The 115,073-nt window shown below is 30.0% G+C and overlaps 5 protein-coding genes, 1 long non-coding RNA gene and 1 pseudogene across 11 annotated transcripts; 2 read left to right on the top strand and 5 right to left on the bottom strand.

The window, feature by feature from the left end:
• The first annotated feature begins 29,427 nt into the window (after positions 1–29,427).
• On the top strand, positions 29,428–39,931 carry LOC129290663 (putative leucine-rich repeat receptor-like protein kinase At2g19210). Of its 2 annotated transcripts, none has more exons than XM_054927522.1 (13): positions 29,428–29,621; positions 29,767–30,343; positions 32,621–33,120; positions 33,240–33,384; positions 33,470–33,541; positions 33,627–33,698; positions 33,812–33,883; positions 34,188–34,336; positions 35,642–35,862; positions 36,006–36,132; positions 37,433–37,495; positions 37,842–38,031; positions 39,297–39,931. In XM_054927522.1, the coding sequence occupies exons 1-13, from the start codon at positions 29,549–29,551 to the stop codon at positions 39,721–39,723; spliced, it is 2,688 nt and encodes an 895-aa protein (XP_054783497.1). In that variant the 5' UTR covers positions 29,428–29,548; the 3' UTR covers positions 39,724–39,931. The 2 variants fall into 2 exon arrangements, with proteins under 2 accessions (XP_054783497.1, XP_054783496.1); XM_054927521.1 differs by having other exon boundaries at positions 29,758–30,343.
• A 7,517-nt stretch (positions 39,932–47,448) lies between these two features.
• LOC129290665 (probable LRR receptor-like serine/threonine-protein kinase At2g28960) lies at positions 47,449–56,361 on the bottom strand. Its single transcript, XM_054927524.1, is given in 12 exon segments — positions 47,449–47,908; positions 47,910–47,972; positions 48,823–48,942; positions 48,944–49,010; positions 49,352–49,414; positions 50,132–50,258; positions 50,394–50,614; positions 54,861–55,009; positions 55,266–55,337; positions 55,450–55,521; positions 55,951–56,095; positions 56,225–56,361. Coding segments are annotated over 9 exon segments (1,173 nt in total). The 5' UTR covers positions 55,271–55,337; positions 55,450–55,521; positions 55,951–56,095; positions 56,225–56,361; the 3' UTR covers positions 47,449–47,550.
• Positions 51,513–53,951, top strand: LOC129290666 (uncharacterized). The gene is made up of 2 exons (XR_008588492.1): positions 51,513–51,930; positions 52,027–53,951. It is a non-coding gene; the product is annotated as an uncharacterized LOC129290666 (long non-coding RNA).
• LOC129289900 (probable LRR receptor-like serine/threonine-protein kinase At1g05700) lies at positions 56,338–59,112 on the bottom strand (annotated as a pseudogene).
• Positions 59,113–62,235: 3,123 nt separating this feature from the next.
• On the bottom strand, positions 62,236–69,112 carry LOC129289899 (probable leucine-rich repeat receptor-like protein kinase At2g28990; the record flags this gene model as incomplete). The annotated part of the gene is made up of 5 exons (XM_054926653.1): positions 62,236–62,478; positions 62,888–63,133; positions 66,489–66,788; positions 68,352–68,560; positions 68,932–69,112. Coding segments are annotated over 5 exons (1,179 nt in total), but the record flags the coding sequence as incomplete, so codon positions are not given.
• Positions 69,005–72,916, bottom strand: LOC129290664 (probable LRR receptor-like serine/threonine-protein kinase At1g05700). Of its 2 annotated transcripts, none has more exons than XM_054927523.1 (8): positions 72,825–72,916; positions 72,640–72,741; positions 71,936–72,524; positions 70,149–70,642; positions 69,895–70,030; positions 69,506–69,577; positions 69,357–69,428; positions 69,005–69,252 (listed from the first exon to the last, which is right to left on the bottom strand). In XM_054927523.1, exons 2-8 carry the CDS (start codon positions 72,707–72,709, stop codon positions 69,123–69,125), a joined length of 1,563 nt encoding a protein of 520 aa, XP_054783498.1. In that variant the 5' UTR covers positions 72,710–72,741; positions 72,825–72,916; the 3' UTR covers positions 69,005–69,122. The 2 variants fall into 2 exon arrangements, 1 of the variants encoding a protein (XP_054783498.1); XR_008588491.1 differs by having other exon boundaries at positions 69,194–69,252; positions 69,912–70,030.
• Positions 72,917–84,992: 12,076 nt separating this feature from the next.
• LOC129290183 (probable LRR receptor-like serine/threonine-protein kinase At4g29180) lies at positions 84,993–92,109 on the bottom strand. Of its 4 annotated transcripts, none has more exons than XM_054926892.1 (14): positions 91,891–92,102; positions 91,630–91,763; positions 90,962–91,517; positions 89,790–90,274; positions 89,492–89,633; positions 89,131–89,202; positions 88,972–89,043; positions 88,788–88,865; positions 87,151–87,296; positions 86,538–86,752; positions 86,274–86,400; positions 86,112–86,174; positions 85,801–85,990; positions 84,993–85,568 (listed from the first exon to the last, which is right to left on the bottom strand). In XM_054926892.1, the coding sequence occupies exons 2-14, from the start codon at positions 91,751–91,753 to the stop codon at positions 85,154–85,156; spliced, it is 2,685 nt and encodes an 894-aa protein (XP_054782867.1). In that variant the 5' UTR covers positions 91,754–91,763; positions 91,891–92,102; the 3' UTR covers positions 84,993–85,153. The 4 variants fall into 4 exon arrangements, with proteins under 4 accessions (XP_054782867.1, XP_054782868.1, XP_054782869.1 ...); XM_054926893.1 differs by having other exon boundaries at positions 91,630–91,671; XM_054926895.1 differs by lacking the exon at positions 84,993–85,568 and having other exon boundaries at positions 85,901–86,025; positions 91,891–92,109.
• Between the last annotated feature and the right edge of the window lie 22,964 nt (positions 92,110–115,073).

Here is a 115,073-nt window from a genome sequence, read left to right as displayed (position 1 = left end):
TTGTTGTTAAATGTATATTGCTAGTCTTTGTAATGAAGTCTAACCTCGATTTATTGGAAAGTGTCGTACATTGATATAGCCTCGTTGACAAGTGTGCTTACTTTAGACAAAATGTTAAATGGTCTTTTATGTTTTTATTGTTAATCTCTCTATCACTTTTGCATTTATTCTCATCTTTAGTTTTTGTCTCTTGTTAATTGAGAAATAGAGGTAAGCTGCTGTGCTCATCATCTCAAAATTTTCACTTTTGCTTTGAATTTTGACTCATTTCTTTCTTCCTTTTTAAACTTTTTAAACTACTCAAACAAAAAAAAATGAAATGCATAAATTTTAAATATGAGATTTGAAATATGTGATTTTAAATCTAAAATTTAAATTTAAATCTACCAATTCACATACTACCTGAGAATATTATTTAATTATTAGAAATAGTACATATTATATATTCTCTCTCATTAGTAAAAGGTAAAGTGTACGCCTCCCTCAACTAGATTAGTCTAGTTATTAAAATCTCACCTACTTGTGTAATGAATAATAAGTGCCCCTGCTACTCACATTATCTTAGTTGATTTTATAAGTACTTTTTAAACCGTTCCAATTACTCAATTAGCAAGTCAATTCCAAATGCTTTGGGCCAAACATTCCCACCACCTCTCGTGTGTGTGTGTATGTAACAGTAACAATTATAATAATAATTATCACTTGAAATTCTAGACTATAGCTAGAATAATCTTAATACCCATGCATGCAAGTGTGCTAGAGATAGCTTCTCCATAGATTTTTTTTCCTTTTTGGTTTTTTTTTCACATGCTGGGAAAGGGACTATAAATTATTTCCCCCCTTTTTTTTCCAATTCTTACATAACCGACGAGTAATCGATACTAAAATAATTATTAAAAAAAGGTAGCAAGACAATTCCTAAAGCCCCAGGCACTTCCTACTTAAATAGAAACGCACATACCCTCGTAATTACAACACTCCATGACACTCAAATACTCAATCTTGGTTTGAAGTTAAGATCTCAAGGTTCAGGTGAGTTTAATTCTTTCGGTTTTCGTTAAAAAAACAAGATATATACTAAACTGATATTCTTCTATACATCTGTTACACAAGTGTGAGAAAGCTTCTTGAAACAATTCAATGGATCAGATGGAGGAAGCACCACAACGGATTTTGTCCCTACCCTTATGGCTCACCTTGATCCAACTTTTCCTTAATCTTGGCGACGCAATGCTAGATGGAAGGAAACTCATCAACAATGCCCACCCTGGTAAGCAACCCAAGTTTCTGCAAGATAATGTTTTATTTATGTTTCAACAATGGTTTACCACTCAAGATTTCCTTTAATTTCAAGTCAACCATTTGTGTTGTTCAATAAAGTTGGATAAATTTGTATACAGAATTCGTTAGCATTCACTGTGGAGCAAGCAATGATTACACTGACCCACGAACTGGGATCTCATATCAGACAGACATCGGTTTTGTAGAAACAGGTACAAATGCAATGGTGGCACCTGAATCAAGATACGGAAATAGATTATCCTTTATTTGGGAGACAACTAAAGACACTGAGAAGTTTTCCAAAAGGAAAAAGGAATTGCTACACTCTAAAACCAAAGCAAGGAAAAAAAATGACAGTTACCTCATAAGAGCTGTCTTTGCATATGGAGACTATGATGGCAAAAATCAAACTCCAACTTTTGAGTTGTATCTCGTCTCCAATTATTGGACAAATGTCGTACCAGGATGCATATATTATTTTACTGAGATTATCCATAACTCCACAACTGACACCATCATGTTTGCCTTGTTAAGACTGGCAAAGTGATACCTTTCATTTCTATATTGGAACTACGACCCCTTAGCAATTCTATTTATCTGACTTCCTCTCCTTCTCAATCACTTTTAGTCTACATGTCAAGAATTCATGTTGGTCCCACTAATTCGGCTTTGGATCAGTATAACAGGTGACTCTAATTTTTATACTTTTGGAAAAATATAATTGTTAGTCCCTATGCTTCTAGCGTGTTTCGGTATTAATGTTTATACTTTTTTTCATTGCTTCAAGTCCTTTAAGTTTCATATGTTTGCAATATTAGTTCTTATCATCATTGATGGAGTTAAATTTGCTGATATGTATATAACTTATTTAATTTTGTTGCCAAGTTGGTAAAATTATGATGACATGGATATCATATGAGCAAAATGCCTACTACTCTTTTTGTCCATCTACCCCAGCTATATGTGTGTAATTTTTTTTTCCTTTTTGAAGCGTCATCCAGTGCACGCTTAAGGATTCTAATGTAATGTTCTGCTTAATTTTTTTTTTTTGTCTTCGACTCCTTTTTTAGACAATGCATTATAATTCTAACAAGTTAGCACAAGAAATAACATAACTTATGCACATGTTAGCCACCATTAAGTCTTTATAGTTATATTTACAAATATAGAGACAAAAGTTGTAGACAGATGAAACTTAAGGGGCTTGAAACAATGAGGAAAAAAATATAGGGACTAATACTAAAACATGTTAAAAGTATAGGGACCGATAATAGCATTTTCCCTTAATATGTTCTAGCTTGTTGTGTTTGCAAGTGTTCATTAATTGGCTCTTAAAAAAATTATTTCCTCTCTAATAATGCAAGTATACATAGGTACACGGATGACATATATGATCGTGTGTGGTGCAAGGTCGGCTATGATCTTCAACGACGACTAGCTTGGTACCCAGTCAATGGATCTGAAGATGTCAATCTGAGAAGTAGAAATGATTCTTATAAATTACCTGCACAAGTGCTACTATCTGCAGCCAAATCATTGAATCGCTCCTTTGCTTTGAACTTCAACTTTAATTCTCTCTGGTCCTCAATTGAAAAATCTTTCAACTATTTTGTCTACTTTCACTTTGTTGAAATTGAGAAGCTTCTCCCTGGACAGAGAAGAGTTATTAATATCACTCTGAATGATAAAATATCCTCCCAGCGCCTCTAACTCTTGAATATTTGAAGCCAGTGACTGTTACTAATGTTGCAATTCCAAATGAGGATAATGTTCGTTTCAGCATGAGTGCAACATCAGAATCCGATGCTCCTCCAATTCTCAGTGCCTTTGAGATTTATAAATTTATGACACCGCTTGCTTACCCCACAAACAAAAGAGATGGTGTGCTTCTTCATTCCTCATTATTCAACTAGTTTTTTTTCAGTTTTATCCTTTGGCTTTAATTTTTAAGACCCTATTTATTGTTGGCATAATAATAGTGGATGCCATTCTGGACATCAAAAACACATACAAAATCTCAAAAGTAGATTGGCAAGGTGACCCATGTGTTCCAAATGAATATACATGGGAGGGACTTTTTTGCAGTTTGGCCAACAATGACTCCAACGCAAGGACCACCTCCCTGCAAGTATTTCTCTTCTTGAATTAAGGAAAAAATGTCACTGTCATGCCTCGAAAATAGAAGGTGACCGGCACGGGTGCGAACTACATCACGCATTCCTGTAAGCCTTAAAATGAAAATTCCTTCCATTTTAAAAAAATAATCAGATTATATAGAAATTTTAACACTTTTAATATTAATTGTCATAACAAGACTTCAACATTTTTTTTTAGAAATTTCGGCAAAACCTCCCCTATAAATACGATTTCTTGAAAATTCTACAACAAAATTTTCTAGAAAACAGTATCAATCAGGAGCTTAGTTCCTTCTAGCCAGCAACAGTATATAGATCAAAATAAAATCCTAATAAGAATCTATGTGGAGCAATTAATCTTTCTTTTAAATTAAAAATACATACAACTTAAAGATTTATATCAAAAAGTGACAGTACCAAACAGAATTTCCACCCAATGTAGCTATATTGCCCTTCAGAGGTCGATGGTGGGATCGGTGTCAGCTGACAAATCTGAGATCAAAAATAAGTTTTTCAGTGAATAACGTCCCAACAATAAATAATTGGTCATGAATAAACAAGAAAGTTTAGAATAATTATGTAATTAAAGAGACAACTTCTTCCATGAAAATTCAATAAACTTTAGAATAAAATAGCTCTATAAGCTTTTAAATAAAATCTTAAACCATTGATCTATCATAACAAATGTTAATATCACTTGATTTCAAGAAAGCACATAAATGAAATAAATATTTGTAAATAATTTATTAAATAAAAATCAATAGAATATAAAATCACTAAATAATCAAATTCACAATTTTAGGGACTTATCAGAACAATAAACAAATATGGACATACAGTCCATGAGGGTAAATAACCGAACGTGGCTTATGTCATGAATACAAACATGGACACATAATCTACGAGAGTAAGTAACTAAATGCAGCCAAAGCCATGAAACAAACGTGGACACACAGTCCACGAGGGTAATACTAACCAAACGCGGCTTGAAGTCACGAAAACAAATGTAGGTATGAGACTCACGAATAACAAACGTGAGAACAAAGCTCATGAAAATCAAACTAGCTAGTGATTGACCATAGCGTGCCAAGGGCTAACAGGACTGTCATTAGCAACCAGTGTTTTGTATAAAGTCCCTTTCAATTTCAATTTCAAACATGCGAGAAAATAATCAATATTAAAAGAACTTTTTCATTTCAATGTCAAACTCGCATGAATTGTTCTTTGTATCAATCCAATATTTGCTGAAATGAAATTTCATAAATAAAATCCAGACTGGCATTTATTGATTAACTAAAATTACCAAAGCTAATGAAATGAATTCATCCATTTAGAAATACATTTTATGGAAAACAAAATGTCTAAATGCTGCAATTAAATGAACTTCATCATCACTTTAAAATTTTAAGCTAAAATAATTTAATTAGCAAAATATTTGAAACTCATCATAACTGTTATTCAAAATATTTACATAACAACATAATATTTCAATAAACATAATCTTATTGATAAATTAGTTGGGATGCTATCCACTTTCCTAAAATTTTAAGAATTTAAAAATTCACCTCTCATCGTCGTTCCAATTTCTCCACCTCCAAATACCTTGTAAATTAAAATAGGATTTTTTTTAACTTTCTATAAATCCAATTATTTCCTCCTAACATTACTACTATCAAAATTTAGCTATAGAAAATTTAAAATTTAAACTTTTACACTTAACAATCCCTTTGTCTCATTATTTGAATAAAATACCATCTCCCCTTAATCTTTTGTCAAAGTACCAACCATGCATCATTTCCAACCCACTCATAAGAGTTTCTAGTATTCTCATCTTTTATCACAAAACTTATCCACAACCATATATTTCCCAAAAATTCAAATAGTTGATACTAATTTCATACTCAAATTTCCTTTAAAATCTTCAAATCAAATTCATGGAGCAATAATACTTAATTTTTTTTTCAAACTCAAACTAACTCCTTCCTCTTTGATTCTATCTCCCACAATTCTTTAATAGATGTAAATAAACATTCAACTTCCTAATTTTCTTCTCTTTATTGGACCAATCAGTCTTAACTTAAGAAAATTAAATCACCAATTCCCACATTCACATAGCAAGACTAAACTAGAAATTCATTTTCAATTTACACTCTTTCCTTCTCTCCCAGTTACGTTAGTAGTAGCAGCCAGCAGGACACAAATACAATTACAGCATTACTCTAACTTTTCATCCATTCACACGCACTGAGATTTTCTAAAGAAAAAAGAGAGGAGATTATCTTATTACCTTAGATAGGCCAACAGCACACGAACAAAGAAAGGAGGAGGCACTTTGAACAGTGAAGATGGAAGGACTGTCACTGTGAATGAAGAATGGATGGGCATACTGATGATAATAAAATGAACAAGAGGCAGAAAAATCTTAGCTCACCCAAGCCTTTGCACACAACGAAGCAACAAGGAAAAAGAAAGAGATCCAGCATACTTGAAACAATGACAGAGATAGAGGAACAAGTGTGAAACAAGGGAAAAACTCGCAGTTGTGGTAGAAGAACAGCGACAAGCACACCGACGATGGCGACTCACACGAACAATGATGTAGCCAGTGGTTGAGAAGGAGGGTGGCGAAGATCGATGAGAGGCAGTATAAGGGTTTGGTGTGAAACTCTCAGCTCTGTCTCTGCTCCAGAAGACTTGAAGAAGACAAGAATAAGAGAGAGAGAGAGAAAAAAAATCTAATTGGGATAAGGACAATTTGGTAATTTCTTAAAGTGGCAGAAAAAATAAAACTCCCTATAGCCTTGTTTAGATTCAAACCTAGGACCTGATGGTTGATTTATATGCACTCTTCCACTACACCAATACTCCATATTGTCATATTTGTTCTAAGAATTAATATAATCACTATTAAAATACAAACTTATATATTTAATTTTACTTAAAATTTGTGGGTTATCACAGTCACGCCCTAAAATTGAGGGTAACCGACACGGGATGTAAATCGTAAACCACATCTTCGTAAGCCTGTAATCTTTAATTCATTCCATTTCTAAAATGTAATCAAATTTATAATGAAATTTTAACATTTTTGATATTGGTTATTATAACAAAGTTTCAAAATTTTTGTAAAAAAAATTCGATAGAACCTCTCCCATAAAATAGGATCTTCTGAAACTCTACAATACAAAAATATTCATAGAATCTCAAGTCAATTAGGAGCTTAGCTCCTTTCAACTAACAGACATCATATATATCAAAATAGAAGCCCTGGATGTAGCATATGTGGAGCACCTAACTAGATCTCTCCAAAATAAAATATATAAGCATTGATAGTTACATAAAAAGGGAAATTTCGATCAATTCTTTACCCAGCATATCTATGAGTTCTCATAGATCAACATAAGGATTGGTGTCAACATGGATATCTGAGACCAAAAATAATTTTCCAGTGAATAACGTCCCAGCAATAAATAATTGAACATAAAAAAAGTTAAACAATTATGTAAGTTAAAGAGGCAACGATCTTTATAAAAATATAATAAACTTCAAAATAAAATGATTTTATAAAATTTTAAATAAAATCTCGAACCATTAAAATCTCATATTAAATAATATTATCACTTGATTGCAAGGAAGCAAATAAACAAAATCAATAATTATAAATAATTTACTATTTAAAACCAATGGGATGTAAAATTACCAAATAATCAAATTCATATAATAGGGACTTATCAAAACAATTAACAAATGTGGACACACAGTCCACGAGAGTAAATAACCAAACGCGGCTCTTGCCATAAAGACAAATGTGGACACACAGTCCACGATGATAAGTAACCAAACGCAGCTGAAGTCACAAAACAAATGTGAGTATGATACTCACGAATAACCATCCCTCCGTTCCATGTGCGTTGGCCATTGCATGAGACTAGCATCTCCTATATATACCCTGCTAGCTAGGTGTATCATGGTGCGCCAAGGGCTAATGGAACTGCCGTTAGCAACTAGTGTTCTGTATAAAGTCTTCTTGAAATTCATTTTCAAACATGTAAGAAAATCATCACTTTCAAATAAACTTTTCTCTTCTCAATATCAAACTCGCATGAACTGTTTAAAATATCAATTCTTTAAAATATGAAAATTCACAACTAACATTCCATAAACTTCTTCACCTATTTCTATGATTGTCTTTATTGAATAAAAGAGTACTAGAATTTATAAAAGTGTTTTTGCCAATCTTATAAGTATAAATTATAATAACTTCAAGGGCTAAAGAAACTTAATCAATAACATTAATTAATGCTAGAGTGGCATATATTAATGACTGTAAATTATTAAAAATAATAGTTGATAAAAGAAAATTTTCAAATATATAAATTGATTGGGACATTATCCATTTACCTGTAGTATCCTCAAGGCTCCAAACTCATTTCTTATGACTCTATTTGAGCTTCCTTTCTTCCAAACATCCTATAATATATAATAATATTTTAATGGACTTTATTTTTTTAAACCAACAAGATCCCATTTCGAGAGAACCCACTCAACTAAAGTTAACAAAAATAATTTTGAAGTTTTAAGAACACAATTTATTCATAAAGACTTCCTCTTAGGCTTTTTACTAAACATTTAATGTGCGACATTCCAAACCATTTAATAAAACACGAAACCTTTAATTCTATTGCCCAACCATTTCCAAGCATCCAAGTATAACTTTTAAAATGATAATGTACTTTATAACCTTTCAATTTTGTAACTCTCAATTATTCAAAACTTAAATAAGACCTCAATAACTTCTTAAATAAACTCCTTTGCAATGCTCAGATTAAAACTCTACTAAATAACATTTGAATCAATCATTCATTTTGCCTCAATCATTAGAACTTTAAAAAATACACAGTCAAGCAAAAACTCTCCAAATGGGCATTTAATCAAACACTTTATGGGCATCAATCTTTAAACTCATATTAACCTCTTCCTCCTCAATATCACTTCCTTAAAATTTTTAATAGCAATGTTATAATCAATAATCCAATCAACTTAAAATTTTGGCTTGATCAAGTTACGTTCTTGGCTCATGTTGTGTCGAAAGATGGTATTCAGGTAGACCCAAGCAAAGTTGAAGCAATTTAGAATTGGCCACGACCTACTATAGTTACGGAGATATGAAGTTTCTTAGGTCTGGCTGGTTATTATCATTGTTTTGTCAAAGACTTTTCAAAGCTAGATACACCATTGACTAGATTGACTCAAAAAAATGTGAAGTTTGTATGGAGTGATGAATGTGAGGAAAGCTTCTAAAAGCTAAAAGACTCTCTAATATCTGTACTAGTATTAAGCTTGCCATCAGGAACAGGTGGATATGCAGTTTATTGTGATGTTTCTCGAGTAGGTCTTGGTTGTGTTCTAATGCAAAATGGGAGAGTAATTGCATATGCATCTAGGAAACTTAAGAAACATGAGAAAAATTATCCGACTTATGATTTAGAAATGGCAGCAGTTGTTTTTGCTCTGAAAATCTGGTGACATTATTTGTATAGAGAAACATGTGAATTTTTTTACTGATCATAAGATTCTTAAATATATCTTCGAGCAGAAAGATCTAAATCTTTAGCAAAGGAGATGGATGGAATTACTTAAAGACTATGATTGTACAATTCAGTATCATCTTGGTAAAGTACATGTTGTAGTTGATGCTTTAAGTAGAAAATCTATGGGTAGTTTGGCGCATGTAACTACTATAAGGAGGCCCTTGATGCAGGAAATTCGTAAACTTGAGCAAGATGGAGTGGAATTTGAAATTGTTGAAAGGGGTTATTTTTAGCTCATATGCAAGCCTGTTCTTCTTTAATTAATCAAATTAAAGCTGCTCAAAATTTGGATCCAAAGCTTGGTAAATTAACGAAACTAATTAAGAAAGGGGAGAACACTGAGTTTACTATTGACCAAGAGGGAGTTTTAAGGCATGATAGCAAGATTTGTGTCCCACAAGTTAAAGAGTTGAAAAGATGTATTTTGGAAGAAGCTCACCATTCCGCATATACAATCCACCCAGGGTCAACAAAGATGTATCAAGATTTAAGGCAACTATTACTGGTGGGATAGAATGAAAGGTGATGTAGCAGACTTTATTTCACGATGTCTTGTATGTCAACAAGTTAAAGCAGAACACTAGAAGCTAGCAGGGTCGCTTCAACAATTGGAAATTCCAGAATGGAAATGGGAAAATATTACAATGGACTTTGTTACAGGTTTACCTCGAACCTCTAAAAAGCATGATTTTATTTGGGTGATTGTTGATAGATTAACCAAGTCAGTGCATTTCATTCCAATCAAGATAACATATTCTGCCAGCGATTATGCTTGAATTTATGTTAATCAAATTGTATGTTTGCATGGAGATCTAATATCTATAATATTTAATAGAGGACCACAATTCACATCACAATTTTGGAGGTCGTTTCAAGAAGCTTTGGGAACTCGATTGGATCTTAGTACGGCATTCCATTTGTAAACAGACGGTCAATTTGAAAGGACAATTCAAATTCTTGAAGACATATTGAGAGATTGGTTTTAAGCTTTGGTGGAAGTGGGGATGAGCATTTAGCATTAATGGAGTTTGCATATAACAATAATTATGAAGCAAGTATCCAAATGGCACCGTTTGAGGCCTTATATAGTAGGCAGTGTAGGTCTCCACTTGGTTGGTTTGAAGTGGGGGATGCTAAAATTTTGGGACCGGACTTTGTGCAGGATGCTAAGAAGAAGGTACAAGTCATCAAACAAAGATTGTTAACAGCTCAAAGTAGACAAAAGTCTTATACAGATCGTCGCCATAGAGAGTTAGAATTTATGGTAGGAGATAAAGTTTTCTTAAAAGTGTCGCCTATGAAAGGTATTATGAGGTTCAGAAAGAAAGGAAAACTTAGTCCGAGGTACATTGGTCCGTTTGAGATATTAGAAAGAGTAGGCGCTGTTGCTTATCGTCTTGCTTTACCTCCAAAGTTAGACAGCATTCATCCAGTGTTTCATGTGTCAATGTTGTGGAGGTATTTGTTTGATCCATCTCATGTTGTTGGAACTCAAGAGATTTAAGTAAATACAGACTTATCTTATGAAGAAGTTCCAATAGCTATTTTTGATAGGAAAATAAAAAAATTAAGATCGAAGGAGATAATCTCGATAAAGTATTATGGCGTAATCACTCTATTGAAGAAGCTACTTGGGAAGTAGAGAGTGAAATGCGAGAGAAGTATCTGCATTTATTCGACACTTGAGGTAAGCATTCATTCAAATTCAGAGGACTGAATTTCGTAAGGGGTGAAGAATGTAATGACCTTAAATTTTAAATCGAACAAAAAATTATCCTAGTGGATATTTTATTTAAATAAATTTTTATAATAAGTAGGGACTGGTAGTTTGGAGGAATTTATGTTAGAAATGTTTCTAAGGATCTAAAGTTCAAAAAACTTTCTTCTAAAAAAAGTTTAGTTTTAAAATTTTTAGAAAATTTTGTGTCCTTTCTTGTAATTTTTTGTGCCTTTTCTTGTGATTTTCACATGCTTTTTTTTGTAATTTTCCTAATTCTTTCATTGAATCAGATTTGTTTCTTTTGTGCGAAGAAACAGAGCATCTCACTTCCTTCTTTTCATCGCCAATATATACTCTTCTAGATACTTATAGTCGGTTCATCTCTAGCTCTCCTTAACGCCTGAAGCTCGCTGTCATGGGGTTCGACTTTTGCTATTGTTGCATCATCCACTGTCATTGAGCTCATCCGCGTTCGCCAGCCACAGGAAGTTGATTCACTGATTCTCCTTCACTGATATCATGCTGTTTTATCTCAATGTGGGGCTGTCTTCGGGTTGCTACTCTCGCTGCCACCTTCTTCCTCTCCTCAATTTTCATTCAGCTGTTATAGTGGAGAGGTTATGTGTCTTCCTCATTTTTTTCTACTCTGTTTTGTGATGACGAAGAGGTGTATTATCGGTAGTCATCTTCTTTTCTCTTTTCTTCCATTCCTACTGTCAAGTTCAGCATGTGTATATGCTTTTAGTGTTAGCTGAAATTATAGCTTTGCCTTCTCATGTGTGTTTAAATAGATTGGAACCCTTATATTTTGTCCTTCTTTGATGCTGTTCAGTGGTCGATCCTTGAGTCTTGTGAGGTGAGATACTGTTTTCTTTCCTTCCTCTTCAGATTTTTATAGCATCACCAAATCATTTCCTCCTTTCTTTGGTTAATCGATGTGGTCCCTGCTCGTTGTTCTTGATATGCTATCTATAGTTAGGGCTGAGGTTGCTTGATTGAAATTGTTTGGTTATGTTGAATTGGGAAATAAGTGATGGAAATAGAAGTCTGGAAGTAGCTGGAATTTCTTGGTCATTCATTTCATAATTTTGTAAATGAAAAATGCATACTTACAAGGTGTTTGTAAAATTTTGGAAGAGAAGAATTTGACAAATTATGACTTGTTAAGCTTCCATGTAGTAGCTTAAAGGAGTATATACAAGTTTTGGTTCAAGTTCTTAATTAAAACTTAAATACCAAAGTGGGGAAGAGAATTATTAGGATATTAGTCTCCTTTTTGTCAGTTTAGAGAAATCTTAATAATGATTTATATGATTTATAATAATTCATGGAAGTATGAGTCATAAGAGGGTACGAGGACACATATATATGGAGAATTATCAAATGATTGGATTAACTCGAGTGTACTTGCAGTGTAATTCGATATGGTATTGTTAGTATTGATTAGATTAAATAGTGATACCCATTAAGTACTTGAAAAATTTTTGAAATGATTTAAATTTTGAATTATTTGTCAGGATATTGAGGGCATCATTAGAATAGAGGTCAAAGGTTAAGAGAAGCAAGTTTTAGAACATTTGAGAAACACTCAGTTGAATGGGTAGTGTTCCAAATGAATTCCAAGAAATTGTTAATAAAAAAAATTCTTTACTTAGATTTTTATATTATTCCTTTATTTCTTATATAAACATTCTTATCAATTCCATTTTTATATATAATTATTTTAGTAATGATGGTACCTTAATTTTACTAATGATTTATGCTATTGATTGAAGTGGATATACAACAAACGGTATTACTTTTTAAAAATAATTCAATCGCTTAACTTTATGTTTGATACGCAAACTTTTAGTACAAAAATTTGTGCATGGAGGAAATGACAAGGAATATGGGAATGGAAAATGACAACCAAAATCCTACATTTTGAAAGTGAAAACTTTGAAATTGTTTTCAAATCTCCATGCATGCTTGATTTTAATTAGGGAGACTGAGTTCAGAACGTTGGATGCTTATGGCGGTTTCGTTAGCCCTTGGCATGCCTTGGTTCACCTAGCTAGCAGGGTGTTGATAGGAGGTACTAGTCCCGTGCGAAGGCCAATGCAAGTGGATTGGAGGGATGGTATTCGTGAGCACAGTACTCACACTTGTTTTCGTGAGCTTCATGCCTGCGCTTAATTCGTGTCTTTTGCCGTACTTGTTTCGTGACTTCTAGCCACACTTGATTGGTTATTTACCCTCGTGGACTATGTGTCCACGCTTGTTATTCGTTCTGATAAAGCTCTCCTGTAACTAAATTAAAATTTATTAATAAATTAAAGGACCCTATCTAATTGTTCTAGTATTTGAGCTAATTACATTCTATGAGTTGTACAATTTTTGACAAATCTATGTCATTTTATTTGAATTGTTTAATTTCAAAATTTTATTATTGAACAAGAATTGCTCTTGATTTTTTTGTTCAAGTATATGCTTCAATGTTGGACGGCATTGTTTTAGACTAAATCTATTTATCCTATCTTCATAGGTTTTATGTGTAATTTTTTAATGGAACACTACTCACCAGAAATTTCTTTGTTCTCAGATATAATAGCTGACCCTACATCCCCAATTGATCATTGAGAGTCCTTCTTGCTTTTTGGAAAGAGGAAGCATAGGGTGGTTATCCTTTTTGATGAAACCTGGTACTGTATTTTGTAAATTATAAGTTGTTGCTCCACGTATATCATAGTTAGGTCTTAGTCTTATTTGGTTATTATGTGAATTGTTGGGATGCTGGTCTGGTTGGCAGGTTCTGTTGTGTTGTAGAAATTTTATAAGGCCCAATTTACAGGGGAGACTCTGCCAAAATTTCTACAAAACACTTGAGATTTTACAGACTTTGTTATTATATATATAACTTACATATATCAATATTTTAATGAAATTTTTGGTTACTAAGGCTTATGGAATATGAATTCTTCTCATATTTCATGCCGGTCATACCCTTGGCATCGGGGTGTGACAAAAATTCTGTTTGGAAGAGAGAAAATTAAACTTGATTATATGGTTCCCATATCTTAAAATTTTAAACTAGTTATGATATTACAAAAAATGTCTTTTTTCTTCTCACTTATAATAAAATAAGTTTTATTGCCAATTATAAATTACTGATATAAGGTGAAAATATTGACATTATTTTTAAAATATAAAATTAATAAATTATAATATATTAATAATAAATAGAAAATAAGAAAACTTCAATATGGGGTAAATGGTCAACTTATATTATTAGCCCCTCCTCTCCTTTTTAACAAAATACATCCAGTTTGTAGTGGTGATTTGGAGTCTCATGCCCTTAAAAGTGTGGCAAGTATGCCAAAGTAGTTATGTCCTTGAATGAGGTTAGTAATCAGTAATTATGAGTTCTCAAAGTCTTTTACTACAATTTTTTTAAAATGACACAGCGAATCATAGTTTAGAGAATGCAAAGGTGCACAAATAATTGGCAATTCATTCCTTGGTAGCCAGTAAATGAGAGTGCCCCAATGATGGGAGGGAAAATAAAAGTAATAATGAGCCTAGACTAGAAATTAAAAGATCGTGTTGGGCGAGTTTTAGATTGACGCAAGGTTAGTTTGGTTTGCTTGATGTACTCTGATTTGTGTAAAGTGTTAAAAAGTTGAACCTAGTATAGTATGAGTCTAGTTATGCACTGTTTGCTTTCTATACATGTGGGCAACAACACTCTATTTTAAATTTAAAATTTACCCGCATAAAATGGGAGGAGGATCTCTCCTTTTCTTACTCTCCTTTTTTCTCAACTTTTCCAATCTTCACCATTCATTGTCATTTTATTAAATAATTTTTTTAAATTATAAAATGATTGAAGGGTAAAGATTGGGGAAGTATAGGAAAGAAGAGAGAAAGAAAAGGAGAGACTCCTCTCCCACATGAGATGGTGTTAATTGTTCGCGGCTTGTCCCGGGGTCGTTGATGTGCCCTCATTGAGGGAATGTGCGGAGTGAATGCTCCGTATTTCTTGATAATGGGTTACGGTCCAAAGACCTAGCTGTTGCTCCACTTGAGCACAGTCCTCCCAAAGGTCCGGCCTCAACGTACCAACACTGTGGGCTAGCTGCGGATGTTCCTTGAGTAGGCCTTAAAACTTGGTTCTCTGACAATTTTTCAATTCTAGGCCAAGCACATCTTAAGACATTCTTTTAATTATCATGCTTTTAAATATCTCATTTCATTCCTATTCTCTCCTCTATGCTTATCTGGGCCTCAATAATGTCGGCTTCAACGCCCAGTTCTTGCTCTCTTACTTCTACTATTATGGACGGATGGCATTCCCATGATTTCCTTATACACGCACAGAAGCAATTCTCAAATTCATTTATCTAATCATGCAAAGCATACATAGGTACGTGGATGACATCTATGACCTTGCGTGGGCCCTGGACTATGCTTCTAAAGTGGAAGATTGGTACCCATTCAGTTGATATGTAAACATTCATCGTGCAAGCACAAACGATTCTTATAAATTACCAGCACGAGTTTTGATATCTGTAACGCAATCATTGAATCGTTCATTTGCTTTAAAGTTTGATACTGATACTGTCAGGGGTGGTACGTTGTAAAAAATTCCGTCAATTATTATGTCTGCTTTCACTTTGCTGAAATTGAGTAGCTTCACCCAGGGAAAAACAGAGTAATCAATATGATTGTTAATGATGAAGCCGTCCTCAACGATCCTTTTAACTCTTGAATACTTGAAACCATAGACAGTTTCTGCTGTTATAAATGGAAGTGATGGTATTCGTTTCAGCATAAGCGCAACATCAGAATCCGACGCTCCTCCAATCCTCAAACATCATAAACTGTATCAGCTATGAATTTAAAAATTTAAAAACTATATTGTACATTTTATTATTTTAAGAGTTCAAAGTTCAGCACACTTTTTATGTAATATTTTAAAATTTAAAATGCTCGTTAGCCTTAAAAATAAATTTTATAAATTTATAATTCAAGTTTACACTCGTCACTAGCTTGCTTAAACCAGCAAATTTGACAGCCATGGTTCAAATTTCATGATCTAGGCATGTAAAAAAAATGTTTAAAAAAAAAACCAATTTCTACATTGAATACTGTTTGAAAAACGATGTACAGAAAATTCAATACTTGAGAGACGGCTCGTTGAGTCGAAATAACGAGGCCATGAGAGAACAGTCCAAATATCTGTAGTCTGCACATTGAATACTGTCTACATTCACTAACTACTCCATTGTGCAATTATCAATCCCCTTTCAATTTCGATGACTAAAGACTTCATACAAATCCATTAACAAGGTTACATCATAAAAGAAAATTTTGGACAAATATAGAGAAAATTAATTTGTAGATACTTGTAATTTTTCTTAATTTTAGAATAAGTCCATGTAATTCAAGTAATCATGGGATGAAACATTTTTAGATAGGCTTGGTGCATTATATTATATTTGGACTATCCAATAAAATTATATCAATCCAATTAAATAAAATCTTATTTTTAATGAATTTATTTTTATAATAGAATGTTTATTTAATTTTTTTACATTGTTTCTTTCTACTATTATTGATGTTAAAATTAATTTATATTTAATATCATTTGAATGTTATTTTTTTTAAATAATAGGGTAAGCCTAAGCTTGAACAAACAAAAACCAAAGTCTAATTTACCACAGTAGTGGCAGGTAACTCGAAGTAGAAAACATTAAGACACTCCATAGGAATTGTTTGTATAATTTGCAAGTCAATTTCAAATGTCATGTTTTTTTTTTTTTGGTTGCTCAAGGAATCTCCACAACCAGCAATCGTAAGATTAACTCTTCAAAAAATCTGAGCGCTATTTAAAAAGTCGTTCTCTTTCAAGTAATATTTTTTCATATACACTTTCAAAAATCAAACTTCAAAATGATGCTTAAGAGGCTTAGACCTCTACCATCTGTGCCATATTCAGCCGGTCAAATATCATGTTTTTATTAGAAAGACTATGGATAATGCGGTGTATCAAATCCATCTAAGAATGTTTTTCATTGAATACTTCCAGTGCCAAAGAGCATTTGAAACATTCCAAATTTGGGCCCGTACTAAAATGGAAATACGGGTACTCTCAAGCTATTTTCAAAAGGACAAATGTGAGTATTAAAGAGACAATATAAATACTCCCTCCATTTTTATTTATAGGAGAAAAAATTTGTATCACATAATTTAAAAAAATTAGTTAACTATATTAATTGTGTCTAAAAATTTTAAAAAAATTTGATAACAATATCATTTATTAAATGTGTTAATCAAGCTTTCATTTATTATTTTTTATGACTGTGGATGCTGAAATTACAAGGGATAATTTAGAAAATTTATAATAAATACTTATTAAAAAATATTATTTTACTTATATAAAAAATAAATAAAAAGTGATAGTTTCTCCGATAAATAAAAATAAAAAAATATTGTAATGATCTTAAATTTTAAATTAGTTTTATAGAAAGTGAGGAGGTAAATTATTGAAACTTATGCTAATAATTTTTTTAAAGATTCAAAGTTTGAATTCTATTAAAAAATTAATTTTATTTTGTTTTAAATTATAGAGAAATGGTGAGCCTCGATTTGTAATTTTTCCTGTGCCTTTTTTTTTTTTGTAATTTTTCCAATTATTCTTATCTTCATATTTTCTTCTCTCCTTCGTGCGAAAAACAGAGAGCAATAGCATTTCTTTTTTTTTTTTTCACCGACATATCTCTTCTCCATTGTCGAAAATTCCAGATTCAGCTAGAGAGAGAGTGCTCGTCCATTATTCGGCTTCTCCGTCCTTTCTTCGTCGTTGTTCAGGTCATCGGCCGTGCGAGCAAGAGCTGAGGTTTGGGTAGCAGGTCTGGGGATCCTATTTTGTCTCTGGTCTTCAGATCATTTCAGTCGTGGGTGTTGTCGGACCCTTTTTCTCCTCCTCCATTCTTTCTGTTCAAGAATCGTGAGCACGCAAGGAGCTGGTCTAAGAGTTTTGGAGGTCTGATTCATGAAAGGGAGGATGGTTTGTGGCTGTCGTCTTCTCCCCTGTTCCGTCGACCCTTTCTTTCTTCTCCTCTGTTCATGTTTTTCTTTTACTGGTAGACTTCCTTTCATTGTTGGTTCTGCTGTGCGTGTGAGTGTGTGATGCGATTTTGTTGAAGTTTCAAATTTTTCCTGTGATCTGCTATTGCCCGTGACTGTGTGAGGAGGAGAAGAACTAAATTAAGCTAAAAGAAAACATGAATGAGTTGCTGATAATAACGTTCTGATATATACCATAGTTGTTTTGATTGCTTTTATTAGGAAATCCATCCTTTTTGTCATAAGCATGACGCTAGCTTTAATATCAATACTTCCTTGATTCTCTTTTCCTCTTATTGCATAGAGAAATTGATTTCTATCACCTGATCATGTTTAAAGTTTCTATAAGTTTATACCTTTGTTCTCATATTTCTTATCTATAAAATACCAAATATTACATAGAATGAAGAAGACGGTATCCCGAATATCATTTCAATAAATTGATATACCTTAACTAATTTCATAAAATAATTACTACGTACTAGGAAATTTCTTAATCCTAGTTTTCACTCTAGTGATATTTCCCTTATCATTAGATGGTACAATATGATATGCTGATCTCTTGGTTTTATTTCAAACTGATATGATGATTTTTATTAATTGCGTTAGAAAGTGGCTTTTACTATTCTAAATCATGAGTTTTATTATGAGCCTAAACGAATGTCTACTTGAGTTTGTTCGAGCATGAAACAAATTATGGTCTTAATAGTCGAGGAAGTATAAATATCTTAAAAGTATCTTTTATATAAACTTTTCTTTTACAAGCAAGAACTATCTTAAGCACTGTCTATGTCATGATTATATCTCAAAGTCATGAAAGTAGCACGTGCACATGATTTTGCTCATCTAAGGCTTAAAATGGGTGGATTTATTAATTGACACAGCTACATGATATTGAAATTTCAAATTTTCATTTTACACCTATAGTTTGGAACTAGTTACTACGTGTGTGAGTTGAATTTCAAGTCTTTAAAAGGACCACATCGCTATGAACTTTCATAAACACAATGGTTTGGATCTAGTTTAAAAGGTGATTTTTTTTATTATGTTCTTCATGAGGAAGACTTGTAGTGCTATGATGTACATATAAATATGATTTTAGCTTGACATATTTATTGGACCATAATGTTGTGTGGGGAATTTATAATTCCTGTTTTAAGTATGTGGGTCCTAATTGGTTTTAGAATTTGATCCTTTTAACTTAGTGTTTTTCTTGAGATATCACTTTAATACTTAACTTTCGTTATGAGCCTAATGAAGTTGTTATTTTGCTTGATCTGTTGAGTTAAAAGAGGGCAATAATCTTGTAGTAATATGTCCATAGACTCTATTTCATATTATTAAGTAAAATACACGGTTTCAAGTGAAGATTCATGTATGCATTTGTACCGTGAGATTTGAAAGTAATGTACATTTAGTGTTTAGACAAAAATTTTAGTAGGAGACTGTATTTTAATGGAGTATTGAGTTATGATTGTTGAAGGATTTTCATGTGTAAAGCCTTAATCTTAAAATTTCAAGTTATTATAGCTAAATTTTGGTAGTGAACTGTTGGAAGTAAATTATTTAATTTACTGAAAGTTTATTAAATTTTTTATATAATTTATAGGGTGTTTGGAAGAGAAGAAATGTAATTGAAGATGAGAGGTGAATTTTGAATTTTGGAGAGTATTTTAGGTACGTAGATAATGTGTCAATCAATTTATATATATTAAAAAAATTTCTTTATCAAAATATTGCTTTAACAATTTACAGATGTTTATATATTTCTTTTGCATTAGCTACTTTTGTTAACTAAATTGTTTTATTTCTTAGGGTCATGACTTATACTTTTCAGATTGACGAAAATGTTTTTACAAATTTTAATAGTCCTTTATTTAATAAAGCAAACATGAAAATTGGTAAACAATTTATGAGATATTAGTTATGAATTTTCATATTTAGAAAGACTGATGTTTTTATATGTTTCATGCGAGTTTGATATTGAGAAGAAAAATTATATTTTGAAAGTGATGAATTTCTTGCATGTCTAAAAGTGAATTTAAAAAGAGATTATATACAAAACACTGGTTGCTAACGGCAATTCTGTTAGCCCTTGGCGTGCCATGGTCAATGACTAGTTAGTTTGTTTTTCGTGAGCTCTGTTCTCACATTTGATATTTGTGGGTCTTGTACCTACCTCTATTGTCTGGTTACTTATCCTCGTGGACTGTGTGTCCACGTTTATTAATTGTTCTGACAAGTCCTTGTAAATATAAATTTTATTATTTAATAATTTTATATCCCATTGATTTTAATTAATAATATATTTTTAATTACTTATTTCATTTATTTGTTTCCTTGAAATTAAATGATAACAATATTTGACATGATAATTTAATGGTTCAAGATTTCATTTAAAGTTATATAGAATTTTTTATTCTGAATTTATTTAAATTTTTATGGAGATTGTTATCTTTTTAACTTACATAATTATTTTTAACTTCTTTTTATGTTTAATTATTTGTTATTGGGTTGTTATTCACTAAAAATGATTTTGGTCCAGATGGTGTAGCCAATGCTGAACCTCTTGTTGATGATTATTGAGGAGATTTATTATTGACAAAAATTGAAGGACCTAAGGTTGAAATTGTTTTAATGTAAAATTTGAATTATCAAATTTTATTTGTAAATTTATATCTAGGTGCTCCACATAACCTATAGTTAAGTTCTTTATTTTATTGCATATTCTATATGCTAACTAAAAGGAGCTAAGCTCCTGATTAAAATATTTTTTGTGTAAAACATTGTGTTGTAGAGTTTTCAAGAGATCCTATTTATAGGGAAGGTTTTGTCAAAATTTCTATAAAAATATTGAAACTTTTATTAAGATGAAAATGGTTGTATATGTTATAAATTAATATAAATATAATTATGTTTTAGTAATTCAAAAATTTCTTGATTTAAGGCTTAAGAGATGTGTGACATGGTTCACATCCTGTGCCGGTCACCCTCAATTTTAGGGGCGTGACAAATATTATCTAAGAAATTTTTTTTGAATAAAAACTCTTTAAGTGGTAAAATGCATATTTACTTCTTATGACGTGATTTATATATGCAAAAGCCTTTTTATTATATGTGAAAATCAGTTATGAACATAAAATCATGATTTTCTTATTAAAAATATCCAAACACCTCTATTTAATAGTGTTTCAATATATTTTTTACAAAATCATAAGTTACTTGATTTTTAATTTTTCTGTTCAATTATACTTAAAATCATTCTTATTAAATCCCTATGTGTCACTTTTTTATTTATAGATTACTTTCAAACTGCTAGAAGCTTTTTTTACCCTAGCATGGTTGCAAGTCATGTAAAATTTGTGAAGTGGTTGATTTGTTTTTCGATAGTGTGATTGGTGTTAATATTGTTAAAAAATCATGATGGAGGGATGGAGAGATGCTGGTAAGAAAAGAAAAAGAGAGGCGGTAGCGAAAGATGGGTGAAGTATTTGAGTTGCAAAAAGATAAAAGGGAAATTAACGGAATACTTATGCAATGAAAGCGCGATGATGTGACAGAGGTGGTGCCTTGATGGTGTGAATTAATTAGAAAAGAGAAAAGAAATCCAAAAATTTGGATTTGATGAGTAGTCTAACTCTACTTACTTAATAAATGTCTCACGTGATACAATAATAACTATATAATTTAACCGAATGACTATTAAAAATTTTGTCATATAATATTTAAAAAGTATTAAATCTCAAATTTTTGTAGCAAAAAACTTATGTAAGAGCATTTTTATTGTGACGATTGTTTTTAATTTTTGGAGAGAAATATATTTTAATAATTTTTAAGTTTTAATGAAATTCAATAGTAATAATTGAGACATTTATTGTCTACTTATCAAATTCAAATCGAAGGAAGGAGAGGGGCAGCAGCATGTAGAAATGTAGTCTTAAAAAGCGGGGAGGAGGTGGAGTAAACAATTGCCTCAAAAATTAAATGCCAAGCTGAATGTTATGGCTTGTGGAGTTTTTGTGACTTGTTCATTTAATCGTGAATTGTTGTTAATTATATTTAGTTAGTTTTTCAAAATTGAATGAATGCTTGTTTATACATTCATAAAATCTTAAAAATAATTAAGTCTTTTATCGTAAAATCTTATTTTCATATATGTGCAAAATTTCAGATTTTTAAAGTCACTCTTTGATATGAAAATTCTCATGTGGACCTTAAATGATATTTTCCCAAAATTTAACTGCCAAGGCAGATGCCAAGGCACGTTGTGGATTTTCCACTCTCTCGCTCCTCTGTCCATCCAAGTACTCGGAATTTCGAAGATCAGCTTTATACTTTTCCATGCCGTCTCATTTGAAGAGGAAACAAAACAAATGACCAAGAATCAAATATTATTCATTTTACAAAAAGAATTTGAGGGTGAATACCATTTATTCCAAAAGCACCACTTACCGTTGCCCTTCGACGAAATCGCTTCCGGATAAGGAATATGGGGATGAGAGTTGAAGAACACACTCATGCACAGGCAACCACATACTTCACACTATATATTCCAAAAGGATGGAATCTCCCTAAGTCAAGTCAATTTGTTTCTATATGCATGGAAGATGGAAACAAGGGAAAAGTAAAACGCAAACAAACAAAAAAGATAATAGTTTATTATTTAATATTTATAATTATTATTTCTAGACTTGTTCTGGATCAGGACCAATAATTCCCAACCAACACACACTCAAAGTCGATGTTATTATTCGAATTTCACTACAAATTAAAAGCACAAAACTACACATAAGAAATAATTATCAAGGAACTTACTACACAAAACTACACATAAATATTAATTACTTTTTCATTGTAATTTGAAAAAGTAGAATAAGTCAACAAATTAATACAATTACTTTTTTATTGTGCTCCAGAAAGGTTTCGAACTCAGGACCTTATATATAAGTGGTTACATAGCAGCCACTAAACCAAATCTCCTTCGCACTAAACATGTTTCCAAAATTAATATGATTACTAGTAAAAAACCAACTTATATATTTACTTCTTCTTGTTGTTGCTATTTTTCTGGGTTGTTGTTGTTATTTTTCTGGGTTATTACACCAGAAATTTTGGAAGGTCCTAATTATAGGGGAAACTGTCAAAATTTCTACATAATGGTTAAGACTTTATGAATTTTAAATTTAGACATAAATTATATCATTATCTTGAAGTACTTTTCTAGTTACTTAAGACTTATGGAATGTAAATTTATCTCATATTCCATGCCGATCACACCCTCAGTATTGAAATGTGACAGAATATATATCTATATCTATATTAATGCCTACTTTAGGATACATATAATTTTGGTGCACTTGCATGATGATATAATGTTATTTTAGTGTATTTCAGCCTAGGTTGTTGTATGTGTGGTGGAAATTATTATAAGAGGTTGGAATACTAATGCAAGTGTCATTATTGTGTTAATTGTATCAATATGATTTTGATAGCCAAATTGTGTCTAGATTGTGTGCATGTGAGTCTGACTACCTTATTAGATGCTTTGTGGTCCTTGTTAGTTGATCTAAGTGGTCCCTAATCTATTGGCATTTGGTTTGAAGTCTTGGACACCTTTAGGCAAGTTTTGAAAGGAAAAAGTGTATTTTTACACTTGAGGGTCAAACTTTTAAATAATAAATTATTTTGTTATGAAACTAGTGCCAATAGATAATTGGTTCAATTAGCTATATGTGGACATTTAAATCGCTCAAATTAGATGTCAGATGGTGAAACGACTCAATCTAAAAGTTGGTTTCAAAGTATTGTCATGATAGTAGAGGTATTTAAACTATAGCATCAAACGTCTTATAGGCATCAATGCTCAAAGTGTTGCATCAAGCTTTTTACTAATCAATTTCATTTTTTCAATACAAATAAATTTTTAACTTAGAGAAAACCAAATCAATCATGCTTCTCATATTCAACTCCTGGCCAAGAATTAATTAGTTAAGCTAAATGAAGATTCAAACCCACTTCCATCCTTCCCAAGTTTGAACCAAACAATTATAGTGAAATAACATATTAGAAATCATGCTATTAAAATTTGATTTAAGGACAATTTAAAATTTTAATATTATTATAAATATAATAATATTTAAAAATATTTTTATAAAAACCCTCCAAAAATTCCCATTTTTAATATGAAGGATAAGAGTAGGAGGGGAGGGAAGTTGCTTCTTTCTCTTTTATTGAAATTAAAATTGACTGATCAAATAACGGGAACGAAGCAACTCACTTCCCTTCCATTAAAAAACTTCACAGCCAAAAAACTCTCCTCATCCCTCCCACCAAAGTCTCCATATCAAACACAGCTTTAAAGTTATACAATTGTTAATTTCATACATGTTAATTAAATGAATTTTAGGCAATCAAACAATAAAAAATAACTATATTTTCGGAAATTAATATCCTTAAACTATAGCCAAAACATTTATCCCCTGTGCACAAATAATGAACTTATATTCAATTCAATGAATAAAAGTCCATCTCAAAGGCTAACGTACGTACAACAATTTGTTGAATCTTGTATTCATTTTAAACATTGTAGCATTACATGTAATAATCAAGAAATTTTTATTCGACAAGTTTGTGATTCATACAATTGATACTTAAAATACATGGACTCTTATTACATCTTATGGTGTGTTTGGATTATTGAGGATTTGGATTTGATCCAAATCCCTTATTTGGATATACAAAAATTTATGAATTGAAATTTGATTCAAATCCAAATTCATTTTAAATTATAATTCTTTTGTAATTTCAGATTCTATCTAAACTCTAGTCATTTAAAATTATAATTACTTCACACATGATGTTCTCTTCATATTTTTACTATTGATATATTTATTACTCTCATATCTTTTATCATCAATCATCAATTAAAAAATAGAAATAAACTCATTGTTTTTTATTTTTTATTTTTGTTTAGAATCTTGATTCATTCCCCTTCTTCATTTGAAATTTTTTAAACTACCCAAATAAATAATTTTAAATAAGTGGATTTCAAATGTGAGATTGGAAATGTAAAATTTTAAATAAAAAATTTAAATCTAAATTCATCACTTCAAATGCTATCTTGAGAATTTGCTTCTTATTAAATATAAATCCCCATTTTCAGATCAATCAAAACTGAGGTGTGGGTCTGTGTGTGAACGAGAGGCAATGATTTAGTGCTGATATTATAAAAGTGGTAAATTTGGAGATTTAAAAATCTCTTATATATCATTTTGTAAACTCCATCCAATGATTAAGTGCCACGAAGATTTACTAGTGCAATGCGTTGGTATACAAGGATAAAAGAATATGACTCCCAAAATGAGCTCAGTATATAGACTTACGTTGCATGTAATATGAGAGATGAGGCAGGAAGAAGACGGAAACTTGGGTCGTCAACTTCCATTTTTTTTTTTCGCCCTAAAAAGTCAAGTAGAGATGAATTAACTTAAACATGACCACAGAAAAGTTTGAAATGATCAAACTTTGAGCTCTCATGTCATGACCAGCTCTTTTCACTTTCATTGAATATATGGATGAAAAACTACAAATATCAATTATAGTCACAATTAGGTTGTATTCAATGCGCTTCAACCACAGTAAGAAGGGTTCTTCATTTTCGTTGACCTGTCAAACCATATACATGCGTAGCATACTTGAAAACCTTGTCATGATGATGATGATGATGATGAACTTAGCTAGTATAGTCACTCAGACAATAATTTTCTTTTGTTATAAATGTTTTATAATAATTTAAAAAATTCCTATTTATACAAGTTTGTCATGCAATTGATACTTAAAATACACTGAATATCTTATTACATGTCAGCGAAATTAAATTTCCTACAAATCCCCATTTACAGATCTTATTTTTTTTAAGTGAATAGCCATAAATAACTTAAATATGACCCTAGAAAAGTTTAAACATATGGATGGAAAACTACAAGAAAAAATTGACAATAAAATACCTTTAAAATATATAAATGACAAATAAATATTGTGAAATAAAATAATTACTTTGTCGCTTCTAGGAATTTATTTGACATTTTAGTTTTTTATGAAATGACATATTTGTCCCTAGTCCCTCCCTCCCTCTGCTTCCTTCTCTGTCCGCCATGCTTTGCCTTTCAATCTTCCTCTTAATAGCCTTTTCATGCGCATGCAGTTGTCAGCATGGAGCCATCTCTTTTCATTATCTTGTTTAATCGCCAAATCTTTACAAGGTTGTATAAATTTTCCTGTATAAACTATTTGTATAAAAGGTATTTTATTGTCAATTATAATCACAAGGTTGTATCCAAGGCGCTTCCAGCACAGTAAGAAGGGGTCTTCATTTTCGTTGATCTTGTCAAACCATATACAAGCGTAGCACACATGAGAACCTTGTTATGATGATGGTGATGATAAACCTAGCTAGTATCCTATATATGCAGCCACTCAGACAATAGTTTTCTGTTGTTATAAATGTTTTATAATGATTTTAAAAAAATACGCATTTGTTATTTTATTTGTTGCATGACAAAAATAGAGGAATTTAATTTAAATAAATAAGCGTGAACTTATGAGCGTTATTAAACTCTTCTATAGCATATAAGATCAAGAACAAAGATATTTTCCGTATTTTGTATCAAAAAATATGTTTTCCATACTTATAATCAACGACTAAATAATTAAATAGACTGGGGAAAATAAGCCGAGCACATATGAAATGTGGAATAATTTTCTATTGTCACAAAGTCACACAAATTGGCCAATAAGGTTGATATATTTTTCAATAGAGATTGATTGTACGTTGAAAGATCACTACAAATGTATCAAGAGAGGAAGGAAAACTACAGATGTAAATTGTGAAGGAACCCAATCCCAATGTGGCCTCTGATGGCACTGTTTGTACTGGTGGCCAAAATTTTCTACCACGTGCATGTTTGGATAATTGAAATAATTAATTTTAAAATTGAAACTCATGATTTTGTGAAAAACATTATGAACACTTTTATTATCGGATAAATTGGCTCACTGCCAAAAAAAAATCTTTTGCCTAGAAAATATAGACTAAATTTTTAAAAATTTAACAATATGACTGATTTACATTGATATATAAGGAGTTTATCATTAAAAATTCAAAAATTTACAAATGTTTTATCATTGATATATAATGGTATATCATTGACAAATATAATAAATTAATCATAATATAAATATAATAAATGTTGGAATGTTTGTTTGGTTTAATAATATAACATGGTTTATATATGCAAAAGCCACTTTATTATATATCAAAATCAATTATGAACATAAAATCATGATTTTCTTATTAAAAATATCCAAACACCCCTATTTAATAGTGTTTCAATATTTTTTTTTCAAAATCATGAGTTGCTTGATTTCTAATTTTTCTGTTCAATTATACTTTAAATCATTCTTATTAAATCCCTGTGTGTCACTTTTCTGTTTATAGATTACTTTCAAACTGCTAGAAATTTTTTTTACTCTAGCATGGTTGCAAGTCATGTTGTAAAATTTGTGAAGTAGTTGATTTTTTTTTTTCAATAGTGTGATTGGTATGAATATTGTTAAAAAATCATGATGGAGCGGTGGAGAGATGCTGGTAAAAAAAGAAAAAGAAAGGCGATGAAGAAAGATGAGTAAAGTATTTGAGTTGCAAAAAGATAAAAGGGAAATTAACGGAATACTTATGCTATGAAAGCGCGATGATATAACAGAGGTGGTGCCTTGATGATGTGAATTAATTAGATAAGAGAAAAGAAATCCAAAAATTTGGATTTGATGAGTGGCCTAACTTCACTTACTCAATAAATATCTCTTCTGGTACAATAACAACTATATAATTTAACTGAATGGCTATTAAAATTTTTGTCATATAATATTCAGAAAGTACTAAATCTCAAATTTTTGTAGTGAAAAACATATATATAAGAGTATTTTTATTGTGATGATTGTTTTCAATTTTTGGAGAGAAATATATTTTAGTAATTTTCAAGTTTTAATGAAATTCAATAATTATAATTGAGACATTTATTGTCTACTTATCAAATTCAAATGGAAGGAAGGAGAGGGACAGCAGCACGTAGGAAAGTAGTCTTAGAACGGGGGAGGGGGTGGAGGAAACAATCGCCTCAAAAATTAAATGCCAAGGTGAATGTTATGGCTTGTGGAGTTTTTGTGACTTGTTCATTCTCCAATGAGTTGTTGTTAATTATGTATAGTTAGTTTTTCAAAATTGAATGAATGCTTGTTTATGAATCCATGAAATCTTAAAAATAATTCAGTCTTTTATCGTAAAATCTTATTTTCATATATGTACCTAGGGATGTAATGAAATTTCAGATTTTTAAAGTCATTCTTTGATATAAAAATTCTCATGTGGACCTTAAATGATATTTTAGATGTCAAGGCACGTTGTGGATTTTTCCACTCCCTCGCTCTTCTGTCCATCCAAGTACTTGGAATTTCGAAGATCAGCTTTATACTTTTCCATGCCGTCTCATTTGAAGAGGAAACAAAACAAACGACCAAGAATCAAATATTATTCATGTTACAAAATGAATTTGAGGGTGAAGACCATTTATTCCAAAAGCACCACTTACCGTTGCCCTTCGACGAAATTGCTTCCGGATAAGGAATATGGGGATGAGAGTTGAAGAGCACACTCATGCACACACAACCACATACTTCACACAATATATTCCAAAAGGATGGAATCTCCCCAAGTCAAGTCAATTTGTTTCTATATGCATGGAAGATGGAAACTAGGGAAAAGTAAACGCCGAAAAAAAAAGATGATAATTTATTATTTAATATTTATAATTATTTTTGTTATTATTTTTACACTTGTTCTGGAGCAGGACCAATAATTCTCAATACACATTCAAAGTTGATTTATTATTCGAATTTTACTACAAATTAAAAGCACGAAACTACACACAAATATTAATTATCAAGGAACTTACAACCAACAGGGTGGGTTTAGTAGAAAAAGACTACTCTCTTACAACGTAGTGAACTAGTGTTTAAATAATGTAAATAAGATAAAAGACCAAGGGTAAAAATTACATATTTAATTTTATATACTTAATGTAATTGTTTCCAATTAATTTAGTATAAGCAGAGTTTAAAATTTTTGAAAATTTAAAATATTATTAATATCAAGAGTTAGTTAGAGGTAAATCAGGGATAAAAAAATTACACATATCTTAATTTGATTAGAAATAAGCATATTAAATTTATAAAATTTAGCATATAAATTTTCTTTAAAGAACAAATAGAAAACAATTAGAAATTACTTTCAACTCCCCGAATGCATGAGGTCACGGTAACATGGAGGTGAAAATTATTAGCCCATAAGTAAAACATGTAATTTCAAGTCCCTATTAAGAGAAGTGCTCATGTATATAGTAATTGACTGTGTTTTCAATAAAATTGTATTCAAGTAAAAGATACATATGCACAGTAGAAAAATGTAATTATTATAAAAAAAAACCTTAATAAAAAATAATTACTATTAATACACAAGTGTGCATCATTAACTATTAGTACTATTTTTCTTACTTCTTTTAAAAGTCTAAAAAGCTACTTTCCACTTATATAAAGGGTACACAAACCGCTGCACATCTTGGCTTGAATCTGAGATCTCAAGTTTCAGGTGAGTTCATCTCATGGAGAGGACGCCACAACGAATTCTATGGTTCGTCTTGATTCAACTTTTCCTCAAGTTTGGCAACCCTGCAGGTAAAGTTTGCTTGACATTTTGGCTAAACTAATTAGGACTCGCCTTCGTCCGACCTTATATGTTTCATTGGTTCACAGGTTGTCCTTTAATTTAAAACCAACCATATTATGTTGTAGTTTGATACATTTGTATCAGTTTTTGCAGAAACAGATCATTTCATAAGCATTGACTGTGGAGCCAGCAATGCATACACTGACCCACAAACTAAAATCTCGTATCAGACAGACACAGGCTTTGTAGAAACAGGAACAAATGCTATGGTAGCACCTGATAAAAGATATAATGTAGATGACCTTTACTTTGGGAGGCAATTCCAAACGCTGAGAAGTTTCCCAGAAGGAAAAAGGAACTGCTACATCTTGAAACCAAAACAGGGCAAAAACAACAATTACCTTATAAGAGCTTCCTTCGCATATGGGAATTATGATGGCAAGAATCAGACTCCATCTTTTGACTTGTACCTCGGCGTCAATCACTGGAAAGATATTTATCCGAACAAACGTTATCGATTTGCGGAGATTATCCATACTCCCACAACTGACACCATACATGTTTGCCTTGTCAAGTCTGGCAAAGGAAAACCTTTCATTTCTACATTAGAACTACGACCTCTCAGTAATTCTATATATCGGATCCCTTTCCCTTATCAAACACTGTTAATTCTTGAGGCAAGAATCGATGTGGGCTACATTAATTCCACGACTTCAGATAACTTCAGCAGGTGACTCCAAATTTATTATATTCTGTTTGTTTTTTAAATTGAAATTTATATTCTCTAGCATTATTCATTTTCAAGCTTTTATGGATTTTATATTGGCTATGTAGCTTGCTTCCATTCTTGCTTACCAAATTAAAAGGCATTAGCGTGTCCACATGTTCTGGGCCTGAGACCAATAACTCAGAACCCACAAAGACCAAGTCTTTGTCTCACCGCTAGCCATATCTCTGATACGAAAACATTAGATAGATTATCATATCATATCATAACGTAGATCATACTGTATCTTGTGTATTATCATTATATTCAAAGATTGTGTTACTCAACTAGATAGTATGTACATAGCCATCATTGAATACAACGAAACCTTCATCATCATAATACTCTTTATAGGGTGTGTTTGATTAGAGTTATTTTGAGGAGAGAAAATTGCTCCTTTTCCTTTATTTGGTTGATAAAAAATGAAGTCGAAGGGAGGTGAGCTTAAAAATTGGAGAGAAGAGAGAAAATTAAACATGACTAAATTGCGTCCATGTTATTTTGAAAATTTAAAATTATTTATAATATTAAAGAATTGCCTTTTTTTCCCTTTCTCTCTCTTATAATAAAATAAGTTTTATTACCAGATAAAATTTAATAAAGCATTCGTCTGTGTATAAAATTTTAATATTTTTTATATTGGAAGCAAAGGAAAAACGACTTCCCATAAAAATAAAAAATAAAGAAAATACATGAAATTGTCTTTCTCTAAAATTGCTAAAGAATAAAATTGGGAACATAGAAGAGGAAACAATAACCAACGTGCAAGACCTTCATCAGACGAATTATAACATTAACATATTGGTTCAATATTTTTTTCAACTAAAATTCAATATATTTTCTTCAAATATATATTGATAAATTATAATACTAATAAATTTATTTTTAAAAAACAATTATTGATATAACGTAAAAGTATTGACATTTTGAAAATATAAAATTAATATATTATAATAAATAAAAAATAGAAAAACTTTAATAATAGTGAAATTGTCAACTTATTATTAGCTGGTTCCTTTCCCTCCCCTCTCATTCAATCAAACCAAACAAAGGATCATTAACTCTCTATCCCTCCCCACGGAGTTAGATTCCCTCCACCATTGTCCCTCAACTAGATTGTCCAAATTTAAATTTTTGATTTTTTATTATATATATTAAAAAATATAAAAAAATATAAAAAACTTTTATTAAAGATACTTGATCACAAATTTGGACAATATATATTTTATTTGGATGGTTCAATTTAATATTTAAATTTTTTTATAATTTTTACTTTGGTAAATACAATATTAAAATGCATTTTTCAAAAACTATTTTTAAAAAAGTATAAATTAAAAATTTTAAATATAAACACTCAGAATAAATCTGAATAGTCAATTTATAAAAAAATTATTGTAAATTTTTATAATTTATATTTTAATAAATATAAAATAATAAAAATTACAAACTTTAAATTTAGACTATCTATAATAAATTAATCTAGACAGTCCAGATCCTCTATTCCGCTTAGGGAAGGAATAGTAGAGGATTCTGACTCCCTTCCAACCCCTCTCCTCCCCTCCTTTAATAAGAGATCATTAAATCTTTTCATTATTTTTGTTTCCTATTCTCTCATCGATGCTTAGCTGGATCTAAACTTAAGAGTCAAGGGTCATTTTTATCCCTGACCTTCACCTTTAGGGTCTACCAATGGCCTGAACTCAATTGATCGTCATTTTATATCCTTGAGGAGTCAAAATGGTGTGCCTCGTTAGCCCACCATTATCACAACACGCAACATAACGTTAGTTCCTGGTGCAATGGGTCCCACCATTTTTTATATTTTTTATAATAAAATATTGGGTAAGGGTCACTTTCTCTCATGATTTAGGGGCAAAAGTGACCCTTAACTCACTGTTTTATTATAAAAAATATAAAAAATGATGAGACCCACTGCACCAGAAAAGCATGTGTTAAGGCACATTAACAATGGGATGATGAGGTAGCACATTTTGATCATTCAAAGATAGAAATGACCCAATGTGTAGTTCAGGATGCTTGCAGATCCAAAAAAAAAAAAGTTGAGGAGGAAAAAGGACATTTAACTCTAAATTTAATTTTGACTTCAAGGCTCATATACTTGCTTTCTTATTTCTCCTGTTATGGATTGATGGAACAAGACAATTTCCCATGATAGATTTCCTTATACACGCATGGAAGCAATTCTCAAATTCAATTATCTAACCATGCAACCATCTATAGGTACATGGATGACATCTATGATCGTGTGTGGCGCTATGACGATGTTTTTAAAGGGCAAAATTGGCACCCATTCAATAGATCCGTATCTATTGATCGTGCAAGCACAAATGATTCTTATAAATTACCAGCACAAGTGTTGATATCTGCGTCCCAATCATTGAATCGCTCAGTTGCTTTAAATTTTGATACTGTTTCTGCCCTGGGTGGTACATTTGAAAAGTCATTCACCTTTTATGTCTACTTCCACTTTACTGAAATTGAGCAGCTTCGCCCTGGCCAAAAAAGAGTAATCGATATTACTGTTAATGATGAAACCATCCTCAAGGAGCCTTTAGCTCTTGAATACTTGAAACCACAGACAGTTTTTGCTGTTACAAATCGAAGCGGTATTCCTTTCAGCATAAGTGCAACATCAGAATCCGATGCTCCTCCAATCCTCAATGCCTTCGAGATTTATAGATTCGTATCACCACTAACTTCACCAACAGACCAAATCGATGGTATGCATGCGCTACTCTTTAATTCCTAGTTCGACAATTTCCTTATATTACCATTTTTGTGTATGAGAATGTGTTTGACTTTGACTCCCTGAAGCCCTATTTCCTCTTGGTAATAATAGTGGATGCCATTCTGGACATAAAAAAAACATACAAAATCTCCAAAGTAGATTGGCAAGGTGACCCATGTGTTCCCGAGGAATATGCATGGAAGGGACTTAGCTGCAGATATGACATCAACGATTCCAACGCAAGGATCACCTCATTGTAAGCATTCGCTCCTCTAACTAATTAAACTATATTTGTAAAAACTTTATAACCACTTGCCACTGTTGATCATTATTGCAATCAGAAACTTGAGCATGAGCAAGTTAAGAGGACACATATCTGCTTCATTTTCACAACTTAGCGAGTTAGAGTCACTGTAAGTATGTATTAATTTAAGTACATGAAAAAAAATCTATAATACAAGACTATATGGTTTAAAATATTTCTTTTCTTTCTTTTAGGGATTTGTCAGGTAACGATTTATCAGGATCAATACCAGAATTTCTAGCTAAATTGACAAAGTTGAGAGCCCTGTAAGTATAATTGATTGAGTTAAATTGAGTATGATTCACTTTCTTAGAGTATTAATATAATGTAAATAACTTCAAAGATCACCAAGTGAATATTTCACAACCTTTTCTAACAGTAATTTAAGTGGCAACAAGCTTAGCGGCTCAATTCCCAAAGCTCTTGAGGACAATCCAGATTTGGTAATGAGGTTTGTCATCCTAATCTAATCCTATTACTCAGTTTTGTAATTAAGTTTTTTTTTTCTTTTTGGGAATTGAACTAAAATTAATTTATCAAAATTAATTTCATGTGATTAAACCACTGGATGTATTTCAATGGTGATGTAGGCAATTTTATTTCTCTTGACTTATGCTTTCAGGCAGCAGCCCAAAATAATAATAATAATAATAATAATAATAATAACAATAAAGATTTATGATTGGTAAATAAAACTCAACACAATTACTATGTCATTTGGAATGCTAACTTACTTACTTTGACTTATCTTTCAGTTTAGATGGTAACCCCGGCCTCTGTTCGAGGGATTCATGCAAAAAGCATAAGTTCGTTATTCCACTTATTGTAGCTGTTTTAGGTTTGACTGTCATTATCTTGGTTGTTTCCCTAGGAATATGGATCGTCAAATTGAAAAAAAAGAAAGGTACGCATAAATACTCCTTATTTTTATTACTACTGGCTCATGTAATTTCCTCCTTAGCAAGTATAGAATGAAAATATGAAATGAAAATATATTAAAATATAATAAAATAAAATAACAACTTTACTGATGAAAATTATTTTTTTCTTTGAATTAAAAATAACAAAATATAACACTCATCAATATTGTAAGCATAATGGATATGCACACAAACACACGATTCAAATGAAAGAAAATATCTTCACTTCCATGACAGGTCTGGGCAAGTATTGCAAACTTCGAGCAAGCCCAAAAAAAATGTTTACAAAGTTCGGTCAAACGTTGATAACCTTGGCCAACACAATGCAAGTGTTTACACTGTCCAGTCAAATGTTGGTAACCTCGAATAAGTCTATGACTAGTTCAAGCAAGGTCTGGGCAAGGCTATGGCAAGTTTGGTCAAGTCCATGGCAGGTCCAAACTTGTCCACGGGCAAGTTCTGGTGCATCAAAACTTTCCCAAATAGGTCCTGACACATCCAAACTTGCCATGGGCCAATCCTAATACATCCAGACTTTTTTTTTTTTTTTGCCATGTTATATATCTTAATAATTTGAAAATTAATTAGGAAGTCCTTTGGTTCAATTACTTATACTTCTTAGGAAGTTACATCCGAGGAAGTTTATTACATCTTGTTTGCTTCATATTTTAATCCTCAAGAAGTAAACATTTATTTTTAAAATAAATATATTAATGTATAATGTTAATGACGTAAATATCCTTATATTTGATTTAGAAGGTTTAATTATAAAAGATATTTTCAGAAATCAGTTAAAAAAACTGGGGGAAAACTAGCTTCCTACAGCCTCCTTGATCAACAACAGTTGGATCTATCAAAAAGAGTTAGTCCCTCACAACTTTGTTAACTAAGGCTTAAATCTCAGCTAGAAGAGATATTCACATTTAGTTCCCAACCATGCATTGCATGCAATTGCGTCTAATAATAGGGCATATATGAGCAATCTAAAAAACTTCCTACCTCCTTTTTGGAAAGTTCTAATTCCCCTGCCTATATGCCTCATACCAAGCAATCCTTGGGATGTCACTCTTATCATGGAAATACATTTTATATTCTCGTTTGCGCTAAAATAATAATTGTCTGTAAAATAACTGTCTCAATTTATTAGTCACAACCCTTTGAAATAGTAGAGAAAATATCAAAGTGCTAATGTTCACATTTTTATGTAATTTAGTGCAATCTTCATTTGCCCAATTCATGACACGCACCTGACGTGAAGTTCTGATAATCATCGTCATTAACATTTGCAGTGGATTCTACTGTTTCAACGAAGCAAGCAGCATCAGAATATTCAAAAAATCGTGCCTTTTCTTACTCCGAAATTCATGAGATCACTGATAACTTTCAAAACTTGATTGGACAAGGAGGATTTGGAAAAGTTTATTTTGGAACTCTGAAGAATAATACTCAAGTTGCAGTCAAGTTACTTTCTCAATCATCAATGCAAGGTCAGAGAGAATTTCGATCGGAGGTGAAGTCGAAATCTAAAAGTGAAAATATTTTTGCTTTCTCATGGATGCCTCGTTTCGTGAGACATTTAACTAGAAACATAATTTGTTCTATATAATTAAATCGAGTCTCAAATAGATGATAAAGTTAACTATGGTCTTGCAGGTAGAACTTTTGATGGTTGTTCATCATAGACACTTGGTTTCTCTGATAGGGTACTGTGAAGGAAGTGGTGTTAGGGCATTAATTTATGAGTATATGGCTAATGGTGACCTCCACCAACACTTGTCAGGTATGAAATCTTCCTTGTAAGAGCTTTCTTTCCTTCTTTCTTTGTGTTTTTTTTTTGGGGGCCCCTTTTGCCTTTTTGGGTTGGAGTTTCTACATGTTTGATTAGACATATTCTACATAAGTAACGTCTAATAATCAATAATTAACATGGGGTTAATGAAAATTTTTGCCTGCCAACTATTTGTGTAGAAATATTTGATATCCTAAACTTTCATATGATATAATTTTATCCTTCACCATTTGAAAAACGTGTATCATACACCTTGCTGTTAAAAAAGTGAACTTTGATTGTTATTAGTTGACTGGAAAAAAACAAGACCTAAAAAATAACAAAAAGTGACCCATAAAATTGCAAATAAGTATCTTATAAGAAAATTAATATTGATTAAGTCTTTAAAATAATGATTGGTCAAAATCATATTTTGACATTTTATGTGGATAAGAAATAACATTTGTGTCCTATTATTTATATGTAATTTAGGAGACTTAATTACATTGATATTAATTTTCTTTTAAGGTATTTATGTGTAATTTTATGGATTCTTTTCTATAATTTTTTTATGTTCTTTTTGGCATTTGTAAATCAACTAATAGTCAAATTTAATATTTTTAATAATAAGAAACTAGATGCTACTGAGTGAATAGTCAAGAGGTGAAAATGCCTTTTAACCCATTAACATATCATCAATATACTCCCTTTAGTCCCTCTTATAGAACACCAGAAGGATTTTTTTATCCTTAATATAAGACAATTGGTGGGGTATTAATTACATTCTTTCAATTTAACCCCTATTTAAATTTATTAACTATGAGAGAGAAAACAATAAGTTGATTTATTTTTTCATTTGAATAGGTTTAAAATTGAAAGTTTATTATATTTTCAAGCACAATTAATGACTTATAACAACCTCTTATAGGTTCTGGTGAGGTAGTTAAAAATGCCTTATAATAAAGATGAGAGAGCATATTAAAATCCACAACAAGCTGCATTGTTACTTATAAGTCGTCTGTGAAATATAAAAATTAAAAGTTAAGCTCATGTGTTAATATTTTACTGTGGAGAAGCTTTGCATTCATAAATCAACGCTCCAGTGTTTTGCATATGTATGTAGACTCATTCGCTTCAGTGCATGTGCATTTGTGTAATCCAAGAATACCACTGTTTAACCCCTATATTGTATGGAAAATTAATGTGTGTGTGTGTGTGAGCGATTTCTAGCCCCAATAATCCATTATTTTCTTCATTGATCACCTTTTGAAGGTATATATAAAAAATAAATCTAATTATATTAGTTACACAGGTAAGAACGCGGGTGCTTTGAAATGGAAAGACAGGCTTCAAATTGCATTGGACTCAGCACATGGTAAGCAAAACTATACTTGTTAACCTTTTATATTTACAAGATGGGCCCAAAACTTTTATGCTATGTATGATAGGATTCTTTCAAATTGTAAAGGAAAATTACATATTTTAAATAAATTATGATTTTCTAAAGTATATATGTGAAAAATACATAAATAACATTTTGATAAAAAATAATTTTAAATGACTTAAACAAATAAAACTTTGATTTCATTCATTTCTTACAAATTAATATCTGTTCATAAGGTAAACTGGAGTTAGTCATACTTATATTTATATAATAATGGATAACAACAATAAATAATTGATTTTGTTATTACATACATATTTAATAAATGGAGTTGCAGGACTAGATTATTTACATAATGGTTGTAAGCCAGCGATAGTGCATAGAGACCTGAAGGCTTCCAACATTTTGCTGGATAAAAATATGGAAGCTAAGATTGCTGACTTTGGATTATCTAGAGCTTTTGCAAATGATATTGATAGTCATGTCTCAACTTGTCCTGCTGGAACATTTGGATACCTTGATCCTGAGTAAGTATTTTTTTTTAATCTATAGTATATATATACGTCTACCATAAAAATAAACTTTTACAATGGTTCTATAACCGGTGTAGAAACAACCAACATTCTACACAGGTTATTGAATCAACATAGAAAGTGACTTTTTATATTGGTTATAAGACTGGTGTAAAAAGTGCTTAGAAAAAGAGAAAAAATAGCGAGCATTTCCTACACCACTTCTTCCAAATAACCAGTGTAGAAAGTAGTTTTTGCACAATTTATCAATAGAACTAATGCAGACAATATATACATTTCTTCATTTTTTTTATTTTCTAAAAAAACTAAAAAAATTCTACACCAGTTATTTAAAATAACCAGTGTATGTTATTTAAAATAACCGGTGTAGAAGGCCAATCAATTTAATTTTTTAGTTTTTTAAAAAATAATAGCAAACTTTCTACACTCTTTCATTAGACAACCAGTGTAAAAAATAGAAGGTCAAAGAAAGGTTTACTTATTTACAAAAATACAATTGTGTACACTTTTTATATAGGTTCTTTTTTAACCAGTGTAAAGTGTGTTTTTTGTAGTGGCATGTGCATTTTCTTTCATTAACAAAACCAATAAAATTAATTTGAAGCTGCTTACAAGAAAATGGGCGTGAATCTCATGCCCACATCATGCTAATATTTCCATAATAAAATCAAACCATCCAAATTGTATTATATATTATGTTCTTGAAAATATTTCAACATTTTTCTTTTTTAATAGGCGCAAAAGGAAAACTAATATTATTCTTCTAATTGATACTTTTTAAAGAAAGAATATTTAACTTACAAAATTAATTTGTCCAAATGCCATGTCAAGGATGAAAAGCTGCGTGCTTATCCTTGAAGCGACCACTAAATTTGGAGGCAAACTGAAAATCAATGCACAACGAGCATATGAAATGAACACGATTGAATTAATTGGAAGGAACATTAAACTCATATTTTTGCAGTTTGGTTCATCAGATTTTTTTATAGTATGATATTAAAGATATTATTAAAACGCCTCAAACTAAAGTTTTACTTTGGAAGAAATCTTGATTGATGTGATATTCAATTTAGAATCATGAATGAAATTTATTCATATATCGTGTTTTTCAGAAAATATTTTCTCAATGTCTAATGTATACCAAGCAATGGCATGGGACACAATTCTAGTTGAGAAGAAAATTCTCTTCTCGAATGAAGCTTATGGAGAGCTATTTTTTGAGGTCTCACCCTTAGTTTTCTTCTCTTTGATTTTTACAGATTTCAAAATACTGGAAACCTTACAAAAGGAAGTGATATTTATAGTTTTGGAATTATTTTGTTAGAGCTAATAACTGGAAAACCAGCAGCAAAAAGACAACCAGACCATACCTTTAGTCTCCTTCTTCAATGGGTCACTATTAGACTTGGAAGCAAGGATATTCAGTCCATCATTGATCCAGAGTTACAAGGACAATATAGTTCCGATTCTGCTCGGAAATTTCTAGAGATAGCCATATCATGCACTGCACCATCTGCAATTCAAAGGCCTGATATAAGTCAAGTGGTGGTTGAACTAAGGGAATGCCTGGCAATGGAAATAAGCTTGGAAAAGATCACTAGCCACAACACCAATGATTCAAGCAGTTCCATGGATATGAGCACCTCGAAATTTGATTCGGGCTTTAGTACTTTGTCTGGTAGATAGATAATTTGCTTATAATTTGAATCCAATCTCTCTAAAGTGATAGATCTGTCTAGTTCTACTATTTCAAATTAGTTTGAATAAGCTTCTTTCTGTTGAATACAAGGCGTGTTGTATGCTGAACAATATATAGGTGGTACTTTCATGTGTATGGAGATGGAAAACATAAGACACAGTTGGTTCCAAGAATCTTATGGTGCACTTGAATTAACGAGGATTTGAATTTAAATCAAATTGCTCATTTAGATATACAAAAATTTATGAATCCATTTCTTATTTTAATTTCTTTAAAATTTCAAATTCCTTATAAGCGCCAATCATTTGAAATTTTAATCACTTTAAACATTTTATTCTTTTTGCGTTTTCACTATGAACACATCTATGACTTTTGTATAATTTTTCATTTCTTGAACATTAAAAAATAAAAATGAATTCGCTGTTCCTAATTTTTCATTTTATTTTTGAATCTCAACTTATTTCATTACCCAAAAAAGGATTTTAAATATATGGGTATTAAATATGTGATTTGAAATATGAAAGATTTCAAATCTAAAAATTAAATTTAGATCCATTAGTCCAAATGCTATCTTGAAGAAGGGGATGAAGTCCTACATGATTCCATATTATTTCAAAGCATTTGGTTGCAAGTATAGGGTCTCCATATAGGACTTTTCGTATGATAAATTTTCCTATCATCAATCCCCTCAAAAAAAATCTAGAGAATGACGATTATCAATCTTGCTGCCACAAGCACCAATCCAATAATCATATTCTCATAAATAGTTTACTGGATATGCATTTTTTGACAATTTGAAGTAGTTGCGGACAGATTTTGTAATAGTTATTAGGAAATAATGTCGGGTTTTAAAATTGATTCAATGCATGTGAAATTTTTGGGTGCTTTTAGAATTCTGTTGCCGGATATTTGCTTCTAAAACTATTTATGTATTGTAATTGCTAGCAGCCCTCCACATTTTTTTAAAGAATTTAAATATATAACGGTTATTTAATTTGAAAACAATTGTGGAACTATATAGTTGAAACTATATAATGGTTATACGAGATAACCACTAGATAGTTCTAACTACAAAGCAGTTTTATCTAGAATGACTAAAACTGGGCACAAAGTTTGCAAAAAAAAAAAAAAAACCATTATGTAGTTGACTGAAATGTCTCAATATGCAAAAACTGGAACAAATTGTATTACAATTATTTCAAATAACCATTACATAGACATCCAATAAAAGATGATTAAAATCTGTTATATGTTTGCTTGGAAAATACATGATGCTCAGATATATAGCAGTTAAAAATTATTATATATAGGACAAAAATAACTAATATTACTTTTTTTTCGTAGTAGTGGTAATAATAAATAGGAGTTGACAGCAATTTGCCAAATGCATACTTGCTATAAATTGACTACTGGGTCTTATTATGATTTTTGCACAACACAGATACACCTCATATGAGAGAGAAGAGAAAAGAATGTGTTTCACTCTATGTTCTGACTTGTGGTGGTCATCCCTATTTATGATGAGGATGATTAAGATATTTACGATGCAAGTTATTATTCCATGTGGAAAAATAGTAGCGGAAAAATGATTGTAACTGACAGGAGTAGAATCATCCAACAACTTTTACTATCTCTATTATTATAGAGTTAATATAATTTAGATCCTGAATTATAGGTTGAGTGGTGATTTATACTCTAAATTTTTTATTTAGTACATTTTAAAATTTAAACAATTAACTATAAACAATTTCATCCCATCATTAAATTTAAACAAATGACCGTTACTTTTTTAAAAAATGGAGCTTAATATGTGATTTTCATCAAATTTCACTGTCCTTTCTCTCTCCTACACTTCTTTGGTAAAAATCAGACATTAAGCCCCATTTATTATAAAGTATAAATTTAATGGTAGGAGCAAAGTTGCTCAACTTTAATTATTTAGAATTCAGAATGTATCGAAAAAAAAGTTTAGAGTTTAAATCATCCTTGGACATAGTTTAGGGTTCAAATTACAATCAAGATATTTGGGATTTGGATAAGGTCAAGTCAAATTTGACCTTTTACTACTCATCAATCAAAACTAATTTTGATGGATATTAAATTAATTACTCATTAATTTACTATTACTTAATTCAGTCAGCGAGTCTCCTTAAATATTCTGACCCATCAAGGATGGATCCAAAATCCAACAATTATGCATAGAATTGTAGGGTGGTTGATAAGTGATAACTATTGTTATCAAACTTTCGAGTTAATTCTCCAAGTTAATTGTTTTTATATTTTTATCTTATAAAATTATGTCAACTTACTTATAAATTTGAACTAAATACAAACTTAGTTAAACTTGTAAATTGACTATTTGAGTTTACTGTTTTTGCATTTCTAACTTACAAAATTATGTCAAGTAGCTCATAAACTCATACTAGATGTAAACTTGATTAAACTCACTAAGCTCATCAATTTTTACTGAGCTAACCAAGACAGGTATATATTGTGTAGAACTCGTTTTATATAACCGATAGGACCCGATTCAAAGAAAAATAAAAAGTAAAAAGCAAAAACTAATATTAATAAAAAAATACCTAAAATAATTGTGCTATTTTAAAATTTAGATGTTGAGTATAATAATTTATGAATGCCGATGTTTTTAATTTTAATGAATTATATTTGAAATAAGTGTAAATCAAATTGTCATCATATTTTATGTTTTAATTATTTAATTATATACTTTTAATGACTATTTATTAATAGAGGTAAACTTTTATGAGTTTATACTTCAAATTTATATCACATCACGAGTTTACTTATTGATGACTTCCAACATTTTCTATCAAATTGATGCATTTTTATACTTAACAGATTAAATGGAGAGCACATCATTGTGAATTTTGTCTTTATGCTTATCGTTTGCCTTAGTCTACCTTTTCCTTAATGTCGGCCTCGTGATGCATGCTTGATGGAAGGAAATTTAATGAATAGAAAGAGATTGAACCTGCTAAAATACTATTCAAATACCTTTTCTATATGCAAAGTAAGCATTTTTTTTCCCTTAAAGAGAAAAGGAACATTGTAGAAACCTTGATTCAGCTCTGGCCCAAAAACAAAAAAAAAAACAAAGAAAAAGAAAACTCTCATTCAGCTTTAGATTATTGGATATAACAAAGGGTAAGACTTATCATGACAAATGAATTTTAATGTATTAATAAACTAACAACAAAAATTTATATAGAATAAATAATCTACAAAAAATTAATATATATTAATTTAATTAAAAACAGACACATTAATTATACATAAGGCTGAGTATATAAGTTTTTCCCTATAACATATTCCCAAACGAAGTGCATGCATGGTAATTCGATTAAATTTATAATTGATGTTCCAAGTTATTTTTATTGAGCACACAAGCGTGATCCTGTTCGACATACAGTCTGATAGTAAATATAAGTATCTCTCCTTATGAGAATTTGAACTTGAGCTTACCATATTATGAGAGACTAGTCCCTTCCACTAATTCAACTAACCTCATTGTAAGGGATTAGCTCCATTCCAAGGTTTGATCCTGCTTGCTTGGAAGGTTAACCATTTTTTTTTTTTTTGGGATTTGAAAGGTTGACCGTAAATTAGCTCAACTAGAATTATGTTAAAGCTACAAAACCCCACAAACAGGAAAGGTATTTATATTATATAATATATTAAGTAAAACCCAAAACTTGTCACATAATAAAGGATTTTCTGCAACAAAAAAAATTATTTCTTTTAGAATAAAATAGTTTTATAACATGCATGGTATTAAAGTCATAACAATCATTTAATAAAAAAAAAAGTCATAACAATCAAAATATATAGTTAAAAGTTAGACTTGATTAAAAAAAAAGGTATACATTAATGTCAAAAACTATTGATATTGCAGCTGTTCATCACACAAGCTAAGTTGACAAGAATTCAAGGTCGGTACGTTTCACTACATTTAATGGACGCAAAAACTTCAAATTAGTTGTTTCTTGCACGAGTCAATGGGCTTGGATTCAATGGATGGTCGAAGTACTTGCTTAATAAGTATTTTAATTATAATAATAAGATTTTATCAATACTTAAAATTATCAAGATACACCGTCTTTCAAGAATTTAAAACAATAATTACGATGACCACCTGTCACACATACTTTGTTCTCTCCAAAAATTTAACTTTTTATATTGTCTAAATATTATCTAACAAAATTTTTAGCAGCTGTATAAACTAAATAGTTGTTATTGTGCCATACAAATGAAACATTCATTGAATAAGTAAATTTTTGCCATTCACAGAAAAATCCAGTCAACCATATGCAATTATGCATGTAAGCAGGTTACAGGACCGTTATAACGAGGGCAAGTCCAAGACCATTGTTTGGGGATAAAACTTGAAACACGTACGCCACATGCATGCACACGACCACATAATTCAGGATCCCAATAATGTTTTCTTGCCGTTAGACAAAGGGATTGTTTTCCTTTTTTGTATACGTTTGACCTCATACATTTAGGTGCAATTAATATTTTAACTGCTTTATGTCTTGAGTTTTTCCATTTGTTCACTTCTGCCTAATATATGCTTATCATTTTCTTAACTTCAATTTACTTCAAGAATTTTGGCAATGTCTTTTTATTCATTGATTAGGGGGATTTGATGAAAAATCATTAATTATAATCCTAAAATTGTGTACATTATTGTCTTATATATAGAAGAGTAAATTGGTCCCTATAGTAACTATAGTTCAAGAAGTGTTCAGAAATCTAAATTTATTTTTTTATGTAATGTTTCCCTTCAACTTTTGAAAATAGTACAATTGAACATCTACCATTAACAAAAGTTAATTTGACTGTTAGTTAATTAGAAAATGGCAGAAAATGACCTCGCAAATTACAGAAAAAAGACTGCAAAAATATGGTAAAGGATCCAAAAATCATATACAAGGACCCAAAAAATTACAAAAAATGACGAAGAAAACTTTATTAGTCATTTTTTTGTAATTTTTTTATGTCCATTTCTACTCAATTAATAGTCAAACTTAATAGTAAGGGTTATATTGCACTATTTTTAAAATTTTAAAAAAATTATTATATTAAAAATGAGTTTAGAGTCCCAAACACTCTTAGATCCATAGTTTAGGGGTCAATTTACTATTTTACCCTATATTGAAACGTGTTGGCTTCCAAATTTTTTCTTATAATTTGAAACAGGGAGAAGCAATAAATGTCAAGCCTAGAAGTTGTTAAATGTATATTGTTAGTCTTTGTCTTTGTGTTGAAGTCTAAATTCGATATTTTTTTTTTGGAAAGTGTGGTATATTGGTATTGCCCCATTGACAAGTGTGGGTACTTTAGATAAAAATCTTAAATGGTGTTTTATGTTTTTATTGTTGATCTCTTTATCACTCATGCATTTTCTTTCATATCTAGTTCTCATTCCTTGTTGATTGAGAAATAGAGCTAAGCTGTGCTTATCATTTCAAATCTATCACTTTTTCTTCAAATGTTAACTCTTATCTTTTTTTTATTTGAAATTTTTTAAACTACTCAAATAAAAAATGAAATATATGGATTTTAAATGTGAGATTTAAAATATAAGATTTTAAATCTAAAATCAAAATTCAAATCAACCAATTCAAATATTGCCTGAGAGTATTCTTTATTAGCAATAGTACATATTATATATTCTCTCTCATGAACAAAAGGAAAAGTATAGACCTCTCTCAACTAGATTTAGTCTAATAATAATTAAAATCTCATCTACTTGTAATGAATATAATAAGTGATTTTATAAATATTTCTTGTTCCTTACTGCCATTGATAAGCCACTTTCTAGCAAGTTTTGGTATAAGTAAATGATTTTTATATTAATTAATTGTTTGCTAACACTTATTATTTCTTGTTAGGGGACATTGGATGCTTACTGCAGTTAATTCTATTACTCAAAAAATATGATATCTCAATCCTCTTAATGAAGAACCAAGTAACATGAAAGATACGATAGAACTTTTTATCAAGTAAATTAAAATTTTTTGACTTGTTATTTCTTGTTATTATAATTTCCATATATATACAATTCTTACATTTATTTTTTACTTCCTTTTTAGAGTTGTGGTATTATGTTATATCGCTTTTTGACCAATTAGAGCATTCCTCTACCTTAAGGGCATTGGACTCTTCCAAGAAATGCGTCATAATAAAAGTATTCATTTAATTGGCCAAGTTTTTAATCAAGAAATAGTGGCCTGTTAAGAGAAGTGCTCATATTTAGTAATCAACTGTATCTTGAATGAAATTGTATTTAATAAGAGGATACTTATGCACAATAAAAATGATTGTCAATCTTAATAAAAAATAATTACTATCAACACAAGTGTGTATCATTAACTATTAGTACTATTTTTTTAACTCTCTTTCTAAAAGTCAAACCTATATAGCTATGTAATCAATTAGCACAAGCCAATTCCAAATCTCATAGTGTAAACACTACTTTCCACTTATATAAACAGTACACAAACTCCTGCTTATCTTGGCTAGAATCTGAGATCTCAAGCATCAGGTGAGTTCATCCGTATTTCGACCCCATTGTTTTTCTATTACTTCCATACTTCCCTGCTATAATATAAAAAGTACGTCTTTATAGAATTCAACAAATCACAATGGAGAGGACGCCACAGCGAATTTTATGGTTCGTCTTGATCCAACTGTTCCCCGAGTTTGGCAACCCTGCTGGTAAAGTTTGCTAAGTATTTTATTTGTTAATTGGTTCACAGGCTTTTCATTTAATTATATATATGTATATATATATATATGTATTCAAAACCAACCATTATACGTTGTAGTTTGATAAATTTGCATATATCAGTTTTTGCAGACACAGATAATTTCATAAGCATTGACCGTGGAGCCAGCAACGCATACGCTGACCCACAAACTAAAATCTTGTATGAGACAGACATAAGCTTTGTAGAAGCAGGAACAAATGCTATGGTGGCACCTGATAAAAGATATAACGCAGACGATCTTTATTCTGGGAGGCAATTCCAAACGCTGAGAAGTTTCCCAGAAGGAAAAAGGAACTGCTACAGCCTAAAACCAAAACAGGAAAAAAACAAAAATTACCTTATAAAAGCTTCCTCCGCATATGGGAATTATGATGGCAAGAATCAGACTCCATAATATGGAATCATGTAGGACTTCATTCCATTCCTCGAGGTAGCGTTTGGATTAATGGTCCTAAATTTGGATTTTAGATTTTAATTCTTTCATTTCAAATCACATATTTAATACCCATATATTTAAAATCCTTTTTTGTGTAATGAAATAAGTTGAGATTCAAAACAAAAAATAAAAAATTAGAAATAATGAATTTATTTTTATTTTTAATCTACAAGAGATGATAAAAGATACGAAAGTATAAAAATATCAATAGTGAAAATGTAAAAAAAAAAAATCAAAATGTTTGAAGTGAAGATAATTTCAAATGACTGGAGTTAGAGAGAATTTGAAATTATAAAAAAATTATAATGAGAAACGGTTCATAAATTTTTGCGAATCCAAATAAATGATTTGGTTTAAATCCAAATCCTTGTTAATTCAAGTGCACCATAAGATTCTTGGAACAAATGTGTCCTATATTTTCCATCTCCATACACATGAAAGTACCACCTATATATTGTTCAACATTCAACACGCCTGTATTCAACAAATTAAAAAGAAGCTTATTCAAACTAATTTGAAATAGTAGAACTAGACAGATCTATCACTTTAGAGAGATTGGATTCAAATTATAAGCAAATTATCTATCTACCAGACAAAGTACTAAAGCCCGAATCAAATTTCGAGGTGCTCATATCCATGGAACTGCTTGAATCATTGGTGTTGTGGCTAGTGATCTTTTCCAAGCTTATTTCCATTGCCAGGCATTCCCTTAGTTCAACCACCACTTGACTTATATCAGGCCTTTGAATTGCAGATGGTGCAGTGCATGATATGGCTATCTCTAGAAATTTCCAAGCAGAATCAACACTATATTGTCCTTGTAACCCTGGATCAATGATGGACTGAATATCCTTGCTTCCAAGTCTAAGGGTGACCCATTGAAGTAGGAGACTAAAGGTATGGACTGGTTGTCTTTTTGCTGCTGGTTTTCCAGTAATCTAAAAAAATTATTCCAAAACTATAAATATCGCTTCCTTTCGTAAGGTTTCCAGTATTTTGAAATCTGTAAAAATTAAAGAGAAGAAAACTAACGGTGAGACCTCCTCAAAAAATAGCTCTCCATAAGCTTTATTCGAGAAGATAATTTTCTTCTCAACTAGAATTGTGTCCCATTACATTGCTTGGTATAGATTAAAAAGTGAGAAAATATTATCTAGAAAACAAGATATATGAATAAATTTCATTCATGATTCTAAATTGAATATCACATCTTTGAGGTGATTTAATAATATCTTTAAAAAATCTGATGAAACCAAACTGCAAAAATATGAATTTAATGTTCCTTCCAATTAACTCAATAGTGTTCATTCCACATGCTCTTTGTATTGCATTAAATTTAGTGGTCGTCTCAAGGATAAGTACCCCAGGGTCTCATTCTTGATACGGCATTTAGACAAATTAATTTTGTAAGTTAAACATTCTTTCTTTAAAAAGTATCACTTAGAAGAATAATTTAAGTTTCTATTTTGCGCCTATGAAAATCGAAAAATGTTGAAATATTTTTCAAGAAAACAAAATATAATACAATTTGGATGGTTTAATTTTATTATGGAAATATTAGCATGATGTGTGTATAAGATCCATGCTCATTTTCTTGTAAGCAGCTTCACATTATTTTCTTTTTGGCTTTCTTAATGTAAGAAAATAAAAAAAAATTATTGACTTTCATACTCTGGTCCTATTGATAACCGGTATAAAAACTACTTCCTACACTAGTTATTTGGAAGAACTGGTGGAAAAAGTGCCTACCACCCCCTCCTTTTTAAGCACTTTTTACACCAGTTTTATAACTAATGTAAAAAGTATATTTTGCAGTGGCACACGTGTACATATACTTTATAAAAAATACTTACTCAGGATCAAGATATCCAAATATTCCAGCAGGACGAGTTGAGACATGACTATCAATATCATTTGCAAAAGCTCTAGACAATTCGAAATCAGCAATCTTAGCTTCCATATGTTTATCCAGAAATGTTAGAAGCTTTTAGATCTCTATGCACTATCACCGACTTACAACCATTATGCAAATAATCCAATCCTGCAACTCCATTTATTATATATGTGTGTAATAACAAAATCAATTATTTATTATTATTATCCATTAAATGTATGACTCCAAACTCCGGTTTAACTTATGAATAAATATTAATTTGTAAGAAATGAATGAAATTAAAGTTTTATTTGTTTTAAGTCATTTAAAAATTTTTTCATCTAAATATTATTTATGTATCTTTCACATATATAATTTAAAAAATTATAATTTATTTAAAATATGTAATTTTTCCTTTACAACTCGAAAGAATCTTATCATACATCTCATAAAAGTTTTCATTTTGGGCCAATCTTGTAAACATAAAAAGTTAACATAGTTTTGTTTACCATGTGCTGAGTCCAATGCAATTTGAAGCCGGTCCTTCCATTTCAAAGCACCCGGATTCTTACCTGTATAACTAATATAATTAGATTTTTTTATATATATACCTTCAAAAGGTGATCAATGAAGAACATAATGTATTATTGGGGTGTAGAAATCCCTATATATATATATATATATATATTAATTTTTCCATACAGTATATGGTATTCATGGATTACACAAATGCATATTCCCGAATGAGTCTACATGCATATGCAAAGCTTCTCCATCGTAAAATATTAACACATTAGCTTAACATTTAATTTTTATATTGCACAGACGACTTATGAGCAATAATGTAGCTTGTTGTGGATTTTAATACATTCCCCATCCTTATTACATGACACCTTTAACTACCTCATCAAATTAACCAATAAGAAATGGTTAAGTCATCAACTTTATTTAAAAATAAAATAAGCTTCCAGTTTTACCTCTATTTAAATGAAAAAAAATTTAAATTAATAGTTAATAAATTTAAATAAGGATTATGTTAGAAAAATGTAATTAATATCTCACTAAATATTTTATATTAAGGATCAAATAATCATTTTAGAAGAAGTCCTGTAATAAGGACTAGAGGGAGTATATTGATGATATGTTAATTATTGATTATGAGATATTACTTATATAGAATATGTCTAATCAAAGCATGAAGAAGTTCCAACCCAAAAAGGCAAAACGGGCAGGAAAAAAAAAACACAAAGAAAGAAAGAAAGAACGCTTTTACAAGGAAGATTTCATACCTGATAAGTGTTGGTGGAGGTCACCATTAGCCGTATACTCATAAATTAATGCTGTGACCCCACTTCCTTCACAGTACCCTATCAGTGAAACTAGGTGTCTATGATGAACGACCATAAGAAGTTCTACCTGCAACATCATACTTAACTTCATCATCTATATGACACTCGACTTAATTATACAGAACAAATTATTTTTCTAATTATATGTCTCACAAAACAGGGCATCTATGAGAAATTGGTAAAATTTAGATTTCGACTTTACCTCCGATCGAAATTCTCTATGACCTTGCATTGATGATTGAGAAAGTAACTTGACTGCAACTTGAGCATTATTCTTAAGAGTTCCCAGATAAACTTTTCCAAATCCTCCTTGTCCAATCAAGTTTTGAAAATTATCAGTGATCTCAAGAATTTCGGAGTAAGAAAAGGCACGATTTCTTGAATATTCTGATGCTTCTTGCTTTGTTGAAATAGTAGAATCCACTGCAAAGGTTAATAACGATTATCAGAAGAACTTCACGTCAAGTGCGTGTCATGAATTGGGAAAATGAAGATTGCACAAAATAACATTAAAAATGTGAACATTAGCACTTTGATATTTTCTCCACTATTTCAAAGGGTTGTGACTAATAAATTGACATAATTATTTTACAGACAACTATTATTTTAGTGCAAACGAGAGATGATGAGAGTGACATCCCAGGGGTTGCTTAGCATGAGGGATATAGGCAGGGGAATTAGAACTGTCCAAAAGGGAGGGAGGGAGTTTTTTTCTTCTTTTTTATTGCAAACATATGCCCTCTTATTGGAGACACCTATTAAAGGCATGGTTGGACTTTAAATATGAGTACCTTTTTTAATGAAGATTTAAACCTTAGTTCATCAAGTTGTGGAGGATTAACTTTTTTTGTAAGACCTAGCTATTATTGATCAAAAAGGCTGTAGGAAGTTGGTTATTCCCCATTTTTTTATTAATTTCTGAAATTAATTTTAAAATTATCAAGATATAACTGTAATAACCCACAAAATTATTTGTAAAAAAATTTAAATTTAAATTTAAATTAAATGTGTGTATTAATTATACTTATATTAATTTTGGAACACCTTTGGCAAGAAGCGTAGCTGGTGTAGTGGGAGCTGTGTATGTTTCTCATCATGTCTCGAGATCGAATCCTAGAGTGGTCAAAGTAAGAGTTTTAGTTTTTAAAATATGCCTGCTTTCAACTTCTGAAATTATCAAAATACCTCAACCCACGGGATTTTATTTTGAAAGAATTACAGTTAGGTCTTACATAAGAAACCCTGCAGTAATTAATTTCCTTATATGAAATCTAATTCAGTTGTCAATGAACCCTGCAGTAATTAATTTCCTTATGAGACTTTAACATCATTCTCCTTTTTATTTTCCCTTCTCTCCTTATCTTCTCTTCAGATCTGTAGGCATGAGTCAGAGGGGAGAGCTGAGAATTTCGCTAGAAACTTCAAACCCTTGTTCAGCCTTCCGTCCTCTGTCGTCATCTCTATCATTCAAATGGTCGCCGATGACTTCATGAACGCCGAAAATTTCACTGTGGGAAGGCATAAATGGGCCGGTATCGCTCTCCCCTGTTATGCGTCAATCTCCCTTATTCTGCCATTTGTGAAATTGTGCAAGTAATTCGGGTTTCCTAGCCATTTTTCAATTCGTCGCATGTGGCTGTGAGCTCGCGGGAGTTTTTCTCCTCCTCCTGTGCTGGAATCGTGCAGTAGACACAAAATTCCCTTCCCTTCCCTGTTCGTGCGTTGTTGGTCTATCAGAGGTAAGAAACTTGATCTCGTCTCCTTTCCTTGGAAAATTTCTGCACGTGTGAATGGGTGAAGGGATGGAATTGATGCTACAAAATTTTGTTCTGTAGATGCTGCGGTTGGTGCGTGAGTTCTTCTTCCTTTGTTCTGATCAGCTTTCTTCTCTTCTTCTTCTTTATGGTTGCTAATTCATGTTTGAAATTTTGCACCCTTCATCTCGTTAATTTGGTGTGTGGGCATTTTAATGGTTGAAGTCACAGAATTTTTAGTGTGTTTTGCTGCAGCCCGTGTGTTTTAGAGAAGAGGAAATTCAAATGTTGAGCTGAAAATTCATCTTAAAGCTTGATACTAATTTATATATGGTCATAATTTCTGAACTAAATTAACTTGTTTGGAATGGTTGATCTTAAAGCAATTGTTAGAATGAAATTGAAAAAAGAGAGCTTAAATGAGATACTTAGAATTTAATGTCTATAAGGTGTTTGCTAAAAGGCTTGTTAGAAGAAATTGAACTTAACTTTGAATGCTTTGAAATTTCATTGGTTTTTAGGATTTGTGTGGTTAATGGTAAATTGTTGGATATTTTAATTGAACGGTTAGAATTAATGCATCTAAAATGATTGGTGCAAAGCCTAAGAGAAAATTTTGCCTCAAATAAATAAAATGACATGGCTAAAGCTATATGGAGGAGGTTACTAAGATGAATGAAAATACACGGGCCAATTCTAAAGCATGAATTTTAGTTTTAAAATTTTAGATGATGGTGGTTGACTTGGAATTATGTTAGAAATTGGAAATCTATTAAAATTTCATTTATTATATTTTTTATAGGGTGTATGGAAGAAGAGAATCCTGATAAAAATTAAAGAAAGAATATTTTGAAATATTGGAACTCCAACAAGTAAGTGAATAGCATCCCATTTAATTTATCATGATTACTAGTCTTTTATTAAAATATTTTACTTTTATGAATTATTCTGGTTTTGAAAATTATGGAATAGTGATGAAGGATAATTAAATTATGATATGTGCAGTTATTTTTCCTCAATAAATATACTTCCAAGATTGATGAGGGCATCTTTGTTTATTAAACTTTAGAACTTCTTAATTACTCGATTAATGCAAGATTATACATTAGTTATGAAGTATTATTTTGACAAGTTATGAGATTTGAAATAATTCATGTGAGTTTGGCATTAAGAATGAAATTTTTATCTCCGAAATGATTATTTTTTTGCATGTTTGAAATGTGTTTTTTAAGAGCACTCTAAATAAAACACTGCTATTAACAACAATTCTGTTAGCCAGTAGCGCTGTGGTTAATAACTAGCTAGTTTGTCTTGTGGGCTTTGTCTTCACGTTTGTTATTCGTGAGCTTGGTACCCGCATTTGATTTGGTAGTCTTAAGTTAAACTTTGTTAGTATTATCTTCGTGGACTGTGTGTCCATGTTTGTTTTTGTAGCTCATGGTACGTTTTGTTACTTATCATCATGGACTATGTGTTTATGTTTGTCTTCGTAGCATAAACCACGTTTTGTTATTTATCCTCATGGACTATGTGTCGACATTTATTACCTATTATTTTGAGTTCTCACAATTATAAATTTTGATTAACATGTGTTTTTGAAATTTCAATGGTTTCGGTTAGGAAGTGTATTATTTGTATGAATAATTTGTTTTCTTTAAGTATGATAGAATAAAGTTCTTCCAATTTACTCTTATTTTATGATTAAAAAATTATAATTTTTGTTATAAGTTATTACAATGAATTATTCCCTTTTCAATTATTGTACATGATTATTTAAGTTTATTATTTTACTCTTTTAAATTTTATTTGTGAGAATGCTATTCACTATGAAATTTGTTTTGGTCTCAAATTTATTAGTTGACATTGATCCTATTGTTCATCTCTAAAGGGCGTACAAGTGTTCTGGGTGGGATTTTATTTAACATTACGTCCACTTAATGTAAATATTTGGATTTATGTATTTTAATTCAAAAGTAAGATTATGTGCTCCACATAGTTTATAGTTAGAGTTTTTATTTTGATTTATATACTATTTGTTGGTTGGAAGGAGCTAAATTCTTGATTTATTTGATATTTTAACTGAATCAGTGTATCATAGAGTTTTCATAAAATCCTATTTAGAGGGGACGTTTTGTTGAAATTTCTACGAACATATTGAAACTTTGTTACAATATGACTAGTATCAAAGTGTTATGATTTCAATATAAATCTAATTATATTTTAAAAATATAATGAGTTTATGATTTGAGATTTATAGGGATATGTGACACGGTTCATATCCCATACCGATCACTCTCAATGTTTGAGGCATGACAATATCATAGCAAAAAAAAATTGAAATTAGTTTGGATGTGTTAGGACCTGCCCATGGCAAGTTTGGATGTGTCAAGATTAGCTTATGGCAAGTTTGGATGTGCCAAGACTTGATCATAGATAAGTTTGGACTAGCCATGGACTTACCCAAACTTGCTATGGCCTTGTAAACACTTGCTATGGCTTTGCCCAAACTTGCCATGGACTTGTTCAAGATTACCAACACTTGCTATGGCGTTGTCCTAAATTACCAACACTTAACTAAACCTTGTATGTTACAAACACTTATCACGGGCTCGTTCAAGATTTCCAATACTTGCCCGGACCTTGTCATGGGCTTGCCCGAAGATGTCTCTATTTTGGCCTGTCATGGAAGAGATGATTCTTTCTTCCGCTTGAAACGTGTATTTGTGTGTGCATATCCATTATGCTTATAATATTGAAAAGTATTATATTTTATTATTTTTAAATTTTAATTCAAAGACAAAAATAATTTTCATCAATAAAATTATTTTATTTTATTTTATTTTTATTTTTCGTTTCATTTCATTCTATACTTACCAAGAAAATAGTAATTAGAAATGAGGAGTATTTGTGCATACCTTTCTTTTTTTTCAATTTGAAGATCCATATTCCTAGGGAAATAACCAAGACAATGACAGTCAAAGCTAAAACAGCTGCAATAAGTGGAATAACGAACTTATGCTTTTTGCATGAATCCCTCGAACAGAGGCCGGGATTGTCATCTAAACTGAAAGATAACTCAAAGTAATTAAGTTAGAATTACAAATGACTTAGTAATCGTATTGAGTTTTATTTTGGGCTGTTGCCTGAAAACACAAGTCAAGAGAAATAAAATTGGTTCGATCACCATTGAAACACATCCAGTTTAATCACATTAAATTGATATTGATCAATTAATTTTAGTTTAATTCCCACAAGGAACAATTTAAAAAAAAAAAAGTCAAGCGCACAACTAAGCAATAGGATAGATTGGGATGAGAAACCTCATTTGCAGATCTGGTTTGTCCTCAAGAGCTTTGGGAATTGAGCCGGTAAGCTTGTTGCCGCTTAAAATACTGTAGAAAAAATTATGAAATATAATCCCTTGGTGATATTTGGAGTTGTTTTCATGATATATATGCTCTAGCTAGTAGTGATCCATAGTCAATTTAACTAATCAATACTTACAGAACTCTCAACTTTGTCAATTCAGCTAGAACTTCTGGTATTGATCCTGATAAGGCATTACCTGACAAATCCCTAAAAGAAAGCAAAGAAATATTTTAAACGATATATGTATATATATTCTTGTATTAATTAATGATTTTTTCCCGTTCTTAAATTAATTATAAACTTACAGGGACTCTAACTCGGTAAGTTGTGAAAATGAAGTAGCAATGTGTCCTGCTAACCTGCTCCTACTCTAGTTTCTGCTTGCAATAATGATCAACAGATGCTTACAAGACAGGTGATTATAAAGTTTTCTCAAAGCCAAGTTTAATTAATCGTAAATCCACTTGACATAACATCCAATTGATCTTGAGTCAAGTCAATTTTGCATTTGAGAATTAAACATTAAAGCATTTAGAATGAGTGGAACTAATCAGACGGTTCATATTGCAACAAGGAACGTTCATAACTTAACCAATTTCACCTTTTTACTTTATAGTTAAAGGAGCGAATGCTTACAATGAGGTGATCCTTGCGTTGGACTCATCGATTCCATATCTACAGCTAAGTCCCTCCCATGCATATTCATTGGGAACACATGGGTCACCTTGCCAGTCTGCTTTGGAGATTTTGTATGTGATCTTGACGTCCAGAATGGCAACCACTATTATTACCCATAGTAAATAGTAAATAGGGCCTCAGGAGTCAAAGTCAAACATATTCTCATGCACACAGAAATGATAGAATATAAGGAAATAGTGCGAACAAGGATTAAAGAGTAGCACATATATACCATCTATTTGGTTTGTTGGGGAAGTTAGTGGTGATACGAATTTATAAATCTCAAAGGCATTGAGGATTGGAGGAGCGTCAGATTCGGACGTTGCACTTATGCTGAAACGAATATCACTGATTTGTAAAAGCAGCAACTGTCTGTGGTTTCAAGTATTCAAGAGCTAAAGGCTCTTTGAGGATTGTTTCATCATTAACAGTAATGCTGATTACTCTTTTTTTCCCTGGAAGAAGCTGCTCAATTTCAGCAAAGTGAAAATAGACATAAAAGGCGAAAGACTTTTCAAATGTACCACCCCAAACAGAACGAGTATCAAAGTTCAAAGAAAACGAGGGATTTGGAAGAAGCTGCAGATATCAAAACTTGTGACGGTAATTTGTAAGAATCATTTGTGCTTGCACTATCAATATTTACAGATCTATTGAATGGGTGCCAATCTGCCACTTTAGAAACTACGTCATAGCGCCACACACGATCATAGATGTCATCCTTGTACCTATAGATGCTTCCATGATTAGATAAATGAATTTGAGAATTGCTTCCATGCGTGTTTAAGGAGAAATAAGAAAGCAAGTATTGAGCCTTGAAGCCGACACTAAATTTAGATCCAGATAAGCATAGAGGAGAGAATAGGAAACTGAAACAATGAAAGATCACAGGAAACTGAAATAATGAAAAGAATTTATTAGGGTATGTTTAGTTTAAAGGGAGAGAGGGAAGGGCTGGGGAGGGGGCAGAGAGTAAATGATCTCTTATTTATTTGGTTTGATTAGATGGAATGAGAGCCAAAGGAGTTAATAATCAGTTGATGATTTCATTCTCTTATTAAAGTTGTTCTATTTTTTATTTATTATTAATTATTAATATAATATAATTTATTAATTTCATAATTTAAAAATGCCAATACTTTCATCTTACATCAATTTTTTTTTTGAAAAATCAATATATTAATATTATAATTTATCTAATTAAGGTCTTGTACGTTGATTATGATTTCCTCTTCTATGTTACTAACTTTATTCTTTACAACTTTCGAGTAAGAAAATTCCATGTATTTACTTTAACTTTTTTATTTTTATGGGAGGTCATTTTTCTCTGGGAGAATGATAGTGAAGTCCAAAATGATTGAATTAATGATAGTTAAGTCTTCAATAAAATTTTTTGAAAAATGATTCAAATAGTTACAAACAAAAATTCTTATTATAATTTAAGAGTTACATTTGATACTTGAATATTTATTTATAGTTGAAACTCATGAATTTATAATTATCTATATCGATATTTTTAACTCATTTTTTTAAAAAAATTGTCAAAGACTTAAATGTCATTAATTGAAGGTTTTGGCGCTTAACTATCATTCTTCCTTTTTCTTTTGATTCCAACAAAAAATATTGAAATTTTATACACAAATGAATTATGTATTAACTTTTATCTGGTAATAAAACTTATTTTATTATAAGTGAGAAGGGAAATTTTTTTTAATATCATAAATAGTTTTGCATTTTCAAAATAACATGAGAAAATAATATGGGAGCAATTTCATCAAGTTTATTTTCCTCTCCCCTCTCCCCGCTAAAACCCAAAAAGCTTCAATTTTGGATGCAGAAAGAGCACCATCCTTCTCCCTATGTTGTTTATCAACTAAACAAAGGAAGGGGAACAATTTTCCTCCCCTTCAAGACACCCCAACCAAACACACCCTCCATCTAGTATTATGCTGAAGGTTCTGTTGTATTCAATGATGGTTGTGTACATTTACAGTATCAGCTAAGTTATAACATGATTTGATAATCCCATCAAACAATTACGTATGAGAGATAAAATACATAAAAGCTTGAAAATGAATACATGCAAACACATGAGGCTAGAGAATATAAGTTTGGAGTCACCTGCTGAACACATCTGAAGTCGTGGAATTAATGTAGCCAACATCGATTCTTGCATCAAAGATTTGGAGTGACTGAGAAGGGGAGGGAGTCAGATAAATAGAATTGGTGAGGAGTCATAGCTCCAATGTAGAAATGAAAGGTATTCCCTTTCCAGACTTGACATGGCAAACATCTATGGTGTCTGTTGTTGGAGTATGAATAATCTCCGCAACCTGATAACCTTCATACGGAGGATTAACAGGTGTCCAGTGATTGACGCCAAGGTGCAAGTCAAAAGATGGAGTCTGATTTTTGCCATCATAATTTCCATATGCGAAGAAAGCTCTTATAAGGTAATTGTTGTTTTTGCCCTGTTTTGGTTTCAGGCTATAGCAATTCCTTGTTCCTTCTGGAAACTTTCTCAGCGTTTGCAATTGCCTCCCAAAATATAGAAAATCTATGTTATATCTTCTATCAGGTGCCACCATAGCATTTGTTCCTGTTTCTACAAAGCCTATGTCTGTCTGATAAAAGATTCCAGTTTGTGAGTCATTGTATGCGTTGCTTGCTCCACAGTCAATGCTTATGAAATGATCCGCGTCTGCAAAATCTGATACGTGCAAACTTATCAAACTACAACAAATAATGTTTGGTTTCAACTTTATATAATTAAAGGAAAAACCTGGAACCAATGAACTAATAAAATACTAAGCAAACTTTACCAGGGTTGCCAAACTTGAGGAAAAGTTGGATCAAGAACCATAGAATTCGTTGTGGCGTCCTCTCCATGTGATTTGTTGAATTCTGTAAAGACGCTCTCTCTTTATTACAAATAAATACATAAAAGAGTAACAGGGAAGTATAGAAGTAATAGAAAAACAATAGAGATGAACACACCTGGAACTTGGGATCTCAGATTCAAGCCAAGATGAGCAGCGATTTGAGTACTGTTTATATAAGTGGGAAGTAATGTTTACCCTTTGAGATTTGGATTTGGCTTGTGTTATTTTGTTTACTTAGCTTCGTTTGACTTTTAAACAGAAAATTAATAAAAAATAGTACTAATAGTTAATGATACACATTTGCGTGTTGATGGTAATTTTTTTTATTCAGGTTGATAGTAATTTTTTTTATAATAATTACATGTTTTTTTAATTATATATAGGTATCCTTCTATTGAATATAATTTTATTTGAGACATTGCGACCACTAAGTTTGAGCACTTCACTTGATAGGGACTCGAAATTACATGTTTTACTTATGGGCTAATAATTTGCACCTCGCCATACATTACCGTGACCTCACACAATCGGGAAGTAATTTTTATTTGTTCTTTAGAGAAAACTTCTATACTAAATTTTATAAATTTAATATGTTTATTTCTAATGAAATCAAGATGTGTGTAATTTTTTATCCATGATTTACGTCTAACTAAGTCTTGATATTAATAATATTTTAAATTGTTTAAAATGTTAAACTCTAGTTATACTAATTTAATTGAAAAAAAGTATATTAAGTATATAAAATTAAGATGTAATTTTTACCCTTCTTCTTTTATCTCATTCAAATTATTCAAACATTGAATTGTCATATTGTTAGAAACTAGTCTATTCGACTATACCTATCTCGTTGGTAGTAAGTTCCTTGATAATTAATATTTATGTGTAGTTTTGTTCTTTTGATTTGTAGTGAAATTCGAATAATACATCAACTTTGAATGTGTGTTTGATTGGGAGTTTTTGGTCCTGATCCAGAACAAGTCTAAAAATAATAACAAAAATAATTATAAATATTAAATAATAAACTATTATCCCTTTTTTTTTTTTTACGTTTTACTTTTCCCTTGTTTCCATCTTCCATGCATATAGAAACAAATTGACTTGACTTAGGGAGATTCCATCCTTTTGTGTGAAGTATGTGGTTGAGTGTGCATGAGTGTGTTCTTCAACTCTCATCCCCATATTCCTTATCCGAAAGCGGTTTCGTCGAAGGGCAACGGTAAGTGGTTGATTTTGGAATTAATGGTATTGACCCTCAAATTTTTTTTGTAACATGAATAATATTTGATTCTTGATCATTTGTTTTGTCTCCCCTTCAAATGAGACGGCACGGAAAAGTATAAAGCTGATCTTCGAAATTCCAAGTACTTGGATGGACATAGGAGTGAGGGAGTGGAAAAATCCACAACGTGCCATGACATCTGCCTTGGCATTTTAATTTTGGTAAAATATCATTTAAGAACCACAGGAGAATTTTTTTTATTATTAAAGAATGACTTTAAAGATATGAAATTTCATTACACCCTTAAGTACCTATATGAAAATAACATTTTATGATAAAAGATCTAATTATTTCTAAGATTTTATGGATGCATAAACAAGAATTCATTCAGTTTTAGAAAACTAATCATACATAATTAACAACAACCCATTCATGAATGAACAAGCAGCAAAAACCCCACAAGCCATGACATCCACCTTAGCATTTAATTTTTGAGGTGATTGCTTCTGATCCTTTAAGACTACGTTTCTATGTGCCACTGCCCCTCTCTTTCCTTAGATTTAAATTTGATGAGTGGTCTAAATCTACTCACTCAATAAATGTCTCAATTATGATCATTGAATTTTATTAAAACTTGAAAATTATTAAAATATATTTCTCTCAAAAAACTAAAAACAATAATCACAATAAAAACACTTTTACATATGTTGTCCCCTACAAAAATTTAAGATTTAGTACTTTTTAAATATTATATAACAAAATCTTTAATAACCGCTCAATTAAATCATACTATTGTTATTGTACCTAGTGAGACATTTATTAAGTAAGTGAACTAAATCCAAATTTTTGAATTTCTTTTCTCTTATCTAATTAATTAAGGCACCACCTCTGTTACATCGTCGCGCTTTCATTGCATAAGTATTCCGTTCATTTCCCTTTTATCTTTTTACAACTCAAATACTTCACCCATCTTTCTCTATCGCCTTTCTTTTTCTTTTTTTTACCAGCATCTCTCCATCCCTCCATCATGATTTTTTAACAATATTCATACCAATCACACTATTGAAAAAAAGAATCAATTACTTCATAAATTTTACAACATGACTTGCAACCATGCGAGAGTTAAAATAAAAAAAAAAAGGTTTCTGGCAGCTTGAAAATGATCTATAAATAGATCAGTGACACATAGGGATTTAATAAGAATGATTTTAAGTGTAATTGAACAGAAAAATTAGAAATCAAGTAACTTATGATTTTGTAAAAAATATATTGAAACACTATTAAATAGGGGCGTTTGGATATTTTAATAAGAAAATCATAATTTTATGTTCATAAGTGATTTTGACATATAATAAAGTGACTTTTGTATATATAAACCATGTTAAATGAATAAATCAAGCAAACGTCCCAATATTTATTATGATTAATTTATTATATTTGTCAATAATATACCGTTACATATCAATAATAAAACCTTTGTAAATTTTTAAAATTTTAATAATAAATTCATTGCATATTAATGATAAACCTCTATATATTAATATAAATCAGTCATACTCTTGAATTTTCAAAAATTTACTCTATATTTTTTAGGAAAAAGATTTTTTTTTTTTTGCTAGTGAGCCAATTTATCCTATAATAAAAGTGTTCATAATGTTTTTACAAAGTCATGGGTTGAACTTTTAAAATTAATTATTTTAATTATCCAAACATGCACGTGGTAGAAAATTTTGGCCACCACAAACAGTGCCATCAGAGGCCGCATTGGGATTGGGGTCCTTCGCAATTGACACCTGTAGTTTTCCTCCCTTGATATATTTGTAGTGATCTTCAACGTACAATCAATTTCTACAGAAAGGTATATCAACCTTATTCGCCAATTTGTGTGACTTTGTGACAATAGAAAATTATTCCACATTTCATATGTGGTCGGCTTATTTTCCCCAGTCTATTTAATTATTTAGTCATTGATTATAAGTATGGAAAACATCTTTTTTGATACAAAATACGGCAAATATCTTTGTTTTTGATCTTATACGGCACCCATAGCTACCCACACTTGAACACAGTGGTGACATTGAACCAAGAAGAAACAGTGGAAGCCATCGCACGGTCAAAGAAGAGCAGAGGAGGAGGAAGATCTCAAACCCATAACAGTACCCGTAACGGCGGCGAACCAACGGAGGGGAAGAAGGACGAGCTCCACTCACCATCACCTAGATGACGCCGAAAGAGGGAGAAGAAGGAATCGACGGTGAAGCCTGAACAAGGAGCGAGTAGATTGACCTGAACAGATTTCTTGCAGCAGCAAACTCCGGTGATCTGAACACCTACGCCGGCAAACTTGAAGACTGAAGAGGAAGGATGGAGAACGCCGTGGACATGCTAGAATCGAAGAAGAGCAGAGGTGGGTGGTTCTGGATTTTTCGAAAATGCCGAAGGAGGAGAAGGAAAAAAAAAATGAGGCGGTGCTTGCGTATCTGACCGAGAGAGAGAGAGAACATAAATCTGAAATTTATAAAATTGCAAAAATTACAAGAGAGGATCCAAAATTTCTTCTAATAACATAAAAGACATGGATACTTTTGTAATTTTCCATAATTTTAAACTATATAAAATTAATTTATTACTTAAAAAAAATTAAAACTGTGGGCCTTCAAGTAAGGTATTAGCATAAGTTTTACTAACTCACCCTTCTCCATTTACCATAAAACTAATTTAAAGAAAATATAAATTAGGAGAATTTTATTTTTTTTTGGGTCATTACACCATTTCTAGACTCGACAAGGCAAACATGTATGGTGTCTGTTGTGGAAGTATCGATAATCTCCGCTATATGATATCGATACGGATAAACAAGTGCCCAATGATTGACCCCGAGGTACAAGTCAAAAGTTGGAGTTTGATTTTTGCCATCATAATTTCCATATATATACAAAGGCAGCTCTTCTCTAAGGTAATTGTTCCTTTTGCCCTGTTTTGGTTTCAGGCTGTAGCAATCCTTTTTCCTTCTGGAAAACTTCTCAGCATTTGGAATTGCCTCCCAAAATAAATATAATCTTTGTCATATTTCTCATCAGGTGCCACCATATAATTTGTTCCTGTTTCAATAAAGCCTATGTCTGGTACGAGATTCCAGTTTGTGGGCTAGCGTATGCGGTGTTTGCTCCACGGTCAATGCTTATGAAATCTGTGTCAGCTGCAAAAGCTGCATATACAAATTTATCAAACCACAACAAGATATGATTGGTTTTAAATTAAAGGAAAACCTGTGAAACAAAGAGACATAGAAGGATTGCCAAACTTGAGGAAAAGTTGGATCAAGGCGAACCATATAATTTGCTTTGGTGTCCTCTCCATGTGATTTATTGAACTCTATGAAGATGTACGCTGTCTCTTTATATTTACAAGAAATACATAGAAGAGTAACAGTGAAGTATAGAAGTAATAGAAAAACAATAGAGATGAACTCACTCATCTGAAGCTCAAGATCTCAAATTCAAGCCAAGATGAGCAGCGGTTTGAGTACTGTTTATACAAGTAGGAAGTAGTGTTTACCCTATGAGATTTTGATTTGGCTTGTGCTTCTTGATTATTAGCTTGCTTGATTTTTAATAATTGAGGAAAATATTACTATTAATTAATGGTATACAAATGTATTGATAATATTTATTTGCTGATAATATGTACATGTTTTTTATTACATATATGCATCCTTCTATTAAAAATAATCCTATTTGAAGTATGATTGATTGCTAAATGTAAGTATTTTTCTCAGCAAATATTTCATAATTATTCAATCTCTTTTTTATTATAAGAGAGATTGCTATGTTTCCTTCTTTTTATAAGCAAAACTAAAAATTCTATAAGAAGTATTTATCACATGTTTTTCTCATTGTTTATGTTCATCCATAATTGATATTTGAAATTATAATTTATATTTTTACTTTTTCATCCATATATTAAATGAAAGTGAAATGGGTTAGTCTTGAATTTTTTGGATGCCCAAAAGAAAAGAGAAGCTAGATGGGCAGGGTAACATTATCAAAAACACTAGAATAGCAAATTGACATGACAACCCAAAGTTTGATCATTTCCAAACTTTTTATATGTTGTCATATTTTAGTTATTTATTGGTATTTTAATTTTTAAAAAATCCAAAAACATTGACGAGAGGGAGTCATGGTGCTTATTTGATTTCTATTTAAAAAAAATAATACGTTATCTTCTTTTAAAAATTAAAAATAGAAAATAGAAAATAGAAGTATATTAGAACTGTCATTTTCATTTTCACTTTTTTTTTTAAATCACACTACATTTGAATATTGTGAATTACCTTCAGTTAGAACCAAACACTATTATAAGCCATCACTATTAATTAATAGTTACCACTATTATTGGCCATTTTTAACTCAAACTGTTTCCAAATTCACATAATCAAATAAATTTTTATTTTATTTTATTTTAAAAAACAATTTTTAAAATTGGTTTGCAAAAATAATTTTTAAAAACTAAAAAGAGAACAAAACCAAAGAAGCTTTTATTCTTCTTGCTCTCCCACACCTCGTAATTCATTTATATTGAGCTCAACTTGGAAGTCCTCTTTTATCCTTGTAAACTAACACATTGCACAAATAAATCTTCGGAGTAATCTCAAACTTGGCGAATACTCATACATGCCGAAACACTAATTTCCACCGTGGCACTTAATCATTAATGGCGTTTATAAGAGATTCTTAAATCTCACATTTACATTTTCATTATATTTAGACTGTGCTTAATACAGAGGAAAGGGTTTTGAACAGAGCATTTTCATTGTGTTTGATAGATGGTAAGAATAGCATTCTTATTAGGTGCATCGATTTTCCAAACGTTAATTTCCAAGTCCCCAAGCGTACCATAACCAAGCTCCCAAGGCGTCTCAAAGTAAGAATGCAATACACATACCCACACAAACATTTTCAGCTGATCACTTCGTTTTGCCGTCAATGGTAAAAATTATGAATAAAATCGCGACTTTAATAATGATTTTGATCAGTTCTATACATTTCTCTCATTCAGAACAACTGTTCACCTTTGCATTTGATTTCTTCATCTTAAAACCCTCCAAAAGTATCACCAAAGGACCAAAAATTCCTCCAACATAACCTTAAACCAAAATAGCATAAATTTATATGTGTGCAAACCCAACATATAAATGCACATTTTTTTAATTTGAGCATTTAAAATCTGAAAAATTGTGTAAAAATATAATAAAATTTAAGGAAAATATGCTGAGATAACATAAAATTCTAGATGTAGCACACCCCCAAACTTAGATTTTTACTTACTCTCGAGTAAAACAAGCAGCAGAATGTACAGCTAGCTTGATCAATAATTGTCCACCTAATATATCCATGAAAAATTTTTCACTAGTTGCTCGATATGTGTGTCCTTGTCTCGAAGAGGTAGATGGTGGATGATGATCACTTCCAACATTTTACTAAATTTACTGTAATTTTTAATTCAATTGGAAGTCATCTTGTTGAGTTTATTTGCAAAAAAACATGGATTAAGTGAATGAATATCTATAATGAGGAATATGGATAGGTTTCAAGATATTTTTAAAAGCTATTGGACCAAATATATATGACATTAAATTTGGATTTTATGCATATAAGGAGGCTCATTTTATGGCAACGAAAGTTAAAAGTTACGAATCCCACAATAAAGTAATTTCTGCACAATGTTACTGCAGAAACAGGGGTAAGTTACGACAACAATAGGTTGTTTTTTGAAAAATGCACAACTTCACTAATAGAGGTGTTTTTAGGGGTTCTGGAAGGATTTTTTTTGAAGGAGTTCGTCATTCTTCAGCTGGCACACATCCAGGAAGAGTTGAGAGGTGTTAAGCTTGGGAAGCGTTGGGGACTTGCTATTTTTGACAAAAATTGCTTCCGTTAAGCTTTTCTTATTCCTTTTCTCTTTGTATAACTGTTTGAACTTCTTGTTTCAAGAGCTATGATAACTTATAACCTACCTCCATTAGGATTAGTTATAACCTACCTCCAAGGTTATACGTAAAATGCAAATAAATAATTATATCCGTCTTTGTTAATTTTGGGGTCAAAACTTAACAAGAAATGAATAGACATATACTTGGCACATTGTTATATTTCTTAACTTGAATGAAAAATGAAAACTCTAACCCCTAATCACTATTTTAATTGGTTTTTCATAGGAATGGCCTTGATGCACTGTTATATATTACACATCCGATCTGTGCACTTGTAATGCCATTTCATTCTTGTTTGCATCAATTTTCCAAACATATATAACACTAACATGCAAGTCTATTATCCGTACACTACATATTAACAGTTTGGGTAGTTTAATTCTTGCATAATTTATCTCACATTCATATCAGAAACTGTAACATTATAAATAGAACAATTTTCAACTATATCATTAGGTGATGTCGCCTTGCATTCTATTGCATTCATAAAAAATGCTGGTTGTTTCGGTTCAGCTAGGGGAATGGTTTCATTAGACAGAAAAGAAACCACATCTAACGTGTCTGGTCTGTCTTTGGCATGATCTTGCACACAAAGGAGACCAATATGAATGCATCTCAAAATTTCAACGGCACTTGATGTTCCACTTAGCAAGGGATCTACTAGCTGTAAGGCTCTTTCTTCATTCCATAACTTCCATGCCTGTGACATGTTCATATTCATATTATATCGTCAGCCATAACTTGTTATGTACTTAGGATGCATACTTGATAAAAGAATATTAAAAAAATTAATCATTTAATCCTTATACTTTTAACTTGGTTGTAATTCAGTTCTTGATCTTTGACTTGTTGTAATTCAATTCTTTTAGTTTTAACTTTGTTATAACTCAATCTCTGAATTTTGTCACTTGCAATTTAATCCCTATAGTTTCAACCACTTAAATATTGATCCCTAAATTTTCAAAAAATAAAATTATAAAGATTAAAAAAATTTTAAACTTTTAATATTTATAAAGATTAAAAGGGTTTAGTAATATGAAATATTAGTAATGAATTTTAACACAATTTAAATCTTTATAAATTTATTTTTTAAGATATAGAGACTAATATTTAAGTAGGTGAAGGGAATGAATTGTAAGAGTTAAAATTTAGGGACTGAATTACAATTAAGTCAAAACTTTAAGGATTGAATTATAACAAGTCAAAGTTTTAAGACTGAGTTATAATTGAATCAAAATTATAAGGATGGAATGATTAATATTTCCAAGAATATATTTTTTTTAAAAAAAATGATACTTACATAGCCTATGAGATTTAGCAAAACTTCAGAATTAAAACAACCAATATTCTTCTTGCCACTAATAATCTCAAGTAATAATACACCAAAACTAAAAATGTCAGTTTTCACGGAGACAACGCCATTGAGAATATATTCTAGAGACATGTAACCACTGAAATAATAATCAATAAAATGAAAGGAAAGAAATTAGATCTACAATCAATTTATATAAAAAATTGAATTTGAATTGGAAAAACAAGAATTTCAACCTACTGTGTTCCAACCACCCTGTTTGTATTTTCTTGATCAAATTCTTTCAATGCAAATATTCTTGCCATGCCAAAATCAGATATCTTTGGACACATCTGGTGATAAAGTAATATATTACTTGGCTTTAAATCCCGATGAATCACCTTTAATCTTGAATATTTATGTAAATAAACAAGTCCTTGAGATATGCCTTGAATAATATTGAGCCGTTTGTTCCAATCCAATACAATCCTATTATCCTGATCTATATCAATATATTTTAGAACATGTTATGACATAGCCATTTTAAAAGAAAAGCATCAACATATTTGAATCGAGGTGCAAAAATATTCATACCAAAAATATAGAAGTCCAAACTTCTATTGGGCATGTATTCGTATATTAGCATCTTTTCTTCCCCTTCAATGCAAAACCCATAAAGTCTTACCAAGTTGGTATGCTGGAGTTTGGCAATTAATTTGACTTCATTCTTAAATTCTGTTAGCCCTTGTCTTGAATATTTAGAAAGTCTTTTTATTGCTATTTCTCGCCCATCCAATAATCTTCCCTGAAAAACATTCATGTCCAATAATTATCATTCTCTTACTGCATTTGATTGAAAATGATTAAGATCATAGATTATCTTTAGTGCTCTTCCTCTTTTCTGCAATTTTTTCTTCCATCTCTATTACTTATATCGGCAAGGCAGTGCAGTATAGAATATTTAGCCAATACCTTATACACAAGTCCAAAGCCACCTTCACCCAACTTATTTGTTGATGAGAAGTTATCAGTCGCTAAAACGATGCTTTCGAAACTGAATATATGTATCTCCTGCCCCGTTTTATCTGTTTCACTGAATTTTCCTTTGCCACTTACAGTTAAGGGTATTGCAATATCACCAATTTCATGTAATAGCTTCTTCTGGTTCAATCCTTTTCGCTCTACACTCATGGTCAAGCATATACATAAGAAACCAAAAGAGTACCAAACAAACCAACCTGGTATAATAGACACCTTATGAATATGTCTTTTAAATATTTTTATCGAATATTCTTACATAAATAAAGTTTGATAATGGTTTTTGTCTCAAAGCTAGATTTTTAAGTTTCATAGTACAAAAGCTGAATATAGAAGAATAGAACTGCTGCTGATGGGAAGGGTGATGTTCTAATCAATAACATAGAACGTTGGCCAAAATAAAAAAAAACAACATAGCAAAAAAAAAATTATTGCACAAAGTTCGCAAGAAAAGTTGATTTTGAGTACTTAAGTGATGCTCCGTCATAACAAATGTGCAAATGTTTATACTTACCTTTTAATTTCTTTGTTTTGTAGATCCATATTCCGCAAGAAACCAAGAGGAATATCACCAAAGCAGAAAGAGATGTAACAAGTGGAAAAACAAACTTCCTTTTTGGAATAATATACTTGTTTTTGCATGAGTCCAACAGACAAAGACCACTATTATCTGCCAAACTAAGGGACAATTCAATTTTATTAGCGTTAATAGTCACATTGGAACAAACAATAATAATAATAATAATATATAAAGATGAGAAACCTCAATTGCAAGTCTGACTTTTCTTTAAGAGCCTTGGGAATTGAACCTGTAAACTCGTTGCCCCTTAAATTACTGCAAAGACATTGTGAAACATATTCGCTTGGTCGGCAAGCCCAAAGTTATCAAGGTATGTAATTTGTAGTAATTCATTCTAAACAATGAAATTCAAAACTTACAGGACTCTCAATTTTTGCAACACAGCTAGAAATTCTGGTACTGATCCTGACAAATTATTAAATGACAAATCTCTGGAACAGAGCAATGTTTTACATTAAAAAATTCGTACACTAAAGATTTTGTCATAATTAAATCATTGTATACTTACAAGGACTCTAACTCTGTAAGTTGCGAGAATGATGTAGCTATATCTCCTGTTAAGTTGCTCGTGCTCAAGTTTCTGCTTGGAGTAATTATTATACATATACTAAGGTTGGAGATCATAAAAATTTCTCGAGTATAGCTTATGGGATGGCTAATATAGTTGAAATAACATCAAATCAAATTGACTCAAGTCAAGTTAGTTTTCATCAAAAAAACGTTTGAGGTGAGAAGTGGAACTGGTCGAAGAGTTCATGTTGAACTCAGGACTGAAAATAATGAATATAGTTATTTTTATAATAATAATAATAATATAATAATAATAATAATAATCATCATCATCATCATCATCATAAATACAAGCGTTTTACTTTAATTTAAGGAGCGAACGCTTACAATGAGGTGATCCTTACGTTGGACTCATATCTGCAGCTAAGTCCCTCCCATGCATATTCCTCGGGAACACATGGGTCACCTTGCCAATCTATTTTGGAGATTTTGTATGTGTTCTTGATGTCCAGAATGGCATCCACTATTATTACCAATAGTGAATAGGGTCTCAGGAGTCAAAGTCAAACACATTCTCATACATAAAGAAATGATAGAATATAAAGAAACATAGTCGAACTAGGAATTAAAGAGTATCGCACCATCTGTTTCATGTGTTGGGGAAGTTAGTGGTGATATGGATCTATAAATCTCAAAGGCATTGAAGATTGGAGGAGCGTCGGATTCTGATGTTGCGCTTATGCTGAAACGAATACCAATTCGATTTGTGACAGCAGAAACTGTCCGTGGTTTCAAGTATTCGAGAGATAAAGGCTCGTTGAGGATGGTTTCATCATTTAGAGTAATATTGATAATTCTCTTTTGCCCTGGGAGAAGCTGCTCAATTTCAGCAAAGTGAAAGTAGACATAAAAGGTGAATGGCTTTTCAAATGTAGTGACAGAAACACTATCAAAGTTTAAGGCAAATGAGCGATTCAATGATTGCGCTGCAGATATCAAAACTTGCGATGGTAATTTATAAGAATTATTTGTGCTTCCACGATCAATATTTACAGATCTGTTGAATGGATGCCATCCTTCCACTTCAGAAACTTCGTCATAGCGCCACAAACGATCATAGATGTCATCCTTGTACCTATAGATGTAGACAAATGAATTTGAGAATTGCTTCGATGCTTGTATAAGGATAAATTAGAAAGAAAGTATTGGGCCTTGAAGCCGACATTAAATTTATATCCAGATAAGCATCGAGGAGTGAATAGTAAACTGAGATAATAAAAAGAATTTATTAGGGTGCTTTTGGCTATAAAGGAAGGAGGGGTGGGAAAAGTCAGAGGGTTAATGATCTGTTGTTTGATTTGATCAGATCGAAGGGGAGGGAAGGAACTAATATTTTTAAGTTGACTATTTCACCCTTATTATAGTTGTTCTATATTTTATTTATTATTAATATATTATAATTTATTAATTTTATATTTTGAAAATGCCAATACTTGCACCTTATATCAATCATTTTTATTAAAAAAATTAATGTATTAATAACATCATAATTCTTCAATGTATATTTAATGAAACTATATTGAATTTTAGTTGAAAAAAAATGTTGAACCAATATTATATTAATATTATAACTCATCTCATGAAGGTCTTGTGTGTTGGTTTCCCAATTTTATTCTTTGGCAACTTTAGAGCAAGACCATTCCATGTATTTTATTTATTTATTTATTTTCATGGGAAGTCATTTTTCTTTTGATTCCAATAAAAATATTAAAATTTTATACATAAATAAATTATTTATTAAATTTTATTGGGTAATAAAACTTATTTTATTATAAGAGAGATGGAAAAAAAGATAACTTTTAATATCATAAATAGTTTTGAATTTTCAAAACAAAATGGGGGTAACTTAGTCAATGTCAATTTTCTCTCTTCTCTCCCCTCCAAAAGGCTTCAATTTAAAGGGGAGGGATGGGGGTTGTTTTCTAACTCTTCTTTACCATTTTTAAACCAAACGAGAGTTCCCATTCTTCCCCTTTATTGTTTATCAACTAAACAAAGGAAGCGGAGCTCCTCCCCCTACAAAATAACCCAACCAAACATACCCTCTAGAGAGTATTATGCTGTAGGTTTCGTACTTTCGTTGTATTCAATGATGGCTGTGCATGATATAGTATCAGCTAAGTTATGTAAGATATGATAATCCCATCTAACATTTACATGTCAGAGATATGGCTAACGGTGAAACAAGGACTTGCCCAGAACATGTGGACACGCTAATACCCCTTAGTAATCTTAATTCTGGCCTGATAATTTGTTCAGCAAGCACATGAATAAAAGCAAGGTAAGATAAAATCCATAAAATGAATACATGCAAACACAACAATAAATTTCAATTTTAAAAAACAGGACAATATAAATTTGGAGTCACCTGCTGAACACATCTGAAGTCGTGGAATTAATGTAGCCAACATCGACTCTTGCATCGAGGATTAACAGTGATTGAGAAGGGGAGGGAATCAGGTAAGTAGAATTGGCGAGGAGTCTTAGCTCCAATGTAGAAATGAAAGGTATTCCCTTTCCAGACTTGACAAGGCAAACATCTATGGTGTCTGTTGTTGGAGTATGAATAATCTCCGCAACCTGATAACCTTCATACGGAGGATTAACAGGTGTCCAGTGATTGACGCCGAGGTGCAAGTCAAAAGATGGAGTCTGATTTTTGCCATCATAATTTCCATATGTGAAGAAAGCTCTTATAAGGTAATTGTTGTTTTTTCCCTGTTTTGGTTTCAGTCTGTAGCAATTCCTTTTTCCTTCTGGGAAACTTCTCAGCGTTTGCAATTGCCTCCCAAAATAAAGATAATCTATGCTATATCTTTTATCAGGTGCCACCATAGCATTTGTTCCTGTTTCTACAAAGCCTGTGTCTGTCTTATACGAGATTTTAGTTTGTGGGTCAGTGTATGCGTTGCTTGCTCCACAGTCAATGCTTATGAAATCATCTGTGCCTGCAAAAACTGATACATGCAAATTTATCAAACTACAACACATATAATGGTTGGTTTTAAATACATATAATTAAAGGAAAAACCTGTGAACTAATGAACAAATAAAATATTAAGCAAAATTTACCATGGTTGCCAAACTTGAGGAAAAGTTGGATTACGACGAACCATAGAATTCGATGTGGTGTCCTCTCCATGTAATTTGTTGAATTCTATAAAGACGCTCTGTCTTTAGTACGATAAATACATAAAAGATCAGTAAGAGGGATGTATAGAAGTAATATAATAGAAAAACAATATAGATGAACTCACCTGGAACTTGAGATCTCAGATTCAAGACAAGATGAGCAGTGGTTTGAGTACCTTTTATATAAGTAGGAAGTAGTGTTTACCCTATGAGATTTGGATTTGGCTTGTGCTATTTGATTACTTAGCTTTGTTTGACTTTTAAAAAGAAAGTTAAGAAAAATAATGCTAATAGCTAATGATACACACTTGCGTATTGATAGTAGTTATTTTTTTTATTAATGTTATAATTTTTGTATAATAATTACAGGTTTTTTATTGTATATAGATATCCTTCTATTGAATACAATTTTATTTAAGACATAGTCGATCCTAAATATGAGCACTTCACTTGATAGGGACTTGAAATTACATGTTTCACCTATGGGCTAAAAATTTACACCTCTCTGTTACCGTGACCTCACACATTCGGGAAGTTGGGAGTAATCTCTAATTGCTTTTTATTTGTTCTTTAGAGAAAACTTATATATATATATATATATATATTAAATTTTATAAATTTAATATGTTTGTTTCTAATCAAATCAATATGTGTGCAATTTTTTATCCATGATTTACCTCTAACTAACTCTTGATATTAATAATATTTTATATTTTTGAAAATTTTAAACTCTGAATACTAATTTAATTGGAAACAATTATATTAAGTGTATAAAATTATGTAATTTTTACCCTTGTTCTTTTATTTCATACAAATTACTCAAACATTAATTCGTTGCATTGTTAAAAACTAGCATCATCTGCAAGAGCCATCCCGTTGGTAATAAGTTCCTTGATAATTAATATTTACGTGTAGTTTTGTGCTTTTAATTTGTAGTGAAATTCGAATAATACATCAACTTTGAATGTGTGTTGATTGGGAATTATCGGTCCTGATTCAGAACTAGTCTAAAATTAATAACAAAAATAATTATAAATATTAAATAATAAATATTATCCTTTTTTTTTTGCGTTTTACTTTTCCGTTGTTTCCATCTTCCATGCATATAGAAACAAATTGACTTAGGGAGATTCCATCCTTTTGGAATATATTGTGTGAAGTATGTGGTTGAGTGTGCATGAGTGTGTTCTTCAACTCTCATCCCCATATTCCTTATCGGGAAGCGATTTCGTCGAAGGGCAACGGTAAGTGGTGCTTTTGGAATTAATGGTATTCACCCTCAAATTCATTTTGTAACATGAATAATATTTTATTCTTGGTCATTTGTTTTGTTTCCTCTTCAAATGAGAGGGCATGGAAAAGTATAAAGCTGATCTTCGAAATTCCAAGTACTTGGATGGACATAGGAGTGAAGGAGTGGAAAAATCCACAACATGCCATGACATCTGCCTTGGCATTTAAATTTTGGTAAATTATCATTTAAGAACCACAGGAGAATTTTTTAATTAAGGAATGATTTTAAAAATATGAAATTTCATTACACCCCTAGGTACCTATATGAAAATAACATTTTATGATAAAAGACTTAATTATTTCTAAGATTTTATGGATACATAAACAAGAATTCATTCAGTTTTGGAAAACTAATTATACATAATTAACAACAACCCATTCATGAATGAAAGTTGCAGAAACTCCACAAGCCATGACATCCACCTTAGCATTTAATTTTTGAAGCAGTTGCTTCCCACCCTTTAAGACTATGTTTCTACATGCCATTGCTCCTCTCTTTCCTTGGATTTAAATTCGATGAGTGGTCTAAATCTTCTCACTCAATAAATGTCTCAATTATAGTCATTGAATTTTATTAAAACTTAAAAATTATTAAAATATATTTCTCTCCTAAAACTTAAAAACAATAATCACAATAAAAACACTTTTACATACGTTGTCCCCCAAAAATTTGAGATTTAATATTTCTTAAATATTATATAACAAAATCTTTAATAGCCGCTCAGTTAAATCATACTATTGTTATTGTACCATGTGAGACATTTATTAAGTAAGTGGCCTAAATCCAAATTTTTGGATTTCTTTTCTCTTATCTAATTAATTAAGTAAGGCACCACCTCTCTGTTTCATCATTCATTGTATAAGTATTCAGTTAATTTCCCATTTATCTTTTTGCAACACAAATACTTTAACCTTTCTCTTCGCCTTTCTTTTTCTTTTTTACCAGCATCTCTCCATCCCTCCATCATGATACTTTAACAATATTCATACCAATCACACTATTGAAAAAAAATCAATTACTTCATAAATTTTACAACAGGACTTGCAACCATGCTAGAAATTGAACAAGGATTTAATATGATTGATTTTAAGTATAATTGAATAGAAAAATTAAAAATCAAGTAACTTATGATTTTGTAAAAAATATACTGAAACACTATTAAATAGGGGTGTTTGGATATTTTTAATAAGAAAATCATGATTTTATGTTTATAATTGATTTTGACGTATAATAAAGTGGCTTTTGCAGATATAAACCATGTTATATAACTAAATCAATCAAACATCCCAACATTTATTATATTTTTCATTATGACTAATTTATTATATCTGTCAATGATATACTGATGACTTCCAATATTTTAATGAATTTAATAGTGTTTTTAATGCAATTGGAAGTCATCTTATGAAATTAATTAGCAAATATGTGATTAAGTCGATAATTATTTGTGAGATTGTAGGTGGATAAAGTTCAAGACAATTATTGAAGTTAGTGGATCAATTATGACATTAAATTTGAGTTTTATTTATATAGGGAGGCCCAATTTATAGGCCTAAAGCTAATAATTTAAAGCCCACAAGAAATTAAATTTTGCCTAATGATGCTGCAGCACCAATTTTGGATGTCACGACATTAGACCAGTTTTTAGCAAAACATACAGCTTCACTTAAAATTATGTTTTAAGGTTTCTGGCTATCATTTCCATTCTAGTTCATCTTCAACCAACAGCTACACATCCAGGCAGCATTCTAAGGTGGAGAAATAGTTGGAGAAGCTTGGGGAATACTTGAGTCTTGCAATTTGTGACAAAAATCATCATTCCTAAGCTTTTTTCTTTCTTTTCTCTACATTTTGATGTATCTTTTGCTGAATATTGTTGCTTTATGCAGTTTTAATGGCTGCTAGTGGCTAAACACGTTTGATCTACAATAACTATGAACTTGTTGGTGGATTAGAGCTTGTTTTTACCCATTGGTTATGCTTAATATTAATTTTAGTTGCTCAATCTTACATTTATTTGTCTATTTAATGTTTTGTCATGCCCTAAAATTTAGGTGTGACTAGCTCAAAATATGCACAAGAACTCACATCATTTAAGCCTTAATACCAATTCCTGTATTTTAATTATAATACATTCATGGTGTTGAGTAAGGTCCTTTTATTTTATTAATAACAACAGTCATAAATTTTCTATGTGCATCTAATATAGAATCTCCTAGAAATTTTACAAGAAGAATTTCAGCCAAGCTACAATAAGGAATAGGCAAACAGATAATAGTTCACCTATACAAGGATCCTAATTATAATCTATGTGGAGCATCTAAAATAGAATTTACAAATCACAGTATAATATATAAATTCAAGTTTTACAACCATTAGAAACTTAATCAAATTAATGCTTTAACTTCAATTGGAAAATACCCTTGTATAATCCTCTGAAGGTCCATAATTGTCTACAATATCTGAGGCAAAAATTTTTTTTCCAGTGAATGACATCCCAATAATAAAAAAAAATCAAGATAAATAAATTCATTAAGTACATTGGTGCATAATTTAAAGAGAGCATTAAAATAAAATAATATAATAATTGAACTTGGAGACTATGAGATTCTAGCTTTAAAAATACTGAACTAGTAAATTTACAATGACAAAACCTTAACACTTGATCTTGTAAAATAAAATAAATTAAGTAAATAAGAATAATAATATTCATTGTTTAAAATCAATAAAGTGTGTGTATTTCACAAATCAATTAAATTCGAGGACTTTGCAAAATAAGTAACAAATATGAATACACAGTCTATGAGGGTAAATAATCAAATGCAGCCGAAGCCACGAAACAAATGTGAACACACAGTGTACGAGGGTAAGTAACCAAACGTAGCCAAAGCTACGAAACAAACATGGATACACAGTCCATATGAGTAAGTAACTAAACGCAACCGAAGTCATGAAACAAATGTAGATACACAGTCCACGAGGATAAATAACCAAACGTGGCTTGAAGCCATGAAAACAAATGCGAGTATGAGATCCACGAATAACAAACGTGAGAACAAAGCTCACGGAAATCAAACTAGCAAGTCATTGATCATGGCGTGCCAAGAGCTAACAAATTGCCATTAGCAACCAGTGTTCTGCATAAAATTCCCATCAAATTTATTTTCAAACATGCGAGAAAATCATTACTATAAAAATCCAATTTTCATTCTTAAAGTCAAACCCACATGAATCTTTTCAAAACCTCAATTCTTCTCAATATAAAATTCTTCACTAATTCTACATTTGCCTTCATCATATAAAAGATTACTATTAGAGCTAGTGAAACTTTTCATCAGCCTTCAAGATATATTTTATAATGAACATATATAGATATATAATAATTCCACTATTTTTCACCATACAAATTACAATTTCAAGAGTTTAAAACAATACAATTAACAAAATATTAAACACTTAAAATAGTATATGAAATCTATTTAAGAAAATAATATTTTAGTAAAATGAAATTTGTTAGAAAATTTATTGGGACGTTATCCACTTACCTGAGACATGCCCAAATACATAACTTACTCCTAATTAGCCACTTTATGTAAAATTATCTACACCTGAATTCCCTAATGCCCAAAGGAACATTACTGTCATTTCTTTTAACACTTTATAACCCAAAATTTCCAGCCCAAACAAATTTAGGAAAATGAAAAAGAAAATCTCAACATTGATATTTCACAAGTAAAATGCCATGCATGTTGCGTTTAATAAATAAATATGTGACATATACGCACATAAACAATACTCAAAGCCTTCAAGTCTTTCTATAGAAAATAAACAGCTCTTGTTATGACTTATTCAACATTTTCAGTCATATTCATATCCAATTTTCATAATCTTCTTTTCACAAACATTTTATATGCACTCAAAGACTAACTTAAGAACAAACAAACTTGGTCCCTGAATTATCACCTCAATACTTATTTTTCCAAACTCCCCAAATCACTTTCTCTTCAACACTAGCCAATTCCCATCAAGAATTAATGATCCTAAACATTTAAAACGGATTTATTATTCTTTCCAAACCTACATCCTTGTCAAAAATCAATTAAAATACAACCAAAATTCTTCCTGTTCTTTACTTAAGCTTGTTACAACATCAACATTTTCCTCATACACGCATGACAGTTTATACAAAAGGGAATATCAAAATTTCAGCAACAACCACGAAGAAAAGAGAATAATTCTAAAATACCTCACATTTAATAAACGAAGAGGGTAATTTTAAGCAGAGTGTACCTAAATATACACACACCAAATCCAATCACTCTAACAATCCAAAGATGCTTCTATCACAAAATTTTATCGAAAACCTCAAATGCATCCCAAAATTAGGTCATAAAACAACAACATGATTTATAGATTATCAACAATACAATTCCCACCATAGCCACTAAGCAGTCTCTTAGCACATGAATAATATTTTCAATACAATGAGTACAACGGTCACAAACCTCGGTTGTTTGAATCCCTCTAGATGCATGCAACAAGCTTGTCATCAGCCTTCCTCTCACACATAGCCAAAGGAAAGTTTTATTCCGTGGTGGAATTGGAGCCTTCTAAACACGTCTCCACAAAGTTCCTTCGTGTTGTATCACTGTGCAGGCAAAGGTTGACTTAGTAGTGAATAACCCATTATTCGACCACTTCCATCTTGGTTTGTTACCCTCATCTCTTCTAGTAATTCTATAAATCTCGTTAATAATATTGAATGGAAGATACTCTTCACACTTTGCACCATTCCATCCTCCAGTATGTTTTTTAACTCATTATTTGTACTCTTTAAGTCACAATCTAATATATTTGAAATGTTGCAAAATTATTTTCATCCAAAAGAACTAACAAATTTAAAATATTGAGGCCTACCTACATCAAATTTGTCATCTAAAAAGTATAATAGAGGACACCATACCTTGCTCGGCTTTTTTAGCTACGATCGAGTATTAGAAGACAATTATTTGGGGGGGGGGGGGGCTTGGTATTTAAGGTGAATTTTCACCTAAAACTATTCCCTTTGTAATTAGAAAAGGAAATCAAATAAAAAGAAATAATTATCAATTTCTAATTGTTAGACAAAAATTTTGAAGTACAAGACACTTTAACAAGTTTCGGGAGGTGCTAAGATATTTTTCTTAAAATACCCTTAATAAATGTTTAAAATTACCAGGTAAACTATTCTTAATACTAATTCCGATCCTAATCAAGTTCTTTTTTTTAATCAACCTAATCAAGTTCCCACATTTATAAGTTTAAGTACTATCTAACAGGAAATTAAACACGTTTTCACCTAAATTTTGTCCTGACGGAGTCCTTTCTAATCAATGAGTTGTATACTTCCTCCTATTTAAATATAAGAAAAAAATTAACTTATATAGTTTAAAAAAATTGGTTAAGTATAATAATTATGTCTAAAATTAAAAAATTTGGACAAAATCATTCATATAATTAACAAATTTGTCTATCGAAGATAAATATTGACTTTATAAGAGAAAATTTGACAAAAAAATGATAAATATCACTTGAAATTTGTAATTTAACTTATACAAAAATAAACAAAAAGACACATGATAGTTTTTCTTTTATTTGAAAAGTAGGGAGTATATTCCTAAAAAAATTAATATGTAGATCCTCATAGTTTTTTTAATTTTAAAATTAGATCTCTACAATTTATTTTATTTTAATTGAATCCTAATATTTTAATCTATTAGATTTATTAATCTATAAAGGTTAAAATTCTTATATTTTTATTTTTTTAAAATAAAGTTAAGAACTTTCATACTTTTACTAAGAGATTCTATAACTTCAAAATTAATTACATGATCTTTATAACTTTCAAAATTTATATAATTACGTTATGTCTTTTAAAATAGTTTTTATAAAAAAAATGTAATAAAAATATAAACACTGTATTAAATTAAATTTTTTTCTTTTCTGTCAAAAGTATTAAATCAAATTTTATATAAATTCAAAAATGTTTTTTTGTTTTTGAAAAATTAATCAATTAATAATTTTAATATTATGGGATTAACATATTTTAATTGATCAAACTATAAGATCAAATAAGCAAATACTAAACTACCTGTTTTAAAATTGGATTAAGGTGCAAATCTGTTTCTGAAATATGACGCCCTGTATCCTTACTAAAGAAATAGGCAATGTTGTCATCACTCTTTTAAAATGGGCAATGTCCTTCGTGAAGTTCTTGCCTTGATGCACATCAAAGCTTACATCTTTAGAGTGCTCCTCTAGGCTTTGACCCATATCGGGAAAACAAAGTAGACTTTCGAGGTCTTTTGAGTGCGCATGTAATTTCCAAAACATGTTTTTTAATTTAAATAAATTTCTGTTTGCTGGTTTCATACTTTCTACTATTCAAAATATAAGCCATTTAAAAAAAAATTCGCACGTCAATAAATTTTTTTTTTTACCTTTAGTATTAATTACCAATGTACTTCGTAACAAATGAAAGATAATTTAGCACAATAATCTAAGTTAATAAATATAAAAGGTAAATTAGAATTTATTTTATATATACTATGTTACTTATATTTTAAATTAATATCAGCCGAAAAAATACTTACATTTTGAACAAAAAAGAGTAGTTTGGTTCGCTATTTCCTCTAAAGTTATTGGGCGTCTTGAGCACCTAGAACTGAAGGGTTTGAACATGGCAAACATGCTTGGTATGACAAAGACTACGTGAAAGAAGGATTGAAGCATCTAAACCTCTAAAATCCCATTGGTTATTGGAAAAGATGAAAACGGAATTGATTAAAAAAATTAAAATAAAAAATAATTAAATTATTTGTCTTTTTTTATGGTAAAGTATGATAAAGCTCAATACTATATACCACAAATGTGAGAACTATCAGAACCTCCAAAAACCTTATAAATCATAACTTTCAACCCTATAAAATTAAATTACTTTTCTCTCTTATAAATATGATTCACCTATGTGCCTCTACATTTTGATCATTATATTTTTACTTTCATTTTTTCAATACATTCAATTCTATTTTTTTTTAGCAACCAAATGGGGCCTAAATCTATTTTTGGATGCAGCTTATGTTTGCATATTGGTGGATTTAGCTTCCTGATTTGGTTTTGCTATAGGTGAATCGATTTCTGCTTTTACCTGATGATACTACTCATCTTCTTCTTTGCTAAATCTTCTTCCCGAGCTTTTGCGGGAGCTTCTCATTTTGGATGCCACATAGGCATTGCCACCAAAGCAAAAAATGGGGTGGATGCCCACATGATATGCCCACATAAACATAGTGAGATCAACTAACGATTGTTTAAGTCTGTCAAAATGGGATGACATTATATTGTTCTTTTTTTTAAAAAAAAAAAAAGGTAATATTGTCTTTTTCCTTAGTTAAGAATAGTAGATGTCCCTCACCGCAATGCTTTTGAGATATATTTGCACCTCAATCCTTTAAAATTAAAAAGAAATTACAAGAACTTGTGAATTAATTTTGTTCTATATTTTTTGAAATTTTTCTTTTTATGTTGTAACCATATTCCTGCATTTATATATAAAGTCTTTTAGTCATCGAAATTGAATGGGAACTGTACAGAGATTTGGACTCTTCTCTCATCTCATGGGCATGGGCCAACCCTTTCTAATCAATGAGCTGTCTCACTCAATATTTTAAAAATGAGATTGGGACGGTCGGTTTAATTGGTTGGACTGAAAACTGGTCCTCAATCCGGTCCGATATATGGCCAAAACCAAACAAGCATAGAACTGATCAAACACAGGTTTATTTTTAAGTTTACGTACATCGTTAGCTAGACAATATTATGCAGAAATTGTTTTTTTAAATATTTTTCACATGCCTAGATCATAAATTTTGAAGTTTGAACTATACGTTGTTGCTTTATAATTTATTTTCGCTTTTTTACTTTTAAATTATTAAAATTTTTAACGAAATTATGTTAGATGTTTCTTATTTATACATGATTACAATTAGCCGTAAAACATGATGTATGGGATAATAAATTCTAAAATAAAATATGTTGTTAAAATTTTTAATTTACAAAGGATAATAAAATAAATAATTTTGTTCAGATATCCAAAATAAATTGTAAACTGTACAAGGTGAAAGATTATAGAATAAAATAATATATTATTTATACTTTCAATGTGTACATAAATAAGAAATTCAAAAATAAAAGAAGTTTTTTATATTATTAACATACCTAGGATAATCAATTTTTAACAATACGTTGTTTATATTTTAAAATTTTAACATGCACCAATGTAATAAATTTTAAAATAAAATATTTAATTTAATTTTTGTATATTTAGAGAGGTAATAAATTATAAAACAGAATATAATGAATTTTTTTGTACATTTTATGATATTATTTTAGCATATTTTTAAATTTATACTTTTTCTATTAAAAAATGTAAAGCATTTTTAATTAAATTTCATTCTAATAAAGCAGTTAATTCTCTTTAAACTAACACTATTTTTTTATATTTAAAAAGCCATTTTACTTTAAAATAAATATAAAATGACATAGGTATTGAGAACACTTTTTGAAAAAAATATAATAATTATATTTTTAAATACTAAAAATAATTTATATTTTTTAATATTTAACTACTTAAAAAATATCTTATATTTTTAAATAAAAAAATATTATTTTAAAATTAATTTTTAATTTTAAAACATGTTTTTTTATAGTTTTAACATACATAAATTTGGGGCCGGTTTAAAATTATTTTTATTTTATTGTTTTAAAAATTAGTGTTTTATAAAGTATGTTTTGAAAATAAAAAATAATTAAAATAAGTATCTTTTCATTCTTTTTTATTTTTTAAAACATAATTCAAGAATATTTAAAAAATATTTTTTAAAAATACATTATTAAATTTTTTTTTATTTTTTTATTTTAAAGAACAGAAAATTATTTTCATGACATCTTGTCAAACAAGCTCTTGGACTCTGCTCTTGTGCTCTCTCTCGGGATGACGCAGTCGTTTCTAACCAATGAGGCCATGAGCTGTAACACAAGCCTTTAATTCTCTGTACATCGTTCCCAGACGTTGTTCTAAGAGAGGAGTGACGCCAGGAAACAAAATAGAGTTTTTTTTTTTTTTTTTGAGCCTACAGGAAACAAATTGACTTTGACTTGCGGAAATTTCACTCCAAACTTATCGTGCCAGTCTGGAATTTTCTTTAGCTTCTTTAGTGTGCGTGTATAAAATGTAGTTCTAAATAAAGGAAGGTTAATATATTGTCATAAAACACCAGCAAACAAATCAATTGACTTGACTTTTTGCTATGGTTAGAAGAACCTGGATTTGATGATAATAAAAATAGAGAAAATTTTATTTTAATTTTTAACAGATTAAATTTAAAAAAAAAAGATGATAAGACGTAAATGTGCATTTTACTATTTAAGTGTTTTCATTCGAAAATTATTTTCTTAAGTAGTACTGGCGTTGTCTCTATAATACCCATATTTATCCTTTTGAAAATGGCTTGAGAGTACCAGTATCCCCATTTTAATACCAGTACTGGAAGAAGTCCTAGATTTGAACTTGTCAGTAATTAGATTCCTAGTTTATGACTAATTGTTATAGTCACAACGTGACCCCTCTCTTTTGAAAGAAATCTTGGATTTAAATTTGTCAATAATTAGATTCCTATGTACTTTATTTTAATACAGCCTTTTTAATTTAATATGCTAGATTTATTAATTCCTAAAAGGTTAAAATTCTTGGATTCTAAAAAAAATTAAAAACTTTCGCATCTTTAATTAAAATATTGTAATTTTTGAATCAATTACAAAATTTTTGCCACTCAAAACTTAAATAAAAATTTTATTCCTTTTAAAATAATTTGTATACATAATATAATTTTCATAAAAAAATTAATATAGGTGTAAACATTGAATTAAATCAATTTTTATTTTTTCTAAAAGAATTAAATAAAATTTTAAATAAATTTCAAAAGTGGTTTTGTTGTGGGAAAATTAATCATTCATTCATAATTTTTATCTTATGGGATTAACATATTAAATGGATTAAATTATAAAGATTTGATTAAAATAAATAAATTACATAGAGCTATTTTAAAATTTAAAAAATTATAAAGACATGTAAATTAATTTTTTATTCATTTCAAAATTTTCTTTTCTAATGTAACCATGTAACTGCATTTGTATATAAGGTCTTTTAGTGATCAATATTGAATGGGGATTGCATGTGGAGTAGTGGATGAAGGCAGGCTGTATTCAATGTTCCGTCATGGCCCATTCCTTGCTACTCAATGAGCTGTCCTTCCAGTCTTTAATTTTCCGCACATCATTTCCAGACATTATTCCATGTAGAAATTGGTTTTTTTACATGTCTAAATAATAAACTTTGAACTATACGTTGTTATTTTATATTTTAAATAATGTATTTATAACTTACTCACTCTTAACCAAAATATAATTGGTAACTAATTAATAATTCTAAAAAAATGTTTGTTGAAACCTTATTTTTTAAAAAAATACATCTTTTCTGTTTTATCCTTATTAAATACTTTATTAAGTGCTCTGATAATACTAATTAAAATTTTAATGCATCATTTTTTAAAAAGAGTAAATACCCTATATTTTAGATCAAGTAAGATTTCTAAAAGATATCTTATATTACTATTCAAAGAAGTATTTAATTAACTTTTTAGTTTTAAATATTTTTAAAAAATTATGAAATCATGTTAGAAGTTTTTTTATTTATATATGATTAAAATACGTTGTTAATTTTTTAAAAAAAAATTTACACGGCTAAAAAAATAAACAATTTTGTTCACATTATTATCCAACTTAAATTTTAAATCTTCTTGTCATCCTAAGTTTTCAACTTAGTGGCACGTCATCATATATATTCTATTCACTTATACCAGTATTTGTATCAATTCTCAAAATAGTTTTCTAATACGTACACATGCTAAAAGGTATCATGAATTGTTCAGCATATAGCATTCTAATACACAAAAAGTCGTGCATTCAGAGCCATTTGTAAAGTGGCCAAGGAACAACATTGTAAATAGCGGTGAACCTTATTATCAGCTTAGAGAGTTCGATTGAGTTCAAACTCTAAACTATCTACCTAGCTTGTGGAATAAACCCAGAAGAATCAACCCTAAAAGAACTCCAATCTAAGGAAATGCTTGACCTCTTGCTCTTAGACCTTTCCATGTTTACTTCAAGAGCCAGACATTCTTTTAATTCCGCCACTATATGGCTTATGTCAGGCCTTTGAATTGCAGACGGTGGAGTGCAAGACATGGCTATCTCTAAAAGTTTCCAAACTGAACTAGTGTTGTAATTTCCTTGTAACCTTGGATCTATGATGGATTGGATATCTCCCATTTCAAGTTGGGGAGTAACCCAATGAAGAATGTGACAAATGGCTCCATGTTTTCTTCTTATTGCCGGTTGACCAGTGATTAGCTCAAGCAGAATTATCCCAAAACTATAAACATCACTCTTTTTGTTTAAGTTTCCAGAGCTTTGGAATCTGTAAAATTACTACTTGTTAGGTTCTAAAACAAAAGTTCACTTTTTCAATAATCACTCAAAATATTATATTGAAGAATAAAGAATGCAGCAATATACACATATGCATTGATGAACAGCGAAATTAATGTTCACACTTTGAACCATAAGAGAAGAAACTGATTTTGATATATATGAACTATATAGGGGCATAAATTGTAATTTATACTATGTTCATTTGTTAAAAGACTTACTCAGGATCGAGGTAACCCAATGTACCAGCAGGACGAGTTGATACATGAGTGTCAATGTCATTTGCAAATGCTCGAGACAGTCCAAAATCAGAAATCTTGGCTTGCATGTTTTCATTTAGTAAAATATTTGAGGTCTTTAAGTCTCTATGGACTATTGGTGGCTTACAACCATTATGCAAATAGTCTAATCCTGCATTTCCATTGAGTAGCCAAATGTGTCATAATCTGTTAGCACGGGCATAGTGGAAAAATAAGTATTAAGAAAAATGGGACAAATCTATCAGTTAAAAGGTGAACATGGTTTCGAATACCGTGTGCTGCATCCAAAGCAATTTGAAGTCTCTCATTCCATTTCAAAACACCAGGGTTATCCTCTGCATGACCGTCATAAATAGGTTTCTTTTACATTTTTTTGCAATTGATTAATTTGAGAATATGTCAAATCTAGCTTTCATAAGCACTTCGCTATATACCTGATAAATGTTGTTGGAGATTGCCGTTAGCCATATATTCATAAATCAGTGCTCTCACACCCCCTTCTTCACAATATCCAATTAGAGAAACCAAGTGTCTATGATGGACAACCATTAAAAGTTCAACCTAAAATTCAAATCAATATTTGTAGAGTGCATGAGAATTAACTAACATCTCATAGTTTCTCTTGATGCCATACTGATATAAAGTTACATTACATCACCAAGAGGAAAGCATAAATTGTTTGATTTGATTAATCTAACCTCAGATCGAAATTCTCTGAAACCTTGCATTGATGATTGAGAAAGCAACTTCACGGCAACTTGAGTATTATTCTTCAGAGTGCCATGATAAACCTTACCAAATCCTCCTTCTCCAATTAAGTTTTGCAAGTTATTAGTGATTCTAAGAACTCTTGAGTAAGAAACAGCTCGATTTTTTTGGAAGGATTCTTCATTTGTAGAAAAACTGATAACCACTGCAACATTTGCAAAGTCAATTTGAACTTGTTAATCGCATGTATAAATGGGAAAGTAAAGATTGCTAGCGAAATAAAAGGAATGAAAGAATACTAGAAATTGTGGCCATGAACTCTGAAATATGCCTCATTAATTTAAAAATATTTGATAAATGAACTTAGATGAGGATAATTTTTTACTCATAAATAAGTGTTGTAGCACAAAGCATGATATTAATTAGTATGGTTGCTAGTGGAAAGAGTGGCATTCTAACTAATCAACACCCACACACACCACACATAACTGCAGAAAGTTCACAAGAGTAGTTCATTGTGAACACACAATGATAGGTTCTTAGTCACTACAAATGAGCATGATTTTTAATGAAACAAATTAGCAGATGTATATACACACATACCTTTTAATTTCTTGGTTTTCAAGATCCATATTCCTAAAGAAACCAAGAAGATTACAATCAAAGCAGAAACTGAAGCAACAAGTGGAATAACTAACTTTGACCTTTTGCACGAATCCTCCAGACAAAGACCAGGATTATCCGCCAAACTAAATGACAAGTCAGTTATAACTATTAATTATTCACATAAGTGTGGGAATAATATTATACAAACAGTTATATATATATATATATATATATATGTGATTTTACGGTCCAAGAAAATGCCTGATGAGTGGAGGAGAAGTACATTAATTCCTATTTATAAAAATAAAGGAGATATTCAGAGTTGTACTAACTATAGAGGGATTAAACTCATGAGCCACACAATGAAATTGTGGGAGAAAGTAATTGAGCACAGGTTGAGATTGGAGACAAGTATTTCTGAGAATCAATTTGGTTTTATGCCAGGTAGATCAACTACAGAGGCAATTTATCTACTAAGGGGATTAATGGAAAAGTATCGTTGTAAAGATAAAGATCTACACATGGTTTTTATTGATTTGGAAAAAGCTTATGACCGTATACCAAGAGAAGTGCTTTGGAAAGCGTTGGAAAAAAAGGGAGTACGGATTGCTTATATTAAAGCCATACAAGATATGTATGAGGGGGTAAAAACTAGTATAAGAACGCTTAGTGGTCAAACAAAGGATTTTCCTATAAAGATTGGACTACATCAGGGATCATCTCTGAGTCCTTATTTGTTCAACTTGATTTTAAATGTTTTGACGGAACATATTCAAGAGGAAATCCTGAAATGTATGCTCTTCGCGGATGATATAGTTCTTATAGCAGAGACAAGAGAAGAGATTAATTGCAAACTTGAGTTATGGAGGAGGACATTGGAGTCGAAAGGTTTTCGTCTGAGTAGAAGTAAGACGGAATATTTATATTGTAAATTTGGTAAAGGACTATTCGAAAATAATTTGGAAGTGAAATTGGGAGATCAAATTATACCTCAAGTGGAAAAGTTTAGATATTTGGGAGCCATTATTCAAAATGATGGCGAAATCAGTGGAGATATTTCACATAGAATTCAAGCTGGGTGGTTTAATTGGAGAAAAGCTAAAGGAGTTATTTGTGACCGTAAAGTGCCTAATAAACTTAAAGGAAAGTTTTATCGTACTGCTATCAGACCGGCAATGTTATATAGTAGTGAATGCTGGGCTCTAACGGGACAGCAAGAGCATAAAGTTGGAGTAGCAGAGATGAGAATGTTACGATGGATGTGCGGACATACACGTAAAGATAAAATTCGAAATGAGCACATACGTGAAAAAGTGAGGGTGGCACCTATTGAGGAAAAAATGGTAGAAAATCGGTTGAGATAGTTTGGGCATGTACAAAGAAGACCAAGGGAGGCACCAGTGAGAAGAGTGGAACATATAACTTTGAGTCTGATTAAGAGAGGTAGAGGAAGGCCTAAGAGAACACTCTTGGAAGTTGTTGAACGTGATCTCTTAATTAATAATATTTCTAAAAGCTTAATAAATGATAGAGCACAATGGCGTCTTGCAATTCATGTAGCCGACCCCACCTAGTGGGATAAAGGCTTGTTGTTGTTGTAGTTATATATATATATATATATAAAGATGAGAAACCTCAATTGCAAAGTTACATATGACTTTTCCATAATAGCCTTTGGAATTGAACCTGTGAGCTTGTTACCACTCAAATTACTGCAAAACAATTGAAATATATTAACTTAGTTGGTGAGACTGAACATACTCTGGTTTCAAATCTTTATTATGCAGTGATTCCTTAACAATGTGGCTCAAAACTTACAGGACTCTTAGCTTTGGCAATGTTGCTAAAAATTCTGGTACTGATCCTGACAAGTTATTAAATGACAAATCTCTGAAACAAAGATATATTCTGCTCGTTGATGAAACTTTACCACTAAAAAAATTTGTCATTATTTAATAACTCTACAAAAACACTTACAGTGACTCCAGCTCTGAAAGTTGTGAAAATGAAGTAGCTATTTGCCCTGTCAATTTTGTCGCACTTAAGTTCCTGCTTGAGATAATAATCCTTTGGATACTTAGTCATAAACTTTGACATTATTAAAAGAACGTGATATAAAATTTTGGTTGTTATAGATTTAGCTTAATATTCAATACCCATGGGATGATATCAATCAATTTGAACTGAATTTTCCATTTTAGTATCAAACATTAGGAACAAAGAGCTATACCATAGGCTTATATCGCGGTTAAGAATTCTTCAAACTAATAAAAATTAGGACAATTGATGTACATAGTTGAAACCATTAATTTAATTAATTGAGAAATGAAAGATTTACACTGAGGTGATCCTTGCGTTGTAGCCATTGAAACTAGAACTACAGTTTAGTCCATCCCAAGCAAGTTCTGGAACACATGGATCTCCTTGCCAGTCTAAATTGAAGATCTTGTATGTGTTTTTGACGCCCATTATAGCATCCACTATTGTCATCAATCATAATATATATATATATATATATATATCTCAAAATTCAAAGACTAATAACAAAATAAGAAAAATTTAAAATAAAAAACTTAATTGTTAGAACTAAAGGGAAACTAGCACTTGAATAAGTGACAACAGATCATAAACTGTACCATCTGTTTTGTCAGTTGGGGAAGGAAGCGGAGAAATGAACTTATAAACCTCAAAAGCATTGAGGATTGGAGGCGCGTCAGATTTTGAGGCTGCACTGATGTTAAAGCGTACATAACCAGGAGTTGCATTTTTAGGAACAATGGTTTGTGGCTTCAAGTATTCAAGAATTATTGGCTGGGAGAGGATGTTTTCACCATCAACATCAATATTGATTATTCTTTTTTGGCCAGGAGGAAGTTTCTGAATTTCAAGAAAGTGAAAGTAGACATAATACTGGGAAGACTTGTCAAGGTTTTTCCAAATAGAGTTATACTCAAAATTTAATCCATAGGAGAGATTAAACGATCGGGCTGCCGATTTCAGTACTTCTGCTGGTAATTTATAAGAACTGTTCATGCTTGCAGGACCAATATCCACAGATCCATTGATCTGATATGATGAATTCATATAGCGCCACAGACGATCGTAAATGTCATCTTTGTACCTGCAATTGTGTTATTCATAATAAGAAGCATAGACCAATGTTAATATTAACATCAACACACACTCTTGGTCACTTGTTTCACACACACACACACTGTGATCATAAATCGGACACCAGCAAAACAAAACAATAACACGTGACACACCTCACCTCTTATGTATTTATATGTGTGTGTAATGACTGCTGCAATGTTTAAGAGAATGGATTGCATTATTTCTTTGAATTATTTTATGTCTCTAAATCTCTTTATGGTATCAGAGCCCATAAAGAGATTTTCTTTAACTAGAGTACATTATAATTTACTATTACCTATATTCATATGAGATTTAACAAAGTTTTATGTTGATTGTTGAAGGCTTAATACAACCCTCCTCCTTTACCTAAACTTGGGACCAGCTATAAATATAAGTAGAGTTGTGTACCTCATAATCTACATGCTTGAAAAACTATTAAAATTGATTGCTTGAACCTCCAAATGACAAACTAAGAAACTATGGCATCGATCCAAACAATATAGTTTATCTGATTGCTAATATGTTGTAAATGTATGACCTACATGTGATAGAGTAATCGTGCTTTAGTACTTATACAAAGGCAAAAATATCAAACCTAATTTTCCAAAGATCCGAGTCGTCTATTGCAATGAAAAACAACTAAACGTACCAGAAAATCGAAAGGAAAAATCACCTGCTGTGCCAGACTAAGCTAGTGGAGGCAACATCAAATCTTCCTTGACTGATTAAAAGTGATTGAGAAGGCGAAGGAGTTTGATAGATGGAATTGCTGAGAGGACGAAGTTCCAATGCAGAAATGAAAGGTACTCCGATGACAGTTTTTACAAGGCACACATGTATGGTGTCAGTTGTTGGAGTATGAATGGTCTCGGTTATGTAATAATCTTTTCGACCCCAGTTAAAAGTATCCCAACGATTGACGCCAATATACAAGTCAAAGGATGGAGTTTGGTTGTTGCCGTCGTAATTTCCATATGCAAAGTAAGCTCTGATGAGATAAGTATGGTGCTTGCCTTGTTTTGGTTTGAGAGTATAGCAGTTCCTTGTTCCATTTGGGAAACTTCTCAACGTGTTCAAAAGTCCCCCAAAATAAGGATAATCAGTGTTGGAGCTTGGGAGGACCATAGCATTTTTACCAGTGTCAATAAAGTTTTTGTCGGTCTGATACCAAATATTAGTTTCTTCATCAAAGTAATCAATTGGCGATCCACAATCAATGCTTATGAATCCTACGAGAACATTGTATGTTTGCAGGAAAACTTAGAACCAATAAGTCTGGACGAAGGCATCGTGTGAATAGCTTCAACAAAATTAGTCAGCATGTAAAGCACATAAGCTTACCAGGGTTCCTATCCACTTTGGTGATGAGTTTCCTTCCATCTCCTATAGTATTGCCAATAAGGAAAAGTAGGATGAAAACATGGCACCAGACTAAGGACAGGTTCAACTTTAGTGCCCTTTCCATGCGATTTTTTCTGCACACGCATGCACATAAATATAAGGAAGATAGCTCTAGTTCATCTATTACATACGATATAAAAGAATGATGAAACACCTGTAGAAGACAAACAGAAAGAACAATATATATAGAGATGAACTCACCAGAAACTTTAGATTTCATACAAGTTAACTGAAACCAAGAATGAGCAGAACGCACGCTTGAGTAGTATCTATACTACATCTTTGAGTGTTTGAATTGACGCGTGTTTATCAGTAATTTAGTGAAGTTAACCGTGCACGCATGGAGCAGGCAACGTAAAATGTGCCCATATTTTGCCTTTTAGTGACCGATGAAAATCAATGAATCTTTTTGAGCATTTGAAGTATCAAAATTTCTTGTCGACTAATTTAAAGCATATCGAGACCACATCTCTTTAGCGTATACTGTACACTGTGTTCAATCATCATCATCATTAATATCAATAATCTCTACGTAAAATTGCACAAGTCACAAGCTCATGCGGCTTGTCTCACAAAGTTACTGTTTATAAGTACCAACTTGTAGTCTTCATTCTGTGACCTGAGTTAGGGTTTGAAACTAAACGAAAGCTTGTGAACCAATGTTTCATGTAATCTAAGTTTAGCTAAAATATGTAATAGTATCATGTAGATGACAAGCGGTTTGAGTACTGTAGTAAAGTTTTTTTTGGGTATTCATCAACTTCTAATTGGTAATGGTAAAAATTGTGTTAATTGGGAATGGGTCCTGATCAAGAACAAGTCTAAGAATAATAAAAATAATTATCCATGGATATTACATTAAAAAAACCAATATCTTTTGTTTTTGTGCGCTTTACTTTTCCCTTGTTTCCATCTTCCATATAGAAACAGATTGACTTGACTTGTGGAGATGAGATTTCATCATTTTCGAATTTACTTGTGTGGTTGTGTGTGCATGATTGTGTGTTGCAATTCTCGTCCCCAAATTCCTTATCAGTTGGCGTTTTTGTCTAACGGCAAGTGGTCCTTTTGGAAGAAATGTTATTCTGTCCTTTTTAAATCATTGTTAATTAATTCAACAAACTAAATTAATTTGTTAAAATTTAGTTGATGTTTTTAAAATTATCCATGTTTTCAAAAAGCATCTTTAATTAAATGTTATAAATTCTAACACAATTCTACCCATATCTCTCAATCCCTTTTTCCATCAAGATTTTTTTTAAAAAAAATAAAGTTGACGAGAAAATTTGTTAGCTCAAATCTTTTCTCTATAAGTTATATATAATAAAAGTAAATTCCAAAGGCATAAATGAAAATATAATTCAGTTCAAATTAAATCAATTCATGGACAAAATATGAGAAGTTTAAAACTTTTCTAAAGTAGAAAACTGTGAAATTTTAGCAAAACTCACAACTTCATATAGAATGGTCAGTTCTCATATCTCATGATAAAAATAACTTCAAATACTTACAAAAAGTTTTAATCAACGAGTTAGATTTGTGTAATTTTTTAAATCCTTGAAACGTCACATCCCAAAAAATTCATGCGACAGTACAGAATTGAGTTTATCTGATCTAAGTCAGCATTTACCAAACTAAATGAGCAATTCAATCTTTGAAAATTGTCATAGATATACCAGCTACATATATGATGAACATATAAAAGTTTTAAAACTGGAACGCTTTCAGATCAGTATAGAAAAATTCAGCGAAGTTAGACGTTAATTAATTGATGACTACTCCAAACACTGAGAAGAATTTTACAGATCTTTTATTAGGTTTAAAAGTTAATAACTTTAACTTTGATAATTATTGCCACATAAGTATAGAATTCATGCGCAATAAATAAGTTGACTAGAAATGACAGCATTTAGCAAATTATATTTTGTATGCCCAACTGTATTTTAAATAAGATTGCATCCCATAAGAAAATACCCATATGTAATAAAAGAAATTACTTTGATTCATGTTACTCAAGTTTCCAACTTGGAAATGACAAGTAGCCAATAGTACCAGTTTCACCCCAATCCTAGGGGTCCTTGATAATTCACATCTTGTCATTTTCCACTCTCGATATTTGTAGTTATCCACAATTTCCATTGAAAATATACATCAATCTTGAAGATTCGCAAGCTTCTATGACGTCTACATTGGACTCAAAAGCCGCACACAACAAAGGTAATATTAAGAAAAATTATGTTTTTAGATGCATACTCGATTATTTTCTCAAGTCAATTTATTTAGTCGTTGATCCTTATCGGTAACGAGTTCGGATCCTTGTGGCTGGCTACAGAGTATTTGTCATTCTCCACCTCAGACTATATATGGCATTGTGATTGGGAGTTTTTCCAATTATGTTTTTTTGTGGGTCGCCTTGTGCTTTTCCATCTATTCCATTACAATGAAATGTGCCAACTTTGAATTTTCTAACGTGTCTTTCGGGGCTCCCAACGAAAAAGAAAAAAAGAAAACAGGAAAACATTAGCATAAAACGCAAAAATGAGCAAGGCCTAAATGAGCGCATATAATCACTGATTTGACCCAATTTGTGAGTGGTTAAGGGATTTATCATCAGTTTGGAACTAGTTAGTTCAAATTCTAAATAAGTAACCATTAGCAAGCATATGAAATAAGCCCTGAATATCATGAGGCCACGAAGAACTCATCTCCAAGAAAGTGGTTGAGTTCCTCTCCATACTTTTGGTTACATGTAGTCATTCTTTTTGTCACGCCCAAACGTGAGACGTTCAAACGTGACTAATATGAGAGATAAGCATAAACGCACATCCTTTAAGCCTTATCAAGGAAAAACTTTAAATTAATATTGTAATGCATTAGAAGTAGAATTAAAAATCATTGCAGCACTTTCTTATAAACAAAATAATTCTAATTTTTTATAAAAATTTTAGCAGAACTTTTTTCTATAAATAGGACTTTTTAAAATCTCTACAACAACCATTTTGTAATGACACAAGAATTTTAAGTAAAATTAAAATATGTAATAAAATGTTTTAAGTGTATTTTTATGAATTTTGAGAATAGATTTAGCAAGAAAAAGAGCTAGTCTATGAAGATTATACAGCCACTTACCTATTAAGTCTTGGGTTCAAAGTCTTCATGGGTGCCAAGAATAAATTTTCTTTTTATTTTGCTTCGATCAGCCTTCAGCAAATTACCCTTTTGCCCCTTCCAGAAAAAAAAAAAAGGAAGAGAAGAGAGCAGACACAATAACGCACGGTTTCTTTCTTTGTAACATCCCAAAATACCAACACATTTTTCCAAGGTATTTTAATAAAAGTTGCACAAATTAAAACAATGGGAATCTCCAAAACACAAATGATTCGGCCTGGAGCATATGGCCCAAAATCCTCCAACAAAAGGAAGCCAACAACATTGATAATCGATCTGATAATTCAAAGAACGTGGTCAGAATTCAATCCAATTTCACAAGAACGAATCCATAGCCCAAACGAAAATCAAGAATTTAAAATGTTAAGTCTCCAAATTCCAAATAAATTTATAATATCCTAGGTCATGGCAATTAACTAAACTAGACAAAACATGTGCTGAACACTACTAGAAAAATTAATATTAGTGAAGGATAAATTTGTCACTAATTCTTATTTAGTGACAGAAATTTCCATCACTAAATCCGTTAAAAAATACAGTATCACTAATTTATGTGACAGAAATGTATCCATCACTAATTTTGTGAGGGATATCAGCTATCACTAAAAGCCCATAACCATTATTTATTTAATTGATTTTATTGATTCTACTATTAAAAATTTATTATTTTTTTTATCCACGTACTCCTAACCCCCTCCATTCTCTCAAGTCTCAACCCCTCATCCCTTTCGTGCCCCACCTTCTACTTGGGACTTGGAATTCAATTTTAGAGAAGTGCTCCCACCTCCAAGCCCAGGACATCCTTGTTTTGCCAATTGAACTAGAAACACATTGCACTTATATTCATCAAATTTTAATATATATACAGCCACACATTGAGAACCTATCTATGATTTTTTAAGAAGTCATATTCCCAGTAAAAAACATAAGAAGCTTTTAACAATAATTTGCATATCAATATATTCTAATAAGAACATATATTATTTTTTTACCTTAATTTTAACCTGGATTCACATAAGAATCCAAGTTAATAAATATAATGGGAAAAATAGAGAAAAATTTTACAAGTATTAAGTTGCTTATATTTTAAATCAAAAAAAACTTGAAAAAATGCTTATATTTTAGATCAAATGGAGTATATTTATATAAGAAATTATAAAATATATACTTAAGGATTTAATGTTTAAAAAAATTTTTGCATAGAACAATTTGTCAAAAAAGACCAAAACCTGAACAAGGTAAAAGAAATTATTCTTTTTTAATTCATATAATTATTTTTATTTTAAATTCATATAATTATTAATTCAATTAATTTTAAATTAAACATATCCAACATTTTCTTAAAATGATGATACTAATTAATTAAACATATTTCAATGAAAAACACATATATTTCATATAAAATAATATATATACCACCATTTTTTAATTATATGAATTTAAAATATAAAAAGTGAATAAAATAATCATATGAATTAAAAAATAATAATTCCTTTTACCTTGTTTAGGTTTTGGATTTTTTTTCACAAAATTTCCATGCAATAATTTTTTAAAAATTAAATCCATTAGCATATATTATATAATTTCTTAATTTAATAAATAATAATATATAACTTGTATATAATGTGTATTGTTAATCATATAATATATTAAAAATATAAATTTTACATAAAAATGACAACATCAAAAGGTTATCACTATGTATCAAATATCATATGATAAAATATTTGCGAACTAACATGCATTGATAAAAATTATATTTTATTATATCATGTGTATATATTCCACCAATAAAATTTTAAAAATATATTTTTTAAATGTAATAGATTTGATAATTCAAAAATTTAATGATATAAATTTGGGTTTTCACATGTGTCATGAATTATTATTTTAGAAAATAAATATTATGGAAAGATAATAGTTTGTCATTGCATTCAAAAAATTTGATAAAATAATGACAGCTATTTCATTCATCACAAATCTATCACTAATTATAATAGTTGAGTGATGGAAATTAGTGACGGAAATCAATCTTTCACTAAATTTTGATATTTTGATAAAATAGTGATAGATTTTTATTTTTGTCACTATTCCATCACTAAATGTTATATTCAGTGATAGATTCTCAATCCTTCACTATTCATCTGTCACTAATTCCAATTTTTCTAGCAGTGGAAACAAAAAATTATTGAGCGCACAAGTTCAATTCTTCAATGTCTTTCCTTGTGCTCTATAGAATCCTCTCCTAAAAAATTGCAAAAAGTAACAAATGAGACTTAACTTCTTAGTAATATATGAGAATTTTAAATATACTAGCCAACCAATTAACGATCTCATTTGCGCAACACATTAACATACATAATATCTTTCACAATATTAGTTTATGAGTAAATTCACAAATAAGGAATACTCCTTTTACAAGTAAAGTTATATGCTAAATTCTAGGATTGATTTCTAAATTAAGTTGGTGTGTAATTTATTAAGGTATATTATATGCTTTGTCCAACACTTAAATGGTCTATTTGATTCCTAGAAGTTATAAAAATTAAGTCAATGGATATTATGTAGAAGTGATGAATATCTATTTCAACAATTCAAGATAGTGATCATTGTCATGACATTGGAGCACACCATTTACACATATAAATTTGGAGGACCGAATTTTTTTAGGGGGAGGAATGTAATGACTTGAAGAAAAAATAAAATTAATTAATTAATAACATATTTTGGTGTTATTTTATATTTTGTCATAAATTTGACAAAATACATTGATAGTCTAGTGGAAAGTTAGTTAGCAGTTTATCCTTTAAATTTTTGGTTCGAATCCTTGTAATGCAAATAAAGAAATTTTATTTTGCTTAACTTTCTTGAAAGTACCAAAATGCCCCTAAAAAAAAGTGAACACAAACCCACTTTCAGATTTTTATTCTCGATATTCTCCATTTCTGTGACCATTTTTGAGTGTGTGCAAGTGGCAACCGAGAGAGAGAGGAGAGAGGAGAGCTTCAATCATCCAGACCCTTCGTTTTTCATTCTCCTCCCCTTCATCGCCGACGAAAGCAAGTGGGTAAGCAATTTTCCACCATCGTCGTCGGAGGTCACCAATTCCTCTTCTCTCTCTGTTTTGCGTTGAAAAAAAACAAAATCCCTCTTTCGTTCGAGTCTTGCTATGGGTGTGTTGCCAGATTCTGGATTCTTCTTCATCTGTACATCGCCTATGTGTGTGTAAAGTGGGAGATCTTTTGTCACCGGAGGTCACCGGATTCTTTCATATCTTTTTTTAATTATAATAAAACATATTAAAAGTAAATTATAAATAAAATTACAGAAAGTATACAGTAATGTTAAATAAAAGGAAGGGTAATAATGTTTTTTTAATATGCACGAATGTAATAAATTTTAAAATAAAATATGTAATTTAAGTTTTTAATATTTAGAGAGGTAATAAATTATAAAAGAGAATATAATGAATTTATACGCACATTTTATGATATTATTTTAGCATATTGTTTAATTTATATCATTTTAGAATTAACTTTTAATTTTAAAACATGTTATATATTTTTTATATTTTTAAGATTTGGAATGCTGTAGTTCTCTCATGATGACCTAGTCGTTTCTAAATCAATGATGCAATGAGCTGTCTCACCGGCCTTTAATTTTCCATACATCGTACCCCAGACGTTGTCCTTAGAGAGGAGCGGCACCAGGAAACAAATTGACTTTGACTTATGGAAATTTCACCCTGAAGTAATCGTGCCAACCTGGAATTTTCTTTAGGTTCTCTTGCTTGCGTGTATCATGTATATATAGTAGTGCTAAATAAAAGGAAGGGTAATAATGTTTTTTTTTGTCATAATTTTTCATCTTGTCATTTTTTTTTCAAAATTATATTTCCAACCTTTTACAAAATAATAAAAAACGTAGTTGTTAAAATCTAGGCTAAAGTTGCTAATATAAAAAATATAATTATTATTGCAGGATTAAATTGAAATTATGACGAGCTGTGTTGTTAATATTAGTTGTTAATCATAATAAGTTAAAGTTGTTAATATGAAAAATATACTTGTTATTGCCTAACTAAATTAAAAACTATGCTTTCTATATTAATAATTATATGTCTGTTATTAACAACTTCTATTTAAGTACTAGTATCTATGCTTTATTATTTTGTTTAGGTCAAGAATGTAATTGTACAAAAAAAAAAGTCAGATAAGTCCTCAAGAAAATTCAAAGTAATTACTAGCACATATTTATCAAATTTTTTTATCAAAAAGTATTAAATCAAATTTTATAAAAAATTTAAAAGTAATTTTATATTAGAAAGGTTAATCTTTCATTAATAATTTTAATTTTATGAGATTAAGATATTTAAGGAATCAAATTATAAAGATTTGATTAAAAGAAGTAAACTACATTGATAACAAATCTATTTTAAAATTAAGAAAAATTATAAGGTTGGGTAAATTTTTTTTTATCTTATATTAAATTGAATGGGGACTGCGATACGGAGCAGGGGATGAAAGCAGACAGCAATCACTGTACAGAATACTGAGAGATTTGGATTGATCTTTCATGACCCAGTCGCTTCTATTCACTGAGCTGCTCACCACCCACCTTTGAAACAAATTGACTTTGATTTGTGCAAATTTCATGAATTTATAAATAAAATCTTCTTTTTTTAAAAAAAAGAAATTTTCATATAAATTTACCAATCTCAATTTCAAAGAATTTAAATCTGGAAATATTTATGGTGCCAACCTGAAAGTTTCTTTAGCTTCTTTGGCGTCTGTGTAGTAGCACTAAATAAAAGGAAGGGTAATATTGTCATAAAATACAAGCAAACAAAATCAATTGACTTGGACCCTTTGCTTTGGCCAGAACAATCGACTTCATAAGGACGTGGGGAAATCAGATTTCACTGATTCAAAATAGCAAGCAGCTTGAAATTACATTATTAAGGTGTGTGCATCTAATAAGAAAAAAGAAATTTAGTAATTTTTTTAGACATAATTAATAATTTTTAAATTTTTTATTAATTCTTATAAAATATGTTAAAAGTGACTTATAAATAAATAAGATAAATATGCATCAAATATAATCCTAACCCTACAGAATTGCCTAAATCAAAATGCTACATATAATGCAAAACTTGACATGTTTACAAACATGGAATATTAAATGCCAGAGGAGAAACGCTGCTGAAAGACAGTTTGATGATTGTATGGAAAAACTCCAATCTTTTGTATAACGCTTTAAAGCTACTCTAATTTTATTTATAAGATAGGGATAGAAAATTAAATTTGATTTTATTTATAGGATATTATTTTCTATGTTCATTTTTATCTTTTTATCCTTTTTAAATGTTAGAAAAAATTATTAAAAATATTTTTTTGTCTTTATTAGGAAGTAAAGGTCGAAACTTTTAAATTTTAAGGCAAGTAGAATTAATAATGTTTAAGATTTTTATTGATTTTGATAAAATATATTAAAAATGATTTATAAATAAAACTAAAAAAATACTTCATTACACAGGACTTTTTGTCAAAAAATTATGGCCAGTGACATGAGCTTATGCTCTAACCATTAGGTTTTTTTTTTTTTTTTATTTCTGTTCCTCTCAAGCTTTGGCTTGCCATTTGTATTCCAAAAAAAAAAACAAAAAGTCTTACAAAGGCATAAAAGAAAATATAATTCAGTTCATGGGAATAAATGGGCAAGGAGTTTAAATTTTTTTAAAGTACACCTTTTGTCATATTTATAAATACCATCAATATATTTAATTAAAATCAAGAAAAAAATTAAAACTCATTAACTTAATCTAAAAATATAATAAATTCTTAACTTTATCCCCATTAAATATGTATACTTCAATAATATAATTTCTCTCTCCAACATTTAATAGAAGGTAAAAGAAAAATATTATAATAAAAATTTAATAAAGTGACTTATGAATAATATGAAAAAAATTCTTCTCTCCCTATGCCCTAATGAGACTGGAGGAAGTAAAAAATAAGAAATATTAGCAAAATTGACAAATTTGGAATTTGGATTTCTAAATTCATCGTTTGGGCCTATAAGGATATATTCTCTCCTACATTGTTTTATAAGGTGAAGAAAAAACTATTTTTATTTTTATTTATAAATCACATCATTAATTTTTATTATAATTTTTCTCTTTTATTCTCAATTAAATATTAGTGAGAGAAAGTATGTTAATAAAAAATATATACTTCCCTTAGGTTATAATATAAGTCATTTTTTAAAAATATCCCTTGATCTAAAATATACAGTATTGAAATTTTTTTATGTGTTTTTGCATTTATACCCTTGGTTTTTTTTAATTCCTTGTCTTTAAATACTTCATATATATCCAAAGACAATGCATGTATTATTATGAAAGTTCAAGGGCATTAATAAAATATATATACTTTCTTTAAATTACAATATAAGTTATTTTCTAAAAGTACCCCTTGATCTAAAATATACAGTATTGAAAATTTTTTATGTTTTTTTGCATTTATACCCTTGGTTTTTTTTTATTCCTTGTCTTTAAATATCTCATATATATCCAAAGACTATGCATGTATTATTAGAAAAGTTCAAGCATAAATGAAAAGATGTTCACACCTTTAGAAAAATAAAATTTCAACTAATATTTTTGATAAACTGAATTAGTTAATGATGATAAATATTGTAATTTAGAAAGAGTATTATTTAATAAGGATAAATTTAAAAATTTATTATTCTTTCTGAATTACAAATATATACTCCTTCCGTTAAAAAATTTTCAGGAGTTAGATGTTCAAAAATATAAAGCATTTTTAATATTTTGAGGTGTAATTATTATTTTTTTAAAAAAATATCCCTATTAATAATAAATTTATATTTATTATAGGGTATTTAATATGGGTGAATATAAAAAAATATAATTAATTAAAAAATAGATAACTATTTTATTTAAAAGTAAAATTTAATTAAAAATAATTTATATTTTTAAGTTTTTTGGTCATCGGAATTGAATGGGAATTGTACAGAGACTAGGCCTATTCTCATCTCATGGCCCAGTCCTTTCTAATCAATGAGCTGTCTCACTCTCTCACTAGCCTTTAATTTTCTGTACATGGCTTGCTTAGACAATATTCAATGTAGAAATTGGATTTTTTTTTTTTAATATTTTTCACATGCCTATATCATAAACTTTAAAGTTTGAACTATAGTTTGTTGTTTCAAAATTTATTTTAGCTTTTTAGTTTTAAATTATTAAAAAAGTTAATGAAATTAGGTTAGATATTTTTTATTTATATATGATTGAAATTAGCCCTAACATTGTTAAAAATTTTAATTTTCGCGGGATAACAAAATCAATAATTTTGTTCACAAATATCCAAATTAAATTTTAAATTGCACACTGAAAGATAAAATAATATTAGTATATTATATATTATTTACATTTTCAATTTGTACCTAAATAATAAATTCAAAAAATAAATCAAGCTTTTTACATGATTAACATTAATTAACATACCAAGGATAATCAATTTTTAACTACATGTTGTTTATATTTTAAAATTCACTATGCACGAATGAAATAAATTTTAAATAAAATATGTAATTTAAGATTTTAATATTTAGAGAGGTAATAAATTATAAAAGAAAATATAATGAATTTTTACGCACATTTTATGATATTACTTTATCATATTGTTTAATTTATATCATTTAGAATTAATTTTTAATTATAAAACACGTTACTTTTTATATTTTTATTTAACCTACAGATATTTGGAATGCTCTAGTGCTCTCACATGATTCACGATAACACAGTCGCTCCTGAATCACTGAGGCAACGAGCTGTGTCACCAGCTTTTAATTTTCCGTACATCGTTAAGCGGCACTGTTCTCCGAATTTATCGTGCCGACCTGGAAAATTGTCATAAAACACAAGCAAACAAAATCAATTGACTTGGACTTTTTGCTCTAGGCAGGACAATAGATTTCATGAGGACGTGGGGAAATCAGATTCCACTGATTCAAAATAGTATCAATTGTAATTCTGGGTGTAAACTCATTTCCATTCCACCGGCCATAACGGAAATATTTGCTATTGTTCAGGGGCTCAACCTGTACTGGAATTGTGGTTACAGTTAATGTCTAGATTCTTTCAAACTGTGTTGAGGCTATGAATTTGATTGGCTAAATTGTATTTTATCTTTTATGGTAAATTTTGTATTTTTGATCATCCTCCAACACTTGTATAAGGGTTGGAGAATGATAAGGATCCTCCCCTGGTTTTGAACTTGAGAGTTTGTAACATGGTTGGTTAGCAACTCTTATGTTTTAGTATTATTCAAAAAAGAAAAAAAAAAGCAAACAGAAAAAGGATAGAAAATAATTGTTTTGATTTATTTTACATCATTAAATTTTTATTATAATTTTTTACTTCTTACTAAATATTATTGAGAGAAAAAACGTTATTAAGATCTGTATGTGTATTTAATAAAAACAAAGAACTTTATTAAAATTTTAGATAAAATTGATAAATTTTAAAATTTTTATTAATTTTTGTAAAATATGTTGAAAGTGATTGACCTATAAATAATAATATAATGCATATGTTTTTGGCATTATTTAAAAAAGGAAAAAAAAGAGCATAATCCTAACCATTCAGAATCTACCTAAATCAAAACGCTAAATATAATGCAATACTTAACATATTTACAAGCATGGAATATTAAATTCCAGAACCAAAAGAAACGCAGTTGAAAGACAGTTTGATGATTGGAAGGAAAAACTCCAATTTTTTATGTAACACTTTATATAGTAATACTCTTCTAGTCCTATTTATAAGATAAAAAAATAAATTTAATTATATGACAATTTAATGTTTTCTACTTTCATTTGTAACTTTTTTACCCTTATTAAATACTATAAAAAATTATTAAGTGTTTTGTGGTTACAAGGACAACATATTGTATAGATAAATGCAAATATCCCTTTTGTGGGGATCTTATGGTTGATCACAGGCTGCTTACAAAAGAGAGATTGACATCTTTTTAATCAGGGAGAATGGCATTAAGGCCTCTAAAAACAGAGTTTATTATATTTAGGACCTAAATTAATCTGAAATTGCTCTGCAGGCCTTGAGGTTCTAATTGCCATATTTTTTCACACCAAAAATACAATTTTACCCTTTTTTTATTTGAATTTAGAACCTGCACGAACCCTTGAAGCAACGGAATAAATCATGCATGACATAACATCTACTATGCAACAAATGATATCCACGTATGCTTAACAAAAAATTCATGCATTTTAAGTATTTCACTAGCCTAGGCTCTAACAAAAATGAGTCAATAGACTATGAGCAACACAACATTCACTATGCACCAGATTATGTGCACGCATGCTCAACAGAAAGTCTATGCATTTCGAATATTTCACTAGCCTAGGCTCTAACAAAAATAACTAGGCAGACCATGCACAATATAACATCCACTATGCACCAGATTATGTCCACGCATGCTCAACATAAAGTCCATAAATTTCAAATATTTCATTAGCCGAGGCTCAACAAAATGACTACTTAGAGAGATCATGACCATGCATGACACAACATCCGCTATGCATAAGACGATGTCCACACATGCTCAACAGAAAGTCCATGCATTTCTAGTATTTCACAAGCCAAGGCTTAATAGAAATGATAAATTAGGCAAACCATGTACGACCCAATATCCACTATGTACAAGATGATATTCACGCATGCTCAACAAAAAATCCATACATTTCCAATATTAAGAAGGATAATTACATCATATATGTAGAATTTTATGTTGGTACTGGCCTAGGTACTAAAACAAGTACCTACATGAAATTTGACATGATATTCAAGTCTAATATATACAAAAAGCTAGCTACTATATCTAAAATATGTAACAGTTACTTCTCTATATACAAATAAAAAATATTTGTGATTCCCAATTACCCAAAAAATATTACTTAGGAATGTTTTCATATACATAATTAGAATTTCCTATATACATAAAAAAGGAACAATGTGACTATTTCTCATGCTAGGTTAGAATCCTTTCATGTCTTGCCATCGTGTCCAACCTCCTCACATCTTGAACAATGATAAATCTTTTTTTATTTTAATCTGTAATGAACAAATAAATCTAGGTAAATGTCCACATATAGAAGTCCAACTTTTATTTTCCACAACCCAAAGTTAAACATAAACAACTCAAAGTTTATTTTTGCACAGCAAATATTCCAACATCTTTGACAGCAAATTTTCTTCACATTGGGAGTCATATTTTATTCAATTCATATGTCAAAGTCTAATATAAACAAGTAACCATCATTATTGTACGACAATTAATCCACTCTAAAACTTTTATAGCCAACTTACTAATTTAGCTACCTTTAGCTTATATCAGTAGGTTAAGCTTAACAAAATGCACAAGTAGGCAAATAATGTATAACAATATCCACTATGTACAACACAAAGTTCATATATTCTCAACTGAAAATTCATACTGTTCTACTTTATCAGTAGGCTAGACTTAACATAATGCTCATGCTCAAGTTAGGCAAATAGTACACAACACAATATCCATTATGTACAATACAAGGTTTATATATTCTTACATAAAAGTCATGTGATTCCAATTTATCATTAGGCTATGCTTAATAAAATGCACAACTCAATGTTCAATAGCAATTCAAAGTTCATTTTTGTACAATAAATATTCCAACATTTTTTATAGCAATTTTCTTCATATTGGATCATATTTTGTTCAATTCACATGTAAAAGTCCAATATAAATAAGTCAATTATTATTATTATACAACAACTAATCCACTCTAAAACTTTCATGGCCAAAATGGTTCAACAACTTTTAGCTCAATTAGTAATAAAATCACAAATAAACAAATAAACTTGCAGGCTTAAACATATGTTCTTTGCACGAGAGACCTATTACAAATTCAACAACTAAAAGACGCATATGCACCGTGTCAATGAGGGAAAAACAAAATTGAAGATCTTACCTCTAAATAATAATGATAAAAGCTTCAAGAAATAGATGATGTTGCTCGAATAAGGAAGATGAAGAAGATCAGCAATGGTTGGCGATGTGCAAGGAAAGAGAGGAAAAATTGTAAACTATGCTTTGTCTATCAACACCCACGACTTCTATGCTCATCCACGCCAGCAATGATCAACAATGGCAGAGCGATGACTAGTGAAATGAGAAAGAAGACAAGAAAATTAGTGAATCGTGCTTCATTTGTTTTGCTTCTTTGAGGGTTCGTGCATCATTTCTGGTTCAAAATAAACAAAAGGCAAAATAATATTTTTACTTTAAAAAAAATATTGCAATTGGGGCCCTAAGGCCTGTAGAGTAATTTTAGATTGATTTAAGCCCTAAATATAATAAACTATATTTTTAAAGCCCTTAATATTGCCATTCCCCCTTTTAATTATTAGATTGATTCATCGGTTCGTTGCATGCTGTCTAACGTTAAAAAATGAGACGATGAAACATTTACTCTTCACTTGAGATTAGTCCAACAGGAGGTTCGATGATGCTATGAATTGGATAAATGCTAATCTATGAGTAGAAGATACTCTTGTTGGGAACAATATTAGAACTAGAATTTCTTGGAGATTGTAATTTGTGTAATAAGAAAGATCCCTTTTTCTTAATTTTAATTCGGTAATTGTTGTATATGTTTTGCTTCTTCAGACACTTTGCAATACTTCCTCCGAACAGTAATGTAAGGCTTTTTTTAGAAGTTATATTTGATTCAAAATATATAACATCTTATAATTTTTATGATTGTTTTCACAACTATATCTTTACTTCATTTATTACACTTTTTTTTTAAAACATGATACATTAAAATTTTAACTGTTATTATTAAAACACTTATATAAAATATCTAATGAAAATATAATTTGAAATATATAAAAAATTTTAAAAGATTAAAATTTCACCCAACTTTTCTTTTTGTAAAATAGATACTAATATCCAATAGTATAGACTAGAGAGAGTAGAGTGGTAGGAATTCTTTTTACAAGAGAGCCTACTTAATCATTACTCTATCCGTTTTTATATATAAGAAATTTTATAAAATTTTTTTCTTTAAATATAAGAAGTTCTCAATATTTTTTTAATAAATAAAATATTATACCTTTATTATATTAGAAAAAGAAAAAGATAAATATTTTTATTAATTTACTTTGAAAAAAATTCGTTTTTATTTATAATAATTAAGTGTAAAATTAAAATATTGCTGTGCTTTTAAGTAGATAATCAATTTTTATTAGTTTATGTGATTCGGTTAAAATATTTTATATATAGAGATGATGGAATTATCTATCTCCTCTATTTGTGTGTGTATTGTCAGATATTTTGAAATGAAATTAACAATTTCAACAAAAAATTAATATATACTCTCTCCGTTCTAAATTATAAGACATTTTTAGATAAAATTTCACATACCAATAAACCTCAATAAATATACTTAATAATCTTATCTTTCTTAAAGTAAAAATAAAATTTTTAAAATACCTAACATTTAATACATTGAAAGGAGAAGGGATGAAAATTAATTATAGAGAGAGAAAGGGTAATATTGAAATTGATACATCTAATGAAACCTTAATTTATTCAAAGTGTCTTATATTTTGAGATAAAAAAACTCCTTCAAAAGTGTTTTATAATTTGAGACGGAAAGATTAATAATTAAATGTCATCATTTCCAATTTACTCATAATTTATGTCAATGTTATGCGCGCGCGTAGTGGTCTGGTCCTTTCGAAATAATAACGCAATTCGACTTGCTTTGGTTGTTAGGATAACCAACCATGCATGCTTATGGTATATCGCTGACTTGGTCAAAGTAAATGATGAAACCTGTGTAATGCTATATATACAAATAAAAAATTTAAAAATAATTGGATTGTATCCAAAAATATTTTTAGTATTAATATAATTAAAAATATTCAAAACCAAACGGATTAAAGGTCTTAAGTCATTCACTAACAAGTATCCGTTTGATTTTAATAATAATTTATTTGTAATTGATAATAATACATTGAAATATTTAACAAATAAAATGTGTGAAGTTTTGAAGCTCCCAATTTATAATTATCTATGTTAGATTAACAAGTAAAATTTATAATTGACCAATTCAATTTTTGGGCTTCAAATAGTGAGGCAAAACACAAGTCACTACTACTACAACTATAGCACTCCTTAAAGGTTTCAAATGTGTGAAGAATTATATGCTTCTAGCATAATCTTCTTTTCATATAAGTCCCAAGCAAACTTTCTGTACAAGTTTTAAGTAAAAACATAACTCTAATATCACTTATTAAGAATAAAAAATAGCCACCTAAAAACAAGGGGAGAGAACTAATGGGTGAAGAGTAGAAAAAGGTATTTGTACTCAGGGGTGGAGTAAGAAATTTTTATTAAGGAGGGCCGAGATAACATAATATATATGATAATTAAAAAAGTTATATACATATATAATTGACATAATATAAATATTTTAACATATATATTTACATTTAATTTAACACATACATACATACATACATACATACATATGTACATGTATGTATGTATTAAGTTTTGCTCATCAAATTTTCATGATATAAAAATAATTAGTTATTATGTCTACAATAAATGTTTTAGCAATTTTTTCTCAATATAAATTATTATTAAATTGGTGAAAATTTTATCATCCCTATGAACATTAAATGATTTAAATATATTATTGAAATTTAAAGTTTTGTTCAATGTAATAAGATATATTACTTTCTTTATTGAATTTATTATTTAATTTTTTCAATTAATAATTGTAGCAAACAAGTATCTCAACACATTATTAATGCTCAATTGTCATAAAATTTTTATGTCAATGAGATCAAATTATATCAAAGTAAAAATCATTCATATCATAAATTTTAATAGCTTGATTATTTTAAAAAAAAGTAATTTTTTTAGAAGAACATCTTCATCAAACTTCTTAACTTTTAGATAAGTAATTTTATGATAGATATCAAACATATAGTATTCAATATATCTTGGGATTTTTGTTGCAATGCTTAACAAAAGTTTGTTAATAATAATTCTTACAATTTCTTTCATTAAATATAAAATGAAAGCAAAATAAAATAACATATAATATTATCTTGTTAAAAATGAGTAGATTCTATGACAATCATATTTTCAAGCTACTAAAATAGTTGCTCTACACATATGTAAAATAATATATATATATATATATAATTAAAATGATAATTTTATCTAGTATTTATAACTTTTATAATGTGCTAACTTATGAAAATAAAAAAATGTATAACCCTTATATTTTATTAAGAAAAAATTAAAAAGTTAGAGAGGGCTGTGGATCCTGCAAATCCCCCCTCTCTCCACCCTGTTTGTAATATTGAGAGCTTATAACTCATACTTAATGAGGGGGATTATTAGGATGTCATATAGCAAGTGGTTTTCAGTTTATATGGAAAGTCAACATCGAATAAAATCGAACATAATCACACAACACACACACACAACAACAACAACGACAACAATTTCACTACTCTTTGCCTACTTGTTCTCTCTCCCATTCTTGGGTGATCATTTGTCAATTCCCAAATTCTAATAAATGGTATCAAAGTTAGGTTTAATTTGAGTTTAGATGTTGTGTATTTTTGCTACTTTTCACCAATTTAGTATCTCATTTTTGGATGGTTGCTTCCCAATCCTAAGAACTTCTGTTTGAAATTTTCATATTTAATTTGTTTGACGGAACTAAAAATATATTTTTTATGTAATTTAAAAATTAAATCTATTGAATTTGATTTCATTGAGAATAAATTCACAACCATGCTTTGCAATCAGTGATAAAAAGTTCAGTTATCCGTCTATTCAATTTAAATGAAATGGGCCCATCTTGAATTTTCACTTGCTTCTTGAATCGTATATTTGTTGTGCTCCATAAAATTAATTAAAACACGAGGCAGACGACTTGATTATAAGTTTGATCATTTCAAGCTCTTCGGGATCATATTTAAGTTGTATGTACCTATCGCTATGTTTCACTTAAAAAAATTTAATTGACATGGGAAGTCTTCTTCCTCTCCACCTTCTCAAAAATATGAAATGTAAATCTTATACAGTTGCACTGAACTCAAATTCATCATTTTTTTATAATCTCAAATTCATCATTAATTATAGGGCTTGCTTGTTTTTTATTCTTAAAAAAAATTAAAAAAAACTCATTTGGACATGTGTTTTGAATTTAATTTTTTTCAAAACTAGTTTCATTTTTTGTTTTTGAAAACAATAAAATAGAAACATATCAAAGTTGGTTTAGTTTTTTTCCCTTCAAAGTATATTGCATTTTATTATTAAAAATTATAGTTAACTTGACCCATTAGTAGTATAAGCCACTGCCATTGATCGTTATTAACAGCCAATTTTTTAATTATAAAACTATTCTTAAGTTAACATAATCAAACATATTTTCATTTCAGTTTGTTTTGAAAAATAATTTTTAAAAATTGGTTTACAAAATAGTTTTTAAAAATAAAAGGGAAAACAAAACCAAACAAGTGCTTAAAATTTTTATGCTATAATTTCACAAGTAATGTATTTTATGAAAAAATCATATAAACAGCTTGCATGACCCAATGGATTGTACGAGAGCGAGTCTTGTATATGTTGACCATAACTAAAAAAAAATTAATCAGGTATGATACTAATATTTGAAAGTTATCTCAGACTCGGATATTAGTGCAAAGCATTAATTTTTTCCACCTAGTATCCCTAACTAACTAAAAATTATTTCCTAACTAATTGAACAAAACCCCTCCAATTAATAAGATATATGGAGGATAATTTTAAAATTTTACAAGAAATAACTAATTTTGATTAAATTTATTAATTTACATAAATTTATTATTAGTTTCCTATAATTGGATATAGTGGTCCACTACTTGTCATTTCAGAGTAATAACGCTAATTATGGTAACCAACCATGCATGCATATATGGTTGACTTGGTCCTTTGTGGCTGAGCTTACTGCAACATAGAGTTGGTCCTTCACAAATCATAATTGACTCTTGTGGCTTTCGGCTTTCCTCTCTTAATAACATTTTGTAGTTTTCTACAATTTCCAGCTAGACACATATTCCCTTATTTCAAATTATTTAATCGGATCATTCTCAACTCTATTAAATTAAGGACTACTAGCTAGGTTGGAGGAAAGCAAGGAGGGAAAAGTTAAACTTTTAAGAAAATAATGAAAATTTCTTTCCTTAATTTATTAGGACTTAAGTTTTGGAGAAGTTATTTAGTGTCACACTTGTCTCACAACTAGGGAAGTAATTTACTTAGCAGACCTGAGTAAATTTTACTTTCCTAATATTTATTATACGTTTTCAAATATATCGCTAAAAGTTAAAATTTTAAAAAATCCAACTAAAAGGATATTTTGTCTTTTGAAATAAAAGATGATATATTTATTTGAAAATAATTAGACTTTCTAGGAATTGTAAAAAAGAATGATTTTTTTTATTGTGCCCAAATGTTGATCTCCTATTAGAAGTTCATTCTAAACACAATTGAGTACAAAATATAGGTACTTCTTTCTGCTGAGTTTTCAACTTTGGTTCGTTATATTGTGAAGAACTAATCTCTTTTACTAGACCCATCATTCATTGATTAATTATGAACTTTTGTGGAAGTTAACTTATCAAAAAGTTTATTAAATTGAACCAAAAAAACTTTTAAATTGAAAAATTAATTATATTATTCACCCAAAAAACTTAATCATATGGCACTATTTCGAATTGTTAAACTGAATATATTTTAATATTTAAAAAATAAAAAATATATATATTTCCAACGAATTGAAAATTGGCTCTTTTAGACTTAACATGACGAGAGGTTTAGTCGAAGATTTACAAAATTTAATTTCCTTGTACGAAATAAAAAAAGTTCTTTAATTTTTAAATTTTAATTTGTATCAGGAAAGAAATATTTAGGCTAAATTACACAAAATTCCGTTGAATTTTGAAACATATACAAATAATGAACCCTCCTAAATTTTTAAATATATATATATATATATATATTTATATATAAACCCTAACCATTTATTATATATATTATAAACTTTCACTATTATAAAGGTTCTAGTTGCACATATTTAATAGCAATTAATCAATAGAAGAAATATGCTATCAAGTAACTGCTATGAGAGCTATTTTTTTAGCAGTGTTTGAGGTATATCTATATAAAGATAGCCCCCTAAACTTTAAGTTATATATATATATATAAGTTATGATAAAAAGTAATACTATGGGAGTAGTTATCTGCATAAATGCAAAAATTTAGGCAGACTTATTATAAAGCCTCAAATGTAAGAGAAGTTATCTTTACACGACATAAAGTTTAGGGAAGTTAATATATGTATAATTTAGTCAAAATATTATTAGTATTATATGTAATATACGTTTTTTTCCTAAGCAAATTAAAGCAAGTGCATGTTTTATTTACCTCTTACCTATTTTAACTCATTTTTAAATTTTAAATCTATTTATTTTTATTTGATTAAAAATAAATTTGCGAAACCTTGTAAGTTTAAGTATCTAATACCATATGGAAATTAAACACACTGCTGTAGGCTCATGCAATGTAGGTATATTACAATAGGCTAAAACATATATTTAATCCTATGCCTTTACATAATGTTTCATTTTGATTCCTTAATTTATAAAATGGCTTTTTAATCTTTTGAACCTGACATTGTTAGTTTCATCATACAAAAATTTTACATTAAAATTTTAAATAGTAAAAAACATTATTAAATATTGACATATTAAATTTAATTTTTTTAAAAATAACAATAATTGGCACAAGAAATAATCATTTGAAACAAACAGTGTTAGAAGATTAAAAAGATACTTTATAAAATTAAAAAATTAAATTCAAAGCTTATATAAAGTTAGAAGATCAAACACATACTTTAGCCTAAAGTAGGCATGGTTTTGATTATAAAAAATAGGCATGATTTTAAATTATTGTAAAACATGAAATTTTTTACCAAAAAAGCCTATTTTTTGTATGAGGTGATATATACAGGTTTGTTTTTTGTTTTTTTAAACAGCTTTTAAATTTGAAGTTTCTTTTTTTATGAAAAAAATGGTTTTTGACTTGACCAAAGATAATCAAGAGCCCTTTCTTAAGTTTGTGGCTATAGAATAGGTGACAAGATTATCATAAAAACATGCAAAGAGAGCTAATAACACATTCATCTTAATGAAAGGAACTAGCTACGAAAGCTACTTATAACATGGTCTTATTAATAATAGTTTGAATATGACCTAATAATTTACTGGACAAATTGGCTTGACTCAGAGTCCTTGAATGGAAAGACAAATCGGCTTGACTCAGGGACTTTAATCATTCAAGCTTTCCAGATCATATTTAACTATATATTGAAGTTGTGTTTATTGCTATTTCATTTAAAAAATTAAAGTTGACGAGTGAAGTCTTCTCCAACTTCTTATATATATAGAGGGGACACAAGCCTAGTTCATCCTCGAATTCATCTTTTTTTACTTTGATTTTAGGAAAAAGAAATCATTTGATCTTTGATTTAGTTGTAACTCAGTCCCTGAAGTTTCAACTCAGTTATAAATTAGTCTCTGAACTTTACCTTTTACAATTTAGTTCCTGAAGTTTCAACTTCTAAAATATTGATCCTTATATTTTAAAAAATAAAATTATAAAGAATTAAAAATATTTTAAAATTGATTACCAATATTTTAAATTATTAAACTCTTTTAATCTTTATAAATATTATAAATATTAAAAGTTTAAAATATTTTTAATCTTTATAATTTTATTTTTTAAAATATAGGGATCAATATTTAAGAGGTTGAAATTTTAGAGACTAAATTGCAAGAGGTAAAGTTTAGAAATTGATTTATAACCGAGTCAAAATTTTAAGAACTGAGTTATAATGAGTTAAAATTGAGGTGCTAAGTTTCAATTAAGTCAAAACTATAAAAGCTAAATGATTAAGTTTTCCTTCTATCATGAGACCTGGCAAAAGTAATAATGCATTGTACGACAACCTTAAAACAACTTTTACCAACCATGCATTGTGCAAGAGTAACTCTCTTGTGTGTGTGTGTGTGGGGTCAATACTAAAACAAATTAGCAAATCAAAATAATATTTGAAAGTTATCTTGAACTTGGTATTAGAGCATAATTAATAATAAGTCCTCAGATATCTGAAAGTAACAAAAAAGATAAGGGCACGGAAACTTGGAGTGATTTCTAACAAAATAGCTGAAGTCATTATTTTTGTATAATTATATTGATAGTTCCAAATAAATACAAATTCAATGTTGACAATTAATCTTCACAGATGCTAAAATATTAATTACCACTGTACAATTATTAGGCGTGTCACCTTATGTTTGCATTTACAAAAAAGAACCATATCAACATGAGTTAAAAGTAGAGCTGAGAATTAAAGCGAACCTAACCCTTAAGAGCCTTAAAGCTCAGTTACTCAAAAGTTGACCTAATTTTGAGGCCTAACCCTTATTTACAGGGCTCAAGGATTGGGCCCTTAAGCCCTTTTTTTGGAAAAAAATTTAACATTTTAATTCAAAAAAAATATTTTAAATTTAAGTCTCACATAAAATTCAACATAAAATAAATTAAAGTCTCACATAAAATTTGACAAAGATTTAAAATTTTAAATTTTAGTTGAAGATTAAAATTTTCATTAATGTAAATCTAAATCTTTCTCATCATTATTTAAAAATAAAATATTAAATCTCTCAGATGTAGGTCCATTTATTGAAAATGAAGGTAGAGATTTAATGTCAATTATATATCTCTACAACTTCTTCTTTATCATTTGCAATAAATATTAACCAAATTGTGTTATTATTAATCAAATATATGTATGTATATGTGTCTATATATAAGATAACTTAGCTTATCAGAGTTTGAAGGGCTGCCTATGTTCGAGCCTTTTTTCACAGGGCTTATCAGGGCCAAGCGTTTAAGCCCAATTACTTTAAAAAAAATTAATTTTTAAATCTCGAATCCTTATTTAAATAAGGCCTCCAAATCATGCCCTTATTCTTGACTCTAGTTAAAAGGCAA

This window comes from Prosopis cineraria, unplaced genomic scaffold, assembly GCF_029017545.1.
Source record: "Prosopis cineraria cultivar Desert tree isolate PC_DT_omini unplaced genomic scaffold, ASM2901754v1 PC13, whole genome shotgun sequence".
In the NCBI taxonomy this organism is placed as follows: domain Eukaryota; kingdom Viridiplantae; phylum Streptophyta; class Magnoliopsida; order Fabales; family Fabaceae; genus Prosopis; species Prosopis cineraria.
Note: the sequence above shows the minus strand (reverse complement) of the source record. Positions and strands in the feature narration are given on the sequence as shown.

What these genes read in the sequence shown, in the direction of transcription:
- LOC129290663 (XM_054927521.1), top strand. Translation starts at nt 29,549, where the DNA reads ATGGAGAGGACGCCACAACGAATTCTATGGTTCGTCTTGATTCAACTT. An exon ending in ACCAACAGACCAAATCGATG is followed by an intron (nt 33,121 to 33,239) that starts GTATGCATGCGC and finishes TGGTAATAATAG; the next exon opens with TGGATGCCATTCTGGACATA. An exon ending in AGAGAGAATTTCGATCGGAG is followed by an intron (nt 35,863 to 36,005) that starts GTGAAGTCGAAA and finishes ATGGTCTTGCAG; the next exon opens with GTAGAACTTTTGATGGTTGT.
- LOC129290664 (XM_054927523.1), bottom strand. Translation starts at nt 72,709, where the DNA reads ATGGAGAGGACACCACATCGAATTCTATGGTTCGTCGTAATCCAACTT. An exon ending in CCTCAAGTTTGGCAACCATG is followed by an intron (nt 72,525 to 72,639) that starts GTAAATTTTGCT and finishes TGCATGTATCAG; the next exon opens with TTTTTGCAGGCACAGATGAT. An exon ending in ACTTCAGATGTGTTCAGCAG is followed by an intron (nt 70,643 to 71,935) that starts GTGACTCCAAAT and finishes CTACATCTATAG; the next exon opens with GTACAAGGATGACATCTATG.
- LOC129290183 (XM_054926892.1), bottom strand. Translation starts at nt 91,753, where the DNA reads ATGGAAAGGGCACTAAAGTTGAACCTGTCCTTAGTCTGGTGCCATGTT. An exon ending in CTTTCAGAGCTGGAGTCACT is followed by an intron (nt 89,044 to 89,130) that starts GTAAGTGTTTTT and finishes TCTTTGTTTCAG; the next exon opens with AGATTTGTCATTTAATAACT. An exon ending in GAAAACCAAGAAATTAAAAG is followed by an intron (nt 86,753 to 87,150) that starts GTATGTGTGTAT and finishes CAAATGTTGCAG; the next exon opens with TGGTTATCAGTTTTTCTACA.